This window comes from Dendropsophus ebraccatus, chromosome 1 (genome assembly GCF_027789765.1).
Source record: "Dendropsophus ebraccatus isolate aDenEbr1 chromosome 1, aDenEbr1.pat, whole genome shotgun sequence".
Lineage (NCBI taxonomy): Eukaryota > Metazoa > Chordata > Amphibia > Anura > Hylidae > Dendropsophus > Dendropsophus ebraccatus.
Window position 1 is genome coordinate 60,015,180 of NC_091454.1, and position 144,179 is coordinate 60,159,358.

General features: G+C 42.7%; 6 protein-coding genes across 8 annotated transcripts in view; all 6 read left to right on the forward strand.

Annotated features, from left to right (window-relative positions):
• The window catches only part of LOC138774159 (E3 ubiquitin-protein ligase RNF14-like), a 12,903-nt gene extending 6,782 nt beyond the window's left edge, over window positions 1-6,121 (forward strand). Inside the window, exons 4-8 of the mRNA XM_069954789.1 lie at window positions 1-179; window positions 1,323-1,551; window positions 2,555-2,706; window positions 3,897-4,027; window positions 5,965-6,121. The exon at window positions 1-179 is cut by the window's left edge and continues 325 nt beyond it. Coding sequence (XP_069810890.1) covers window positions 1-179; window positions 1,323-1,551; window positions 2,555-2,706; window positions 3,897-4,027; window positions 5,965-5,998 — 725 coding nt within the window. The 3' untranslated portion in view covers window positions 5,999-6,121. The remainder of the gene's footprint in view (window positions 180-1,322; window positions 1,552-2,554; window positions 2,707-3,896; window positions 4,028-5,964) is intronic.
• A 3,176-nt stretch (window positions 6,122-9,297) lies between these two features.
• On the forward strand, window positions 9,298-19,902 carry LOC138793243 (E3 ubiquitin-protein ligase RNF14-like). The gene is made up of 7 exons (XM_069971693.1): window positions 9,298-9,454; window positions 10,332-10,483; window positions 12,390-12,893; window positions 14,006-14,234; window positions 15,239-15,390; window positions 16,564-16,694; window positions 18,640-19,902. Exons 1-7 carry the CDS (start codon window positions 9,298-9,300, stop codon window positions 18,671-18,673), a joined length of 1,359 nt encoding a protein of 452 aa, XP_069827794.1. The 3' UTR covers window positions 18,674-19,902.
• A 3,131-nt stretch (window positions 19,903-23,033) lies between these two features.
• Window positions 23,034-50,438, forward strand: LOC138793257 (E3 ubiquitin-protein ligase RNF14-like). Its single transcript, XM_069971720.1, has 8 exons — window positions 23,034-23,199; window positions 27,695-27,861; window positions 30,694-30,845; window positions 32,977-33,480; window positions 39,775-40,003; window positions 46,306-46,472; window positions 48,770-48,897; window positions 50,201-50,438. Exons 2-8 carry the CDS (start codon window positions 27,708-27,710, stop codon window positions 50,202-50,204), a joined length of 1,338 nt encoding a protein of 445 aa, XP_069827821.1. The 5' UTR covers window positions 23,034-23,199; window positions 27,695-27,707; the 3' UTR covers window positions 50,205-50,438.
• A 9,009-nt stretch (window positions 50,439-59,447) lies between these two features.
• Window positions 59,448-73,440, forward strand: LOC138793250 (E3 ubiquitin-protein ligase RNF14-like). The gene is made up of 8 exons (XM_069971706.1): window positions 59,448-59,592; window positions 61,248-61,408; window positions 62,588-62,739; window positions 64,019-64,522; window positions 65,878-66,112; window positions 67,234-67,397; window positions 71,301-71,425; window positions 73,200-73,440. Coding segments are annotated over exons 2-8 (1,335 nt in total). The 5' UTR covers window positions 59,448-59,592; window positions 61,248-61,254; the 3' UTR covers window positions 73,201-73,440.
• A 3,749-nt stretch (window positions 73,441-77,189) lies between these two features.
• On the forward strand, window positions 77,190-108,726 carry LOC138793262 (E3 ubiquitin-protein ligase RNF14-like). 3 transcript variants are annotated; one of them, XM_069971744.1, is made up of 8 exons: window positions 77,190-77,432; window positions 81,341-81,501; window positions 83,292-83,443; window positions 86,626-87,129; window positions 90,439-90,667; window positions 92,102-92,268; window positions 106,646-106,773; window positions 108,256-108,726. In XM_069971744.1, the coding sequence occupies exons 2-8, from the start codon at window positions 81,348-81,350 to the stop codon at window positions 108,257-108,259; spliced, it is 1,338 nt and encodes a 445-aa protein (XP_069827845.1). In that variant the 5' UTR covers window positions 77,190-77,432; window positions 81,341-81,347; the 3' UTR covers window positions 108,260-108,726. The 3 variants fall into 3 exon arrangements, with proteins under 3 accessions (XP_069827845.1, XP_069827855.1, XP_069827835.1); XM_069971754.1 differs by having other exon boundaries at window positions 77,190-77,422; XM_069971734.1 differs by having other exon boundaries at window positions 77,191-77,374.
• Window positions 108,727-116,482: 7,756 nt separating this feature from the next.
• GNPDA1 (glucosamine-6-phosphate deaminase 1) lies at window positions 116,483-133,928 on the forward strand. The gene is made up of 7 exons (XM_069954801.1): window positions 116,483-116,620; window positions 120,795-120,924; window positions 123,837-123,938; window positions 126,460-126,642; window positions 127,766-127,950; window positions 128,077-128,251; window positions 132,694-133,928. The coding sequence occupies exons 2-7, from the start codon at window positions 120,801-120,803 to the stop codon at window positions 132,813-132,815; spliced, it is 891 nt and encodes a 296-aa protein (XP_069810902.1). The 5' UTR covers window positions 116,483-116,620; window positions 120,795-120,800; the 3' UTR covers window positions 132,816-133,928.
• Window positions 133,929-144,179: the final 10,251 nt, after the last annotated feature.

The following is a 144,179-nucleotide window of genomic DNA, read 5'->3' on the forward strand; positions in this document are numbered from 1 at the left end:
CATGCAATATCTGCTTAATGGAGAGGTTGGGCAGTGAGTGCACCCACTTTAAGCCTTGCCAACATGTGTACTGTAACACCTGTCTCAAAGATTATTATGAAGTCCAGATTAAGGACGGACAAGTCAGTTCCCTGAACTGCCCAGAACCAGAGTGCACATCTGTTGCAACACCTGCTCAGGTAAGTGAAAGCTTGTTGGATCTCATGTGTAAATAATTTGCATCTTAACCACTCAACAAACATTTGCTCATTCGTCGGCTGAACACTCTATTACACAGGGTATATTGGCCTTTGTTGGAACAAAATCACCTGGTAGATAACCTCCCACAACTAAACACTCACTCTGTTTAGATTGATCTCCCAGGTTGCATAAAATTCTAAAGCTTATATTTCAGTGCTGGAACAAAAAATTGAGGTAAGAATTATAATTCCTGAATCAGGGTAAGAAGCCCTATTGCACACTGTGCACACTGCCTTTACTTTTTTTTTTTTTTTTTAAGTCATCTTAAAAAAAAGTTGCTGACAGGTCCGCAATAACTGACTGCAGTGCTGTCCCATCTCAGTCAGTGATTGGTTGTGAGATGAGGTGGCTGGGGTCAGTGGGGGACATAGAGATGGTGCAGGGGGACACCGGGGAGTGTGGAGAAGTAAGTATAAGATGTTTATTATGTTTTATATAGGGGCAGCACTATATTAACATTTTTAAATGACAGATAAAAGTGCCCTTTTAATAGAGAAGGTAAACAGAAGGGGTCCAATACTAAACCTTGGGGTACCCCACTTATAACCGGGAACCATTTAGAATAGGAATCGTTGACCTTCACTCTCTGGTACAGTCCTTATGCCAGTTTTCATTACAGTTACAAACTAAACTATTTTAACCCATAGACCTTAATTTACCCATGAGACGTCCATGTGGGACTGTATCAAATGCCTTTACATAATCTTGGTACACTATATCCACAGCCACCCCACTATCCAGGCTTCTACTCACCTCTTCATAAAAACATATTAGGTTGGTTTAACAGCTTCTATCCTTAGTAAAACTCTGCTGGTTATCACTTATAATACTATTACCCACTACATATACCGGTATGTAGTCCCTTATAAGCCTCTTGAATAGTTTCCCCACAATGGATGTTAAGAGTACAGGTCTATAGTTACCTGGGGGAGACCTACAGCCCTTTATGCAGATTGTATTGAATATTAAAAGGCATTCTTCTGTTACTTTTAAAAATGGGAAAATACTGATAATGTAAATGTTAATGTTGACTTATAAGCCATATGTGTATACAGTTGTAACTTGTTCATGTCTACTTGCAGGTAAAGGATCTGGTAGGGGAGCAGCTTTTTAGCCGCTATGATGATCTCCTTTTGCAGTTAGGCCTGGATTCAATGGCTGATGTTGTTTACTGCCCACGTATAACCTGTCAGGCACCCGTAATTCAGGAGCCAGAGAGTACAATGGGCATGTGCTCTGTCTGTCAATATGCATTTTGTATCCTTTGCAAAATGACTTTCCATGGAATTGCTCCTTGCAAAGTACCTGAAGGTATGTTTAGTAGCTTCTGTCTATGTACAGACATGCACAAAGGTAAATGTGGTATTATTTTAGGCTACAGGTAGAGTGTCTTTTTATAGCGCTACTAATTGTCTTTAACTTAGGCTATGTTCACACACAGTAAAATTAAAGCCAATTTTTCAGCCATAAGGAGCTTCAAGCTCAATCTGGCCAGCTACCTCGGTGGTTAAGGGGTAGTAATACTGACTTGTCCCAGTATATTGATAACTTGATGTAGCCTGTTCTGCATTTAATCATTTTTAAGCATGATGTTATCAATATGCTCTTCATTTAGGCCATATTTAAACATGGCAGCATAAGTGTGGAAGAAAAATAAAAGGGAACAAGCTGTGGGCTGGCTGAAACCAGTAGTTCCATGACAGTTGTGTTGCTATCATGTTGGTTTCCATTTGGTTACCCCACATTCTGTGGACTGGTAAAGTGAAAGGGACACTGGAAGGTGTAGATGGTGGTATGTACCTACAAAGTTACATAATTAGTACATACGGTTCCCCTGGTGTTGTGATGCAATTATAAAGCCAGAAACTGGAGTGGTGAAAAAAGTCAAAAAGTAATTATATGGAAGGCAAAGTCTATTGGTTACAATGAAACATAAAGCTTAAGCAGGATGTCACCCTTTCGGAAGTAAGGTAAGATGGTGGGGTATCTGGAGCTCCAGAAATCCACAAATGTCTACAGAAAACTGCACCAGGCACACCAATAGCTCAGTCGCAAAGGAGAAAACCAGTGGAGAGAGGGAGGACAGTAGTGGTGGGTGCCTCTTCTCAGTCCTCAAGAAGTTGACAACTCCAGTTTACTCTGACATAAAATACGGACCAAACCCCATCCTTCCCATGCAACTTCAAATGAAATTTAGTTTGTTGCTATCAAAGGCAATGATATGCTCCGCCATAAAATTAGATTTTGTGCTTTTATGCACTTCTCTTGCATTTTTTGTAGTACTTATGTGTCTTGTTTTCCTGATCTCTCCCAGAAAAAAATGATGACTTAGATGAAGAGGATACAGATGATGATGAGGAGGAGGATGAAATGGAATATCTTGCAAGACAGGCTAATAAGATAAAGAATGTGTCGTGGATAAAGGAGAGCACCAAGCCCTGTCCTGGCTGTAGATCTCCCATTGAGGTAAAATATCAGACAGGTTGAGATAACTTTATACCTGGTACCTTGTATGTCAGCTTTTTATACCATAGGCTTTTGCATACATTGGTGGAGTTCACACTTTGAATTCTGAAAGAAGTATGACTTTCCAGTGGTTGATATCAATAAAGTAATACATATACTGGTAGATGAGAACAATTCAACCGGCACCAGCTGACTAATACATTTACTGGATTATGCCAGGATATAAGCTTAGGTTCTGAGCCTAAATCCTAACAGAGTCCACCAATTTTCTGCATTAAAGTGAATAAGGTATTTTATAACCTATTCAATTTAACTAAATCAGTATGAAATCATGAACAAGCTGCAGATTTTAAAGGGAACTGTACCTGATAGGAAAGTCATGCACATTCCATCATATTCATTTATTGTCGATCTGTTTTGCAGTTATAGGCTATGTTTACACAATGTAAAAGTACGGGTCACGGAATGGCCGGTCTCATAAGCCATGTGAACATGGCCATAGATTAAAAACCCAATATGTAAGTGAGCTGCTTTGGTGCATTGGGGCGTTTCCTGCCACTCAGTGCACTTGCCTGTCTGTTAGTACTATTTTCTTTGTAAAATTACTTAAAGGGGTTTTCTGGTCATTATTCATAATTTAACATTTATCTGGGGCTTGCAGGAAACATAACAAACATGTATACTTACCCCTTTATACTGCTGCAGGTTTCTAGCCTACCTGGCTTCTGCTGACATTTTGTGGGCTTGAAATGCCTGCTTGGCATAGCAGCATATTCTGTTTATGCTGAGTGGACATTTTCTGTCCACATGACACATCAGTGGAAGCTTTAAGAAAAACCAAATCATAAAAATGAAAATAAATTTAGGAGTCACAAGTGTTTGCATTCTGGCAGTTTTAGAAACATGATACTCCTTGGCCCATCACCTAATACAAAGTACAGTTCACCACAGTTTATCAATAAAAATCTCTACATGCCAAGTAAACTAAATCTGAAATGAGTCTCCTTGCTTGAAAAGTTGTGTCATAGATTTCCAGTAACTTAAGTATCTATTTTTTGCTAAATATATCTGATGGCTCAATAGGAGTCTAGAAGCTCCTATATACTGGTGCCTTTGAACTATGTCTGTCATATGTCCCAACACCAACTGAGAAGGAATTGTATATGAAGGTATATTTTTTTCTTTTACAGAAAAATGGTGGTTGTAACAAAATGTTCTGCTCGAGGTGCAGGACCCACTTTTGCTGGCTATGTTTGAAAATATTGTATAAAACAAAGCAAGAACCTGTACATAACGATTATTCTGGAGAATGTATCAGTAGGTATGTATTTAGCATGATCATTATGGCCGATAATTGCTTTGTGTAAAAAAAAAAGGGCAACAATCAGCCGACATGCACAAACACTAGCAATCCGGATAGCAATGATCTGCTGTTGCCGCACTGTGCGCCAGGGGCGGCGGCAGCAGACTGCCGCTACCTTCTATGGGCTGCTCAGACGATTCGGGGAACAAGGAGCAAGCGAGCACTGACCTGACAGGACGACACTCGATTGCTCCTGCTGATCGCCCCGTGTAATAGGGGCTTTAGACAAATCCATTGACAAATCCACAGAATCTGTAGAGACAAAGCATAACCAGGAAAACTGATGTCATAGGCCAGATGGATAACGAAGACACCCCCTTTGAGTCACTGGATGTAACTGCACACTAATCATTTATGTGGTTTGCAGAGCCTGTGTACCGTTACCTTTGAATGGGTCAGTATATGGGGGAAATACTGGTCTCTATTTAATGGGTTTTATTTAGTAATGGTATGGTGCTATTAGTCACTTTAAAATATGTGCTTCTTATACGCTGGTATAACTGGTAGCTGGTTTTGGTTTACAAAATTTGGTCACTAACAATGTGATGTGATAGATAATAATAATAATAATTTTTATTTATATAGCTCCGACAGATTCCGCAGCACTTTACAATTCTGGGGGGACATACATAGACAAAAAGCAGTCATTACAGGGATATACATATAATTATCCATATATGAGGAATGAGGACATGATGTTAATATGATATCAGTCTTGGTGGTGGTGGAGTGTCTGCAGAGTATGGGCTATGAACCAGTGTGTGGATCCTCCCTGCAGAAAAGGTAAGTCTGTAAGTATGTATGTGAGTATGTATTGTGTGGGGGTGTACTATATAGGTATAAGTATTTATGTATGTGCATTTGTTCATATTTGCTTCTGTCTGTATGTATTGTGCATTTTTTTATAACACTTTATTTAATTTTTTCAATATAAACATCAAAAACTTACATAGGGCGCACAGAGCAAAAGTTATAAGAACAAGTAAGGTACAAGATTGGCGTACAGCTCAAAGCACTCATATGTAGGGACATGTAGAAAATAGGGGGGACGGGAAGAGAAGGGGGGGGGGAGAGTTGTATTGTGCATATTGGTGGAGTATGTATGTACATATGTAATGTGCATTCATTTGTAATGTGTGTTCCTAAATTTTTTACCCATGTAATGTGCACATTGTGTATGTACATGTGTATAATCAATGTACAGACTGCAGGTTAGAAGTCGCTACCCTGATGTTATGTTCCCATAGAACACAGAACACTGGGGATAAAGGGAAATTTCTTACCTTCATCATCCGCGCCACTTTCTTGAAATCTTGACTTCATTCAATATGTAAATGAGGCGGTTTGATGCACTGAGGATGGGACTAACATCTTCAGTGCATCAGTTCAGCCTGCCCCCTCCTCCTATTAATGAATATTGTGCATGTTGGCTGGTTGATTTAAAACATGACCTATTACAGGAAACGATTATCTGCCGGAACAGCCTTCAATCGGCCAAGTATGGCCAATAATCTCTTAGTGTAATAGTACCCTTAGTTCCCTTTTGTAAACCAGTAATGTTTTAGACCTTGATGTTCAGAGCAAAATGAAACCTTTGTGCTCAGGCCGTGCTTTATGGTCACCCAAAAGCAGAATGCACTGCTTATCTGGGACCAGGCACTGCCGGGAAGGAAATGATGAGAATCGTGGCCAGAGCATGAGCACCAAGATTTCATTTGTTACCCGTTTAAAATACACAGATAACAGTTGTGGTTTTTTTTATATAATTATTATCTCATAGAAACATTGCCTTGTAATATGGCATATACCCTACAAGTTGTGCTGGAGTTAAGCCCTGTACTGCTCAACTTGTATCTGGAAAATGTAAATGATTTTCTGTGTTTTTTCATTTACAGATCAAGCACTATTTTTGGAGACGGAGAAGATTGAGTTGTGGCTTTGTGACTGGTTCTTGCAATAATATTTTACCATTCTGATGACCAGAAGATGCAGAATAACTCTCTAATAATCCCTTACCCTTACCTCGAATAATACATGACCCTTACCTTTAATAATACATGACCCTTACCTTTAATAATACATGAACCTTACCTTTATTAATCCCTGACCCTTACGCCATTTTCACATGAAAGCTTGCTCGAATTTGTATAGTCGCCAGTGTGATCACACATAAGTACTGTTGTATTGTACCATTACCATATATTATGTGTGGTTTGATGAAAGGTCTCCTGATGAAGTTGTACTGTATGTATAATGTACTGTACAGTTGTTAATTTGCACTTTTCTATTGTTATCAGGTAATGGCGGATGGTGGATAACATTAGTTTCTTTAATATGCTAGATTTACCTAGAACTCTTTAGTAAAGGGGAATAGTTCTTTGTTCTTACCCTTTATAACCAAGGGCTAGAGCTAATTACTGCTAGATGTCAGTTAATTAACCCAAAAGGTAGTGATAAATACCCGGCCTTTTCTAAACTCTTTTTCTAACAGTGTTCTCAAAGTTGCGCATCACCATGTAGCACTATTGACCTACAATTATTCTTCACATACTCTCTTCTAGACCTCTCTCATGGTCTGAGGAGCTGTTGAACAGGAGCTAGTACCCTGACAAAGTGTGGTGTCTAAAATCTACAAAACCCTAATCCTGCTGCACCCAAACACTACACCCCATAAGTCAGAATGTGGGAAAGGGAGTTAAACCAGACTTTTACACCAGCTGAAACAGAAAAAAAGCCATCTACAACAACCTCTACAGCACCAGATCTCCAGATGTGTCAGAAATATGGTTTCCGGTTAAGTAACACTATACGTAAAAGCTGTAAAACTCCATCCGCAGAATCGGAATTGCTTACCCTTCTTTAAAGCAAACCCCTGGATTTTTCAGTTTATTCCCCTTTCTTACTAGCAGCCGCCAGATTACTCATCCCCACCAATTGGATATCTACAGACTTACTTTTGCTTGAAATGTGGAAATTGAAAGTAGACCAAATATAATGCCTACAGCATTTATCACATTGGGTAGCCACGTTCTAGGTAAACACTTCTAAGGCAAATGTTCTAGGCAATCACTCTACATAAAGTCTATATTTCACAAGGTTAACTCCTGCAGTGCCATTTACCACCTGCCATCATCTACCTCAGATACTGCTATTGCAGCTGTTCAAGATTTGTGCCTCGACTATTTTAAAGATTTTTAGTAAAAGTTACCTGTCATGCTACAACATCCTTTGAGTCGGTGTCTTTGTCTACACCACACACATAGCGAGCATGGTGCGCTCTAGTCCTACTCTGCAGTTTTACAGACTCTAGTCCAGTTTCAGTAACTATTTACACATGGACTGTTTTTTTGCACAACTAACTTGGGAGGATTGCTTTCTGGTGTATTATGCTCGAGTTCTCGATCAGTGCATCAACAAAGCCTCTGTCCAATGCACACCCACCTTAGGCAGTTGTGATAGGCCCAACTCTATTAAAGGATCAAATATATATATATATATATATATATATATATATGGGAAGGGTTTATAGGGAAAGTATGAATGTTCTTTATTTAATATTCAAAAAGATATGAAAAAAACACACACTCACACAGGCACCAACACTGGGGTCTGTGTGATGTCACATGAAGAGAATTTGTTACAAAACTGACAGTTATGCAAAAAATGGGATCTCAGGACACCTCCAAATGAATGTATCTAATGCAGTGTTGCCATCGTACAATGTTCCCATCAACACATGGAATAAAAATCAATAGGTATATATGTTGCAGTGAAATGATAGAATCCAGGGATTTGATCAAATCCGGGGAAATGATAAAATTCTATTATTTCCCCAGGGATTTGATCAAATCACTGACCCTCTTTCAGGGAAATGATGGAATAAACCATTGAGGTTTCGCCCGGCTCTATGTTTGGCGGCGGAGACGGACAGGGGAGCAGAGCGGCACACCTCCCAGCAGGCATATGGCAGCGGGGCGGATGGGACTGGAGGCGGACGGGTAGCAGAGGGGGACGTCTCCCAGCAGGCATATGGCAGCGAGGCGGATGGGACTGGAGGCGGACGGGACTGGAGGCGGACGGGTAGCAGAGTGGCACACCTCTCGGCAGGCATATGGCGGCGGGGCAGACGGGGAGCAGAGGAAACAGGCTGGGGGAGCAGGAGGCGTGTAGCAGGGGAAATGAGCGTAACGGGGAGCAGAGAGGAGGCAGACGGGGAGCATAGCGGACAGGCTGGGGGAACAGAGAGATGATACGGTAAGCAAATTCTATGTCGCGGGGGAAAATTATAGAATTCATTCCATCATTTCCCTGAAAGGGGTCAGTGATTTGATCAATTCCCTAGGGAAATGATGGAACGTCGCGGTCATTTCATCATTTCCCGGGATTTGATCAAATCCCTGATTCTATCATTTTACTGCAACAATTGCGGCTGAGCACAGTTGTGACGCGGCGGAGGGGGGATGGGCGGCAGCGACTCGGCCTTCCGTCCGAAGATGACGTTTGGCACAAGATGGCGGACGGCCCTTGACACGGATCAGGTAATGTATAAGGCACCACACTTCCGGGTACACGGGTGGGGGTGGTGGGACACGGGGAACGGGGCGATTCACAGACATAACATACATTACAAAGTTGTATAACTTTGTAATGTGTGTTATTCTGTGAATAATTTTTTTATTAAAATGTCTGAAAATATACTAGTAGATTTGATTGTAAGTTGTCATTACAGGCTGGGTTCACACTACGTATATTTCAGTCAGTATTGTGGTCCTCATATTGCAACCAAAACCAGGAGTGGATTGAAAACACAGAAAGGCTATGATCACACAATGTTGAAATTGAGTGGATGGCCGCCAATTAATGGCAAATATTTGCTGTTATTTTAAAACAACGGCCGTTATATTGAAATAATGGCAGTTATTTACTGTTATATGGCGGCCTTTCACTCAATTTCAACATTGTGTGAACAGATCCTTTCTGTGTTTTTAATGCACTCCTGGTTTTGGTTGCAATATGAGGACCACAATACTGACTGAAATATAAGTAGTGTGAACCCAGCTTAAAAGTGCATATAAAATGAGCTAGAATGTTAAAACAGTTTATGGTTAATGTTATATTTATTTGTCTATGCAGAGAAATGCCAGAAAAAATGGCATATATTCAACAATTCATTTATTTATTTTTTCATAAATTCAGTTTTTTTGCTGTAATTCTGTAACAGGTAACAAATGTCCACAGAAGACCAAGAAGCACAAAGGGATGAGCTATTAGCCCTGGCTAGTATTTACTCTGAGGATGAATTTAAGAGGGCAGAGGGGAATTTCCCTGGAGGGGAATGTAATTTATGTCTAGAACTACCTTCAGATTTTGTAATATCTATAAAAAGTGAGTATGGAAAAAAATACATATATACAGTATATCTCAAATGACATTGTTTAAATCATACCTGTCGCTAAAAATAGCTTTTGACTTCATCAGACATGTGACATACCTCATGGCAAGCCTCACAAACATAGATGACAATAGACAGGACCTATCCCATTAAGATGAATGTGATACATTACTGAGTGTACTCTGTGACCTGTCAAGAAGTAATCCCACAGGGAGCTGCTATTGTCTTCTCTATCTACTGGTGTCACGTTTCACTGTAATTCTGTACAGATCACTTTACAGCAGCCTCCTCTTATCACTAAAGACAGAACAGGAAGAACAGTTTCACACCTAGTGGGGACAATAAAAACTACAAGATTTCAGGATTAATTAATATAGATAGTATAAAAAAATAACAGAAAAAAACATCACGAAAAATAATTAAAAACTAACAAAAAATTTGGGGGAAAAAAAAAAATTTCCAATGACACTTTCCATTAAAATGCAGCAGTTAATCTTTTTGGCAGGATTGAGTTTTGCTTTTGAATATTTCCTGAAAAAAAAAGGTAAATCTATTGGCGAATATAAACAAGGGCGGCATACAAGGCAATCTGTAAATCTGACATATACCTTTGGGAGGTTGCAGGTTCAGAAATACAAACGAGTATCAGTTTGGATACTGTGACGAGTCAAAAGATAAGTGCAAAGTGTTGAGACTCATACAAGAAAAAATAAGGAATCTTAAGGATTTAATACATAAGCATGGTAGTAAGTGAAAAGAGGTATGGAGAGGTTAGGATAATCCATAAGCCATGTAATACTGTACATTTGGGATCATGAGGCAAACATGAAACGCTAAAAACATTTTTTGTGTTTTGTTTTTTTGTTCAAGGCAACAGTGCAACAAACTCCAGTGCAGACAACTTTGAGGCCACCGTGCTCTTTCTTCCACCAATTGTGCTAAACATTGAACTCCCCCTCGATTACCCATCTACTACACCCCCCAACTTCACACTAAGCTGCAAGTGGCTTTCAGCAGCACAGGTTAGTATACTGACAGGCTTCCTTAGAGAAACTGAGTATATTTATGGGTCACCTTCCTAAAAATAGTATTACCATGGGAGAATATACTTGTGAGACAGCAAGATATTCTCTGCATGAATCTGTCAATAAAAACTTCAGTGTGGTTGCATATACAGTACCAGATATATTCTCCGAAAATAACCATACATATCAGATATGCTTTGAGGCTTATTCATGAAGGGGTTAATCCCCTGTGAGAACACTTCTAGTTTGCTGATACCTATTTGCTGGCCTGCACAACTACAGCGATCACTCCACAGAGTATGTACAAGTCAGTCTAGGTGGGGGGACTGAACTGCTGCGCACTTGTGACCACCACCTCAAAAGACATCAGAGGATGACAAAACAAGTGAGTATATCCAGCAATATCCACAAAAAAGCTGAAAAATTTTAAATATTAAAAATGAAAAACAGTTATGTTTTGTGTGATGTAGCAGAGAAACAATGTAAAAGGGGTTATCCAGCAAAAATCTTTTTATTTCAAATTAACTGGTTTCAGAAGGTTATATAGATCTGTATTTTAATTCTATTTAAAAATCTCAAGTCTTCATACTTATTAGCTGCTGTATGTCATGCAGGAATTGTTTTTTTTTTTTATTTCAGTACGACACACTGTTCTCTGCTGAGTTTTGGGCACATAAAAGGCAAAAGAAAGCAAAAACATTCTGAGATTTCACTCTTAAACTAGAGTGTTTTAACACACAAAAAAGTGAGAAAGTGAAACGTATGAAATAGTAATAAAGTTTGTTGTAACTTCTCTTGGTAGATCTTTGTTAAAGGGGTTATCCAGCGCTACAAAAACATGGCCACTTTCCCCCTACTGTTGTCTCCAGTTTGGGTGGGGTTTTAAAACTCAGTTCCATTAAAGTAAATGGAGCTCAATTGCAAACCGCACCTGAACTGGAGACAACAGTGGGGGGGAAAGTGGCCATGTTTTTGTAGTGCAAAACATTTCCTTATATCCGCTAGGTATTCTTCTAGATATCACCCATACAATAATAATTATGAAATAGAGGGTTTGATGGCTGGTGTACAAAAACAAACTCCTCCAGCTGTAACAAAACGACAGTTTCTATCATGGCTGGACAACAAGAGACAAAGCTTTAAATGTTAAAGCACAATGGGAATTATAGTTTTGCAAAAGCAGCAGCCCGCTAATTTGATACTTGTGATTTAGAGCATCCCGATGACTCCCTACTTCCTAATATATTCGATGCTTTAATGGTATAGTATAGCCTGTGAAGAATTCTGAACTGGATCTGCTTGTGATCTTGCCCAGTGGAACATAACCCTATTCCTATGTACACATCTTCTTTTTTTTGGACCTATATCTATCTTAGTATAACAAAGTGTTCACGCCATTAATCACTTTTTATGTAATGGGCAGCCGGTGTGGACTCCCGTTCTTGTAAACCAATCTGACTTTGAATCACGCTAGAGAACAAAGTGCCGTCTAGGTTTTTAAGGTTCTAAGGACCAGACAGTGCTAGTGCTTAGCACCAAGGGAACAGGTGGATAAGTCATCAGGCTGGGTTGTCAACGGCATAATTGGAACGATACCAGGGATAAGACAGAGGTGTTGCAAAACACAGGAGGAAGGTCAGGGAAAGGGGCTTAAGGCCCTATTCCACGGACCGATTAACGGCCGTATTCGGCCAAAATCGGCCATTACGGCCTATAATCGTCCCGTGGAATAGAGGGCAACAATCAGCCGACATCGTTCATGTCAGCTGATCGTTGTGGCGCTTGTTTTTCAAACATGTTGTACCAATTGCACCTTCTTTAGAATACCCTAAGCATTTATTCTTTAACATACTTGCACTGTTTGCACTACTTATTCAGATTTTTTTTATATATATTTTTTTAGCTCACTTTGTTATGCCAACATTTAGATGACCTATGGGAGGAGAACAAGGGATCCGTTGTCTTGTTTTCATGGATTCAGTTTCTCAAGGAGGAGACACTTGATTACTTGAATATAAAATCTCCATATGAGATTGAAGTGTCTAGCAATGGTGTACAGGACTGGATGCAATCCCCTGAGAAGACCCTTACTGATGGGGTCTTATTGGAAAGGGGAGCACTGGACAGACGGGCTATACAGGATGTGCAGTCAGTGCCTGCCCTGATTAAATACATTCTGGACTTCAGTAGAGCTCAGCAGAAAAAGACTTTTGATCGAAAACCATTCTCATGCAATATCTGCTTAATGGAGAGGTTGGGCAGTGAGTGCACCCACTTTAAGCCTTGCCAACATGTGTACTGTAACACCTGTCTCAAAGATTATTATGAAGTCCAGATTAAGGACGGACAAGTCAGTTCCCTGAACTGTCCAGAACCAGAGTGCACATCTGTTGCAACACCTGCTCAGGTAAGTGAAAGCTTGTTGGATCTCATGTGTAAATAATTTGCATCTTAACCACTCAACAAACATTTGCTCATTCGTCGGCTGAACACTCTATTACACAGGGTATATTGGCCTTTGTTGGAACAAAATCACCTGGTAGATAACCTCCCACAACTAAACACTCACTCTGTTTAGATTGATCTCCCAGGTTGCATAAAATTCTAAAGCTTATATTTCAGTGCTGGAACAAAAAATTGAGGTAAGAATTATAATTCCTGAATCAGGGTAAGAAGCCCTATTGCACACTGTGCACACTGCCTTTACTTTTTTTTTTTTTTGAAGTCATCTTAAAAAAAAGTTGATGACAGGTCCGCAATAACTGACTGCAGTGCTGTCCCATCTCAGTCAGTGATTGGTTGTGAGATGAGGTGGCTGGGGTCAGTGGGGGAGTGTGGAGAAGTAAGCATAAGATGTTTATTATGTTTTATATAGGGGCAGCACTATATTAACATTTTTAAATGACAGATAAAAGTGCCCTTTTAATAGAGAAGGTAAACAGAAGGGGGTCCAATACTAAACCTTGGGGTACCCCACTTATAACCGGGAACCATTTAGAATAGGAATCATTGACCTTCACTCTCTGGTACAGTCCTTATGCCAGTTTTCATTACAGTTACAAACTAAACTATTTTAACCCATAGACCTTAATTTACCCATGAGACGTCCATGCGGGACTGTATCAAATGCCTTTACATAATCTTGGTACACTATATCCACAGCCACCCCACTATCCAGGCTTCTACTCACCTCTTCATAAAAACATATTAGGTTGGTTTAACAGCTTCTATCCTTAGTAAAACTCTGCTGGTTATCACTTATAATACTATTACCCACTACATATACCGGTATGTAGTCCCTTATAAGCCTCTTGAATAGTTTCCCCACAATGGATGTTAAGAGTACAGGTCTATAGTTACCTGGGGGAGACCTACAGCCCTTTATGCAGATTGTATTGAATATTAAAAGGCATTCTTCTGTTACTTTTAAAAATGGGAAAATACTGATAATGTAAATGTTAATGTTGACTTATAAGCCATATGTGTATACAGTTGTAACTTGTTCATGTCTACTTGCAGGTAAAGGATCTGGTAGGGGAGCAGCTTTTTAGCCGCTATGATGATCTCCTTTTGCAGTTAGGCCTGGATTCAATGGCTGATGTTGTTTACTGCCCACGTATAACCTGTCAGGCACCCGTAATTCAGGAGCCAGAGAGTACAATGGGCATGTGCTCTGTCTGTCAATATGCATTTTGTATCCTTTGCAAAATGACTTTCCATGGAATTGCTCCTTGCAAAGTACCTGAAGGTATGTTTAGTAGCTTCTGTCTATGTGCAGACATGCACAAAGGTAAATGTGGTATTATTTTAGGCTACAGGTAGAGTGTCTTTTTATAGCGCTACTAATTGTCTTTAACTTAGGCTATGTTCACACACAGTAAAATTAAAGCCAATTTTTCAGCCATAAGGAGCTTCAAGCTCAATCTGGCCAGCTACCTCGGTGGTTAAGGGGTAGTAATACTGACTTGTCCCAGTATATTGATAACTTGATGTAGCCTGTTCTGCATTTAATCATTTTTAAGCATGATGTTATCAATATGCTCTTCATTTAGGCCATATTTAAACATGGCAGCATAAGTGTGGAAGGAAAATAAAAGGGAACAAACTGTGGGCTGGCTGAAACCAGTAGTTCCATGACAGTTGTGTTGCTATCATGTTGGTTTCCATTTGGTTACCCCACATTCTGTGGACTGGTAAAGTGAAAGGGACACTGGAAGGTGTAGATGGTGGTATGTACCTACAAAGTTACATAATTAGTACATACGGTTCCCCTGGTGTTGTGATGCAATTATAAAGCCAGAAACTGGAGTGGTGAAAAAAGTCAAAAAGTTAATTATATGGAAGGCAAAGTCTATTGGTTACAATGAAACATAAAGCTTAAGCAGGATGTCACCCTTTCGGAAGTAAGGTAAGATGTTGGGGTATCTGGAGCTCCAGAAATCCACAAATGTCTACAGAAAACTGCACCAGGCACACCAATAGCTCAGTCGCAAAGGAGAAAACCAGTGGAGAGAGGGAGGACAGTAGTGGTGGGTGCCTCTTCTCAGTCCTCAAGAAGTTGACAACTCCAGTTTACTCTGACATAAAATACGGACCAAACCCCATCCTTCCCATGCAACTTCAAATGAAATTTAGCTTGTTGCTATCAAAGGCAATGATATGCTCCGCCATAAAATTAGATTTTGTGCTTTTATGCACTTCTCTTGCATTTTTTGTAGTACTTATGTGTCTTGTTTTCCTGATCTCTCCCAGAAAAAAATGATGACTTAGATGAAGAGGATACAGATGATGATGAGGAGGAGGATGAAATGGAATATCTTGCAAGACAGGCTAATAAGATAAAGAATGTGTCGTGGATAAAGGAGAGCACCAAGCCCTGTCCTGGCTGTAGATCTCCCATTGAGGTAAAATATCAGACAGGTTGAGATAACTTTATACCTGGTACCTTGTATGTCAGCTTTTTATACCATAGGCTTTTGCATACATTGGTGGGGTTCACACTTTGAATTCTGAAAGAAGTATGACTTTCCAGTGGTTGATATCAATAAAGTAATACATATACTGGTAGATGAGAACAATTCAACCGGCACCAGCTGACTAATACATTTACTGGATTATGCCAGGATATAAGCTTAGGTTCTGAGCCTAAATCCTAACAGAGTCCACCAATTTTCTGCATTAAAGTGAATAAGGTATTTTATAACCTATTCAATTTAACTAAATCAGTATGAAATCATGAACAAGCTGCAGATTTTAAAGGGAACTGTACCTGATAGGAAAGTCATGCACATTCCATCATATTCATTTATTGTCGATCTGTTTTGCAGTTATAGGCTATGTTTACACAATGTAAAAGTACGGGTCACGGAACAGCCGATCTCATACGCCATGTGAACATGGCCATAGATTAAAAACCCAATATGTAAGTGAGCTGCTTTGGTGCATTGGGGCGTTTCCTGCCACTCAGTGCACTTGCCTGTCTGTTAGTACTATTTTCTTTGTAAAATTACTTAAAGGGGTTTTCTGGTCATTATTCATAATTTAACATTTATCTGGGGCTTGCAGGAAACATAACAAACATGTATACTTACCCCTTTATACTGCTGCAGGTTTCTAGCCTACCTGGCTTCTGCTGACATTTTGTGGGCTTGAAATGCCTGCTTGGCATAGCAGCATATTCTGTTTATGCTGAGTGGACATTTTCTGTCCACATGACACATCAGTGGAAGCTTTAAGAATGAAAATAAATTTAGGAGTCACAAGTGTTTGCATTCTGGCAGTTTTAGAAACATGATACTCCTTGGCCCATCACCTAATACAAAGTACAGTTCACCACAGTTTATCAATAAAAATCTCTACATGCCAAGTAAACTAAATCTGAAATGAGTCTCCTTGATTGAAAAGTTGTGTCATAGATTTCCAGTAACTTAAGTCTCTATTTTTTGCTAAATATATCTGATGGCTCAATAGGAGTCTAGAAGCTCCTATATACTGGTGCCTTTGAACTATGTCTGTCATATGTCCCAACACCAACTGAGAAGGAATTGTATATGAAGGTATATTTTTTTCTTTTACAGAAAAATGGTGGTTGTAACAAAATGTTCTGCTCGAGGTGCAGGACCCCCTTTTGCTGGCTATGTTTGAAAATATTGTATAAAACAAAGCAAGAACCTGTACATAACGATTATTCTGGAGAATGTATCAGTAGGTATGTATTTAGCATGATCATTATGGCCGATAATTGCTTTGTGTAAAAAAAAAAGGGCAACAATCAGCCGACATGCACAAACACTAGCAATCCGGATAGCAATGATCTGCTGTTGCCGCACTGTGCGCCAGGGGCGGCGGCAGCAGACTGCCGCTACCTTCTATGGGCTGCTCAGACGATTCGGGGAACAAGGAGCAAGCGAGCACTGACCTGACAGGACGACGCTCGATTGCTCCTGCTGATCGCCCCGTGTAATAGGGGCTTTAGACAAATCCATTGACAAATCCACAGAATCTGTAGAGACAAAGCATAACCAGGAAAACTCTTCATGATGTCATAGGCCAGATGGATAACGAAGACACCCCCTTTGAGTCACTGGATGTAACTGCACACTAATCATTTATGTGGTTTGCAGAGCCTGTGTACCGTTACCTTTCAATGGGTCAGTATATGGGGGAAATACTGGTCTCTATTTAATGGGTTTTATTTAGTAATGGTATGGTGGTATTAGTCACTTTAAAATATGTGCTTCTTATACGCTGGTATAACTGGTAGCTGGTTTTGGTTTACTAAATTTGGTCACTAACAATGTGATGTGATAGATAATAATAATAATAATAATTTTTATTTATATAGCTCCGACAGATTCCGCAGCACTTTACAATTCTGGGGGGACATACATAGACAAAAAGCAGTCATTACAGGGATATACATATAATTATCCATATATGAGGAATGAGGACATGATGTTAATATGATATCAGTCTTGGTGGTGGTGGAGTGTCTGCAGAGTATGGGCTATGAACCAGTGTGTGGATCCTCCCTGCAGAAAAGGTAAGTCTGTAAGTATGTATGTGAGTATGTATTGTGTGGGGGTGTACTATATAGGTATAAGTATTTATGTATGTGCATTTGTTCATATTTGCTTCTGTCTGTATGTATTGTGCATTTTTTTTATAACACTTTATTTAATTTTTTCAATATAAACATCAAAAACTTACATAGGGCGCACAGAGCAAAAGTTATAAGAACAAGTAAGGTACAAGATTGGCGTACAGCTCAAAGCACTCATATGTAGGGACATGTAGAAAATAGGGGGGACGGGAAGAGAAGGGGGGGGAGAGTTGTATTGTGCATATTGGTGGAGTATGTATGTACATATGTAATGTGCATTCATTTGTAATGTGTGTTCCTAAATTTTTTACCCATGTAATGTGCACATTGTGTATGTACATGTGTATAATCAATGTACAGACTGCAGGTTAGAAGTCGCTACCCTGATGTTATGTTCCCATAGAACACAGAACACTGGGGATAAAGGGAAATTTCTTACCTTCATCATCCGCGCCACTTTCTTGAAATCTTGACTTCATTCAATATGTAAATGAGGCGGTTTGGTGCACTGAGGATGGGACTAACATCTTCAGTGCATCAGTTCAGCCTGCCCCCTCCTCCTATTAATGAATATTGTGCATGTTGGCTGGTTGATTTAAAACATGACCTATTACAGGAAACGATTATCTGCCGGAACAGCCTTCAATCGGCCAAGTATGGCCAATAATCTCTTAGTGTAATAGTACCCTTAGTTCCCTTTTGTAAACCAGTAATGTTTTAGACCTTGATGTTCAGAGCAAAATGAAACCTTTGTGCTCAGGCCGTGCTTTATGGTCACCCAAAAGCAGAATGCACTGCTTATCTGGGACCAGGCACTGCCGGGAAGGAAATGATGAGAATCGTGGCCAGAGCATGAGCACCAAGATTTCATTTGTTACCCGTTTAAAATACACAGATAACAGTTGTGTTTTTTTTTATATAATTATTATCTCATAGAAACATTGCCTTGTAATATAGCATATATCCTACAAGCTGTGCTGGAGTTAAGCCCTGTACTGCTCAACTTGTATCTGGAAAATGTAAATTATTTTCTGTGTTTTTTCATTTACAGATCAAGCACTATTTTTGGAGACGGAGAAGATTGAGTTGTGGCTTTGTGACTGGTTCTTGCAATAATATTTTACCATTCTGATGACCAGAAGATGCAGAATAACTCTCTAATAATCCCTTACCCTTACCTCTAATAATACATGACCCTTACCTTTAATAATACATGAACCTTACCTTTATTAATCCCTGACCCTTACGCCATTTTCACATGAAAGCTTGCTCGAATTTGTATAGTCGCCAGTGTGATCACACATAAGTACTGTTGTATTGTACCATTACCATATATTATGTATAATGTACTGTAAAGTTGTTAATTTGCACTTTTCTATTGTTATCAGGTAATGGTGGATGGTGGATAACATTAGTTTCTTTAATATGCTAGATTTACCTAGAACTCTTTAGTAAAGGGGAATAGTTCTTTGTTCTTACCCTTTATAACCAAGGGCTAGAGCTTATTACTGCTAGATGTCAGTTAATTAACCCAAAAGGTAGTGATAAATACCCGGCCTTTTCTAAACTCTTTTTCTAACAGTGTTCTCAAAGTTGCGCATCACCATGTAGCACTATTGACCTACAATTATTCTTCACATACTCTCTTCTAGACCTCTCTCATGGTCTGAGGAGCTGTTGAACAGGAGCTAGTACCCTGACAAAGTGTGGTGTCTAAAATCTACAAAACCCTAATCCTGCTGCACCCAAACACTACACCCCATAAGTCAGAATGTGGGAAAGGGAGTTCAACCAGACTTTTACCCCAGCTGAAACAGAAAAAAAGCCATCTACAACAACCTCTACAGCACCAGATCTCCAGATGTGTCAGAAATATGGTTTCCGGTTAAGTAACACTATACGTAAAAGCTGTAAAACTCCATCCGCAGAATCGGAATTGCTTACCCTTCTTTAAAGCAAACCCCTGGATTTATCAGTTTATTCCCCTTTCTTACTAGCAGCCGCCAGCTTACTCATCCCCACCAATTGGATATCTACAGACTTACTTTTGCTTGAAATGTGGAAATTGAAAGTAGACCAAATATAATGCCTACAGCAATGATCACATTGGGTAGCCACGTTCTAGGTAAACACTTCTAAGGCAAATGTTCTAGGCAATCACTCTACATAAAGTCTATATTTCACAAGGTTAACTCCTGCAGTGCCATTTACCACCTGCCATCATCTACCTCAGATACTGCTATTGCAGCTGTTCAAGATTTGTGCCTCGACTATTTTAAAGATTTTTTAGTAAAAGTTACCTGTCATGCTACAACATCCTTTGAGTCGGTGTCTTTGTCTACACCACACACATAGCGAGCATGGTGCGCTCTAGTCCTACTCTGCAGTTTTACAGACTCTAGTCCAGTTTTAGTAACTATTTACACATGGACTGTTTTTTTGCACAACTAACTTGGGAGGATTGCTTTCTGGTGTATTATGCTTGAGTTCTCGATCAGTGCATCAACAAAGCCTCTGTCCAATGCACACCCACCTTAGGCAGTTGTGATAGGCCCAACTCTATTAAAGGATCAAATAAATATATATATATATATATATATATATATATATATATATATATATATGGGAAGGGTTTATAGGGAAAGTATGAATGTTCTTTATTTAATATTCAAAAAGATATGAAAAAAACACACACTCACACAGGCACCAACACTGGGGTCTGTGTGATGTCACATGAAGAGAATTTGTTACAAAACTGACAGTTATGCAAAAAATGGGATCTCAGGACACCTCCAAATGAATGTATCTAATGCAGTGTTGCCATCGTACAATGTTCCCATCAACACATGGAATAAAAATCAATAGGTATATATGTTGCAGTGAAATGATAGAATCCAGGGATTTGATCAAATCTGGGGAAATGATAAAATGAACACGCCGTTCCATTATTTCCCCAGGGATTTGATCAAATCACTGACCCTCTTTCAGGGAAATGATGGAATAAACCATTGAGGTTTCGCCCGGCTCTATGTTTGGCGGCGGAGACGGACAGGGGAGCAGAGCGGCACACCTCCCAGCAGGCATATGGCAGCGGGGCGGATGGGACTGGAGGCGGACGGGTAGCAGAGGGGGACGTCTCCCAGCAGGCATATGGCAGTGAGGCGGATGGGACTGGAGGCGGACGGGACTGGAGGCGGACGGGTAGCAGAGTGGCACACCTCTCGGCAGGCATATGGCGGCGGGGCAGACGGGGAGCAGAGGAAACAGGCTGGAAGAGCAGGAGGCGTGTAGCAGGGGAAATGAGCGTAACGGGGAGCAGAGAGGAGGCAGACGGGGAGCATAGCGGACAGGCTGGGGGAACAGAGAGATGATACGGTAAGCAAATTCTATGTCGCGGGGGAAAATTATAGAATTCATTCCATCATTTCCCTGAAAGGGGTCAGTGATTTGATCAATTCCCTAGGGAAATGATGGAACGTCGCGGTCATTTCATCATTTCCCGGGATTTGATCAAATCCCTGATTCTATCATTTTACTGCAACATATATGCCGTTAAAGTGCAAGTGCTCAAAACATGTAACACGGCTCAAATGGTTAATACAACCAATAAGCAGTAACTTAAGGGGGAAAAAATACACATAAGGTATGCAACATCACACGAACAGGGGGGGGGGGGGGTTGACAACAAGGCACCAGTACGCCTATCACACATCCCCTGCCCCAAACCTGTGAGCCAGCAATGGAGGGTCTCAGGTCCACAACCTGATGCATGTTTTGCTGAAATAGCTTCTTCCGGGGTATATATATATATATATATATATATATATATATATATATATATATATATCATGGCTGCTTGCTAGGAGTCACCACAGTATACCACCAGATGCAAGCATTAGAACTATAACCTGTCCTGGATTACACCAGCTAAAAAGATTCCCTTTTGGAAGTAACGCGCATATGACCCAATGTACCATTTTACTAGTGCACTATTTTCCAGCAGTGTTGTAGGTCTTGTAAAGCAGTACAGGAAATTTATTTTCTACAGCCAGCAGAAAGGCAGACAGTGTTCTGCTCAAATCATCCCAGCCACTGGCCTAATAACCGGCCTGTGATAAGCAAACACCACTGGTAAATTTATTTAAAAAAAATTAAAATGCTCCCCTCAAACACAAAATCAACTTGTGGCACTGGGCCACAAGAAGCCACACTATGTAAATACACAGATTCTCTGTATAGAAACAACCACCATGCATTCTATGCTACACAGAAAAAGGAAAGGATAATCTTACCAGTTCCAGAAGTCTTCTTGTAGTTGGAGATAGTGTTGAATGGTGGTGTTCCAGGGGTGAAGATCAAACTACAGTTCTAGATTAGGGACCAGCTGACCCTTTTGTATGCCAGCCAGGGTCACAGGGTCCTATGCTAGCCTGCTCGCTCAGGGTAGATCAGGGAACTTGTCCTGAAAAGGGCGACCCCTACCCTGTTCTACCCTTTTGTGAATCACCCTTAACCCCTTCAGAACCATTTTTGAACTTTTCTTTTTACCTTCTCGGCCATAGTGCTTAATATAATCATATTCCATAAGATATGCTGCAAAAGCAGAAAATTTTTTTTTGTGGGTTTTTGTATTTACGCCTATGGTATCCTACTTTTCATGTACATGTGCAGGTCATTTACCCTACTGCTCAGGACCAGAAGAAAACCTGTTGAGAACAAGGATCATTATGATGGGAGTTCCCGCTCTTGCTAACAGTGGTGTCCATACACCTTTACTAACTGTTCTCCTGAACGTGAATATGTGAATATGCTGTGTCACATGTTTTCTATCATATGTTTAATATAGAAAAACCACCTTAAGAATTAAGAAACAGTAAATATACAAAATGAAATAAGCTAAAAATCAAAAGTGAACTCCTGAGATGGAAATACTGTATTGCAGCGGTTCTATGTAGGAGTGTGCGAATCTTGTAAGACAGGCAATACTTTTTAAGCTATGTTCACACATCATACATTTTATGAAACGAGCAACCGCGGTTTTCAATTAAAACAATGGCCGTTTTTTTCGCAATGTAGTGATTTGCGCTGAAGTCAATACAAACAATGGCCGTTGTTTCACACAATGTATTGAACAACGGCCCTTGTTTCTCTACAGCCGTTAAAAATAATATTCATGGCATTTATTTCCGGCCGTTGTCCACAGACTTCGATGCAATTTTTCATTTCAAATAATGCCCATTGTTTATATGTAGTGGAAGCATAACCTATATCTGCTGATTGTTCATTGTTGTCCCTTCTTGACTTGCCTGACTAAACAAGTAAAATAGCTAGGGACGTGAGGCCAGATGTCTTCATTTGTAATTTATAACTGAATATGTAGTACTGTCTCTTTAATTGTGAGACAGCACTTTGTCACGTGTTTTTATTGGTCTGGGTGTATACAGCTCTGTATTCTCCATCTTGTGGATTGCTGTTACATGATCCCTTACATAAAGCCTCTTCTTCCTAGTACAGTCCCAGAGTCTGCTTCCCTATTCATACACAGCAACACTCCACAAACCTGAAGAAGTTAAAGTGAAATCAGATCCCTACGTAGACTACTTTAAGGACTGTAAGTAGCTAAAGACGGAACTGTTTAAAGGGGGGTTTCTAGTTTCATATAAGTTAAGGTGAGGTATTGATGAAAAGTTATGACATTGTATTGTATGTGCTCTGTATCTCAGCTCCTGACTAATTTCAATATGTTTGCATTCTGCCAATATAATAGAAAGCAGGTTTTGGTGTATGTACTAAAGCTTATTTGCATTTTTACAGGTTGATGGCAGGGCTTTAGTTTATACAGCAAAAATCTGCTGATAGGTCTGCTTTAAAGCGGTTGTCTGGCACTTAAATTTTTTTAAATTTTTCCCAGCTGAGGGTTTGGTAAAGTTGTATCAAGCCTAGGTAATCCTCTCAGAGCTAGACACAGCAGTACAAGTCTATCTGTGCTACTTTGTTATAATGGGTCATTCTAAAGTTTGTTAAAAGTGTTCTTTGGCCATTACATTTCAGACATTACAAATGTTGTAAAATCATAACAGAAGTAGCATTCACCTTACCAGCCTCCTGCTGAACAAAGCTCCCCCCAGACAAGTGCATTACACATGTATTTTTGCAGCTGTTCTCTTTAGAGGGGCTCAGAAATATGCATGTAATGTTTTCATCGCAAAAATCGTATAGGTGAACAGGAGTAATAGATATGTGATACTCAGTCACCACCATGTCCTTGACAGACAGAGTAAGGGTATTTAAGTAACAACGTGGTTGATCGTAGCTTTTATTTAGTGTTGTAAAATCGGTAACATGAATGGACAAACATAACACACAAGTCCACAGTGCTCGCAGTGGATGATAGAGGATACTTGGGCCTAGGCCCTGATGAGTCCCTGAATATAACTACCGTGGACCGCCTGGTGTGGGCGTCCCCTAGGCCAGGCGAGACTATCCCTACATACCCTAGAGGGATGATGTATTGTGAGAAGTATATGGGTATGTGGTTATATGTGACCTCAAGTCATGTATGATGGGATGTATACCCTTCCAGCAATCAATATTGCAAAATATTGGACATCTTGCATGGTCAACCCACACATCGTTGGGTTGACCATGCAAGATGCCCACTTGAGGTCACATATAACCACTTACCCATATACTTCTCACAAAACATCATCCCTCTAGGGTATTTAAGGATAGTCCCGCCTGGCCTAGGGGACGCCCATACCAGGCGGTCCACAGTAGTTATAGGCAGGGACTCATCAGGGCCTAGGCCCAAATATCCTCTATCATCCACAGCGAGCACTGTGGACTTGTTTGTTATGTTTGTCCATTCATGTTACCGATTTTACAACACTAAATAAAAGCTACGTTTTATCATAACTTACTGTCAACCACGTTGTCACTTCAATACCCTTACTCTGATACATTGTGACAAACGATTGGGCCAACAGTCTTGTGCCGCTGTGTTTAGCTCACCTAGGCTTGATCCAACTTTAGTAAACACTCAGCTATGAGTACGTAGGTAAATATTAGGACTGGATTCAAGCAAAAATCTGCGGATCTCTTCACTGTAACTTTCAATGAGATTACATACTCACAGCAGAATTGTCATCCTGCTGTGAGTATGTAAAAGGCAGCCACCTTAAACACCTGTGGCCCGGTACATACGTTATCGATCTGCGCCCTCGGCTTGCTTAGAGTGTTCTCGCCATCTGGACGTCCTGCTCAGCCAATCAGTGCGCTGCCCCGCTGCAGCAACTGATTGGCTGATCAGCACATCCAGATGCCAGAAGCCATCGAAGCAAGCTGGAGCACGGGCCACACAGGGTTAAGGTGGCTGCCTTTTACATACTGCAGCAGAATGACAATTCTGCTGTGAGTATGTAATCTCATTGAAAGTGACAGTGAAGAGATCCGCAGCGGATACGTTATGTGTAAACCCACCCTAAAGGGATTTTCCAATATAAATTAAAAAGAATAACACCCTGCTATGGTTATAAAATAACAAAATACACCATACTTACCTGTCTTCTGCTCTCTGAGTCCACTCTGTTGCTTCTTTGTACTTCTCCTGGCTGATGTGCTGCTGTGGATCCCTGTCTATGCATCCCTGATGACATTCCAGACACTGCACTGCTGCTGAGGCCAGCGATCGGCTCCAATGTACTGAAAGTAGAGCGCACCATTCATGGGAAACAGTACTGCAAACCAGGGCGGTGGTGCTGGACTCAAGAAGACAGCTGACCATAGTGTATTTTGTTATAACCATAGCAAGCTGTAACTTATTTATTTATTTTTATTTATGAGAGCATCAGGAAGCTGTTTCACAAATTTGATCCAATAGGATAGGGGGCCATTCACATGTCCGCAATATATGGTGTTGCATGCACTATATACTGCGGACTGGACCTCGGAGCTCCTGGCACCATCATTCATAACATGACCTGCTGTTTCTGAGCTCCAACCCCAAAGTATACAGTCTGTGCATGGTCTGATGGACTGTATATTGCGGACATATTAATTGGCCCTAAAACTTCTGTTGGCCCAAGAAGTAGATGCTGGTTTTATGGGCTCCATAAAAATGGATCAGAACCCTAAGATATGTAACCCATCTAACAATAGTGGGCTTAAAAGCTTTGGGACTCCTATTTATTCTCAACTGCAATATATAATTTTGGCATAACCAATATAGTGGTATTTGTCAATGTCCATAATCAGCGGTTTCTGTCACCATGGTTTGTAAGGCAATTGAATAGTATTGGGCGAAAACCACCAACGCTTATTATTGAAATATATTATAATTAAGTCCACAACAGTCAAGCATGTAGCCCAGTTTTTTGATGTTTCCGGGGGAACCTCCCCTCTTTTATAGCATTTGTGTGAACCTTTACTAACTTAATAAAACATTTCTATCTGTCCTACTGGCCTATGGCAGAAACACCCTAGTGCTGCTAATAGGACATAAGGGAATAGAACTTTCATCAAAGAATGATTCATCTTTATTTACATAACACTGGAAAGCCCTGGTGACTCATTTTTTCCAAGTGCATTATTTTCTTTAGGAACCTTTGTTAAATGAGCACCATGATACTAGATCTGCACTTGTATCATGCACAGATCTACCCATACAGTACAGACCTAAGTTTGGTCTAACTGTGAAGGACGGATCTACTTTTTATCCGCCTTGTTCCCCAAGTGACTATTCCTGTCCAAATTAAGTAAGCTGAGCGCTAGCGACAAGGACATGACACCAGGCAAAAAGACAGTATAACCTCCTCTCTCAGCTGAGTTATGAGTGCACATTGGCGCTTTATTTGGTTTCACTTGAAATATATAAACTTTCAATACAGGCGGGGTTTCAAGTCACAAGACACATACATATCCTATTTTGATAGGTCAGCCCATAGATGGTCAGCAATTTCCTGTCCTGCCCAGTCAGGCTGGTACAACGTGTTGTTAACCATATATTGTTTATATAACAATGTCTCTCTATTATGTCTGTATTGTGGCTGCGATGTAAGTTCCAGGTGCTGTGCTCATAGGCGTGCTACCAGCATTCCTCTCCTTCTTCCAGAAGCAGTTACAAGGCTGAAGCCATTTTAGGGATTACAATGTTTTTATCCAAAGTAACATCCCCTTTATGGCCACCTTCACATAACCAGACAGGCTTACCCAACAGAAAGCCCTGGGGTCCTTTCTACTGTAGTTCCCTCGAGTTGACTGCAGACTGCAGGTAATTCACCAGTCTACGATCAAGTCACTGTGTAAGGGCCCTATTACACAGATGATTATCGCTCATGTAATAGAGACAAAGATCAGCCAATGACAACAATCATCGGCAGATTGTGTCTTTTGGTCCTCACCTAAAATCGTTGATTTGTTTAAAAAAAAAAAAATTACCTCTCCAAGCTCCCCATATTCTTCTACACCCTGCTCGCTTTCCGGAGCCACCGCTGTAGCTTTAGAGAGGGTCTCTGAACTAAGAGGTGGCTCAGCCAATCACTGGTCAATAATTGGTGGAGCAGCTTGTCAGACCGCACTGAGGCTACAGCAGTGGCTCCGGCAAGCGAGCAGAGGGTAGAAGAGGTAATGTATAATAGTTTAGGGCAAAGGCTGTACGGACATCACTAATGATATATATACAGCCCTTGCTAAACGATTATCAAGCAATGTAATACGCTTGGTAAATGTTTACATTACTGATCGGGCAGTTTAATAGGACCCTAAGACTTGATCAAAGAGGGGAGACCCCTTTATTCTATACTGCATGATGTCAAAAGACAATGCGTGTTTCTTGAATTGTTTAGCACAGAATATCTCAAGGACATGAGCTTTATAATCTCTGTATGAAGTTTATACTCCTGTCAATAAGTTGTTAATAAGAGTTGTAAAACTGGTTGCTATTTACATCATTACAAGTGTAAAGTTCTCCTATTAATGCATATAGGGTGTGTGCCTATCTGTGTGTAGTGTATTAGGATGATGGGCAGAATATACCAAATATGCATCTCTTCATACACATAGACAGAATTATATAAATATATATTTTTTTTTTTATTTTTTTTCCACAGTGACAGGTAATCAATGTCAACAGAAGACGAAGAGGCGCGAGTGGATGAACTATTCGCCCTTGCTAGTATTTACTCTGAAGATGAATTTGTGAGGGAAGATGAGGTTTCTGGAGGGAAAATTCATTTGTGTCTGGAGTTACCTTCAAATTTTGTAATATCTATAAAAAGTGAGTAAGAGACTGATAATAGTTAAAAACAAAATATACATTGATTTTACAAACGGAGAAAAGTAATCTTTCTGGTATTAGTTGCATTTACAAATGAGCAGATTTTATAGCTGTGATCCATCCTCTCCATCTGCCCCAGATTGGCATGATGTTTTTTTCATTCAGCTATTATGCAACTCTTCCACATTCTCCCCCCATGACAACCACTATGCACCCATGCCAGCCACAATAGTCCCCTTTCTTGGACCAGCTCAGCCCATGAATACCTCCAGCAGAGGGGCTGCTCTCCATATCTAAGGTATGGCATTCATGTCAGCAAATTAGATTCATTTAGGGTCCATTTACACAGAAAGTTTATCTGACAGACTATCTGCAAAAGATTTTAAGCCAAAGCCAGGAATGGATTTGAATAGATTAGAAATCTCAGGCTTTCCTTTATGACCTGATCTCTGTTAATAGTCTGTTTCTGGCTTTGGCTTCAAATCTTTGGCAGATAACTTGGCAGATAATCTTTCTGTGTAAATGGACCCTAACTGAAGTCAGTTACTTAGAAACAATCAAGCTAATGGTTATGGCTGCTTTTCCTGTTTTTAATTCTCAGTTGTATCCATATATATTAACCCTTTGAGGACCAGGCCTAAAATGACCCAGTGGGCCACGCAAATTTTGATCTTAGTGTTTTTGTTTTTCCCTCCTCCCCTACTAAGAGCTCTAGCACTCTCAGTTTTCTATCTACAAGCCATGTTAGTGCTTGTTTTTTACAGGAATAGTTGTACTTTGTAATGGCGTCATTCATTTTACCATAACATGTATGACGGAATCCCAAATATATTATTTATGAAGATATAAATTGGTGAAATCGCAAAAAAGAATGCAATATGGTAACCTTTGGGGGGTTCCTGTGTCTACGTAATGCACTATATGATAACAGCGACATGACACTATTATTCTATAGGTCAGCCCGAACACAACCATATGCAGGTTACACAGATTCTCTAATGTTATATATGTATTTTTTTTATGAAATCCTTTTTTTTGGCAATTAAATTTTAATAAAATGGGCCTATTATGACGCTTATAACGGTTTTATTTTTTCACCTACGGGGCTGTATGGGGTGTCATTTTTTCCGCCATGATCTCTAGTTTTTAATAATACCATATTTGTGAAGATCGGACGTTTTGATCACTTTTTATAAAAAATTTTTTATATATAATGTAACATAAAATCGGTTAGCCGCACACTTTTTTCCCTCTTTTCGTGTGCGCCGTTTACCGTTCACAATGACGCTTGTTATATTTTAATAGATTGGACAATTACGTACGCTACGGTATATTATATGTTTATTTGTTTATTTATTTTTATATGTTTTATTTATATAATGGGAAAGGGGGGTGATTTCAACTTTTATTGGGGGAGGGGTTTTGGGGTAGTGTGTGTGTTTTTACTTTTTTTTTTTGTTTTACACATTTGAAGTCCCTTTGGGGGACTTGTACATACACTAGTGTGATTACACACACTGATCATTGCTATGCCATAGGCATAGCATTGATCAGTGTTATCGGCGATCTGCTCATTGAGCCTGCCTGTGCAGGCTTAGTGCAGCAGATCGCCGATCGGGCCGCATGGAGGCAGGTAAGAGACCTCCGGCGGCCCGTTTTACCGATCGGGACCCCCGCAGTCACACTGCAGGTGTCCCGATCAGTAAGTGACAGGGGACTCCCCCTGTCACTTACACTTAAACGTTGCGGTCGCGTGTCATTACCGGTGAGGTCCCGGCTGCTGATTGCAGCCGGCCCCCACCTGCTATGAAGCGCGCTCCACTCCGGAGCACGCTTCATAGCCGGAGAAACACCCAGGGCGTACAGTTACGCCCTAGGTCGTCTGGGGACAGACTTCCATGACGTAACTATACGCCCTGGGTCGTCTAAGGGTTAAGGGTACAAACCCACACCGTATATGCAGCGTATTTACTACTGCGATACGCAGCAAATACGCAGCAAATACGCAGCAGATTAGATCTAAATAACTGAACACAGCATCAAATCTTCACCATCACATCTGCTGCGTATTTCCTGCGTATTTGCTGCGTTTTTGCTGCGTATACGGTGTGTGGGTTTATACCCTAAAGGGGTTATCCAGTGCTACAAAAACATGGCCACTTTCTTCCAGAGAAAACATCACCTCTCCAGTTCAGGTGTGGTTTGCAATTAAGCTCCATTCCCTTCAATAGAACCAAGTAGTAAAACCCCACCCAAAGTGGTGCTGTCTCTGGAAGAAAGTGTTTTTGTAGTGCTGAATATCCTATTTAAAGGGGTTGTCCGGCGATAAAAAATTATTCACAGAATAACACACATTACAAAGTTATACAACTTTGTAATGTATGTTATGTCTGTGAATGGCCCCCTTCCCCGTGTCCCACCACCCCCACCCGTGTACCCGGAAGTGTGGTGCGCTATACATTACCTGTCACGTGCCGACCACGGTCTCCGATCCTCAGCAGTGACGTCTTCTTCGGGAGGCCGACGGATCTTCCCGAGTGCCAGCCGCCCTCTGCAGCGTCATCCGAAGCTCAGCCGCGATTGGCTGAGCATAACTGGGGGCCATTCACAGACATAACATACATTACAAAGTTGTATAACTTTGTAATGTGTGTTATTCTGTGAATATTTTAGCGTAAAATATAAATGGTTACAAAATCCTATTTCATTTTTTGCTATATAAACCATATACATTATTTTTAGAGACATGAAGTTAATATTTTGCTGTAATATGAATACAGTAGTAATTGGTCATTTAAATGATTAAAATATTTATTGTATTTTTTCCTCAAGGCAACAGTGCAACAAACTCCTCTGCAGACAACTTTGAGGACATTGTGTCCTTTCTTCCACCAATTGTGTTAAACTTTGACCTTCCTCCAGGTTACCCATCCACCACACCCCCAAACTTCACATTAAGCTGCAAGTGGCTTTCACCAGCACAGGTTTGTCTTCATTTACTATACTGGCAGAACTCTTTACACAAGCTCTTCACTTTTTTGGGTAGGAGAGTCTCTCTTGGGTGGAGAAATCACTTCCCAACCCCTTTGTTTTCAGAGGCATAAGGCTTCACCACAGCTGTCTGGCTGTAGCTTACACCTTTCCCTATAGAGCACATAGGAACGTTTGGCCATGCTGAACGTTTGTGTGTATGTGGAGGACGGGAGAAAGAATTGTCAGCCAAACAATCATTCTGCCGATGGTTATTGTAGTTGAATATTCGGTACTATACATGTGTAGTATGGGGATGGCAATACGCAGGAGCTGTCTCAACACCATAGCTTAAATTTCACTATAATGGCTGGAGGTAATTTGGAGATTAACCCATTAGATGGACACGGTCAATAGCAGAACACTAAACTGTTTCCTTAAATTTTGTCTGAAATAACCCTTTAAAAAAAAAACTATCATGTTAATTAAAACTGCTGGAAGCCTAATAGACCTGCATTGTAATACACATACAATGCAAGTCTATAGGGCCTGAATACACATCTGCTGGGAGTTCCAAAGGGTAATTTTTACGTGCGATGCAAATGATCTAATTTGATTATACCTCAATCCTTCAACTGCACCTGCAGCTATGGCTCACCACATACAGTTGTGTACTACAGGTGGGACCTGGACTTGACCACTTAAAAAATAGCAATGCCATGTACAGCCCACAATTATAGGTAAATCACAAGTGCTAGATGTAGCCACTAGTCCTTACGATTTACAGTATTGGTATACTACTGCAATTGCATAATTCTCTCAAACACAATTGTAGTGTATGAATCACAATAATCATCATTATGGTGTATGCATTCTGAGCACTATGCCTTTTGATGCATTTACAATGATAAGTCTATCCTATTGTACCTATCTGAAGTCCTAACATGGTATAGCCCCAGATGGAAAACATTAGTGTGTATGCCTTCAGTTCAGTTAGCCTAAGTTAACATGATCACGATGACGAGTTTAAAGGAGTACGCCAATGAGGAAAGAGTTAACCCTGTTCAGTCTATACCCATAATATAAGCTTATTTGTAATAGGTTTCTGTTACACGAATAGTTCAGTTTATTTGCAGCACATCTGACTCACTTAAGGCCCTATTCCATGGAACGTTTTTGAACGATTATCGTTCATAAAATCGCTCAAACGACCGCTCGTTAAAGATATTCGTTCTGTGGAATAGCTGTAAACGAGCGAACGACAACTACGAAATCGTCGTTGAGTCGTTCACTATTTTTTTTCAACATGTCGGAAAAAAAAACGTTGGTCTTTCAACAATAATTCGCTAATCTTTTCGTTGAATAAAAAAATCTTTCAGTCTTTCTTGAAATATCTACCTACATTTCCCTACCTACATGCTCAGCCCGGCAAACGTTTTAAACGACCATGTAACGATGTAACTACCGCAAAAAAAACGTTACACTACAGATATCGTTCACGTTCCCACACGTATTATGTGTTATCGTTCGCTTAAAAAAATCGTTAAGTGCTCGTTAACGAGCGGTCGTTGGAGCGAGTCTATGAACGATAATCGTTCCATTAAATAGGGCTATTACTCGTCTGCCTTGTCCCCACTTTTCTGTCCTCCCCCTCCCTTTTGAGACAGAGGTCACATGATCTTTGTCTCTTCTGTTGCCAGGCAAGCTGTAACCCCATATCTGTAACCCCGCCCACCACTGACATTACTCATTGATCACCTGGCCTGAGCAGTATAGGAGATGGGCAGAGAGGGGTTGGTACCCAGTAGTTGGTTCTGAGGTGCAATGCATGCTGGTAGATGTAGTTTTTCAGATGGGTGCCCTGATGTAAAACTGGGATCATTTGTAAGTATGAATCTGGGGCTGGGAACAGTGTAGACAAGTGGGAAAGGTGTCAAACAGTCGGCGGGGGAACAGTGAGTGCACCTATATGCTTTCTGTGGAATTTTTTTTATGGGATTGCCAAAATACCCCTTTAACCCGGTGCTCTAACTGATTTAACTGATTAATTAATTAATTATTGTGTCAGGGATGATGTTAACAATGGCTACATCTCTACTTCCAATATTGCTGCTTCATTTGATTGTTGTATTTTATTGCTTTCAGCTCACTCTGTTATGTCAGCGTTTAGATGACCTATGGGAGGAGAACAAGGGATCTGTTGTCCTGTTTCGATGGATTCAGTTTCTAAATGAGGAGACACTTGATTACTTAAATATAAAATCTCCATATGAGATTGAAGTGTCTGGCAATGGTGTACAGGACTGGTTGCAATCCCCTGATGAGTCCCTTACTGATGGGGTCTTATTGGAAAGGGGAGCACTGGACAGACGGGCTATACAGGATGCACAGTCAGTACCTGCCCTAGTCCAATGCATCTTGGACGTCAATGAAGCTCAACAGAAGAAGGATTTTGATCGTAAACAATTCTTGTGCAATATCTGTTTTATGGAGAAGTCAGGCAGTGAGTGCACCGACTTTAAGGCTTGCCAACATGTGTACTGTAACTACTGTCTCAAAGACTACTTTGAAATTCAGATTAAGGACGGACAAGTCCATGCCCTGAACTGCCCGGAACCAGAGTGCACATCCGTTGCAACGCATGCTCAGGTAAGTGAATGCGTTTTGGACCTTTTGAGGAAATATTTTGCACTTTAAACTTTGTGTAGTTGAACACATTCTATTCACAATCATATACAGGAAAACATTGGGGGAATAATAAAAAAAGAATGATTCTTAGCTCTACAAATCCACCAGTAGCAGGCTTTTCAAAAATCCGGTGCCTCATTGGACTGTCCAGTTTTAATTTTCACCATCGAGTCAAACCATCTTTTATGCAAAACCACACCTTCTTTTTGCTAAGCTCCACCCACCTGTTAAGCAGAGTGCAAAAAGCTATTGTTATTTTGAGTTTAATTAAATAAAAAATTTGATGAACAGCAGATTTTACACCAAAATTCTGGTAGACAATTTTTTAATTATTTCCAACATTGATTCTCACTTACTAATAATGCTTCAATTTATAGTCATTATGTTGCTGTTTGTGTCTGTTTTTTTTCTGCGTCAAATTCATTAATGTCGTGCATGCCCTATGTAAATCTGGAACTATGCCACACTCACTTGGCGGGTTTTTGGACAAAAATTACAGGTTTGTCGGGTTTGTAGACAAATTGTGTTGCATGCCTTTAGTAAATGTATTGGTCTACTAAAAGCAGACAAAATTTAGAAAAAAACCTGATAATTTGCTGCCAGGAAAACTTAAGTAAATCAGTAAATCAGTGGCATAAAGCAACTAGCTGCAACAGCTTTAAAAAATAGGCTGTATTCCTGAGAGGATATTAAGTCAACTCCTAACCATGTTCCCGTTTATCCCACTACACTACAGGACTAACGGCTAGGCCAATTCCCTGGCCTCAGGGCAGCCAATGTTCTACAACATACAAGTGACTAAGCACCCCCGGCTGTAATCTTATACGGCCCCTCCTAGTTGTAATTTCCCAATTAGTTGAAGCCTGACATAGCCCTAATTTTCTTGGCTCCAATCTGGGCTACCATCTGAGTTTACACAGCTCTAGCAGACTCCCCAGAACTGAATGTTCCCAAGGCTGACACAGGCTGCTTACAAAGAATCTGCAGACTGTCCCTGTGACAATACTAGTCCATTTTGACTCATGACCTAAAGGTACAGATTTAGCATATAACACAACATCACATCAATACAGTATAATGCACATATTTACACCACATGTATATTATATGTGCAAAGTAATAACAATTAAACAATAAAGCTTAGGCTTAGATTAATTATAACTTGCAAACATGGAAAATATAAAAAGAAGAGATACAGCTCACCATGAAGTAGATGGAGTGACAGCAGGCAGGATTTGACAGAGGAGGGTGCTCGATCTTCAGGGCGTTGGCCAGACGCCGCATGCAAAGTATAGCTGGAAGGAAGTAGTGTGGAAGACGGCACTCCTGGACGTAGATACTAAAATATAACTTTTATTCGTGCATATTAAAACATATAGGTGAGCATAGCAGGACCTACGCGTTTCGCGCTACTGCGCTTAATCATGGTCTAGTTACAAATGAATCTCGTGGCGAATAAAAACAGGTGACCAACCAATGAAAAGATCCCTACGTCATGGATCATGTGCCTGAGTGGCACAGGTGTAACATAAGTGCTACTCCCTCCCATCATATGTGTTTGAACAAATGCTAGGTTATTTGCGGGATGGGAGTGCATGCTAGAAAAGCAAAAAAATAAAAAAATTTTTAGTTATAAATAATGATACAATAGGTCGTTTTTGTAATTGAGACCTTTAGGAAATCTAGTGTTTAAACGAAAAATCATTTCTGCTTCTTTGTGTAAAACTTTTTTGTGCCAGTCACCTCCTCTCAATGGTTTGTTAACCCTTATTATGGCATATGTAATGAAGGTGCTGACATCCCCCCCATGTTCCTCTATAAAATGCTTCGCTGCCCCTGATGCATTGGTTCTGTGTTGTTTCCTAATGCTGGTGAGATGTTCGCTGATGCGTTGTTTATATTTCCTTATTGTGCATCCCACATAGGATAAGTTACAGGTAGTACAGCCTATGATGTAAATGACATGATCACTGTTGCAGTTTAAATAGTTGATAATCTCATAGGTTTTTGATTCTGAGCTGTCACAAAAAGTCCTTTTGTTGTGAGTGACAAATTTGCATATGGGGCAGCGTGTGTCTCCGCATCTGTAGCAGCCCGTGATCCTGCGGCTGGTGTGCACTGGCTCTAAGGCTAACATGCTAGGTGATAGCAGATCTCCAAGTGATTTGCCTCTGCGTGACACACAACTGAAGCCCTGATCCAGAATCTCGGACAGGATTTCATCCTGGCGCAGAATGGCAATATTTTTTTTAAGAATGTTTGTGATTTGTTTGTATTGAGGTGAGTATGTAGTGGAGAATGTGATAGGTATATTTGATTTTTGTGTGGTACGTGCATTATTAGTTGATTTCGAGAGCAATAAATCCCGGTTCTTGGTAGAGACAATGTTTTGAGCTCTGCGTATGATTTGTCTACTGTAGCCTCTATTGGATAGGCGAGTTGCAGTCTCCTTACACTGTGTCTCAAAAACCGTATTGTCTGAACAGATGCGTTTAACCCTAGTGAACTCCCCGACTGGAATAGCCTGTATAGTGTGAAGGGGATGTTCACTTGTGGCGTGTAAAATGGTGTTTCCCGCAGTGGGCTTGCGGAAAACTGAGGTGGTGACATATTCATTATTGGTCGAGGCTTGCAGAGTAATGTCCAGAAAGGTGATTTTTGTTTTATGGAAAGTATGAGTGAAAGATAAGTTGAATACATTGCTATTTATATGTCGGACAAACTGCTGTGCCTCCTCCTCCTCACCTCCCCAAACCAATAGCAGGTCATCTATGAAACGGCCAAACCATTTGATGTGATGGAGATAAGGGTTGGTGGGAGTGAAAATGAATTGCTCCTCCCACCAGGCCATGTAGAGACCCGCTAAAGTTGGGGAGAACCTGGCCCCCATAGGGGCTCCTTTGGTCTGCAAAAAGAATTCATTATTAAAGGAAAAGTAATTGTGTTTCAATAAATATGTTGTTAAATCTATAATGAACTCCTTTAATTCGTGGCTATACCTGCTGTATTTGTATAAATGGTGAGATAAGGCTGTGATTGCCAGGTCATGGGGTATAGACGAATATAAGGCTGTCACATCGCAGCTTAACCATGAAAAATTAGGGTTCCATACAAAGTTTTTAAATATGTTCAGCACTGATCCTGAATCCTTGAGGTACCCTGGTACTCTCACTACCAGGGGTTGAAGCAACGAATCCAGCCAGGCACATACCCTTTCATTAAGGGAGCCAACCCCCGAAATGATGGGACGTAAGGGAGGGGGGTTGGCTCCCTTATGGATTTTAGGTAAACCATAAAAAATTGGCAAGGTGGAATTAGCAGGAACAAAATAATTATATTGTTTTTCTTCCATTATGCCCAATGCTATTCCTTCCTGTACTATATTGGATAGTGTGTCTCTGAAGGTCAAGGTGGGCTCTGACTGTAGTCTGCGGTAAGTTGTAACGTCATTTAGAATTTCATACGCACTGTTGCAGTAAGACTCACGGTCAAGTAATACAATTTTTCCACCTTTGTCGGCCATCATGATTATTAAGTTTTTGTTGGCCTGTAGTTCCTTAATTGCCTTTCTTTCCCTTTGCGATATATTGTTATGGATGGAATTGGTGGAGAGTTTTTTCAAGTCTCGTTCCATGGCAAATTGGAAATGATCCAACGCCTCGACACGGGACTTAAATGGATAGAACGCGGGATTAGACGCTACAGTCGGTACATTATGTATTTGTTCCTGTTGCTCCGTTTCCCCGTCTATGCCAAGCTCAATGAGCTGTAAGAGATTCACTTGATCCTGGAAGAGCAATTCCACGAATTCATTATTTACTACATCATGTTCTTTCATAAGTGTGGACGTGGGCTCAGAACAGGAATGGAAAAAGTGTCTCTTAACCGTGAGCAGTCGAGCGAAGCGATTGATGTCCATTAAGGTGTGAAACATGTCAAAGTGGCTGGAGGGTACAAACGTAAGACCTTTTTTTAAAATATTGATATGATCCTGGTTGGGTTGGAACGATGATAAGTTAAGTATTTCATGGTTAACAGAATCTGATCAAATAAAAATCAAATATACCAAACAAATCACAAACATTCTTAAAAAAAATATTGCCATTCTGCGCCAGGATGAAATCCTGTCCGAGATTCTGGATCAGGGCTTCAGATGTGTGTCACGCAGAGGCAAATCACTTGGAGATCTGCTATCACCTAGCATGTTAGCCTTAGAGCCAGTGCACACCAGCCGCAGGATCACGGGCTGCTACAGATGCGGAGACACACGCTGCCCCATATGCAAATTTGTCACTCACAACAAAAGGACTTTTTGTGACAGCTCAGAATCAAAAACCTATGAGATTATCAACTATTTAAACTGCAACAGTGATCATGTCATTTACATCATAGGCTGTACTACCTGTAACTTATCCTATGTGGGATGCACAATAAGGAAATATAAACAACGCATCAGCGAACATCTCACCAGCATTAGGAAACAACACAGAACCAATGCATCAGGGGCAGCGAAGCATTTTATAGAGGAACATGGGGGGGATGTCAGCACCTTCATTACATATGCCATAATAAGGGTTAACAAACCATTGAGAGGAGGTGACTGGCACAAAAAAGTTTTACACAAAGAAGCAGAAATGATTTTTCGTTTAAACACTAGATTTCCTAAAGGTCTCAATTACAAAAACGACCTATTGTATCATTATTTATAACTAAAAAAATTTTAATTTTTTTGCTTTTCTAGCATGCACTCCCATCCCGCAAATAACCTAGCATTTGTTCAAACACATATGATGGGAGGGAGTAGCACTTATGTTACACCTGTGCCACTCAGGCACATGATCCATGACGTAGGGATCTTTTCATTGGTTGGTCACCTGTTTTTATTCGCCACGAGATTCATTTGTAACTAGACCATGATTAAGCGCAGTAGCGCGAAACGCGTAGGTCCTGCTATGCTCACCTATATGTTTTAATATACACGAATAAAAGTTATATTTTAGTATCTACGTCCAGGAGTGCCGTCTTCCACACTACTTCCTTCCAGCATTAATTATAACTGTCTAAGGGTATGTGCACACTAAGTAATTTAGACGGAAAGTCCGTTGCATAATCCATCCCTTGCGCCCGCTCACGTATAGCGGCGGGCGCGCACGTCTCAGCCCGTGTCATAGACTCCATTCTATGCACGGGCGGATTACTTCCTCCGTCCAAAGAATGAACTTGATCATTCTTTGGACGTAGAAAGGAATCTGCCCGTATATAGAATGGAGTCTATGACACGGGCGGAGACACGCGCGCCCGCCGCTATACGTGATCGGGTGCAAGGGACGGATTATGCGACTGACTTTCTGTCTAAATTACTCAGTGTGCACATACCCTAATTCTTACAGTCCAAGACAATCCAAGAACCTGACAAATGAATATAGTACTTAGTACCTACAAAACTTCAAACTGGGCAAACACCTTCAATAAACTTTAGATTGACGTCCGAATCTGCCGTGAGCAGCAGGTACGGACGACTAAACTCTAATGTGTATGTGGACCTTTGGGCAGGGTTCTCACAGCACGGATGAAATGCATCTGCAAAGCATACTGACATAACCTCTTGACTTTAGCTGCAAACATCAATGGCCGTTTGGTAAACTACTTGCAACTGAATGGCGATGACTTGCTTCTCACATGTATTTCATCTGCACTCAGCCTAAAAGTTGTGGTTAAAGGGGTTATCCAGCGCTACAAAAACATGGCTACTTTTGCCCCACTCCTGTCTCCAGTTCAGGTGCAGTTTGCAATTAAGCTTCGTTTAATTCAATGGAACTGAGTTTCAAACCTCACCCAATCTGGAGACAAGAGTGGGGCAAAAGTGGCCATGTTTTTGTACTTTGTATCTTAGATGTTGATTAGGGATGGTCCGAACAGAGTTCGGTTCGGGTTCGTACGAACCCGAAGCCTCGGTAATGATTCCCGCTGTCTGCCCGCTCCGTGGAGCGGGCGGATCCAGCGGGAGGACCACCTGGAAAACTGGGATACAGCCACAGCCATAGGCTGTATCCCAGTTTTCCAGCGTTACTCCCGCTGTATCCGCCCGCTCCACGGAGCGGGCAGACAGCGGGAATCTGCTGCCGAGCGTTCGGCAGGTTCGGACCATCCCTAATGTTGATATTTGGTATTTTTACAAAATAAAAATACTATCAAGTTATATTGACTGATAGCTGCCACTCTTTAATTCATGCTTGGGTCAATGTTTATTTGTAGGTAAAGGATCTGGTAGAGGAGCAGCTTTTTAGCCGATATGATCATCTCCTCCTGCGATCAAGCCTGGATTTAATGACTGATATTGTATACTGTCCCCGTCCAAGCTGTCGGACACCAGTTATGCAGGAGCCGGACAAAACAATGGGCATTTGCACAGCCTGCAAATATGCTTTTTGTCTCTACTGCAAAACAGCTTTCCATGGACTTTCCCCTTGCATGGTATCTGCAGGTATGTTCAGTAGCTCTTTTCCAACCAGCGCAGATGTAAATCTCCTATGTTTTATTTTAAATGAACAATACTTCCTAGAACTGAAATGTTTTCCTTTAAATTGGTGCTGTTGTTTCAGCAAGCTTTGTATAGATTAATACTTGCCATATATCTTAGCAGACAAAAATATTTTCCTCTCAAGCATCTTCCCTCTCTGCAATCCATGCTAAACTGTCCTCCACTCTCAAAATCAGCTTAGCAATGACTTTTGTTTACTGGTTATTACTCAGGGATCATATTACATGTCTATAGAGGAGAGAGGAGGGAGAGGGGAGGTTGGGAGGGGAGAGTGCAGAGAGAAATATACAGCTTAACCCCTTAAGGACAGAGCCTGAAATGGCCTTAATGACAGAGACAAATTTTATGAATATGACAAGTGTCACTTTATTCATTAATAACTTCGGGATGCTTTTACCTATCTGGCTGATTCTGAGATTGTTTTCTCGTGACATATTGTACTTTACATTTCTGGTAAATTGGAGTCGATAATCATAACAAATCTTTATGAAAAAAACCCAAATAATGTGAAAAAATGTGAAAAACTGCATTTTTCCAACTTTGAAACTTTTTTGCGTATACAGAAAGTGGTTATACCACATAAATTATATACTAAATAGCATTAACAACATGTCTACTTTATGTTGGCGGCATTTATTAAACGATCTTTAATTTTTTTTAGACAATAGGAAGCTTAAAACATTAGCAGCAAATTTCCAAATTTTCAGTAAAATTTCAAAATCAGATATTTTTAGGGACCTGTTCAGGTTTAAAGTGTATTTGAGGGGCCTGTATGTTAGAAAGCCCCACAAAGCACCCCATTTCAGAAACTGCACCCCCCACAATCTGCAAAAGCATATCCAGAAAGTGTTTTAACCCTTTAGGGGAGTCACAGAAATAAAAGCTAAGTGTGTAAGAAATTTGAAAATTTTAATTTTCTGTGCAGAGATTTTATTGTAATCCAATATTTTTCATAATTATAAACCTATTACCAGAGAAATGCACCCCAATAATTATTGCCCCGTTTCTGCAGTTTATAGAAATACCCCATATGTGGCCCTATTGCGCTATTTGACGCAACCACAAGCCTCAGATACAAAGGAGCGCCTAGTGAATTTCAACGCCTCCGTTATATTTGGTCCTTTCTGACTGTACCACTTCAGGTTGGCAGAGGCTCTGGGGTGCCAAAACCTAAAAAACACCCCTAAAGGGACACTATTTAGAAAACTACACCCCTCAAGGAATGTAACAAGGGGTGCGGTGAGCATTTGGACCCCACAGGTGCTTCACAGATTTTCCGAACAATATGGCGTGAAAAAAGAAAAATTTATTTTTTACACTAAAACGTTGTTCTAGCCTTCAATTTTTCATTTTCTTAAAGGGATAAGAGGAAAAAAAAGACACAAAATGTGTAGCGCAGTTTCTCCCGAGTACAGAAATTCCCCACATGTGGCGATAAAGTGCCAAGCGGGCGCAGGACGAGCCTCCAAAGGGAAGGAGCGCCAATTGGCTTTTGGAAGCTGAATTTCACTGGAAAGGATTTCAAGGTCCACGTCGCATTTACAGAGCCCTCGTGCTGCCAAGACACTGGAAACCCACCACAAGTGACCCCATTCTGGAAACTACACCCCTCAAGGAATCTAACAAGGGGTGCAGTGAGCATATGGACCCCACTGGTGATGGGCACAAATGTGGAACAATGTGACGTAAAAGTAAAAAATTTCATTTTTTCACTTTCATGGCACAAATGTGCCCGTCATCAAGGGGTCCATATCCTCACTGCACCCCTTGTTAGATTCCTTGAGGGGTGCAGTTTCCATAATGGGGTCACTTGTGGGGGGTTTCCAGTGTTTTGGCAGCACGAGGGCTCTGTAAATGCGACATGGCGTTCATCATCCATTCTAGCCAAATCCAACCTCCAAAATCCAAATGGCGCTCCTTCCCTTCGGAGGCTTGCCCTGCGCCCACATGGCGCTTTATGTCCACATGTGGGGTATTTACGGACTCGGGGGAAATTGCTCTACACATATTGTGTGTTTTTTTCTCTTTTAACCCCTTGTGAAAATGATAAATTCAAGGCTAAACCAACATTATAGTGTAAAAAATGTAATATTTCATTTTCACGCCACATTGTTCCACATTTGAGCCCGTCACCAGTGGGGTCCATATGCTCACTACACCCCTTGTTACATTCCTTGAGGGGTGTAGTTTCCATAATGGGGTCACTTGTGGGGGGTTTCAACTGTCTTGGCAACACAGAGGCCTTTTGAATGCAACATGGCCCCTTAAAATCCATTCCATCCAAATCCAGCCTTCAAAAACGAAATGGCGCTCCTTCCCTTCGGAGGCTTACCCTGCACCCGCATGGCGCTTTATGTCCACATGTGGGGTATTTCCGTACTCAGGGGAAATTGCTCTACACATTTAGTGTTTTTTTTTTTATCTTTTAGCCCCTTGTGAAAATGAAAAAATCATGACAAGATTAATCATTTAGATTAAAAGTTTACAAAAATTACACTAAATGTTGGTCTAGCCTTGATTTTTTCCATTTCCACAAGGGGTTAAAAAAGAAAATTAACACAAAACGTGTAGGGTAGTTTCCCCTGATTATGAAAATACCCCATATGTGGGCATAATGTGCCATATGGGCACAGGGCAAGCCACCAAAGGGACAGAGCGCCATTTAGAGGCTGGAATGGAGGATGGAGGCCATGTCGCAATTACAAAGCTCCTGTGCTGCCAGGTCAGTAGAAACCCCCAACAAGTGACCCCATTCTGGAAACTACACCCCATAAGGAATCTAACAAGGGGTGCAGTGAGGATATGGACCCCACTGGTGACAGGCACTTACGTAGAACATGTGCCGAGAAAATAAAAAATAAACATTTTTTCATTTTTACGTCCCAAATGTGGCCGTCACCAGGGGGCCATATCCCCGCTGCCCCCCTTGTTAGATTCCTTATGGGGTGTAGTTTCCAGAATGGGGTCACTTGTGGGGGGTTTCTACTGTCCTGGCCGCACAGAGGCTTTGTAATTGCATCATGGCATCCTCTAATGGGAATGGCGGCCATACCTATTTAGCTGGGAAAAAGGGACAATTCTAATTTATTTGCAGGTATTAGGCCAATTATTAGTTTATAAGGTTGAAAATGACAGGTGTCTATCAAATTCAACCTGTGTTGATCCAGAGGAAGGCAAAAACCCCTCGTGAGGCAGACGACAGAAGCCTCATCACAGGGGAAAAATTCCTTCCCGACTCCATAATGGCGATCAGAATAATCCCTGGATCAACGTGACCCCTGAAATAGGAATAAGGGACAGAATTTAGATAATGTAGAACCCCAGTGACGTGTGGTGCGCCTTGAAGCGATCCAGTATGCAGAGGCCGGGGGGATCAGGACAGGTGTCACACTGGAAAATGGTGTCCTTCCTGATCCCCCTGTTACGCCACACTCTGCACTTCTTCTGGGGTCTCCTGTTTTCCAGTGTGGGGGACGTCACCTGGAGAATGTTGTCCTGGTGCGATACGGGGTCCTTCATATCCAGCAGCGCTGGGTTCGCTCCATGGCTGCTAAATATTAGGGCGCTATTACTGCTTCTGATATGTTCGGATCGTGCCGCAAGCTACAGTAGCTCGGGCAGCGAGGGACCAGAAGAGGGGGCGCTGGTATAAAAGTTATCCCCGTACAGGTGGTGACCTTTATCCATCAGTGGGAAGATCAGTTCCCGGACGATCTCCCCACTAACTCCGAGGATGGGGGGGGGAGGGGGCATCTGGGGGCTGGATTTGCGTGTCCCTTTCTACATACACTCTTAAGGGTACGTGCACACTGCGGAATCGCGACAGATAACCCTTCGTGCATTCCACAGTTGGCACCTGCCGGCGGAGTGATGCAGGCGCACGTCTCCGTCCGTGTCATAGACTCCATTCTATGCACGGGCGGATTCCGCTCTCCGTCCAACGTGTTCATTCTTTGGACGGATGACGGATTCCGCCCGTGCATAGAATGGAGTCTATGACACGGGTGGAGACATGCGCCCGCATCAGTCCGCCGGCGAGTGCAAGCTGCGGAATGCACAAAGGGTTATCCTTCGCCATTCCGCAGTGTGCACGTACCCTAAATCTGTAAGAGTACCCTGAGGTACGCTCACAGAGTTTGTAGAATTTCACGCCATACCGTGATCTCTTATTGGGACGGTACTGGCGGAAAAGACGTGTCTGGGGGGCAGCGTACGCTACGATGAGGATGAATGGAGGAAAGAAGGATCCCCCCATTCATCCTCACTGGCTGTTTCGGGGGCAATAATAACGTATCCCTCTGACGCCGAAAACACCCTGGGGGCCATCTTTATACGGGGACTAGTATATGGGGTATGTAGTGGTGTAGTGTCAAACTTTATTCAATGTAGTGTGGTGTAATGTAGTGTTTTTTACGTGTTTTTTTTACAGTAAGTATAAAAAAAAAACCTACGCCAACAAAGGAGTTGCTGATAAATGCCGCACTTATGTGCGGCACTTATCAGCAGACCGTGGCAGTAGAATATAGAAAAAAAACACCCTACGCCAAAAAGGAGGAGTTGCTGATTAGCAGCGCACTTTCGTGCGATGCTGATCAACACTCAGCGGCGATAGGGTGCGGAAAATAGAAGAAAAAAAAATTTTGAAAAAAAAAAAAAAACTTTTTCTATATTCTGAATATCCCTGTAGCTGCTGATAAGTGTATTACACATATCAGCCGCTAGGGGGCAGCAGAGCGCAAAATCCGGAAAATGACGAGGCTGGAGCCGAAAATAGCCGAGAGAAGCCGAACGTGACGTCACGGAGGAAGCCGAAGACCCGAACGAACACGAGGACGCCGCGAACCCGGAAGACGCCGATCAGGAGCCCGGGACAGGTGAGTAATGTACAAATACCTGCTCTGGACCCCTCAGCTACCTAGCTGAGGGGTCCAGGGCAGGTATTTATTATTTTGCTGGACTCTGATCGCCGTGCCACCGGCCCGATCGCCGTGAACGGCCGGCCGGCCGTTCACGGCGATCGGGCCGGTGGCACGGTGACCACCATTACTTTTTACAGTAATGGCGGTCGGTGCCGTCCTCGGACAGCACCGACCGCCATTTTTTTCCGGGTCATCGGGTCACCGATGACCCTGAAAGGTTCCGATCGCCGCTATTGGCTGATCTGAATTGATCAGCTATAGCGGCGATCGTAAGCACGGGGGGTGTTAACCACCCCCCGTGCCGAGAAGCTATGATGGCCTGCTATGATTTATAGCAGGCCATCTTCCCCGACCGCTGTGTGTGAACACGCAGCGATCGGGGAAACATCGGGCGTAAATTTACGCCCTGATGCGCTAAGTACCAGGGCGCGAGGGCGTAAATTTACGCCCGATGTCGTTAAGGGGTTAAATACAATTTGCCAAGTGGAAACCTGCAGAAAAATGCCAAATACAAGCTTATTCCAGGTAAACAAAAAAACCGGGGCGGGGTGGTTGTCGGATTATGGGGGGGGAGGTCAGGGTGTGGTGTGAACAAAAAAATTAATCGATACTTACCTGCCCTGACTCCCCTGCAGCTGAAGCACCACCACTCAATGTTGCCTGCCAGTCTCCTGCATCTCCTGGTCCTGTGACATCATGTCCAACTCAATGATTCCCACTCAACTGGATAGGTAGTTTCTGTTTGGTCATGACAACACAGGAACACGGGGGATACAGAAAACCAGAGGCTGACAGTGAGCGGTGGTGATTCGGGTGCAGGGGAGCTGGGAAGGGTAAGCATCACTTCATTATTAAAGTGTCACTGTCATTATAACTTTCAAAATCTAAATCAACAGTAGATGTGTTAGAAAGCAAGTTTGCAATATACATTCATTATTTTTGTTGTTATCATGCTGTAAAAAAAAACTTACCAGAAATCCAGGCCCAGTCTCCTGAAGGCAGATTTTCTGACTTGTGCTGGTTGAGAGTCACATGTGAGCGCTCAGATGGCCTGGGAAACACAGGACTTTCTGTTTTCTGGCTGTTTCTTGTTATCTCAGAAAAAAGAGTGAAGTGCTGTGTTTTCCATGATAAGTAAAAAAAAAAGAATAATAAATGTAAATTGCAAACTTGCTTTATATCACATCTACTGACTTTAAGTTCTCACCTCTTTGCCCTCCCTTTGATAATAATGGCTTAATAATATTACCTATATATTTCTCTTATATGTATATTGTTAGGATTTTGGTTATTAAAGATATTGTCACGTTTCTTGTTCTCCCCCAGAAAGACTTGTCGAATTGACAAAAGAGTATTTTGCTGCTAATGCAAAAACAAAGAGAGAAATGTTGAAGAGATATGCACAGCTAGGGAAGGCTGTTGAAGATGCAAAGAATAAGGAATGGATACAAGAGAACTCTAAGCCTTGTCCTAGCTGTAAATCTCCGATTCAGGTAAAATATCAGACAGCAGGAGAGAACATTGTACCTTGTATATCATTTAAAGCAGTTTTTCAATAGCAGGTTACATACCTTAAAGTCAGAGAAGGGAAACCATTTTCTGCTTTTCTAAAATTGCTTCATCTAGAGAGCGATGCTGCCCATACAGATAAGACAACATATGTTCCATGGAAAAGATGTTCCAGGTAAAACCCCCTTTAAAAGACAAGGGGGCACTGCCTCCGCCTGGAGATAAGAAAGTTCAATCTCCGGAGGTGACAAGCCTTCTTTACCATGAGAACAGGGAATCTGTGGAACAGTCTACCCCAGGATCTGCTCCCAGTAAAAACAGTAGAGGCTTCACAACAGGGTTAGACAAGTTCTTAGAACAAAATAACATTAAAGGGGTATTCCCCCCAAATTATTTTTGCATTAATACGTTGCCCACCCGTAGCTTTTCATCTTTCCAATATAAAGTTATTATGGATTCTGGACAGTTTTGCGGCTATCTAGATGCATTCACCCCCACCGAATGCATAGAATCATCATATCTCAGTCCAACCCGACACACTCGCTGCTCCTGGCCCCCACCCTCCGTGTTGGCATAACGTGTCCTCCGTCTCTTTAATGAGCCGGGTTAGTGCTTCTAACCCGGTACACTGAAGATGGGGAGGACACAGACAGTGACAGCTGCTGATGTTCACTGTCTCCCTCTCTGACAGCAGCCCCCCCTTCACCCTCTGTGTGCACTCCCTTGCCCCAGAGCTCACCCGCCCTGTATCCCCCTCGTAGCTCACCCGGCGGCCGCTCCTGTGAGTGCAGCTCCCCCCCATGCGATCTCCCAGGGGCCCCCCTCAGTACAGGCTGCGGCCACCCTCCATTGTCAATCCCCCCTCCCGAAGCTCACCCCCTTGCGTCTCACCCGGCAGTAGTGAGTGCAGCAACCCGCCCGGCAGCAACCCTTTGCAGAACTAGAGCTCCCAGCATGCTCAGCCTTCCCTCCGTGCATGCTGGGAGTTGTAGTTCTGCACAAGCCCCCCCTTCACTCAGCTCACTCACCTCACCGGTGGCCCACATCTCACCCGATGCTAGCCCCCCCCTCCCGCAGCGCGACTTGCGTCTCCCCCTTCTCTCAGCTGCCTGCCCCCTCATCTCCCCCGATTAAAGCACCCCCCCTGCGCGACTCGCAGCTCACCTGCGGTCCGCCCCCCACTCCGCATCTTGCGGTCCGCACCAGAACGCCCCCCCCCCTCATCTCAACCCCTTAGCGGCACATCTTACCACCACCTGCGCCCCCCCCCCTTCACTAAGCTCGCTCACCTCTGCTATGTCACTATTACAACTCTATGTCACTATTACAGCTCCGCTATGTTACTAAAAGTGACATAGCAGAGCTGTAATAGTGACATAGCAGGGCTGTAATAGTGACATAGCAGAGCTGTAATAGTGACATAGAGTTGTAATAGTGACATAGCAGTGCTGTAATAGTGACTCACTATTACAGCACTGCTATGTCACTATTACAACTCTATGTCACTATTACAGCTCTGCTATGTCACTATTACAGCTCTGCTATGTCACTATTACAGCTCTGCTATGTCACTATTACAGCTCTGCTATGCAACTCACTCAACTGCACTATGTCACTCACTCAGCTCTGCTACATCATGGACCAATGAGGGAGGTGCAATGCATGATGGGAGATGTAGGTTTCTGGCCAGCGCCATATTGGATATAGTTCGGCTTTTTAAAAAACTTGTAACTATGGAACGGAAGCGGATAGAAAGACGGTAGATGGCTCAAAATTCTCAGGGGGACTTGGTGAGTAAGACTAGCTAGGTTTGGGAGCATTTTTTTTTTGGCTCTTGGGGGGAATACCCTTTTAATGTCCCAGAGGTGGGACACCACTGCAGTTACTCCTGCAGTTTCCACTCTGGAGCCTGGGTTGGTAAGTATAATTCCCCCTCACAATGGGTGCGGTCTTATGCTGATTTCCTTATGCTGATTTCCAACATAACAGGGCACCCAAAGGGGCACCCAAAGTTTCATCAATAAAAAAAAAAATCTGACACGCTAGGAAAATTAGCAATAATATAAGTGGCCCTTGGCGTAGAAAGTCCTGATAGTAAATAAAATCTTTGTGCTGAATAGGTTTGATAGCTCTATGGTGTGCTAAAGCAGGAGCCCCTTTATTCAGGAGATTTAAGGTGGGACTTTATGGTGGACTATAAAATTTATGCTGGACTATAAAAAGATTATCTTCCTACACATTAAGAATGAATCATTCCGTTAAATATTTTTTTCTTTTACAGAAAATTGATGGCTGTAACAAAATGACCTGCACTGCATGTAAGCAATACTTCTGCTGGATCTGTTTGATGATATTGTCTCAAGAAGACCCGTATAAACATTTTGGGAGTGGTTTACGATGTATAAATCGGTATGAGAAAAAGATAAAGTGTAATCTACCTCTTTTGTCTTCTTACATAGCTACCTTCTATTATCACAGTCATTCTTTCTTGTAATCCATTAGCTTCTATAGAAGGATTACAAAACATACACTCACCGGCCACTTTATTAGGTACACCTGTCCAACTGCACGTTACCACTTAATTTCTAATCAGCCAATCACATGGCGGCAACTCAGTGCATTTAGGCATGTAGACATGGTCAAGACAATCTCCTGCAGTTCAAACCGAGCATCAGTATGGGGAAGAAAGGTGATTTGAGGGCCTTTGAACGTGGCATGGTTGTTGGTGCCAGAAGGGCTGGTCTGAGTATTTCAGAAACTGCTGATCTACTGGGATTTTCACGCACAACCATCTCTAGGGTTTACAGAGAATGGTCCGAAAAAGAAAAAACATCCAGTGAGCGGCAGTTCTGTGGGCGGAAATGCCTTGTTGATGCCAGAGGTCAGAGGAGAATGGGCAGACTGGTTCGAGCTGATAGAAAGGCAACAGTGACTCAAATAGCCAACCGTTACAACCAAGGTAGGCAGAAGAGCATCTCTGAACGCACAGTACGTCAAACTTTGAGGCAGATGGGCTACAGCAGCAGAAGACCACCCGTTACTAGCATGGTGTGCCTAATAAAGTGGCTGGTGAGTGTACATTGCACAGTAGTAGCTCTATAGGATTTCAATAGAAACTCAACTCAACTTTGCCAAGTGAGTCTCATGGCCCAGATCTGCTGTCAAAAGGTCACCAGTAAAGACAGAGTTCAGCTGATGTGCGGGAAAATGCCAACTGATTCAATGGGCAGCCCGAACAATATAAGTATTATCTGGCTGCCCCTCCCGCTGCTCCCTGCTCACTGTTTGTGTGTGTAATAGCACAGGCAGTAAGCAGGGAATGAGGGGGAAGTGATCACTGTATAATACGCCCTTTAGGCTGCAAATTATTTCCAGAGAAAATATTCAAATTCTTTACTTTTTTAGTTTTGAGGCTTAGAAAACCTGGCATGGTCTGAACACCACCATTTCCAATGTCATTGTACCAAAATTACAGCATTGATTCAGGTGCAGTCAGGTATAATAAAAATCACTTAAATCCGATGACTTACAGTTGACATCTTCGGTGACTAATTCGATTGATTTTCCTTTCCTTTACATCTGTCCCTGTAATGAAAGCTACTTTCAGCCCCCAAAACATCCTTGGCTTCTCTCTTAAAACCATGGTTCTCTACTCTCTGCAGTTCATAGTATTTAGTCCTTGTTATTGATTGTTTGTGTTTATTCATTGCAGATAATTTTTTTTAATCGATCCTCAAAACCTCCATAACCAAGGCCAGAGAATGCCAGAACATAGGCCAGAGTATAATGTTGGTCTGCAAGCAAACAAGAAGACGAACAAAGAATAGATCCCTTTCACCACCTGCTTTACAGAAATATTGTTGTTTGACCAAGTAGAAGCTTTCACTGTCGTTATAACTTTCAAAATCTAAATCAACAGTATATGTAAAATAAAGCAAGTTTGCAATATACATTCATAATTTTAGTTGTTATTATGCTGTAGACAAAGCAATACTTACCAGAAATCCAGGTCCAGTCTCCTGAAGGCAGCCTCCTGAAAAAAACAGCCTAAGCACAGGAATTCCAGCCAGTACAAAGAGTCACAGCTCAATGTGTCCATCAATCACATGACTGCCTTTTCTCTGTGAGCACTCTGATGGCCTGGACAGGACTTAAAGTGACACTGTCACCCTCTATGTGCATTCTGACATCTCTACACAGGTATAAAGGGTAAATTTAGCGGTTTTCATACCTTATTTTATATCATACGTCATGGTGCTTGTTCAAGTAAAAAGTCATCTTTTATCAACGGCAGATTATGTTAAGTGGGCGGGGCCTCGCGGCATTAGCACCACTTAGCACCACCCACAATGGCATGTTGGCCCCGCCCCCTCACCAGCCATTGGAACTGGCTGGCCTAAAGGTCTAGACCATTAGTGGGTCGACCTAGAGGGGGTGGGGCCTAGACCTTTAGGCCAGCCAGTTCCAATGGCTGGTGAGGGGGCGGGGTCAATGGTGGTGTTGTGGGCGGGGCTAAGTGGCGCTAATGCCGCGAGGCCCCGCCCACTTAACACAATCTGCAGTTCATAAATGAAGGAAAAAGTTACGTAAAGTCTATGAACACCATCTCGCAGCGCGGGTGCACTTAGGAAATGCTAACCATACCGCTCATCCCAGGTAGGTCTGGGGCCTGTGTCACCCATTGGTACGGTTCGGCCAACGCTAGTGGGCATCAGATGGTGTGAAGACTATAGGAAAAGGTCAAAACACAGGCACAGGTTGTTTCTTCTTCTTCTGCAAATATTCTTCTATGCACTCCAACATCCCAGCAGAGCACATTACTACTTGGGTTGAGACTCTCAAAGCACTCTCCTCTCTACTACCTCAGTAAAACCTTACCAACTTCACTACCTCCTACTCAGCACTTATCTCACAGATCTGGTGTTCGTGTATTTATTGGAACTGTATTAAGTGTATTTCAAGATTCGTTGTATTACCTGCTGCACATTTACAAGAAGTAAATGCAATGCCCCCGGCCCCTAGGGGCCACTCCGCAGTGTAGATGGTGCTAACAGGCCGGAACCGGGGCAGCTGTAGGGCATAGGGTTGTCAAGGTGAAGGCACGAGGGTACAGCTGGAAACCGGGCTCCTGACCATGCGGGGATACTGGGCATGTGATTTTTCGTTGTCCTTAGTCAGGGCACCAATTATCACACCAATGCCAAGGTTCAGAAACAACGGTAGTTGTATATTTATTGTAACGGTGGTAACTAGTAGCAACAGTCTCTCCGGATGCAACCGGGTATAAGGCAGACTTGAATAAAGCAGAGTAATGGGTGATGCTGCAATAGGCTGTGAGAGTAGCGTGCTGAATGATGGGAGTAGTAGTGAAACTGAAGTTGAGATGCTGGGTGGAATAAGACTTGAATGAAATACTTGCTGTTGATAAATGGAGAAGATGATGAGAGGAATGACTGAAGAATCGACACCCAGATGAGAATCTTGAGACAGGAACACAGCCAGTGGACTGGAGCAGCAGAGCACACGCAGGCCTCTCTCTTGACAGGGGAAGGAGAACAGACACAGAACTTGTCCCCTGAAGGTGGAGAACAAGACTGAGGCAAAACAGGAAGTCACATGGTAACCCCAGCCAAAGCTCGATGACCATTGGAGTTACCATGGAAGCAGGGGCAGTCACGTGACATCCAGCCATTGCATCATCACACCATTAGGCATATACAGAGAAATATACATGAGAAGTACCATACTTGAACACTGGGAGTCGACATAATACCTTTAGTCACTGATACCTGAATATACATACAAGAAATGAATGGAATCGCAGCCCTGAACACTGAGAAGGGTGACACAATACACACAGTTTGTAGTGAACCATAGCTTTCCAAAACAGAACTGGTTATATTAAAAGTGTGAGGATAAGAGGGTCTGTTCTGGGACACTGCATAAACCCAGTCAACGTTATCACCCGAGTCTGTGATTATTCGCTACCACTTACACAGCACTTGCACTGCAACCTTGGGACATTTCCCCTTTCTGCGGGTGGCAGGTCCTACCACTATTCGGGAGGGTTATTACACTGCCCCATGCCACCTGGGACAACACTATCCCAAGGGACCCTGCAGCAACCGACAGGACACTGACCACAGGGGAAAAGGGTACAACCGGCCTTACACTCTAAAAGCATGCAACGTTTTGGTGATTATGCATGTGACGATACCAAATATGTTTATTTATTTTGCCCTATTGTAAAACTGATACATTATCCATGTTCCTCAAGTTGGTACAAATACAATGATATATAACTTGTGTAACTTTTATTTTATTAAATGGCTTAAAACCTTTTAAAAAAAATAAATGATCCTTAAAATTGCTCTAGTCCCATCCTTATAGCGCTTTTATCCTTTGGTCTATGGGGCTGTGTGAGGTGTCATTTTTTGCGCCATGATGTGTACTTTCTATCGATACATTAATTGCGCATATGCGACTTTTGGATTAGTTTTATTACAATTTTTTGGGATTTGATTAGACCACAATTGTGCACTTCAGAATTTTTTTGCGCTTACAGTGTTTACCGTGCGAGATTAGGAATGTTATAATTTATTAGTTTTGGTGATTATGCATGCGACGATACCAAATATATTTATTTATTTATTTATTTATTTATCTTTATTTCTAAAATTGGAAAAGGGGGTGATTCAGACATTTATTAAGGGAGAGGAATTTTTATTATTAAAAAAAAAATTTTTTTTTTTTACACATTAACTAGAAGTTCCCCTGAGGGACTTCTAATATCACTACTCTGATAGATATACTGCATAGATCAATTAGCTAGGCGATCTATTGCTCTGACCTGCTGCAGCCAGGAAGAATAGATCACCAAGTCAGGATCAGCGCCATTACACCTTCCCCGCCGCTAGACCGCCAGGTATGCATTACAGCAGTTAGGGGGCAGGGTTACTGGCCCCAGAGCACTGATTCAGACTGTTTCATTAGTTTTTATTACAACGAGAGGTGTGCTGTCTGTGTAGCGGATTGGTGCTCAGGGAGAAGGAGCTCCGCCCCAAGTGCTCCAAACCGCCCGATTAGCATCAGGAGTGGTGCTGTTTCTGGAAGAAAGTGGCCATAGTTTTCTTAACCCCTTAACGACATTGGGCGTACATTTACGCCCCTGTTGCCTGGGCTTTAACGCAACAGGGCGTATCGGGGAAGATGGCCTGCTATAAATCACAGCAGGCCATCTTAGCTTCTCGGCACGGGGGGTGGTTAACACCCCCCGTGCTGACGATCGCCGGTATTGGCTGATCAATTCAGATCAGCCAATAGCGGCGATCGGCACCTTTCCGGGTGGCACGGCGATCAAACTCCCCAAAAGTAATAAATACCTGCTCCGGACCCCTCAGCTAGGTAGCTGAGGGGTCCAGAGCAGGTATTTGTACATTACTCACCTGTCCCGGGGTCCCGATCGGTGTCTTCCGGGTTCACAGCGTCCTCGTCTTCTCGTTGGGTCTTCGGCTTCTTCCGTGGGGTCCCCTTCGGCTTTTTCCGGCTCCAGCGTCGTCTTTTTTTGGATTTTGCGCTCTGCTGCCCTCTAGTGGCTGATATGTGTAATACACTTATCAGCAGCTATAGGGATGTTCAGCATGTAATAAAAGTTTAGGGTTTTTTCCAAATTTTTTTTTCTATTTTCCGCGCTGAGTGTTGATCAACACCTTTTTGTGGTAGGTTTTTTTTTTTATACTTACTGTAAAAAAACACGTAAAAAACACTACATTACACCACACTACACTACATTGAATAAAGTTTGACACTACACCACTACATACCCCATATACCAATCTCCATATAAAAGTGGCCCCCTGGCGTATTTTCGGTATCAGACGCATACGCCATTATTGCCTCGGACACCGAAACAGCCAGTGAGGATGAATGGGGGGATCCTTCTTTCCTCTATTCATCCTCATCGTCCTCATCATCCAGTGACGTGTCTGGGGGTAGCGTAGCGTACGCTGCCTCCCAGACACGTCTTTTCCGCCAGTACCGTCCCAATAAGAGATGACAGTATGGCGTGAAATTCTACAAACTCTGTGAGAGTACCTCAGGGTACACTTACAGATTTCGGGTACGTGCACACTGCAGAATGGCAAAGGATAACCCTTCGTGCATTCCACAGCTGGCACCCACCGGCGGACTGATGCAGGCGTGTGTCTCCACCCGTGTCATAGACTCCATTCTATGCACGGGCGGATTCCATCGTCCATCCAAAGAATAAATACGTTGGACGGAGAGCGGAATCCGCCTGTACATAGAGTGGAGTCTATGACATGTGTGGAGACGTGCGTGCCCGCATCAGTCCGCCGGCCGGTGCCAGCTGCGGAATGCATGAAGGGTTATCTGTCGCGATTCCGCAGTGTGCACGTACCCTTAGAGTGTATGAAGGAAGGGACACCCGAATCCAGCCCCCAGATGCCCCCCCCCCATCCTCCGAATTAGTGGGAAGATCGTTCGGGAACTGATCTTCCCACTGCTGAATAAAGGTTACCACCCGTACGGGGATAACTTTTATACCAGCACCCCTTCTTCTGGTCCGTCGCTGCCGGAGCTACTGTAGCTTGCGGCACGATCCAAAAATATCAGAAGCAGTAATAAAGCCCTAATATTTAGCAGCCATGGAGAGGACCCAGCGCTTCTGGATATGAAGGACCCCGTATCGCACCAGGGCAACATTTTCCAGGTGACGTTTCCCACACTGGAGAAAGGGAGACCCCCAGAAGAAGTGCAGAGTGTGGCGTAACAGGGGGATCAGGAGGGACACCATTTACCAGTGTGACACCTGTCCTGATCCCCCCAGCCTCTGCATACTGAATCTCTTCAACATAGTAACATAGTAACATAGTAAATAAGGTTGAAAGAAGACAAGAGTCCATCAGGTTCAACCTAGGAGAATCCTACTGTGTTGATCCAGGAAGGCGAAAACCCCCTATGGGGCAGAAGACAATCGCCCCACCACAGGGAGAAACTCCCCCCCCCCCCCCCCCCCCCGACTGCAATGGCAACCAGAACAATCCCCGGATCAACGTATCACCAGAAATCTAATGCCCATAACTTGTAATATTATATTGTTCAAGAAAAGCATCCAGGCCTCCCTTGAACTTATTTAATGAATCGGCCATGACAACATCATGTGGCAGAGAGTTCCACAGTCTTACCGCTCGTACACTAAAGAACCCGCGTTGATGCTGATGATGAAATCTTCTTTCCTCTAGACGTAGAGGATGCCCCCTTGTCATTGTTACCGACCTAGGAGTAAAAAGACCACTACAAAGATCTCTGTACTGTACATTCATATATTTGTACGTTGTGATCAGATCGCCCCTAAGACGTCTTTTTTCTAGCGTAAATAACCCCAAGCTTGATAACCTGTCTTGGTACTGTAACCCACCCATTCCCTTAATGACCTTTGTTGCCCTCCTCTGCACCCGCTCCAGTTCACCTATGTCCTTCTTATATACCGGTGCCCAAAACTGTACACAGTATTCCATATGTGGTCTGACTAGTGATTTATAAAGAGGCAAAACTATGTTCTCATCTTTAGCATCTATACCTCTTTTGATGCAGCCCATCATATCTAGTATTATCTCGTGACGAGATGGTAATGCACTATCCAAGGCATACCACACGTCATCGGAGTTCTACATTTTGTAAATTCTGTCCCTTATTCCTATTCCAGGGGTCACGTTGATCCAGGGATTATTCTGATTGCCATTATGGAGTCAGGAAGGAATTTTTTCCCTGTGATGAAGCTATTACGAGGGTTTTTTGCCTTCCTCTGGATCAACACAGGTTGAATTTGATGGACACCTGTCATTTTCATCCTTATAAACTAATAATTGGCATAATACCCCAAAATAAATTAGAATTGTCCCTTTTCCCCAGCTAAATAGGTATGGCCGCCATTCCCATTAGAGGATGCCATGTTGCAATTACAAAGCCTCTGTGGGGCCAGGACAGTAGAAACCCCCCACAAGTGACCCCATTCTGGAAACTACACCCCATAAGAAATCTAACAAGGAGGGCAGCCGGGATATGGCCCCCTGGTGACGGGCACATTTGTGCCATGAAAATGAAAAAAATTGTATTTTTTATTTTCACACCACATGTTCTACATAAGTGCCCGTCACCAGTGGGGTCCATATGCTCACTGCACCCCTTGTTAGATTCCTTATGGGGTTTAGTTTCCATAATGGGGTCACTTGTGGGGGGTTTCTACTGTCCTGGCAGCACAGGAGCTTTGTAATTGCGACATGGCCTCCATCCCCCATTCCAGACTCTAAATTGCGCTCTGTCCCTTTGGTGGCTTGCCCTGTGCCCATATGGCACATTATGTCCACATGTGGGGTATTTTCGTACTCAGGGGAAATTACCCTACACGTTTTGCATTTATTTTCTTTTTTAACCCCTTGTGGAAATGGGAAAAATCAAGACCAACATTTAGTGTAATTTTTTTTAAAATTTTTACTATAAATCATTGATCTTGTTGTGATTTTTTCATTTTTACAAGGGGCTAAAAGATAAAAAAAAAAACGTGTAGAGCAATTTCCCCTAAGTACGCAAATACCCCACATGTGGGCTTAAGGCAACATGCGGGTGCAGGGTAAGCCTCCAAAGGGAAGGAGCGCCATTTGGCTTTTGGAGGCTGGATTTGGCTGGAATGGATTTCGAGGGGCCATGTTGCATTCAAAAGGCCCCTGTGTTGCCAAGAAAGTTGAAACCCCCCACAAGTGACCCCATTATGGAAACTACACCCCTCAAGGAATGTAAGAAGGGGTGTAGTGAGCATATGGACCCCACTGGTGATGGGCACAAATGTGGAACAATGTGGTGTGAAAATGAAATATTACATTTTTTACATTATAATGTTGGTCTAGCCTTGAATTTATCATTTTTACAAGGGGTTAAAAGAGAAAAAAAAAATGTTTAGAGCAATTTCCCCCGAGTCCGTAAATACCCCACATGTGGACATAAAGCGCCATGTGGGCGCAGGGCAAGCCTCCGAAGGGAAGGAGCACCATTTGGATTTTTGAGGTTGGATTTGGCTAGAATGGATGATGAACGCCATGTCGCATTTACAGAGCCCTCATGCTGCCAAAACACTGTAAACCCCCCACAAGTGACCCCATTCTGGAAACTGCACCCCTCAAGGAATCTAACAAGGGGTGCAGTGAGGATATGGACCCCTTGATGACGGGCACATTTATGCCATGAAAGTGAAAAAAGGAAAATTTTCACTTTCAAGTCACATTATTCCACATTTGTGCCCGTCACCAGTGGGGTCCATATGCTCACTGCAACCCTTGTTAGATTCCTTAAGGGGTGTAGTTTCCAAAATGGGGTCACTTGTGGGGGGGTGTCCAGTGTTTTGGCAGCACGAGGGCTTTGTAAATGCGACATGGCCCTTGAAATCCTTTCCAGTGAAATCCAGCTTCCAAAAGCCAATTGGTGCTCCTTCCCTTTGGAGGCTCGTCCTGCGCCCGCTTGGCACTTTATGTCCACATGTGGGGTATTTCTGTACTCGGGAGAAACTGCGCTACACGTATTGTGTTTTTTTTCCCTTTTATCCCTTTGTGAAAATGAAAAATTGAAGGCTAGAACAATGTTTTAGTGTAAAAAATAAATTTTTCTTTTTTCACGCCATATTGTTCGGAAAATCTGTGAAGCACCTGTGGGGTCCAGATGCTCACCGCACCCCTAGTTACATTCCTTGAGGGGTGCAGTTTTCTAAATGGTGTCCCTTTAGGGGTGTTTTTTAGGTTTTGGCACCCCAGAGCCTCTGCCAACCTGAAGTGGTACAGTCAAAAATGTATAACAGAGACGTTGAAATTCACTAGGCGCTCCTTTGTATTTGAGGCTTGTGGTTGTGTCAAATAGCGCAATAGGGCCTCATATGGGGTATTTCTATAAACTGCAGAAACGGGGCAATAATTATTGGGGTGCATTTCTCTGGTAATAGGTTTATAATTATGAAAAATATTGGATTACAATAAAATCTCTGCACAGATAATTACAATTTTCAAATTTCTTACACACTTAGCTTTTATTTCTGTGACTCCCCTAAAGGGTTAAAACACTTTGTGGATGTGCTTTTGCAGAGTGTGGGGGGTGCAGTTTCTGAAATGGGGTGCTTTGTGGGGCTTTCTAACATACAGGACCCTCAAATACACTTTCAACCTGAACAGGTCCCTAAAAATATCTGATTTTGAAATTTTACTGAAAATTTGGAAATTTGCTGCTTATGTTTTAAGCTTCCTATTGTCTAAATAAAAAAATGAAATATAGTTTAATAAATGCTGCCAACATAAAGTAGACATGTTGCTAATGCTATTTAATATATAATTTATGTGGCATAACCATTTTCTGTATAAGCAAAAAAGGTTCAAATTTTTCACGTTATTTTGTTTTTTTTCATAAAGATTTGTTATAAGTATCGACTCCAATTTACCAGAAATGTAAAGTACAATATGTCACGAGAAAACAATCTCAGAATTAGCCAGATAGGTAAAAGCATCCCGAAGTTATTAATGAATAAAGTGACACTGGTCAAATTCATAAAATTTGTCTCTGTCCTTAAGGCCATTTCAGGCTCTGTCCTTAAGGGGTTAAGCCTGGATAACCCTTTTAAGACTCAGGATGCAGTAAACATACAAACTGACAAGTACTGAACATAAAACATGAATATCTGTTGTTGTTGAAGTGGTTTCATGAGTCTTCTTGTATTCTCTCCCTGCCTGCTCACAGTTACCTTTGTAAGTTGTCTCTTCCTGACATGCCTAACAGGTAAGCAGCCAGTGACGTCAGTCCAGATGACTTCATTTGCAATTTATAGTAACATTTAGTATTGTCTCTTTAAATCCGGGACTGCACTGTGTGACGTGTTTTTATTGGGCTGGACTGGGTGTATGCAGCTCTGTATTCTCCATCTTGTGGATTGCTGTTACAAGCAAAGTACAGCTCCAGAGTCTCCTTCCCTATTCATACACAGGAACAGTTCAAACACTAAGGGAAAGATTAAAGCGAAATCACAACCTTCGTGGACTACGTTTTAGGACTGTAAGTAGATAAAGACTGACGGTTAAAGGGGGTTTCTAGTTGCATGTAAATAAAGGTAAATTATTGGTAATAAGTTATAACATTTTTATATACTTTGCATTTCAATGTTTTCCAAATCTTTGATTTCCTTTAGTGAAAGAGAATATTAAAGGGATATTCCCACCTAAACTAATATAGTCATACTTGTAGGACTCGTCAAGTTAAGTGTTTTTGCTTCTAACCTGCTGAAAGTTTCCTTTTAATGCGGTTAAACAAAACACAACAATCACTGAGCTCATGGAGATCAGCAAAAAATAATTACAACTCTATATAACTTTCTGAAACCAGTTGATTTGAAAGAAAAATATTTTCACTGGATAACCCCTTTAAGGGAGAAAAAAGCTTTGTAAGTATACTGTTTTATATTTGACTACTGTCTCCCGGCTTACATCTGGAAATTTTTATTTTTAGAAAACAAAAGGCAATTTTTCAGAAATTGCTTTATGTAAAAACAAAAAAACCTTTAGAGGACAGAATAAAAAAGGGCGAGTAGGGACTCTTCCAAGCTTTATAGCATTGATAGGGAACCTTAACTTATCAATAAAAATTAAAAAAATATGTCCTATTAGCCCATAGGTGTAGAAATCCTCTATTATTGTGCTGCTGGTACTGCTTACAGGACTGGAACTTACACAAGTTTTTTTTTTCTTTTATCAAAGAATGATTCATTTATTTATTTACATAGGACTGGAAAATCCCAGTGACTCATTCATTCCAAGTGCATTACTCCTGCGTAGCAACCTTAAATGAAGAAAGTGCTGTATCACTAAGCTGTGTGCCCTTTTGTACAAGTTTATTAGTGTCTATCTGAACAGTATAATAAAGTATTATAAATGTTTAAACACTGATTATCTTAGTAACTGCAGCTGTGCGATCTCCACCTGTCACTAAACAACTGACCTATAGAACTGGATTTTAGTTGCGTCATTACTTGAATGCAAAGCTTATGAAATATTCTCCCATTAATACAAGATACAGTGGGCCCAGGGGTATACACACTCACTTATTGGGCAGCACATACATCCATATGTATAGATATGGAGTTATGCATATATGCTGCAACCCCTAAAGAGCTGCAACAGTTTTCATTTTTGCATTTTTATTTTTTTTCTTCTAAGATCCATAGATCTTCTATTTTTCCCTCAAGTTTTCTTATAATGGTAGTCTGTGGATCAGTACAATTACAGCAATACCACATTTATATAGTTTTTGTTGTTTTACTACTTTTAAAATATGTTTTTTAACCTTTCCCTGGTCCAGTAATCAGATTCATGGTAAAATAGAAAAAAAAAAAAATCCATTCACCTTGTCCCGAGCTTCTACTCCATTCTTTTCCACTACATCTTTTTTCTATATCACCACAGTGAAGACAAGCCCGTATACCCACGTTACCACTGGAGCTGTATACCACTGTGGCCAATGACTGGCTGTAGCGTTGGCATGGGTATTTAGGCATGTCATCATTGCAGCCCTGTAAAAAACAAACATCAGTAGGTGGTTTGGTGGAAATAGTTTATTATATGGCACCTAGGAATTACCAGTGATGCCAGGTTTCAGGTGATTTTTTTTAATATAAATTGTTTTTAGGATTGTTTTTTCCCCCCCTACTCTCACAGATAACCAATGTCAACAGAAGACCAAGAGGCACAAGAGGAGGAACTGTTAGCACTAGCTAGTATTTACTCTGAAGATGAATATATGAGGACAGATGCAGCTCCTGGAGGGGAAATTTATTTGTGTCTGGACTTACCTTCAGCTTTTGTAGTATCTATAAAAAGTGAGTAAGAAGCAATAGTTTAAAACAAAACTGATATATTATACATATGAGTGAAGTAGTGTTTATAGTATAAGCATCTGATTAAACTTAAAATTTAACAGATTCACAAAACCTGTTTATGACTTGCTAGTATAAAGACCATATTACATGGCTTGATAATCTAGGGGAAGCGAGCGCCGACTTGTCAGCTCAGTGCTCACTTCCTCCTTGTTCCCCGCTCACTGTCTGTGCTATTACACGCACAGACAGTGAGTAGGTATTACACAGCTTGAGGTATTGTGAGGCAAGGGCTGCACAGGCATTGTTGGCGATGTCTGTGTAGCCCTTGCTTATATAGAAAATAATAAACATTATACTTACCTGTTCAGGCTTTCTCTGTGTTCTGTTGCCTTTTCCTTGCTCATCACAGCCACTGCTGAAGCTTCTTTAAAGTGACAGTTCATTCACTAACCGAGACCGGACAGCGCCACAGCCAGTGATTGGCCAAGCGGCCTGTCACTTCAGAGATGGCTTCAGAGCCTTCAGCGACAGCTGCAGTGAGCATGGAATGCAGGGAAAAGGCAGCAGGACACTGGGGGAGCCTGGACAGGTAAGTATAATCTTTATTATCTTCTTTACACTTTTATCAGTGGCGACACATACTTATTATACAGAGCGATGCACGGTTGTCGATTTTTAAACTTGCTGAAAGACAATTACCAGCCAATGATTGACTCTGAGGCTGATCATTTGCTTTATTACAAGGAATGATATTTGTTAAAATTTGCCTGATTTAGCAGATAATCGCTCTGTGTAATAAGACCCTTAAACTTAGACCTAAGACTTGCATTAAGAATCAGATGTACAGATTTTCCAGGATATAACAATTGCTATTCTATCCACTGTTAATCGGCCAGGTGCCAGTACCCAGGTTCCCTACCAATTGGCTGTTCAAAGACTGTAATACAGTGGGAATGGAGCTGGAATCAGTTGGCTTTCTTCCCTGTATAGGCAAGACTGGTGTACTGCAGCTTCAGTTCCTACTGAAGTGAATAGGAACTGGCAGTACACCAGAGCCGCGCATGCTGAACAGCTGATCAGGCAGGGGATGGTCTATCAATTGTCCTGGACAACTCCTTTAATATTGTGTTGTGGTATAAATAGTGCTGAAAATGTTTTTGTTTTTATTTTTTTCTTAAGGCAACAGTGCAACCAACTCCTATGCACACAACTTCGAGAACACTGTTTCCTTTCTGCCACCAATCGTCTTGACCTTTGAACTTCCTCCAGGTTACCCATCCACTACACCTCCAAACTTTACACTAAGCTGCAAGTGGCTTTCACCAGCACAGGTAATTGTTCATTTACTATACTGACAAGACTCCTTAGGGCCAGTTCACATGGAGTAAAACTGGCGGAATTGCACCAGCCTCCGTGTCATACAGGCAGTCTATGGGAGGGCTCGCGCCTTCTCTCTCCGCGCGCAAGAATTGACATGTCATTTCTTCTGAGTGGAGAGGCGTGGGGAGTGGAGGTGTGCAAGCCCTTCCATAGACTGCCTGTATGACACAAAGGCTGGTTGGATTTCGCAGCAGAGCTCTCTGACACAGAATCCTGCCAGCCTCTGTGTCATACATGCCAGTCATACAGGCCAGTTTTAATTTGTTTGACACGTGTGTTCAATCATTGATCGCTGGCTCTTTTACATAGGGACATATCTGCGATAGGTCATTTGGTGGTATGCTTCTACCTACTGTGATGATTAGTGGGTTCTTAACACCCATACCTGACTGACAAAAATGTTTTGTCTCTAGTTTTTTAAATTGACAGGGACACTTTAGGCCACGTGGACATTAAGTGGGCCATTTATTAAGACCGGTGTACTCGTATGCCGGTCTTAAATTAGGCCCTGTCCTCTTTTCTCTGGTCGAATTCACTAAGAGGCCCACGCCTCTAAATGATTCCAGCTAGCTGTGCGTATGACCATGCGCCTGGCGTACCGAGTCTACACCTGCCTCCAGCAGGTGTAGATTTGAATCATGATTTATGCCTGCGAGGCGTACATCATGATAAAGGAGGCGTTTAAGGAGGCTGCAGGACTACTGGTACCTGGCTCTTCCCAGTACCCACTGACCAAGCTCTGATGTATTAAATAGAGCTTCACCAGGTGGATTCCTGAGCCTCATCAGATTTTGGAGTGGAGCATATAGACCAGGAATTGCCCCTAACTTACCGACTCCAAAGACGCGGAACTGTTTCCAGCCACACAGTGGCCTTCTTTACAATGAGAACAGTGAATCTGTGGAACAGTCTACCACAGGATCTGGTCACATCAAAAACAGTAGAGGGCTTCAAAACCGGCCTAGACAAGTTCTGAGACCAAAATAACATAATTGCATATGTATAGAACCTATCACCCCTCCCCCTTCCCTGTATCCATCCCCTCCTTGGTTGAACTTGATGGACATGTGTCCTTTTACAACTGTACCATTTAACTATGTAATGCCACACCCTATAATTAGCCATTCCAGTTTAACCTCTGTTGGAATACATTAATATGTATATAATTCAGTATACTTCTATTATTGCTGTTTTCTCTTGATCTGATTATTGTATTTTTATTGTTTTCAGCTGACTCTGTTATGTCAGCGTCTAGATGACCTATGTGAGGAGAACAAAGGATCCGTTGTTTTGTTTCGATGGATTCAGTTTCTAAATGAGGAGACACTTGATTACTTGAATATAAAATCTCCATATGAGATTGAAGTGTCTAGCAATGGTGTACAGGACTGGATGCAATCCCCTGAGAAGACCCTTACTGATGGGGTCTTATTGGAAAGGGGAGCACTGGACAGACGGGCTATACAGGATGTGCAGTCAGTGCCTGCCCTGATCCAATATATATTGGACTTCAATGAAGTTCAAGAGAAGAAGGCTTTTGATCGCAAACTTTTCTTGTGCAATATCTGTTTTATGGAGAAGATGGGCAGTGAGTGCACACACTTTAAGGCTTGCCAGCATGTGTACTGTAACTACTGTCTCAAAGACTACTTTGAAGTTCAGATTAAGGATGGACAAGTCCATGCCCTGAACTGCCCTGAACCAGAATGCACATCTATTGCAACACCTGCTCAGGTAAGTGAAAGCTTGTTGGAGTTTTTTTGGGAAACTTTGAAATTTGGTACAGTATATCTAGAAGAATTCAGTTCACAATCTTAGGCTTCGTTCACACTACGTATATTTCAGTCAGTATTGTGGTCCTCATATTGCAACCAAAACCAGGAGTGGATTAAAAACACAGAAAGGATCTGTTCACACAATGTTGAAATTGAGTGGATGGCTGCCATTTAATGGCAAATATTTGCTGTTTTTTTAAATCAACGGCTGTTATATTGAAATAATGGCCGTTATTTACTCTTATAAATGGGGCCATCCACTCAATTTCAACATTGTGTGAACAGATCCTTTCTGTGTTTTTAATCCACTCCTGGTTTTGGTTGCAATATGAGGACCACAATACTGACTGAAATATACGTAGTGTGAACCCAGCCTCATACTGTACATAAAAACATTGTCCATGGCAGAATGGCAGAACAATCACATACAGGAGCCCACTTACCCTAATAATTGCAAGCAAGTAACTATTCCAGCTTTACTCCAGAGGAGTAAAGAAGAAAAAATTACTAATCTTTATTTATTTCCATAGGCAAATAGTATACATATTCCAGACACTTATAAAACTTAAAGGGCTATATAGGATATGTGTGTGTGTGTGTGATTTTTTTAGTATATATATATATATATATATATATAAAAATATATATATTCTAAAAAAATCACACACACACGCATTTACCTTTGTAAGGCAGGTGCCTGACAACACCAGAATTCTATGACTGCAAGAGCATTCTTGGGTAAACTGGCACTATGCATTCTCTACATTGTCCGCCTTTGGCTTTGATGGGAACTTTTTTTTTTTACCAAATAATGTGTCACATATACTTGTATTCTCTATTTCAGATACTAAGCGATAATTCGGCCAATCGATTGTTTAATGATTTTCAAGCAACAATTTGGTTTTCATAACGATCAGCGTTTAGACGAATAAATTGTTAGAAAAATTGTTATTGCAATTGTTTTTAAGATCTTTTAAGCCCATCTTCCACATAGGGTGAATCTGTTAAAGACTGTTTACACATAGCGTTCTGGGAATTTTTAGGGAACGACGAATGACGAACAACAATTTGAGAACATGTTGAAAGATCAAAATGAACGATTTCTCATTTGTCGCTTAATCGATTGCTGTGTTTACATGGAACGATTATCGCTCAAATGCGATCGTTATCACGAAAATTCGAACAGTAATCGCTCCGTGTAAACGCAGCATAATGTTTGTTAGTTTTACAAATACATATTCTGCTAGTGATAAAGCTTATTGTTGACCTAGATTTCATATAAGAGTATAAGATAGCAGCTGTGTTTACTTGTAGGTAAAGGATCTGGTAGATGAGCAACTTTTCCGCCGCTATGATCGTCTCCTCCTGCAGTCGAGCCTGGATTTAATGGCTGATGTTGTCTACTGTCCCCGTCGAAGTTGTCAGACACCAGTTGTGCAGGAAAATTATCTAGACAAACCAATGGGCATTTGCTCAGCCTGCAAATATGCTTTTTGTCTCTATTGCAAAATGGCCTTCCATGGGTTTTCCCCTTGCCACGTATCTTCAGGTATGTTCAGTAACTCTTTACCAAGGAGTGCAAAGTTAAATAGTACTTTTTGCAGTAGAGTTTTTTCACTTTGACTCTATAATAATAGTGCAACAAATAAATTACTACTTGGCTACATTTATAGCCAAATTGCATTTTATCTGTAATGAAACACTGAAGAAATCCTGCATGTACCATAGTGATCCTATGGTAAGGAGATCTGACAGGCCTTAATGGGGATTTCCAGGCAGAATGGACTGATTGTTGGACTGATTGTTTCCCCCCCCCCCTTCCTGCCCGATGGAAGATCAGACCGTCTTGTCTAAAAAAAAACCTTTTACTTATTTAGGAGAGTTCAACTTTGATTATTAGCAGTACAGATCTTTGGACCTCTCAGTCATGACTGTAGACGGCGTAAGAGCAAGCATCTGGTCCAAATATCATCCTTGTCATCAGAGGATGCCAATACGAACCACTAAACCAAAGATGGGGAGCTATTTAGCATTTGCTAAAGCCAAAGCTTTGACTGTCTAAGCATAATGGAAATTGTAGTTTTGGTTCCTTATCCCTGCACTAAACCTGTCAGATATAAGAAATGAGTGATTTATCCACTGTATTCTTTGTCAAGTGAAAGTTGACAACATATTGCAAAAAGGACTATTGGGCCGTACTGCAGTACTGGCCGGATGATTATCATTTCTGATTAATTGGAATGCGCCCGCATCCGAATTCCCTGTTGCACACAATGGAGCATGCGGCCGGAGCTGACGGGTTCTCTGCGGCCACAGAAAAGTGACATGTCAGTTTTTTGCAGCCCTACTAGCGATCCCGAACAGAGTCTATACTATGTGTATACACTCCGCCCGGGATTCCATTTATTGCAATACAACGTTCGCGAGTTATACACAACATACGTTGTGTGAACTTGGCCTGAGAAAACAAATAAAAACAACAGCAGGCTTTTCACTAATCCTTGGATCATTTCGCATGGCTCTGGTACTGCTTATGCTATACAGTGTATTCGCCAACTTGGAAAAACATTCATGCTACTTCATTCCCCAACATACATTAAGTACACCAGCTTTTTTCAGCATTTGCAAAAGTTAATCTGCCATATTGTTTTTATTCTTGATCTTTTCCAGAAAAATTTGTTGAATTGGCTAAAGAGTATATTATGGCTAGTAGGGAAAGGAAGAAAGAAATGGTAAAGATATATGGATCATTTGACAAGGCTGTTGAAGATATGAATAAGAAGTGGATACGAGACAACTCCAAGCCTTGTCCTAACTGTAAAAGTCCCATTCAGGTAAAACATCAAAAAGAGAACCTGTTATCTTATTGGTAAGCTCTTAAAAAAAATCCCTCTCCCCTAATAAAAGTTTGAATCATCCCCTTTTCCCATTTTATAAATAAAAAAAAAACTAAACATATTTGGTATGGCTGCATACGTAGTCACCCAAACAATTAAATTTTCACATTTCTGACCTCAAACGGTACACGCCGCAAGCACAAAAAAAATCCAAAATGCTAAATTGCACATTTTTGATCGTATCAAATCCAGAAAATCCAGAAAAATTGTGATAAAAAGCAATTAAAAAAGTCACATATATGCAAGTAAGGTCCCGATAGAAAGTACACATCATGGCACAAAAAATTACACCTCACACAGCCCCATAGATCAAAGCTTATCAAGATGGTAATAGAGCAGTTTTAGGGAACATTTAGTTTTTTTAAAAAAAAGGTTTTAATATTTTAAAAGCCATCAGATAGAATAAAAGTCATGCAAGTTGCATATCGTTGTAATCGTACCAACTTGAGGAACATAGATAACATATCACCTGTAGGTGAAAAAATGCAAGTGCAAGGAGAAAAAAACAAAAATGCAAAAACTAAAATTGGCCCAGGAGGGCAGGGGTTAAGAGAGCTGAGAACATGAGGTGTAGCCCTGTGTAGTCTAAGGTGTGGTATGGGACGCAAAAACACTCTTTGCAGTGCTAGGTACTCTTAGAGAGGACAAGTCAGGGATCATCCCAGCACACGCCATGAACAAATCTAAAGGTGCAGGACAGTATCCTGAAGAAAGAGGAACTGATCCGGATAGAGCAAAGTTGCTACAAGCCTACATCTTGCAGTGCGAGTGTAATCAGAAAATTCTGACCACTCTGCTCATCCCATGTAACGAGTTCTGGGGCTTGTGCCACCCTCTAGGATGGGTCAGCCGACACTTGTGAGCAATAGGTGGTGCAAAGACCAAGTAAAAACACGGGGACAAGTATTCTGTCTGCTCTCAAGTATTCTACTTTTTCTACTTCTAAAGTTCTGGCGGAGCACAGTACTTCTTTGGGTTGGGACTCTCTTGACATCCTCTTTTCTACTTCTCTAAACTTACTCTACTTCTCAGCACGCAACCAAGCACGGCTATTGTACCTCTAAAGCTCTCAGCACATGTCTTGTCAGTCAAGTCCAAAGGGTGTTATCAGGGCAAAAGTCTATTGTGTATCACTGTATCAAGTATTCCTGCAGAAAATAAGAGTTTATTTATTGTAACGGGACTCTGTGATTCTTATCTAAGCACCTACACAGCCATTGCACTTTCCTTGGGTCATCTCCCCTTTCTGTGGGTGGCGGTACCAATAGTCCAGGTGGGTCACAACTCCACTCCGGACCACTGTGATAAGCGCCCAAGGGACCCGAAAAACGGCCCGGCAGGTTACCGACCACAGGGAAAAGTGTATAGCCAGACTCACTAAAAGCAGGTGTGCCTCCATACTGGTGTCATGACAGCATAACACATGGCTGAGCTATATCTCAACCACCCACTACACTAGTGGAGTCACACAGCACTATCTAGCAAGTGACCAGTCGCGCCTCACAGTAATGTACCACATAGAGAACTGCTGCTATAATTTTGAAGAATGCGGTGAGATCTAAGAAGCCAGGATTGGCAATAATAGAGGGGTTTGGCAAATGTGAAGTGTTAAGGGAATTTAAATATATGTGCTAGGCCCCAGGATTATGTTACTCTCAGCAAATCCCTTTCTTGAGCAAATTTGCTCATTGTGTCTGCGGTTAGTCAGTATTATGCCCCAGCTTGGAAGAATGGGTGTAACAGGGATGGTTGTCTCCCTTGCACCTTCCATTTCCAGCATAAGCTATCTTTGTTAGTTATTTGGGGATTCACTTCACATTTTTTGCTGTATGGTCAGTAATTTTTGTGCCATGGCTTTTCCTATTAAAGATATGTCAGGAGATCACTTCCATTCTATGGTCCGGGTGATTCCGCATTCTGCCGGAATCAGCTGGCCCATAGAATGGTGTGTATGGAGCCGGCGGAAAGGTGCGTGGCCGTGCGCGCGTACAGGCGACGAAATTCAGCAGAATTTATCCCCGAGAATTCCTCAGTGTGAACCAACCCTTTGGCTTAAAAAATCTGACAGATAATCTGATGGTGTAATAGGGCCCTTAGGGTCGTTTTACACACACACTGATATCTGACTAATTTATCTGACTATAAACAGAGAACAGGTCATAAAGAAAAGACTGAGATGTCTCCTCTTTTCAAATCCATTCCTGGCTTTGACTTCAAACAATTTGGCTTCTACAATACCTGGTATGGGGCTGACAGATTAATTTTAAAGGGTTCATTCAGGATTCAAAAAACATGATTGCTTCCCCCCAAAAAAACAAACAAACAAACAAAAAAACAGCGCCACTCTCTGCAGCTTGGTTCTATTAAATGAATGGAGCCAACTTATAATAACACACATAACCTAATGGCAGGTATGTCGCTGTTCTTGGACGAAAGTAACTGTGTTTTCTTGAATACTGATTCTTTCTGCCTATGATATAAAGAAACTGTAGGTAATAAGCTTTTTATCATTGAAAGGTAGCACCTGGTTGTGTTCTCATGTTGGGATTGTAAATGTATGTATGGGATAAGCTGGTAGATATCTATTTCATACTGGATCTATCCATCTATTTATCGACACAAATAGAAAAAGCACAACAGCACACTGCTATTGCTAAGATATATGCATAGTATAGATATTTTTGATTATGCAATATTGCTATAGAAAAAAATAAGGTTTTTAGCAAACCATTGGATCAAATAGTTTGTACCATCCCACCACGATAAGGTGACCTCAGAAACTGTGACCTTAGACCCTTCACTAAAGACACCACCTGCTCCTCTCTCCGCTCTGTGCCTGAGACTTCAGGTTCATTTACACAGAAAGATTATCTGACAGATTATTTGCCAAAGATTTGAAGCCAAAGCCAGGAATGGATTTGAAAAGAGGAGAAATCTCAGGCTTTCCTTTATGACCTGATCTCTGTTTATAGTCTGCTCCTGGCTTTGGCTTAAAGGAGAAGTCCGGCCAAAAGTATTTTTTGATATGTTATTACTTATGGAAAGTTAGACAAATTTCTAATATACACTAATTATGGGAAATATAATCTGCCAGATAATCTTTCTGTGTAAATAGACCCTTATGCTGGGTTTACACGGAACAATTATTCGAACGATAATCGTACGTGTAAACGCAGCGAACGATCGAACGAAGAGTGAGAAATTGTTTATTTTGATCTTTTAACTTGTTCTTAAATCGTTGTTCGTCGTTCGCTAAAAATTCGCCGAACGTTCCGTGTAAACAGTCGTTCACTGATTTTACCTATGTGCGAGATAGGCTTAAGTGATCGCAAAACGATCGGAAAACGAATTTTCTGTACGATATATCGTTCCATCTAAACGCTGATCGTTATAGAAGAAAAATCGTTACTTAGAAATCGTTAATCGTACGATTGGGCAAATTATCGCTCCGTGTAAACCCAGCATTAGACAGACCCATTGACTTATCTTGTAAATCTGTGTAAGTCTCAGTATATAGAGCCCCATAAAAAACTTCTCCTGCTTCTCCTGTCCTTCAGGACATACAGCAGCTGATAAGTATTGAAAGACACGATTTTTTAATAGAAGTAAACTACAATTCTCTGGCACTTTCTGGCACTAGTTGATTTGAAAGAATTTCTTTTTTTTTTGTAAACTATCCCTTTAAATAGATACAGAGACACAGCAGTCCAGGTGCTGTGTAAAACTCTAAGGCAGTCTTGGCTATATTAATGCTATCTTCTGAAACATGTATGACATATGACATATCAGAAGATCAATCAAGAATGGATTGTTTCCTTAGATATATTTTTCCTTTTACAGAAAATCGATGGCTGTAACAAGATGACCTGCACTGCATGTAAAAAGTTCTTCTGTTGGGTCTGTTTGAAGATATTATGTCCAGAAAACCCATATAAACATTTTGACACCCCTGTACCATGTATGTGGTATGTATCGAACATGGTGTAAGAAGTTTGGATTTACGTTCTTCAGAGTTGTCAATAGAAAGGATCAGTTGCCTCCATTGTTTTTTTTGCAAATTCCTCTGTACTCGACTATATATGTATATATATATACTGTCTATCTCCTATCTATCTTACTATCTATCAAAAATTTTGCAATGGCGAGGCCTATATTTTTTTTTTTTAGTGTAGGCAGACTTAGTACTGTAGTACTGTACATTGCTCCATTTAAAATTTTCCAGACTTTGTTCTTCTATAACTATGCTCTTGTCTGTATAAGGAAATGTTTCAAAAAAATTGCATTCAGAGACATTGTTCCCATAAAATATTTTTCAGAGATTAGCAGCGTATGATTGTGATCAAAGTGATCTGCGGGGCTATTCATAAGTATGGGGAATAGTTTTCTTGTAGCAACATAAAGACAATGTAATAAAATAAATACCTAGGGTGGAAATGCCATACATGTGCTGCCGAGAAATCCAGGTCCAGTCTCCTGGAGGCAGATTTTCTGGTTGGAAAAACAGACTAAACACAGGAATTCTGGCCAGTACAGAGAATCACAGCTCAATGTGTCCATCAATCACATGACTGCCTTCTCTCTGTGAGCGCTCAGATAGCCTGGGGTACACAGGACTTCCTGTTTTCTGACTGCTTCTTGTTTCTTGAGAAAAAAAAGTCAGAAAACAGGAAGTGCTGTGTTTTCCGTGATAATTAAAAAAAGAAAAGAAAAAAAAGAATGTGAATTGCAAACTTGCTTTATATCACATCTACTGTTGATTTAGATTTTAAAAGTAATAACGACAGTGACATTTTAAGGGATAAGGTTTGTGAAAATAAAAAAAAATCACCTGCAGGCAAGGAGTGTGGGAACATAATAAAGAATTTATACCTACTTATTTAGTGCCCCGCAGCACTGCCTAACAGATGTCTGACAGCCATCGGCCTCCAGCAGCTTCTGTTGCTGACCCGACTGATAGATTGACCACTCAGCCAATCAGTGACTGGAGCAGAACACAGCTACAGTCACTGACCAGCTAAGTGGGCAATCCATCAGTAAGGCTAAGACATTGCAGTTGCTGGGGCTGTGACGTACCAGGAAGCTGGGAGAGAATGACATCCGGCAACTGTCAGAGGGAAGTGAGAGCGGCGCTATAGGGGACACAGGGGATGGGTAAGTACTGATTCTTTATTATGTCCCCTCGGCCTCCTGCCTGCAGGGGATTTTATTTTTGCGAGACTTCATGTTTAATACCCAGTTCATTATTCTTTTAGCTTATCACCACTTTTCTGTACAGTTTTAGTTTGTTTTATTTATGTCACTGTGCATTTGATTGTAAAGGTCTCCATGCACCTTATATTTTTGTCAGCCATCGTTATGTGTTTTATGGGGTTCTCCCAACTGACCACGACAGAAGATGTCGGTGGAGATAGGGCTTGTGCGTGATGAAAAATCATTGCCTGACCCCCTTGCTCTGGGAGAGATATGCTGCAACCAGAGAGTTCCCTCCCCACAGAGAACACAGGATCACTTGGCCGGACAGGAAAGACAGTTCGGCTGTCATTTGTAGGCTGCATTTTCCATTTTTTTGGTCACTATTTCTATCAAAACCAGGGAAAACTCTCTCTTTATGCTACTTGTTCACTTTCTAGTTTAGATGTTGCCATATATTGTGTAGGCCATTCTGCCCTTTAACAATGTATTACTTCACTTGTAACTTGATCATCAAGTTTATGATGTTTTGTGTTTCTTCATTTCCAGATAGTTACCTTTTCATGAAGATGGAGAAGATCGATGACATTATTTAACTACAAGTCAACTGGAACTGATAACAATTATGAATAACAAAAACACTGATTCTGACTATTCAATCCCCTAAATGCTGTTGTCAGTAATGATTGTGGTATCTAGAAGAAGGAGATTCTATTGTATAGGCTCATATCATCCAAATGTTTTACAGTGTCCTGTACAAATCATAATTACAATTGATGAAATAGGTCAATAGTTGCATGGAGCTTCTTTTTTGCAGGACCAATTGTACTCTTTAATGACACTCTTCATTTTACCTCAAAATATACTGCAAAACAACTAAAACATGGCATGTCATCTTTATCTATCAGTACAATGACAGTGCTTAGTATTACTGATTTCTGACCACTATATGAAATTTTTCATCTACAGAGCTGTGTGAGCCGCCTGTTCCATACTCCTTGAGTACACATCAATCCCACATTTTTGGCATATGTCTCCAAGGGGTTCAAATGGGTTCACACAACTTTTTTATTTTAAAAATACAGCTGCATTTTAATAATTACAGTGCATGGCTATGTTAACATAGCGTATTAGGCCGGCCGTTCCGTGACCCGGACGTTCTGGCCGGATGATCTTTTTAGTCGGCAGTGTTCTAATGCAGGCGCATCTGTGCGCGCACGCATCAGAACTCCCCACAGCACACTATGGAGCGAGCGTCCGGATCAGCTTGCTCCATTGTGTGCACTGACATGGTTTTCTGCAGCCGCTATTCAATGAATAGCGGCCGCAGAAAATTGACATGTCAGTTGTTTACAGCGCAGCGAGAGATCCCGGCCGGAGGGTGTACTATGTGTATACGCGCCGGCTAGGATCCCATAGGCAACAAAGGCACGTAAATTTTCGTAATAATCACGGCCATTGTATAAGGGCCATGGTTTTACAAAAATATACATTGTGTGAACATAGCCTAAATACTATGGGTGAACCGGCCTTATTATACCATTAAATCAGACAGCACTAGACAATACAGGGATTGTCAAGAATATATGGTTTACAAGAATATATAATATTTAAATGGCTGCAATAAAACTAAATTGTACTGAAATATATTTACAAAAAAACAGAAGTGTGTAACATGCAGCATATCCAGGGCAGCCTCCAGGTTTTCGTGGGCCCTTGGGTGACAGAGCCTCAGCGGGCCCTTCATCCATCCACTATGCACCCATCATCCACACACTATGCACTATCACTTAAGACACCACTAACACAAACACACATTACTGACACAGACACTGACTGACACAGACACTGACTAACACTGGCTGACTGATACTGACTGACTGACACTCCCTGACTAACACTCACTCACTCACATTCACTGACTGACAGACACTGACTGACGCTGACTGAAAAACACTGACTGACTGACTGACACACACAAACACTAACACAAAGCACTTACAGCTCTTACAGCACTTACAGTCTTACTCCCATTTCCTCTCTGTTGGGGAGCTCTTCACACTGTGAGGTTGAGGACCCTCAGGCCATATGATCAGGTCCTTCTAACTTTTCTCATTCTCTGCATGTCCTGTTCTGTCTCCTGTGTCTTCAGCTGTCCAGCCAGCTCACACTGCACTACAGAGAGCAGGCTGAACATTAGAACACCGGGCCCCTGTCCCTCGTTGGGCCACTAGAGGTGCTGTGGGCCCAGCACTTGCCCAGATAAGCCCAGTGCTGACGCGGCCCATGAGCAAGTCTACGTAATAGAAGTGCTCATCTGTCTGTCTGTTGTCTGTCTTATATAATTGTTTAAATGCCTCAACCATTTGGCCACAGATTTGGCACATAGGTAGATTGGGTGTCCAAGAAGGCTTTTGTAAAGGTCCAGACACTGCTAAATATATACAACACTTGCTAAGGCTGGTTATTCTCTGGCAGTTTTTCCAAAATGCAGCATGCTGAGGGTTTGGCATTTTTTTCTACAAACTGTGGCATTTCTCTTCCGTCTAATTCAATAGAATTTTGTCTGTTTATCTCAAAAAAGTCAAACATAAATATGCAAAAGAGGAGCCCGTGGAGCCTCATCAAATAGTCTGAAAACACAGGACTAGCCAGATATCCCTCCGGGACGGACCCAGCCAAGGGGTGGTTCCTGTAAGGAAACCACCAAAACCACCATATTAAGTGGCCCCATAAGTCAATGTAATGACAAGTAAAAAAACAAGGCCAAGTAGCCATCCACATACAGATGTTTCGAGGTGTTGCCCCTCATCAGTGTACAGCAGGATTCTGGCTAGGTGGGAGCAATGCCTAGTAGAGCCATAAGAGAAACAGACCGCTGTTCTCAGGGAGCCCAGCCAAACGACAACACCGCCGGCTGCTAGTGAAAGCGCTCAATGCAGTGAAGTCCTAGGTGCATTGCCCCCTGAGAAACATGAATATACAAAAGAGGAGCCAGTGGAGCCTCATCAAAGAGTCTCGAAACACAGGACTAGCCAGATATTCCTCCGGGAAGGACCCAGCCAAGGGGTTTTGGTTTTTCCCTTGTCATTACATTGACTTATGGGGCCACTTAATTTGGTGGTTTTGGTGGTTTCCTTACAGGAACCACCCCTTGGCTGGGTCCTTCCCAGAGGGATATCTGGCTAGTCCTGTGTTTTGAGACTCTTTGATGAGGCTCCACAGGCTTCTGATGAGACCAAAATAAACTTATTTGGTTCACATAGTGTCATGTGTGCTGGCAAACAGGTGAGAAGTACAAGGACAAGTGTGTCTTGTCTACAGTCAAGCATAGTGGTGGCAGTGTCATGGCTTGGATGAGTGCTGTCGGCTCGGGGAAACTACAGTTCATTGATAGAACCCTAAAGGCCAACATATGATCTTCTCCCTTCGAAAACTGGGCCACATGGCAACATAACAACCCAAAACACACCTCCAAGGGGACCACTGCCTTGCTAAAGAATTTAAAGTTAAAGGTCCTGGAATGGCCAGGTATGTGTCTACACTACAGTTAAGCAACGCTGCTGAAAATTCAGGTTTGCACAAACCTGAATGATAGGCATTTGAATTCTGCTGCCTGGAGAAGGTGGATGCAGCCCGATGACTGCCTGGAAAACATGGATACACCAGCTCTTGTGGCAGCACAATAGGACCTACAGAATATTAAGTAGGTGGGTTTAAAGGGGTTAAAGCTATAATATGATTGATTATTAGAACAGAGATAATTCTTTGAGGAGTTATCCAGGGTTAATAAAGCACAGCTACTTTCTTGCAAAAACAGCACTATCCCTGTCCTCAGGTTGTGTCTAGTATTACAATTCAGCTTCTTGTAGTTAAAGGGGTAGTGCGGCGCTAAAAAAATATTCACAGAATAAAACACATTACAAAGTTATACAACTTTGTAATGTATGTTATGTCTGTGAATCGCCCCCCTTCCCCGTGTCCCACCACCCCCGCCCGTGTACCCGGAAGTGTGTGGTGCATTATACATTACATTATCCGTGTCGAGGGCCGTCCGCCATTTTGTGCCTAACGTCATCTTCGGACGGACAGCCGAATACCTGCCGCCGTCGCTGAATCCCTGCGGCCGCCGTTTGGCACAAAATGGCGGACGGCCCTCGACACGGATCATGTAATGTATAATGCACCACACACTTCCGGGTACACTTCCGGGGGGTGGTGGGACACGGGGAAGGGGGCGATTCACAGAAATAACATACATTACAATTGCAAAGTTGTATAACTTTGTAATGTGTTTTATTCTGTGAATAATTTTTTAGCGCCGCACTACCCCTTTAAAATGGTTTTATGAGACTATTTGTATGACAGGTAATTCCCTCCCTCCCTGCTTACTGTTTACTTTGTATGTTGTCTCTTCCTGAGATGCCTGACTAACAAGTTAAGCAGCTAGTGACGTCAGTCCGGATGACTGTATTGGCTATTTATAGTAACATGAAGTACTGTCACTTTAAATCCGGGACAGCACTTTATCACGTGTTTTCACTGGGCTGGGTGTATGCAGCTCTGTATTCTCCATCTTGTGGATTGCTGTTACATGATCCCTAATGTAAAGCCTCTTCTTCCTAGTACAGCTCCCCATTCATACACAGGGACACTCCACAGCAGGAAGAAGGAAGAGAGGTTTAAGCAAAATCAGATCCCTACGTAGGCTACTTTTTAGGACTGTAAGTAGTGACGGACTGACCTGTTTAAAGGGGGTTTTGTGGTTTTATGTAAGTAAAGGTAAGACATTGAGGAAAAGTTATGATATTATTAGATACTTTGCATTTCAATGTTTACCAAATCTTTGATTTCTGTAAGTGTAAAAGAATATTGAAAAGAAATTCCCATCTGAACTAATACAGTTATACTTCTAGGACTTGTCAAGTTAAATATTTTTGCAAACAAATTCATTTAGCCAACTTGCATCCTGATATGCCCACTCTTTCCTTCCCATTGTTGAAAGCTTGTTGTCTAGGTTACCGGCAACAAGTTGACACCATTCACTAACATTGGGTGCATCGCCATGCAATTTTTGTGTCACATTACCAAGTATACCACGTAGCTTTAGCCTAAATCTGCAGTGTTGCAGCAAAATAAAAAATTACAAATATGTTTTTAATGTTGAATTTGCATATTGGATGTCACAGGGGGAGATGATTGTAATACAAATGTCTGCTGTAGTTTAGTGTATTATCACCATGAGTTGAAAAATATACAGGCTGGAATGCATAGGTCTTCCTTGACCATCTCGACGTTATTGTCTATATATTTCTCCATGCTGTTATGCATCGTATTTATGGCAATCATAAGGCTTCCTGTAAACATTTTGGAGGGGGGAGGGGGGTTGAAAAAATGCTACAAAAAACACATATTTGTTTGCCCTCTTTGATGCAAATACTTTGTATTTGTATATGCATTTTTTGTTTATGTGATTTTACCGTTTCTATTAAAAAAAGTGAGGACAAGAACACAAATACACACATTTAGTCTAGGTTCACACTACTTTTTTGCAGTCTGTTTAATGTATACATTTTATGTAAAAATAAATGCAAAAACAGATGCAGTTGTGTGCAATCCGTTTTGACCCATTCTTCCTTTGACTTTAATTATAGAAAAAAAAAAAGCTGGATCAAAATGGATGCATTTTTTTCTTCTTTTTTTAGCGTACATAAAAATGTGGTCGACCACGCTTTTGTGTGGATGCCTTAAACAGACTGCAAAAACACAGTGTGAACCCAGCCTAAGGGTGGTATTACACGGGCCGAGCAGGGCCCGATAATACCTGTAAACGAGCGCCGATCTGCTAGATCGTTGCTCGTTTACTGGCTTTATTACACCGCCCGATAACCGTTTGACAAGAGCTGCAAGGACATCATTACCGATGTCCTTGCAGCCCTTGCTAAACTGGCATACATTACCCATCCACGTTCCAGGGCTGCTCCTGCCGTCCTCTTCTCCCGGGGTCCCGTGCGCGCTCTAGCTTCACAGTGGCCTGTCAGCTGATAGGCCGCTCAGCCAATCACAGGCCGGGACCGCTGCGGCCTGTGATTGGCTGAGCGGCCTATCTGCTGACAGGCCGCTGTGAAGCTAGAGTGCGCACGGGACCCCGGGAGAAGCGGACGGCAGGAGCAGCCCTGGAACGTGGATGGGTAATGTATATCGTTAGTCGCCGGCCACGCACCGCTATTACACATAGCGGTGCGCGGTCGGCGCCCGACAAAAATAGGGTCTAACCTATATCAACGATCAGCCAATGATCGTTGTCATCGGCTGATCGTTGCATTTATTACATGGAGCGATAATCGGCCGAATCGGGCCAATTCGGACAATTATCGTTCCGTGTAATAGTACCCTAACACAAACTTTTTTGAACCTATTGAGGGCTATGGTAGGAAGAATGGTGAAAAAACACCATCGTTTGTGTGACCCACAAAATGCCATTTAAGGGAGAAACAATGGCAAAAAAAGGAAGTATGCTGTTTTATATTTTACTATGGACTCTCGATTTAAATCTGGAAATGGCATTTTTTCAGGAAAATGCTCTGTGTGAAACTACCCTATCCTTGTTTTTTTTTTTTATAAAATGCATGGTAAGATTCTCAATCTCCTAGACTTCTGGGTAAATACAGTGGAGTGCTAAGGGTTGCTGGGCACATAGCTGCAGTCACACTGGGGAAACACACCGCAACACAAAGATTGCACAACATTGCACTTATTGTTAGTGAATAGCGAGACTGCAACATGTTGCAAGAAATGCATGTTTGATTGATTTTTGGTTGCAAGTCTCACATGACTTGACCATCATAGACCTCAATGCAAATTGTGGAGACTGGAAAATCCCAGTGACTCACTAATTCCATGTGCATTACCCTTCTGTAGCAACCTGAAATGAAGAAAGTGCTGTATCAGTAATGCCCCTATTCCACGAGTCGTTTGGAGGAGCAAACGAGCGCTATTAGCGCTCGTTTGCTCCTCGTTCCCCGCTCGCTGCCGCCGCTATTCAACGCGGCGTCAGCGAGCGGGTGAGTGCCGGAGGGGCGGCGGGGAGCTGCTGGGGGGGCTGCCCGGGGGATCGCTGATCGTCCGGGCAGCCCATAGGATATAGCAGCGCCTGCTGCCGATGCTCCTATTCAACGGAGCGACGGCAGGAGATCGCTGCTATATCAGTCGCTTGTTTTTCAACATGTTGAAAAACAAGCGACTGCAACGATCAGCCGACATGAACGATGTCGGCTGATCGTTGCTTTCTATTCCACGGGACGAATATCGTTCGTAGCGGCCGATATCGGCCGAATACGAACGATATTGCTCCTCTAAACGACCCGTGGAATAGGGCCTTAAGCTGTGTGCCCTTTGGAACAAGTTCATTAGTGTCTACCTGAACATTTATAAGTATAATGTTTAAACACTGAATATCTTAAGCCCCTATTCCACGGGTCGTTTAAAGGAGCAATATCGTTCGTATTCGGCCGATATCGGCCGCTACGAACGATATTCGTCCCGTGGAATAGAGTGCAACGATCAGCCGACATCTTTCATGTCGGCTGATCGTTGCAGTCGCTTGTTTTTCAACATGTTGAAAAACAAGCGACTGATATAGCAGCGATCTGCTGCCGTCGCTCCGTTGAATAGGAGCGTCGGCAGCAGACACTGCTATATCATATGGGCTGCCCGGACGATCAGCGATCCTCCGAGCAGCCCCTCCCGCACTCACCCGCTCGCGTTGAATAGCGGCGGCAGGGAGCGGGGAACGAGGAGCAAACGAGCGCTAATAGCGCTCGTTTGCTCCTCCAAACGACTCGTGGAATAGGGGCATTAGAAACCAAAGCTGTGTGATCTTCACCTGTCACTAAACAACTGACCTGTAGAACTGGTTTGTAGTCATGTCATGTCTCTTCAGAAATGTATATAGTTTTTCTGTGATGTACGCTTAAAGGATTGTATCCATTTTAGTTTTAGTTTTTTCTTTTTTTTTTCTTTTTTTTTTGCCTTCTAAGAACCATAATGCTTACTTTACCATTAACTAGAGGAGGATGAGGATATTATGGCACACAATTACCATAAAATCTTCAGCAAAACAAAAAAAACACAAAATTGGAAAAAAAACACAAAACATTTATACAAATTTTGTAGGGCCTTCTTTTTTTACACTGTCTGCCATGTTAACTGTATTCTGTGGGTCAGTACAATTACAGCAAAACCCTGTTTGTATAGTATTTGTTCTGTTGTACTACTTTGAAAAAAATGTTTTAACCTTTTCCTTGTCCAGTGCTCAGATTCAAGGTAAAATAGAAAAAAACATGTATTCTGCTCCACTATTCCCCACTATCTTTTTCTACATCACTGCAGTGATAACGTGCCGTATACCTACATAACCACTGAAGCAGTATACCACTGTGGCCAATGACTGGCTGTAGCGTTGGCATGGGTATATAGGCACGTCATCATTGCAGCTCTGTAAAAAACAAAAAAAAACAGCAACAGTGGGGAGGATATTTGGTGGAAATATTTGATTATATGGCACCTAAGAGTAACCAGTGATGCCAAATTAAAGGGATTTTATATATATATATATATATATATATATATATATATATATATATATATATAATTGATTTTAGTATTGTTTTTCCCCCCTACTCTCACAGGTAACCAATGTCAACAGAAGACCAAGAGGCACAAGAGGATGAACTATTAGCCTTGGCTAGTATTTACTCTGAAGATGAATATATGAGGGCAGATACAGCTCAAGGAGGGGAAATTTATCTGTGTCTGGATTTACCTTCAGATTTTGTAGTATCTATAAAAAGTGAGTAAGAAGTTGACAATAGTTAAAAACAAAATAGATTTATTATACATATGGGTAAAGTAGTGTTTATAGCATTAGCATCAGATACAGATAATCAGATTTTTTGGCACTGATTAATATTTAACAGATTCACAGTCAGGTTATGACTAGTATAAGCTATGAGAGCTGAGGTGTGCTTATAACAAGTTTGATTATCAATTAAGAGACTTAGGCACTTTTCTTTATACAAACTTTGCATTGATCAATAGTACAAGCAAATATAAGACATTTTGTAGTATACCTTATAAGACAAAATTGCTTCCTTCTCCTGTTATCAATCATCTTTTCTCTCCCCCCCCTCCGTACTAAATTGTCTTCCACAGCGATAAATATACTTTAGGCTCTAATACCTGGGCTGGTCTGGAGGAGCAAGCGAGCACCGACCTGTCAGGTCAGCACTTGCTTGCACCGACAGTAAACAGGTAAGAGCGTGGGGGCCACGGGGAGATGCATATCAACTCATTGTTGCCTTTTAACAGGAGCTATTAAACCAAGTGACCATCAGCTGTAACTGCCAATACTTGGCCAAAAACGGCTGATAATCACTTGGTGTAATAGGGCCTTTAGTCTCCTCCTGTAGCTAGCTCACGTATTCGGCCGATAATCATCCCGTGAAATAGAACGCAACGATCAGCCGACATAGTTCATGTCGGCTGATCGTTGCGTTGTTTGTCTTTCAAACATGTTGAAAGGCAAACGACTCATACGGCAACGATCTGCTGCCGCTGGTCTGTGGAATAGAAGCAGCGGCAGCAGACCGCTGCTGTATGCTATGAGCTGCCCGGACGATCTAGTAATCGCCCGGGCAGCCTCCCCGCAGCCCCTCCCACACTCACCCGCTCTCTGCTGCCGCGTGGAATAGCGGCGACAGCGAGCGGGAAACACTCGTTTGCTCTTGTCAGTCGGCCTGTGGAATAGGGCCTTTAGACTGCTTACTTCAGTTTTATCATGTTCATTTTACATTTGAGAAAAATAGAGATGGCTAGAACATCCTATTATAGTTTAGTTATATAAACTATATATATTAAAGACATGAAGTTAAAAAGTAGAGATGAGCGAACCTCGAGCATGCTCGAGTCGATCCGAACCCGAACTTTCGGCATTTGATTAGCGGTGGCTGCTGAACTTGGATAAAGCCCTAAGGCTATGTGGAAAACATGGATATAGTCATTGGCTGTATCCATGTTTTCCAGACAACCTTAGAGCTTTATACAAGTTCAGCAGCCCCAGCTAATCAAATACCTAATGTTCGGGTTCGGATCGATTCCAACCCGAACCCGATTCGCTCATCTCTATTAAAGAGGTTTTCCAAACTAAAACAACTGATAGCCTATCCACAGTTGATCTTGATCCTCAGGGTCCATCAACTGTTCGGTCCTCACACTACAGTGGGAACAGAGCTGGAAGCAGTTGGCTTCGTTCCCTGTATAGAGGCGGCATATTTCTGTCTTTTTTCAACCGAAACCAGGAGTGGATTGAACACACAGATAGTGGCCAAATCTACCCATTATAATTTTGCCCTGTCAGTTCCAGTCCTGATTTTGGTTGAAAAAAGACTAACCGAAATACTATGTGTGAACATAGCTCACTGCAGCCTCAGTTCCTAATGAGGTGAATAGGAATTGAGGGTTCCGAAGAGCTGATTGGGCAGTGGATAGGCTATCAATTGTTTTATCCTGGACAACCCCATTTATATTGTACTGTGGTATAAATAGGAATTGACCATTCAAATGCTTTTTTTTTCCCTTAAGGCAACAATGAAACAAACTCCTATGCACACAACTTTGAGAACACTGTGTCTTATCTGCCACCAATCGTCTTGAACTTTGAACTTCCTCCAGGTTACCCATCCACTACATGCCCGATCTTCACACTATGCTGCAAGTGGCTTTCACCATCACAGGTTATTGTTCATTTACCATACTGATAGTAAAGTCTTGCTGCTGGTGCATATAAAACAATAAGCATGTCATCCTTACCTGTCTGCGCTCCCTCTGTATCCTCCTCTGGTGTGGCCAGTGTCCCCCGCTGACTGCAGTGCCTCCACTTCTGAGACAAACACGTCTTAGGAGTGACAGCCCGCTCAGCCAATCACTGGCCGCAGGGCTGCCTCATCATAGTCAGTGATTGGTTGTGCGGACTGCCGCTCCCAAGCCAAATTTGTCTTTGAGGTGGAGGTCTGTAGTAAGCGGGGACACCAGTGACACTGCAACAGTGGTGAAGTGAGGAGCGGTAAGCATAAGATGTTTATTGTTTTCTATGCACCAGCAGCTATATGTTAAAAAATGCTGAATGCTGGACACCCCTTTAATTAGTGCTTTCAAAGGAGAATACCTCCATATTATGGCATGCAAAGGAACATACCATATTTTTTTACTGCCTTTTCCATTTCAATGCTTAATATGTTCTTCATTGTAAAGGTCCACATACATCCTATACTTTTGTTGTCCATAGAATATATTCCCTCCTTATGGGATCCTCAGCCCAGTACAGCATTTATTTTTATTTTTTATCGTTTTTAGGTCAGACCTATGCATTGAACAATGAAGCTTCTGTTTTAATATGAGAATTTTCTTTTGGCAAAACTACGGGTATTTTGTAATTTTTAACCTTGAAACACCACTGTGGCAGAAATGCGTTTAGGCTCAAAAACACTGCCTTCTAGATAGCTAGCGACAATAGTAAAAAATGAAATGCAATACTCATAGGATGTTTTTTGCTATGGGCTTTTTTAGGGCAGTTTGTCATTTTCCAGTGCGTCTGCAGTTTTGTGAAATTGCTGCATGCTCAGTGTTCAGCATTTTTTCACAGAAACATTGGCGTCTTTCCCATGGACTTCTATAGCAGAGCAGAAATGCCAAAAAGTCATGTTTATATGCATATTGCCATTTTCTCTGACATTTTTCTCCAGATACTCAATAAAAATCCTGGAATTATGTAATAAAGAATCACATGACTTATATTAAAAAAATATAGGGGATAAAACACCAAGGATGGGAAAAAAATAAATAAAAAAATAATAATAATAATAAAAAAAAAAAAAAAAAAAAAAAAATATATATATATATATATATATATATATATATATATATATATATATTAACTTTTATAATTAAATTATAAATGCCAGAAAAAAAAGCTTTGTGTGTTTAGGACTTATTTTCAACCCCAAAAAATGCTGTGCAAAATTAGTGAGGAGGTATGAATCTCCAGGTCAAGCCCCTGAAAAATACTTTAAGGGCTCTGTTACACGAAGCAATAATCTGCCAAATTAGGCTGATTCAGCAGATTATTGCTCTGTGTAATAAAGACAACAATCAGCCAAACAAATGCTCATCGGCTGATTGTTGTCTTTTAACATGTTTGAAAATTATCGGTCATTGACCCTGCATCGCTATGAGTAATAGCAATGTAAGGCTAACGACTGATACTAGGACAAAGGAAAAAAAAGGATGTGTAATTACCTGTCCAGGTTCCCCCAATGTCCTGCTGCCTTGATCCTGTGTTCTCTGCTCACCACAGCTGCCTCCTGAGTGGCCATTAAGCCAATTACTGGCCACTGCATTGTCCTGTCTTGGCCAGTGATTGGCTGAGTGACCTGTCACTTCAGAGACATGATCAAAAGCAGCTGTTAGTGAGCCGGGAACACAGGCAGAAGGCTGGAGGACACCGGGGGAGCTTGGACAGGTACACATTATTATTTTCACACCAAGTCAAGGGCTGCCCGGATATTGCTAACAATGTCCATGCAGCCCTTGCTTTACATCTAGCCGTGTATGGGCTCAGTAAGTAACTACTGCTCTAGTAGATTGGTGCTCGCTTAGGGTGGGTTCACACTACAGAATTCTTGCAGATAAACTCTGCGGAATTCCGCCGGCTGTACGCTCTCATGGACGCGCGCCTTTCCGCCAGCTCCATAGACACCATTCTATGGGCCGGCTGATTCCACATTCCGCCAAAAGAACTGACATGTCAATTCTTTCGGCGAAATGCGGAATCGGCCGGCCCATAGAATGGTGTCTATGGAGCCGATGGAAAGGCGTGCGTACGTGAAAGCGTACAGCCGGCAGAATTCCCGGGGTTTTCTGCAAGAATTCTGTAGTGTGAACCCACCCTTACAGTGTATTGTGAGGCAGTGTAACACAGCCTTAAGGTTACATTTGCTCATTCATAGTGTTGTCCATAGCCTCACCTGTCCACATTTGCCCAGCCTTATCCATCAAGAATAGGTGATCCGTGCTGTAAATACGGATTGCACAAGGGTTTCCCATTGTTTTGCAGTGCAGATTATGCCCCAACACGAATCTGTATGGGGATATAGAAATTAATAGGTCAGAAATTGCGGACAGACTATGTGTGAATGGGGCCTAAAGCTGGATAGATATTTTAGGTAACTTGGCTTAGTGTGCCTGTATATGTATTTGTTCTGAATTGAAAGATGGGAGAAATTTATCTCCCTGAGAACAAAAGAATAAGGCAGTTGAACCCAACCCAACCCACACCTGATGTAAGAGGAAAGTTGAGAGGCCACAATACACATTAGATGGTCTGGCACTAAAGCTGAACTGCCAGTGGGTTTGGCTTACTTTAAGGTGTGTTGCCAGCTTAATGGCAACTGCAAATGTTTGCAGATGGTGTTTCTGAAGCAAAGTAACAGGATCAATAAACAGAAGAAAAGACAGGTCAGTGAAGGCAGCAGTCCAAAGGAAAAATCCTGGCTTAAATCCAGGAAAGGTCTGTACTGTAGGGATCACCATAATTATCAATAAGGAATGCAGGAATATATATACTGAGCTATGCTGTTACTGATATCCTGAATGCCCTCTTTTTTATTGACATAGAAAATTTGGAAATGTCAGAAAAAAGTGGTATTGGTTTGGGATGGGACATGCTGCATACGGTGCTCAGTCTGAGCACCATGCTTTTCAGTACATTTACATTGATAAATCCATCCCAATATATACCTATTCTGGTTTAACCTCTGTTACGATACATTAGAGTGTGTATATATTCTAAGAATTCTTCAGTATACTTTTATTATTGCTTTTTTTCTTGATCTGATTGTTGTATTTTTATTACTTTCAGCTCACTCTGTTATGTCAGCGTCTAGATGACCTATGGGAGGAGAACAAGGGATCTGTTATCTTGTTTCAATGGATTCAGTTTCTCAAGGAGGAGACACTTGATTACTTGAATATAAAATCTCCATATGAGATTGAAGTGTCTGGCAATGGTGTACAGGACTGGATGCAATCCCCTAATGAGTCCCTTACTGATGGGGTCTTATTGGAAAGGGGAGCACTGGACAGACGGGCTATACAGGATGCACAGTCAGTACCTGCCCTAGTCCAATGCATCTTGGACATCAATGAAGCTCAACAGAAGAAGGATTTTGATCGTAAACAATTCTTGTGCAATATCTGTTTTATGGAGAAGTCAGGCAGTGAGTGCACACACTTTAAGGCTTGCCAGCATGTGTACTGTAACTACTGTCTCAAAGACTACTTTGAAGTCCAGATTAAGGACGGACAAGTCCATGCCCTGAACTGCCCTGAACCAGAATGCACATCTATTGCAACACCTGCTCAGGTAAGTGAAAGCTTGCTAAAACATTTTTTTTTAAACAATTTGTATTGTAAATTTGATCAAGCTAAAAAAAAAAATCAGTTTACAATCCTTTACAGAAATCTATTGTCTATGGCTGAACTATCACATACATGAATCCATTTGCCCTAAAGTCGTGGCCTGAGATGCTGGAACTGATGTTGGGCCTGCTGGTGGGCTCTGGTTTTTTGGATGCTACTTGTCTCGGTGGCCAGGAGTGGTAACATCCACCACTGGACACATGGCAAGGGAACCTTGGTTGGGACTAAGGTTAAAGGGGTTGTCCGGCGATAAAAAATTATTCACAGAATAACACACATTACAAAGTTATACAACTTTGTAATGTATGTTATGTCTGTGAATGGCCCCCTTCCCCGTGTCCCACCACCCCCACCCGTGTACCCGGAAGTGTGGTGCGCTATACATTACCTGTCACGTGCCGACCACGGTCTCCGATCCTCAGCAGTGACGTCTTCTTCGGGAGGCCAGCGGATATTCCCGAGTGCCGGCCGCCCTCTGCAGCGTCATCCGAAGCTCAGCCGCGATTGGCTGAGCATAACTGTGCTCAGCCAATCGCGGCTGAGCAGCTGATGACGTGGCCGCGTCATCAGCCGCTCAACCGCGATTGGCTGAGCACAGTTATGCTCAGCCAATCGCGGCTGAGCTTCGGATGACGCTGCAGAGGGCGGCCGGCACTCGGGAAGATCCGCTGGCCTCCCGAAGAAGACGTCACTGCTGACGATCGGAGACCGTGGACGACACGAGATGCGGTGAGTATAATGCACCACACTTCCGGGTCTAGCGTGGGTGGGGGGAAACACGGGGAAGGGGGCCATTCACAGACATAACATACATTACAAAGTTGTATAACTTTGTAATGTGTGTTATTCTGTGAATAATTTTTATCGCCGGACAACCCCTTTAAGTGCAAGGTACTGTATAGTTGCAAGTGTGGTGGCAGAGAGGACAGAGTCCCACTTTAAACAACTTTCAAATGTTACTTGGAAAAGGTTTCTCAATGCCAAACAGTTATGAACAGGAGGGCCCTTGCCTAGTGTACTATGTACTTTGCCAGGATGTGGTGAAGTGTCTCTTTAGTGTTTGAAGAAATCGTGTATTCGTGTATGGATGAGTCTCAGTTATCTCACCTAACAGCCTTCTGCCCCACAGTGTCAGGTTTCCGTCCGGCTGGGGTAGTATGAATCCCAGGTCCCTGGTCTGGGTGGCGCTTGCTTGTAGAACCTTTCCTGCAAAGCTGAGCGTCTTGTAAGTAGAGAGCGGCTTTCTGTAACTGTGCTCTACTGTAGGATCAGTCTTGAAATAATCCGTCCCTTTTCTCTAAGGTGGTCGACTGTCCTGTTTTAGCTATATGTCCTCGCCGTAGGCAAGGGTGAAGATTCCATTGTCTCCAGTTTTCCTAGGGGCCTTTTCTAGTGACCTATAGTGATTGGGTAACTAGTGCATGAACAACTATACACATGTCCTGCCTGGCCTGTAGCCAGGTACTAACTAACTAAATAACTACAAAAGGAAGTAGTCACTGAAGTGTGTGTGTAGGTAGACCTACGGTTAGCTGCAGCTGTGCTGTGAGAGTGTGACATCTAGTAGTTGGAGTAAGGAACAGTGGTTACCTGTCCTAACCTGTGACACTAGTTATCCACTTTTACCAAGGTATAAGGAGAAAAGAAAAAACATGTAGTGGGATACTACACTAATAATTGTAAGCAACTAACTACACCAGCTATAAACAAAGAGGGTAACTCTACAAGCCTCTCTCGGTACTTGTAGAGTTACCATTTTGCTTGTAGAGAGTGGCCATTTTTACAGGAGGTTTGCTCCTTTGCTGCTCCCTCACCTCCAGTTGTTTATCAGATAGGTATAGACCCTGGTTTATCTCCCCAGGAAATGTTAATTACACTGAAAACCACAATCCTGGAGTTGGGGAAAGGTCCCCATACACTTTATTCTGTTGTCGGCATAAGCAGTGGGTTTGGCCGTCTGTATATAGTGTATGTGGGTTTTCTGACCATCCACCAGTAGGGGTTGTGATAGAAGGCTACTGCCTGCAACCTCTGTTCTTGGAGAGCTCAGCAACAGTGAGGTAAGTCTAGCTTTGTTCTCCCAGGCACAACGTGCACCACTCTTGCACACTCGGGCTGCCCCTCCTTCTGCTGAGCTTCTTAAAAAGTGCAATGCCCAGCAGGCTTTTTTCCCTGCAATTCCTGACACTATTGCTATCATTCTCTCCACTTTGTGAGCTGACCACACTCCTCCAGCAGGACACAATAATTTCTTATGGCCCAGGAAGAATGTTATCCAGTTAGAACATGGTTCACTTCTCTTGGCAAGTGCAGGGCAGATCCAACAGACTACCATAGTCTCATGATAGGCCCCTAGGCATTTCTCTCATTGGACACTCATCTTTCCTTGTCACCACACCTGTGCCACACACAGTGCAGACTTCTCTGTGGCCTTCTTTCATTCTTTCTGGGCTGATCACTTGCCACATGTCAGTCCTGCTGCATTCTTCCATGTCACCACATTGGCTCTAGGTGCCACTTTACATCCCCAGCTGGAGATGCCTGTTACTCCTAGGCATACACAAGGGAAGACTCTCCTGCTCTACACTTGTCTTGTACTGTCCACACCCTTCTTGCTTTTCCCTTACATGTTGAGCCGAAAAGACTGTCACCAGCCTCAGACACTGCTTCTAGTTCTCATCTGCAGCCTCTTACATTATATCCTCCCAGTTCTAATGCAATGACATCTTGTAGCGAGAATAACAGCACATAACATTACAATGCATTTAGACACAGGGAAATGCACCATACCATTAGCTGCAGTCATATTAAAATCCCCCATGGCCCCTCCCCCCTCCATAGGTTATAATGGACTCAGCAAACCCATCTTTACTTTGCTCCTTTGTAATGAAGACAGCTTTGCCTTATAACAGGCAGATAAGAAGTGTGTGTGTGTGTGTGGAGGGGGGGGGGGGGGGGTAGCAGCAAAACAGCTTTTTGAGTACAGAAAACTATTTTTTGCCTAATAAAACCTATTACAGAGTTTCTTAAAATTGCTATTGATTTCTGGGTGTGCTCTGGCTACATGTTACACATTTACTGGCTAATATATCCCACCCCTTGGCAGAAGCCATTGTAAGAAGAAAATCAATATTGATGTTTGTTAATTTTACAAAATAAATATTCAGCTATTGATAATATTAATTCTGATTACCTATATTTCATGTACAAGAACTAATCATAAATCACAACTGTGATTACTGTTTATTTGTAGGTAAAGGATCTGGTAGATGAGCAGCTTTTCCGCCGCTATGATCGTCTCCTCCTGCAGTCAAGCCTGGATTTAATGGCTGATATTGTATACTGCCCCCGTCCAAGCTGTCGGACACCAGTTATGCAGGAGCCGGACAAAACAATGGGCATTTGCTCAGCCTGCAAATATGCTTTTTGTCTCTATTGTAAAACTGCCTTCCATGGACTTTCCCCTTGCAAAGTATCTGCAGGTATGTTCAGTAGCTCTTTACCAAGGAGCACAAAGGTAAATAGTACTTTCTGCATGTAAAGTATATGAAAATCCTACATATACTATAGTGATCCTGCAGTGATCTGACGAGTCTGAGGCCTTATTTACACGTCTGCATAAGTTTTCAGTACTTGCAAATCCGAAGATATGGAGTACTGTGTAACCCATTATTTCCTATGATGCAGATTCAAAATCCGCAACATAAAAAAGGACATGTTGTAATGCGGTCTGCAATTGTGCTACGGACACTCCACCAGAAGTCTGTGGGGGCCTCTGCAATTTGTAGAGACCACCTTAGCACTTCCGTATTTGCATTCCACAATTATGTGACATCACCATTTAAACTCTTTCTGGCAGCCATTTTCAGCTTATGGCATCATTTTTAAACCCCTCCCCTTTCCTGAGACATACGGAGTACACACGGATGAACTGCAGAGGTTATTTGGGGTCTTTGAATCTTTTTTAAGGGCAATATGGGTGACAACCATATTTAGATATCTACAGCCTTTAGTCCTGCAGTCTTCTTATGATTAGTGATTAATTGATGGCAGATATTTTATTGAAGGGGTACTCCAGAGGAGGGGGGGGGGCGTTTTTTTTATCAGAAAGTTATACAGATTTGTAAATTACTTCTATTAAAAAAAACTTAACTCTTCAAGTACTTATCAGCTGCTGTATGTCCTGCAAGAAGTGCATTCTTTCCAGCCTTACATGGGTGCTCTCTGCTGCAATGTCTGTTCATGACAAGAACTGTCCAGAGCTGTGCTTCTCAATTCCAGTTCTCAGGCCTCACCAACAGGTCATGTTTTGAGGCTATTCCATACAAAGGACACCTGTGCTAATACCCGATGCACTGAGTATAATTATATCACCTGTGAAATACTAAGGAAATCCTCAAAACATGACCTGTTGGTGAGGCCTGAGGACTGTAATTGAGAAGCACTGGTCCAGAGCAAGAGAGGTTTGCTATTGGTATATGTTATTGCACTGGACAGTTTCTGTCACTGACAGAGGTGGCAGCAGAGAACACTGTGTCAAACTAGAAATACCTCACTTCCTGCAGGACAAACAGCAGCTGATAAGTACAATAGAAAGTCATAAAGATTTGTAAATGATTTCTGACATCAGTTTATTTTAAAACATTTTTTCTCTACTATTCTTTAATAATTGGTGGGGAATGTAGTTTGCTTCTGATTAAAAAACAAAACAAAAATAACAATGGTTCATTAATGGTTTTTATTAATCCTTTTATCTTTTTGCACGGCTCTAGGACTACTTATGCTATACAGTGTTTGCACCAACATGATAAAATGTTCATGTTACTTCATTCCCCAACATTCGTTAGGACACTGTTTTTTTGGTGCATTTGCATAGGTAAATCTGTAATATTGTCTTTCTTCTTGATCTTTTCCAGAAGAATTTATTGAATTGATGAAAGAGTATATGACTGCTAGTGAGGAAAGAAAGAAAGAAATGTTGAGGAGATATGGGTCGTTTGACAAGGCTGTTGAAGATTTCAAGAATAGGGAGTGGCTACAAGAGAACTCCAAGCCTTGTCCTAACTGTAAAAGTCCCATTGAGGTAAAATATCAAAGACAGAAAGAGAGAACCTGTTACCTTATTAAAGCAGTTTTGCATGGCAGGTTCCACTCTCCAAAGAATGAGAGAAAAAATATACTGATCACTTTCTAAAATTGTAATACTGCCAATACAGATTGTTGGATGACAGCTACTGTATTTTTCCCAACTCTCCAAAGTATGCACTATGGGATCAACTAAGATTGCATGTTTATTTCAACAGGGCATGAAGCATATCCAAAGCAGTTCTCTAGCTTTACCTTAAAGTTAATATTCGCGATCCTTTAAAGTCTGGCTGTTTAGTAGAAACCATTAGCAATATGCCCCCATCATGTCAGTATCTGTGCACACCCGAGTCAGAAAACACGATATTCGCCTAAGTGTTACGTAGGCAGCTGAATGTCCTGGCAGTGTGTGACGCAGGGCTGGACTGCCCATCTGGCATGTCGGGGAAAAGCCAATTGGGCCAGTGTGCTAAGTGGGCCAATCCATGAACAGCTTGATGACTGGTTTTCTCCAGCACAGCAACCTCCCTGCACTTCCCAATATAGTAAGACTATGAGATTGGAGTCCTGTATCCAGCCTATTCTGTTTCGTCTAACCTGCTAATAGTTACCCTTTATGTTAACCAGAGCTGATCAGTGATTAATGACCTATACTGTGGATAGCTTATTAGTCTATTTTGACATAAACACAGCTTCATAAATTGTGCAAAAGCACCCAAAAAATCTAGTAAAAAATTATAAAGGGGTTGTTCACACATAGGGAGTTGCGCAGTATAATTTTCTGCAATACTTAGTACAATTATAGTCTATGGCCCTTCATTCTTGCTGCAGATTTTTATTCTGCTGCGACACTGCAGTAACAGGCATTGTTAACTATTTAGCTGCCATGCATGTTACAATAATAAACAGTCAATGCTTACCTGCTTGTGTTCCTGCTGGCGCACTCCTGCTTGAGGCTCAGCCAATCAGTGCGCTGTCTCTGATTGGCTGAGTGGGCCGTCAGTGAGCGGGCACCCGGAGACAGGGCCGGCCTTTGGGGTGTGCGACTTGTGCACTTGCACAGGGCGCCTCACTCCCGGCCAGCTAGGGGGCGCTCTGGTAGACAGAGAGCTGCACTGCACATCTATGGAAGTTAGATGTGCTGCCTGTCTGCTGGAGCGCCCTTCCAGCTGGCCGCCTGCCCTCTTTCATGCCTGGTGGGCTTGCTGAGGGCCCCTGCTGGATTGAGGAGGCTCCAGCAGCTGCCAGACATAGGGAAGAGACCGGCTCCATCCCCCTCCCCCTCCTGCACTCTCCGTGAATGCCCCCTCTCCCTCTCAGCAGCTCCCAGGCTGGACATAGCACAGAAGATCCAGTGAAAAGCTGTGGCCCCCTCTTCTCTGTCCTGGTCCCCCTCCCCCTGCAGTGATGTCTGCCCCCTCCTTTATACAGCTCTGCAGTCGGTGCAGAAGGTAAGGGGGGAGGCCTGCAGGCTGCAAAGTCATGAGGAGAGGAAGATGGAGATAAGTGCAGGCCAGCATAAAAAGTAAGTGTCTGTGTGATGTGCCTGTCTGTGTGTGTACATAGCTCTGTCATGTGTGTGTGTGTGTGTGTGTGTGTGTGTGTGTGTGTGTGTACATAGCTCTGTCATGTGTGTGTGTGTGTGTGTGTGTACATAGCTCTGTCATGTGTGTGTGTGTACATAGCTCTGTCATGTGTGTGTGTGTGTGTACATAGCTCTGTCATGTGTGTGTGTGTGTACATAGCTCTGTCGTGTGTCTGTGTGTGTACATAGCTCTGTCGTGTGTGTGTGTGTGTGTGTGTGTACATAGCTCTGTCATGTGTGTGTGTGTGTACATAGCTCTGTCATGTGTGTGTGTGTGTGTGTGTACATAGCTCTGTCATGTGTGTGTGTGTGTGTACATAGCTCTGTCATGTGTGTGTGTGTGTGTGTGTGTACATAGCTCTGTCATGTGTGTGTGTGTGTACATAGCTCTGTCGTGTGTGTGTGTGTGTGTGTGTACATAGCTCTGTCGTGTGTCATGTGTGTGTGTACATAGCTCTGTCATGTGTGTCTGTGTGTGTGTGTGTGTACATAGCTCTGTTGTGTGTGTGTGTGTGTGTGTACATAGCTCTGTCATGTGTGTGTGTGTACATAGCTCTGTCATGTGTGTGTGTGTACATAGCTCTGTCATGTGTGTGTGTGTGTACATAGCTCTGTCATGTGTGTGTGTGTACATAGCTCTGTCATGTGTGTCTGTGTGTGTGTGTGTACATAGCTCTGTCATGTGTGTCTGTGTGTGTGTGTGTGTACATAGCTCTGTCGTGTGTGTGTGTGTGTACATAGCTCTGTCGTGTGTGTGTGTGTACATAGCTCTGTCGTGTGTGTGTGTGTATATAGCTCTGTCATGTGTGTGTGTACATAGCTCTGTCATGTGTGTGTGTGTGTGTGTGTACATAGCTCTGTCGTGTGTGTGTGTGTACATAGCTCTGTCATGTGTGTGTGTGTACATAGCTCTGTCATGTGTGTCTGTGTGTGTACATAGCTCTGTCGTGTGTGTGTACATAGCTCTGTCATGTGTGTGTGTGTGTGTACATAGCTCTGTCATGTGTGTGTGTGTACATAGCTCTGTCATGTGTGTGTGTACATAGCTCTGTCATGTGTGTCTGTGTGTGTACATAGCTCTGTTGTGTGTGTGTGTGTACATAGCTCTGTCGTGTGTGTGTGTGTGTACATAGCTCTGTCGTGTGTGTGTGTGTGTACATAGCTCTGTCATGTGTGTGTGTGTGTGTGTACATAGCTCTGTCATGTGTGTCTGTGTGTGTGTGTACATAGCTCTGTCATGTGTTTCTGTGTGTGTGTGTGTGTGTACATAGCTCTGTTGTGTGTGTGTGTGTACATAGCTCTGTCATGTGTGTGTGTGTGTGTGTGTACATAGCTCTGTCGTGTGTGTGTGTGTGTACATAGCTCTGTCATGTGTCTGTGTGTGTACATAGCTCTGTCATGTGTGTGTGTGTGTGTACATAGCTCTGTAGTGTGTGTGTGTGTACATAGCTCTGTCGTGTGTGTGTGTACATAGCTCTGTTGTGTGTGTGTGTGTGTGTGTGTGTACATAACTCTGTCGTGTGTGTGTACATAGCTCTGTCGTGTGTGTGTGTGTACATAGCTCTGTCATGTGTGTGTGTGTACATAGCTCTGTCATGTGTGTCTGTGTGTGTGTGTACATAGCTCTGTCATGTGTGTCTGTGTGTGTGTGTACATAGCTCTGTCATGTGTGTCTGTGTGTGTGTGTACATAGCTCTGTCGTGTGTGTGTGTGTGTGTGTACATAGCTCTGTCGTGTGTGTGTGTACATAGCTCTGTCATGTGTGTCTGTGTGTGTACATAGCTCTGTCATGTGTGTGTGTGTGTACATAACTCTGTCGTGTGTGTGTACATAGCTCTGTCATGTGTGTGTGTGTGTGTGTGTACATAGCTCTGTCGTGTGTGTGTACATAACTCTGTCATGTGTGTGTGTGTACATAGCTCTGTCATGTGTGTGTGTGTGTACATAGCTCTGTCATGTGTGTGTGTGTGTGTGTGTACATAACTGTCATGTGTGTGTGTGTGTACATAGCTCTGTCGTGTGTGTGTGTGTGTACATAGCTCTGTCATGTGTGTCTGTGTGTGTACATAGCTCTGTCATGTGTGTGTCTGTGTGTGTGTACTTAGCTCTGTCGTGTGTGTCTGTGTGTGTGTACATAGCTCTGTCATGTGTGTCTGTGTGTGTGTACATAGCTCTGTCATGTGTCTGTGTGTGTGTATGTGTACATAGCTGTCATGTGTTTGTGTACATAGCTCTGGCATGTGTGTCTATGTGTGTGTACATAGCTCTGTCATGTGTCTGTGTGTGTGTATGTGTACATAGCTCTGTCATGTGTGTGTGTACATAACTGTCATGTGTGTGTGTGTGTACATAGCTCTGTCGTGTGTGTGTGTGTGTGTGTGTGTACATAGCTCTGTCATGTGTGTCTGTGTGTGTGTGTACATAGCTCTGTCATGTGTGTGTCTGTGTGTGTGTACTTAGCTCTGTCGTGTGTGTCTGTGTGTGTGTACATAGCTCTGTCATGTGTGTCTGTGTGTGTGTACATAGCTCTGTCATGTGTCTGTGTGTGTGTATGTGTACATAGCTGTCATGTGTCTGTGTGTGTTTGTGTACATAGCTCTGGCATGTGTGTCTGTGTGTGTGTACATAGCTCTGTCATGTGTCTGTGTGTGTGTATGTGTACATAGCTCTGTCATGTGTCTGTGTGTGTACATAGCTGTCTGTGTGTGTGTGTACATAGCTCTGTCATGTGTGTGTGTGTATACATAGCTCTGTCTGGACATAGCACAGAAGATCCAGTGAAAAGCTGTGGCCCCCTCTTCTCTGTCCTGGTCCCCCTCCCCCTGCAGTGATGTCTGCCCCCTCCTTTATACAGCTCTGCAGTCGGTGCAGAAGGTAAGGGGGAAGGCCTGCAGGCTGCAAAGTCATGAGGAGAGGAAGATGGAGATAAGTGCAGGCCAGCATAAAAAGTAAGTGTCTGTGTGATGTGCCTGTCTGTGTGTGTACATAGCTCTGTCATGTGTGTGTGTGTGTGTGTGTGTACATAGCTCTGTCATGTGTGTGTGTGTACATAGCTCTGTCATGTGTGTGTGTGTGTGTGTGTACATAGCTCTGTCATGTGTGTGTGTGTACATAGCTCTGTCATGTGTTTGTGTGTGTACATAGCTCTGTCATGTGTGTGTGTGTACATAGCTCTGTCGTGTGTGTGTGTGTGTACATAGCTCTGTCGTGTGTCTGTGTGTGTACATAGCTCTGTCGTGTGTGTGTGTGTACATAGCTCTTTCATGTGTGTGTGTGTACATAGCTCTGTCATGTGTGTGTGTGTGTGTGTACATAGCTCTGTCATGTGTGTGTGTGTGTGTACATAGCTCTGTCGTGTGTGTGTGTGTGTACATAGCTCTGTTGTGTGTCTGTGTGTGTGTACATAGCTCTGTCATGTGTGTCTGTGTGTGTGTGTACATAGCTCTGTTGTGTGTGTGTGTACATAGCTCTGTTGTGTGTGTGTGTACATAGCTCTGTCATGTGTGTGTGTGTACATAGCTCTGTCATGTGTGTGTGTGTGTACATAGCTCTGTCATGTGTGTGTGTGTACATAGCTCTGTCATGTGTGTCTGTGTGTGTGTGTACATAGCTCTGTCATGTGTGTCTGTGTGTGTGTGTGCGTACATAGCTCTGTCGTGTGTGTGTGTACATAGCTCTGTCGTGTGTGTGTGTGTACATAGCTCTGTCATGTGTGTGTGTACATAGCTCTGTCATGTGTCTGTGTGTGTACATAGCTCTGTCATGTGTGTGTGTGTGTGTGTACATAGCTCTGTCGTGTGTGTGTGTGTGTGTGTACATAGCTCTGTCATGTGTGTGTGTGTGTACATAGCTCTGTCATGTGTGTGTGTGTACATAGCTCTGTCATGTGTGTGTGTACATAGCTCTGTCATGTGTGTCTGTGTGTGTACATAGCTCTGTCATGTGTGTGTGTGTGTACATAGCTCTGTCATGTGTGTGTGTGTGTGTACATAGCTCTGTCGTGTGTGTACATAGCTCTGTCGTGTGTGTGTGTACATAGCTCTGTCATGTGTGTCTGTGTGTGTGTACATAGCTCTGTCGTGTGTGTGTGTGTGTACATAGCTCTGTCGTGTGTGTGTGTGTACATAGCTCTGTCGTGTGTGTGTGTACATAGCTCTGTCATGTGTCTGTGTGTGTACATAGCTCTGTCATGTGTGTGTGTGTGTACATAGCTCTGTAGTGTGTGTGTGTGTGTACATAGCTCTGCCGTGTGTGTGTGTGTACATAGCTCTGTCGTGTGTGTGTGTACATAACTCTGTCGTGTGTGTGTGTACATAGCTCTGTTGTGTGTGTGTGTGTGTGTGTGTACATAGCTCTGTCATGTGTGTGTGTGTGTGTACATAGCTCTGTCATGTGTGTCTGTGTGTGTGTGTACATAGCTCTGTCATGTGTGTCTGTGTGTGTGTGTACATAGCTCTGTCGTGTGTGTCTGTGTGTGTGTGTACATAGCTCTGTCGTGTGTGTGTGTGTGTACATAGCTCTGTCATGTGTGTCTGTGTGTGTGTACATAGCTCTGTCATGTGTGTGTGTGTGTGTGTGTGTGTGTACATAACTCTGTCGTGTGTGTGTGTGTGTACATAGCTCTGTCATGTGTGTGTGTGTGTACATAGCTCTGTCGTGTGTGTGTACATAACTCTGTCATGTGTGTGTGTGTGTGTGTACATAGCTCTGTCATGTGTGTGTGTGTGTACATAACTGTCGTGTGTGTGTGTGTGTACATAGCTCTGTCGTGTGTGTGTGTGTGTGTGTGTACATAGCTCTGTCATGTGTGTGTCTGTGTGTGTGTACTTAGCTCTGTCGTGTGTGTCTGTGTGTGTGTACATAGCTCTGTCATGTGTGTCTGTGTGTGTGTACATAGCTCTGTCATGTGTCTGTGTGTGTGTATGTGTACATAGCTGTCATGTGCCTGTGTGTGTTTGTGTACATAGCTCTGGCATGTGTGTCTGTGTGTGTGTACATAGCTCTGTCATGTGTCTGTGTGTGTGTATGTGTACATAGCTCTGTCATGTGTCTGTGTGTATGTGTACATAGCTCTGTCATGTGTCTGTGTGTGTACATAGCTGTCTGTGTGTGTACATAGCTCTGTCATGTGTGTGTGTGTATACATAGCTCTGTCGTGTGTGTGTGTGTACATAGGTCTGTCATGTGTCTGTGTACATAGCTCTGTCATGTGTCTGTGTGTACATAGCTCTGTCATGTGTCTGTGTGTGTGTACATAGCTCTGTCATGTGTGTGTGTACATAGCTCTGTCATGTGTGTGTGTACATAGCTCTGTCATGTGTGTGTCTGTGTGTGTACATAGCTCTGTCATGTGTCTGTGTGTATACATAGCTCTGTCATGTGTGTGTCTGTGTGTGTGTACATAGCTCTGTCATGTGTGTGTCTGTGTGTGTGTACATAGCTCTGTCATGTGTGTGTCTGTGTGTGTGTACATAGCTCTGTCATGTGTGTGTCTGTGTGTGTGTACATAGCTCTGTCATGTGTGTGTGTACATAGCTCTGTCATGTGTGTGTCTGTGTGTGTGTACATAGCTCTGTCATGTGTGTGTCTGTGTGTGTGTACATAGCTCTGTCATGTGTGTGTACATAGCTGTCATGTGTGTCTGTGTGTGTACATAGCTCTGTCATGTGTGTGTACATAGCCATCATGTGTGTCTGTGTGTGTACATGGCTCTGTCATGTGTCTGTGTTTGCACATAGCTCTGTACATGTGTAAATGTAATCTGCGTGTGTTTGTATCTGTGTAATTTGTGAATCTGCATATTTGTGTACTTGTGTAATGTGCCCATCTATGTGTTGTGTATCTATGTTATGTGTCTAGTTGTGTGGTAGTACAATAGTGGCAAATATATATATGCATGTATTTGTATATGTATGAAGCGTATGTGTGCATCTGTGTTGCATCATGGGAGCTTGGCGGAAAAGAAGACATTTAAAGGGAACCAATCAGCCCAATTGGGCTAATAAGGTTCCCAGGAGCGCTGTATGAAGCTCCTGCAGCAGCCGCAGGACGTACCGGCCGCGGCTGCTGCAGGAGCTTTATACTGGAGAAAAAATAGTTATATTTCCCAGGCACGTAACAGGCAGAAGCGGGAAGGTAGTCATCTGGGCGGAGGCAGGAGAGGCCAGTAACTCTCTGCCTGTCAATCATCCCTCCGAGCGTGCTGACAGGCATAGAGTGGTGACTAGACACAGACGGTGAGCCACCCAGATGACTACCCCCCTGCCTCTGCCTGTCACGCACCAAGGGAATAAAACTTGTTTTTCTCTGGTATAAAGCTTTTGCAGCAGCCGCGGCCGGTACGTGCCACGGCTGCTGCAGGAGCTTTATACAGCGCTCCTGGGAACCATATCAGCCCAATTGGTTCCCTTTAAAGAGTCACTGTCGTATTTTTTTTTTTTGCAGAAATCAATAGTCCAGGCGATTTTAAGAAACTTTGTAATTGGGTTTATTAGCCAAATCTGCCATTATCTGCATGTAAAAAGCCTTTTCCCAGGTCCCCCCCTCCTTCCTCTTTTTCATCCACTCTGAAAAATCTGAAAATTGTGACTTGTTGCAGGAGACGTACCCTGTCTGTTCTAGGGAGAGGGGAGGGGGGAGGAGGAAGGAGGGAGTTAGCCGGCAGCAGAAAGCAGATAACAGAGGATTACAGGCAGGGAGCTGGGTGACAGCTGTAATCTGAGCTCAGACAGGTCACTGGTGATGGTCAGTAGAGATATCCCGTGAGGGATTTGTAGATTAACTCTTTGTTGTCCTGTTTTGGTCTTTTCTTTAGCTCTCTCCATAGGAGAACAATGAAGACAGGGGGGAGAGCTTCAAACTGATTTTTCATGATAAAAATGCATTTTTCGGATAATAAACCCAATTACAAAGTTTCTTAAAATCGCCTGGACTATTGATTTCTGCAAAAAAAAATTTCACGACAGTGACACTTTAAGTGTCCTTTCCACTTTGCTGATAGACTGCAGATTTTCTACACTCAGACCTGTTGCAGAAAATCCTTAGTGTATCTGCCCTTGTATGAATAGACCCTTGGTGTGGAGGCTTATGTGTGTGTCTGCATGTGCTGTGTGTGTCTGTGTGTATTTGTGGGTAGCTGTGTGGGGGGCTGGGGTGGTAGTTTGGAAAGCTGGGGGTGTAGTTGTTTGGGGGCTAAGTGTGATAATTGTGTGGGGGGCTGGGGGTGGTAGTTGTGTGTATGGCTGGGGGGGTTGGTTGTTGTGTATATGGCTGGGGGGGGTAGATGTGTGAATGGCGGAGGGGTAGTTGCATTTATGGCTGGGGGGCAGAGTAGTTGTGTGTATGGCTGAGGGGTAAGGTAGTTGTGTGCATGGCGGGGGGGGGGGTCGGGTGATGGGTGTTGTCTGGAGGGCAGGGAGGCTGAAAGAGCTTTATGTTACTTTAAAGGTGCGTGTGTGTGTGTGTGTGTGGGGGGGGGGGGGGGCGCCGAAAGAACGTTTCGCACAGGGCGCCATTTACCTTAAGGCCGGCCCTGCCCGGAGACTCGAGCAGGAGCACGCCTTGGGGAACATGGATGGGTAAGAATTGGCTGTTTATTATTTTTATGAGCACGGCAGCAAACTAGTTAAACATGGCTGTTACTACATTGTTACAGCAGAATTAAAAAAAGCTGTGAAAATGAAGAGCCACAGACTATATTGGTAGTGGCGAAACTAGCAGTGTCATATCCATTGCAAAGTGTGAACGCACCCTGAAAGGTTTTTTTAAAAATTAAACTTACTTGTCTTTTATTCACAGGATAGTGGACAAGTAAGAGATTACAGGGAGGCAGAACCTCCGTGCCTCTGGCTAGTCCTGTGCTTCGAGACTCTTTGATGAGGCTCCACATGTTCTTTTTTTTTTGCATATTCATGTTTTCCAGGGGGCAATGCACCTAGGACTTCTTTGCCTTGAGCGCTTTCACTAGCAGCCGGCAGTGTTGTCGTTTGGCTGGTCTCCCTGAGATCAGCTATGTGTTTCTCTTATGGCTCTACTAGGCATTGCTCCCACCTAGTCAGAATTCTGCTCCACACTGATGAGGGGCAACACCCCGAAACAGCTGTATGTGGGTGGATACCTGACCTTGGTTTTTCCCTTGTGATTACATTGACTTATAGGGCCACTTAATATGGTGGTTTTGGTGGTTTCCTTACCGGAGCTACCCCTTGGCTGGGTCCTTCCCGGAGGGATATCTGGCTAGTCCTGTGTTTCGAGACTCTTCAATGAGGCTCCACAGGCTCTTTTTTTTTTGCATATTCATGTTTCCCAGGGGGCAATGCACCTAGGACTTCACTGCATTGAGCATTTTTACTAGCAGCCGGCAGTGTTGCAGTTTGGCTGGTCTCCCTGAGATTAGCGATCTGTTTCTCTTATGGCTCTACTAGGCTTTGCTCCAACCTAGCCAGAATCCTGCTGCACACTGATGAGGGGCCACACCCTAAAACAGCTGTATGTGGATGGATATCTGGTCTTGTTTTTTTTCCCTTGTGATTACATTGACTTATAGGGCCACTAGATATGGTGGTTTCCTTACAGGAGCCACCCCTTGGCTGGGTCCTTCCCGGAGGGATATCTGGCTAGTCCTGTGTTTCGAGACTCTTTGAGGCTCCAGGGGCTCTTTTTTTTGCATTCTCTATGGAGAGAGAGCCAAGAATAGCACTCGACTAGAGATTGAATAAAGCTGCAAGTCACGCACCAACCTGCAGCTCCATTCATAGCAAAGGAGTTGGGGCACCGATCTAGACAATGGCGTAACTACCCCCCCCCCCCCCCCAGTCAATCCCTCTTGTGACCGCAAGCATTATTTTGCTTGCGGTCACAAGAGGCTGACTCCGTCTTCCCCCCGGCTGATGTGCGGCTGCCGGGGGTGTCCGGTCCTATCCCCGGCAGCACGCGCATCTGAACTCCCTGTGCCGCCTGGGACCCTGACTTCCGGTACAGAGAGCGTCTCACTTCCTGTGCCAGAAGTCCCAGCCCCAGCGTACAGGGAGTTCAGATGCGCGCGCTGCCGGGGATAGGACCGGACACCCCCGGCAGCCGCACATCAGCCGGGGGGAAGACGGAGGCTGCAGGAGGAGCGAGGATCGACAGGGGAGCGGGTTGTAAGGTGAGTTGTATGTGTTTTTTTTTTTAATCTGTCTGCACTGAGGGGGGCATCTATAGAGAGGGGGCTATGAAGGGAGAGGGGGAGAGAGGGCTATCTATGAGGGGAGAGGGGGTTATCTATGAGGGGAGGGGGTTATCTATAGAGGGGGAGAGGGGGGCCATCTATAGAGATTGAGGGAAAGGGGCTATCTATAGAGGGGGGAGGGGGCTATCTATGAGGGGAGAGGGGGCCATCTATAGGGGGGGCATCTATGGGGGGGAGAAGGGGTTATCTATGAGGGGAGGGAGCTATCTATGAGGGAAGAGGAGGCCATCTATAGAGAGGGGGCTATCTATAGGGGGGGCATCTTTGGGGGGGAGAGGGGGTTATCTATGGGGGGAGAGGGGTTATCTATGGAGGGGGAGAGGGGGCCATCTATAGAGAGGGGGGAGAGGGGGCCATCTATAGAGAGGGGGGAGAGGGGGCTATCTATGAGGGAAGAGGGGGCCATCTATAGAGAGGGGGCTATCTATGAGGGGAAAGGGGGGGCATCTATAAAGGGGGGGAGGGGGTTATTTATGAGGGGAGCGGGGGGCATCTATGGGGGGATAGGGGGCTATCTGTAAGGGGGAAAGGTGGCCATCTATGAAGGGGAGAGGGGGCTATCTATAAAAGGAAGGAGAGAGGGGGCCATCTATAGGGGGAGAGGGGGCCATCTATAAGGGGGGACAACATGTGGGGATCTATAAGGGGGACAACTTAGGTGGCCATTTATAAGGGGGACAACATAGGTGGCCATTTATAAGGGGGACAACATAGGTGGCCATTTATAATGGGGACAACATAGGTGGCCAGTTATAAGGGGGACAACATAGGTGGCCATTTATAATGGGGACAACATAGGTGGCCATTTATAAGGGGGACAACATGGGGGGGCTTCTATGAGGGGGACAACACAGGGGGCCATCTATAAGAGGGAATACACGGGGGGCATATACTATATGAGATGCACAGAGGGGGACCATCTATAAGGAGGCTACACAGAGTGGGCATATACTATAAGGGGGTCACAGTCAGCCTACCCACTAAATGAGGGTGTAAAGGGACCAGTACAGATGTGCAGTGTGTATAGAGATGAGGATGGTGCCAGAGTGAGAAGCCTAATATGTCTGTCTGGCAGATTCTGTGGATTCGTGGCTCGGAGAAGTTCTCATAACGGCCCAGGACAGATGGAGAAGATGAAAAGGGAAGAACTTCGATCAGAGAAGACGTCCCCTGTGACTCACCTGATGTAACTGCACTGTAATGTATATGGTGTATACAACCTGTGTAGAGCTGGGTCTGCCTCTATTGCCTGGATGAGGTGATAGTGATATGTGTACAGTGGATCTTATGCAGTAGCAGCGGTGGTGGTATCAGTCAGTATGTGGTGATGTTTGTTACTTGTGATCTGCTACTGTGTTTTATTGGATTAAGTATACTGGATTTGGTCAGTAACAATATGGTGGTGATGGTAGTGGTTTTGGTGTGGCGGTAACATTTCCTTCCTATATACTGGTAATATTGGTCTCAGTGTACAGGATTTGGTCAGTAACAGTATGGTGGTAATATGTATGGTGATAATATTTTCTCTTCCTATATGCAGGTGTTATTGGTAATATCTGTCTTGGTGTGTGTGTGTGTGTGTGTATATAATTTATATATATATATATATATATATATATATATATATATATATATATATATAAATAATACCAATAGCATCACTTGGTTGTGAAAGGGGGGGGGCCCAAGTTGACCTCTCGCACCAGGACCCAGGAGACATTAGCTACGCCCCTGGATCTAGAGATTCATAACCAGACAGCAAGTGGGCCTCTATGCTCTCCACTGCCAGGGCTGAATTTTATTCCCAGACCGGCCCTAATGGAGATATCACTGGGAGTGTGGGGGAGGGGTTTCTTACCTTCATCCTTAGTGGAATTTTCAGGATATTAGCAGGTCATTTAATTTGCTATTGAGGCATTTCAGTGCACTGGGGACAGGGTTACCACCCTCAGTGCACCGATTTGCCCTTGTCGGCCCACCCTCCTAACTAGTATTGAGGAGGGGAAGGCCACCCAGGCGAACCGATAGCCCGGTCTCCAGTCGAACAAAACACCTCATTAGCATATTAAATAAACTGCCAATATCCCTCTAGGAACATGTCAGCAGGTTAGCTGCTTCTTTTCCTTCAAGGGAATTTAAATATTTGGGGATTAGAGTGTTCTATGCTCCAGGATTATGTTATTCCCAATTTATCAGGTTATTATTTGGCAAATTAGCTTCTGTTTGCTTTTGTTGTGCAAATACATTGTGTCTGTACTTTGTGAAGATGATCCTTGTGCTTCAGCGTAATGTTCCAGCTTGGATTCCTTTAGAAAATATGGTTTTAACGGGAATTATGGTTTCTTCTGGGATTACCTGTGCAATATTTAGTAGTCTCTTGTTTCTGTATACACTTACCATTTACAGCATGAGATATTTTAATTTTTTTTTTAGCTTTTTAAAAGTCTAAAGTTCCACTCCATATTCTTGCTGCATGATCATTATGGTTCTTGTTCACATGGTCTGGTTAGTATTGCATACTGTAGGGATGTGTCAGGAGATGACATTGCATGGTCCATAAGCTTCTAGTGATGGTCAACACCACATTGCACCCAAAACCCTTTGCCACCTCATAAAAAAAATCTGGCCACATGCCTAGTGAACTGACATACAGTATATAAGTGGCCAAAGTGGCTTAAGCTGGCCGTACACATGAAAAATGTCAACTTAAATGGCAAATTTTGGCCATTTCATCCAGCTATGGCATGTAAATTACATGCAAAGGATGGTTTTGCAATAGCCAATGGAAGCCTAATGTCTGCTGGATTGTTTTTAGCAGAAAAAATGAACCCCCACAATCGTTGGCTGTTTAGTCTAGCATGTTGCTTTATTAGGGTAGGTTCACACTATTGAATCCGTGCGGATAAATTTCGTTGGATTCTGTCGCTCATACCCACTCACGGCCGCACACCTTTCCACCGGCTCCATGGACACCATTCTATGAGCGGGCCGATTTCGTTATACCACACGTCAGTTCTTTCAGCGTAACGCAGAGTCGGCCCGGCCATAGAATGGTGTCTATAGAGCCGGCGAATATGCACGCCGCTGTGTGCGGCTACGAGCTACGGAATCTGTCTGAACTTATCCGTGCGGATTCTGTAGTGTGAACCTACCCTCATAGTAATAAAGGGCATATTACACAGGACGATTATTGTGCAAAAAATCGTTTGATCGATCAAATTTAAAGGATAATTGTTTTGTGTGTATGCAGGCAACAATCGAAAAATTGTTCATGTGTTGCATCTTTTAAGCTAACCATAAAATTATTGTTAATCGTTCGCTAAATATACGCTAATTGTACACATTGTTCATTCTTTTGCTGGGACCTAAAGGAGTAAATTGTAGTAGTGATCGTAACTAATGACTATCGTTCTGGGCATAATGGTGAACAATTTGTTTGCAATTGTTAAAAATAGCTTCATCTTGTAGGCGATGTAGGCTATATTAATGCTATCTTCTGACACATATCTAAAGATCAATTAAGAATGGATTGTTTCCTTAGATATATTTTTTCTTTTACAGAAAAATGATGGGTGTAACAAAATGACCTGCACTGCATGTAAAAAATACTTCTGTTGGCTCTGTCTGAAGATATTGTGTCAGGAAAACCCATATAAACATTTTGACACCCCTTTAGCGTGTATAAACCGGTATGTATCAAACATGGTGTAAGAGAAGTTTGGATTTATGTTTTTTAGAGTTGCCTGTATCATTGGTTATCTGCCTCCGCTGTTTTATTGCACATTTTACTGTAATCAGCTATCTATGCATACTGTATACACTGTGTGTGTGTGTGTGTGTATATATATATATATATATATATATATATATATATATATATACACTGTAGAGAGTTACAGTGGTCTATATTGCAATACAGGAATTCCTCTTCATTCCCCCTCCTATACCTATCACTCCTTGACTGACAGACAGCTGGAGGCTGACTCCCAAGCAAGGTCAGGGGTGGGGGGGTTTGGGGGTGGATGCTCAGAAGCATTACAGTTTGCGGCAGGTCAGGAGCTTGGGAACACCTCTTTGACACTTTCACAGAAGAATAAAATTATTTTCCCATGTTCTGGAAGCACAGACAGACATATAAAAGGTACAGTGTGTCTCTAATAACTAACTGCTACTGGACGGTGACAGCAGTTTTGAACATGAATTGCAGCTGACAGATTTACTTTAAACGGCCTTTTACAAGGGCCGTTTATCAGTCAGCAGCATTGCTATATACCTTCGGCCAATAATCAGCCTATGCAAAAGTGACATTGATCAGCTGAGGACCTGGAAAATGCCTGATCGTATATTTTGAGCAGGCTTTAAAATTTATGACTGTCCAAACCACCCACAACTGATCTCACTGCAGCTGCACATCACTCGGAGTCTCTCAGCGCTGCTCTCCCCTGTTCTTTCTTTTGGCATAGGCAGTGTGCTATAGATGCTGCCTGGCCATCTATTATAAGGGGCTGCACTAAAGGCTATCTACTATAGGGAGACTGCACAGGGGGCCATCTACTATATGGGGGATGCAGAGATATTACCATCTACTATACAGAGATTGCACAGGAGGCACACTGATACGAGTCATTGAATCCCACTTCAGTGTGCCAGTGCACTCGGGTGGGGGGCCCAGGTCGGCCGAATATCTTTTTGTGTAAACAAAAGATGCATGGCCAATAGCAAAGGGAAACTGACAGCACAAGTATGCATATATCCATGCTGTCACTTTCCAGATCACAAAAACAGTGCAGTGCTGTGTGTTTAAATATATTGCTATTGGCCAAACAACTCCTGTTTACATAGAGAGACGTACGGCTGATAACAGTGATTTTAACAAAAAGATCCAATTTGTCGACAAGCAGGTGTTTGCTCGATCATCAGCTGAACTCTGGCACTTTCATATGGGCTGATTATTGGCTGAACAAGCGTTTCTAGAAATGCGCTCACTTCCACTCAGTTCTTTTAGCTATTTTTATCAGTATTTTTACCAAAAACAGGGAAATCCATCTCTTTACGCTTCTATTGTACTTTTTTAGTTTAGATGTTGCCATATATTCTGTAAGCCATGCTGACCTTTAGCACTTTAGACTTGAAAATGTTAATGGTTTTTTTTTGTGTTTATTCATTTGCAGATAGTTACCCTTTCATAAAGGTGGAGAAAATTGATTTAATTAGTCAACTGGAACTGATATTGGAGATAACACTGATTCTGGCTATTAAATCCTCTAGATGCTGCAGCCAATAGCAACTGTGGCATATAGAAGCCAAGTGCTGCTATTGTATAGACTTACGTCATCCATATGTTTTGTTTTGTAGTTATGTTTTTCATATGTTTCATTTTACCATAAAATATACAGCAAAATAACCAAAACATGGCATGTTAGCTTTATTCCTCAGATCTGTACAATGACAGTGCTTTGTACCATCATATTCTGACCCCTATATGTCTGGCATCGGGGGCTGCTTCACAAGCTTTATTGTACCATTAAAATAATAATAGTTGTGTACTAGACAACAAAGGGGTTGCCTTGTAAAACATAAGGTTTCAAGAATATACAGTATTTAAAGGGCTACAATAAAACTAAATTGTACTGAAATTATAATGGATTCCATGTTATTTTTTAATTTACAAAAAAGCGAGTAGAGGTGAATGTCCGTTTGTCTGTCCGTCCTCTATAAAAGTGTGTTAACCCTGATAGACCCTGCCAGACATAAACGCTTGCTAACTATTGTTCTCTGTTATCAGCCATTATCACACTCTGTCCTCATTAGCAATATGTGTTACTTCAATTACGTGAATAGTGCAAAGATGTAATATCATACACAACCTGAGGACAAGTGTGGTGTGTTTTTTTTTTTGTATTTTTTTAAATCCTGATTACCACTTTACAACTATGTACCTTTGAAGGGGTGGTTAATGGGTTACCCTTTGAGGCTTGGTTTGCAATATACATATAATATATACATTTTATACTGTTCAGACAAACCCACTTTCCCTGACAGACAAGGTCTCCTACCTGGCTATGTCCTGTCAGATTGGCGATCTGCATCTAGAAACTGCCTTAGGCAGACTCTATATGCACAGGGCTGATCTCACTGATCAATGCTATGCAATAGCATAGCATCTAATGATTGTTTATAAAAAGTACCCTAGGGGGGTTTAAAGGCTATGTTCACACATAGTATTTCCGTCAGTCTTTTTTCAACCAAAACCAGGAGTGGGTTCAAAAACACAGCAGCTGTGCAGATCTTTCCTTTATAAATAATACAAATATAATAAAAATATTTAAAACAAATATACAGTGGTACCTTGGTTTAAGAGTAACTTGGATTGAGAGCGTCTTGCAACAAGAGCTCAGAGTTTTTTTCAAAATTGTAACTTGGTTTAAGAGCATTGCTTTGGTTTAAGAGCTCCTTGTACTGGGTGGGAGTAGGGGAGGGGCATGATTTGCACGGGGGGGGGGGGTGCTTTGCTTTGGCATAAGAGTGGATTTGTATTAGAAGCACGGTCCCGGAACGAATGTATGTGTGGAAAAACAAAAAAAAAGTTATGCCTCTTACACACATTAATGACCTTTGGTCACGAAGGGATTAAAAATGTTGATTTGTACAAGGTTTGAGAAATCTTCCCCTAAGTATTTTCAAATCGATATAGGTATATTACATTACATTATGCCTGTAATAAAATGTTAGAACATGCATATATCAATATAGAGGATGTAAAATTTTTGTAGCACTACTAGCGGCTAACGATTGCATAAACTTGGGGAATGTGAAAGTGGGCACTAGGGAGCAGAACAGGTAAGACTTTTTCTGCTCCCTGGATAAACCCTTCAAGTATTACTGCAGCACCTTAAATAGAAGCTATTTGTCTGCCCCACTGGCCTTAAGCGGTAGATCTCTTCCTAAACTAAAACAGGTAAAGATCTATCAATCAAGACTAATGGGGAAGAAGCTGACAGTGTCTGCCTCAATGGTGCATGAAAGTGCTATAAACGACTGTAATCCTGGGTTGTCACACTAGGGGTGTAAAAATCTGTACTTTTTGTGGTCTTATTGCAGCCAAAGTAGTACTTAAAGATGACCACTAGATGTCGCTGTATTGTATATTGAAGTATGGAAGCTGCACAGCTGAAGTGTCTCAAAGGGTTATTTTGTTTATGTGTACCAGATTCTGTGAACCAGTAGGATCTTTACTTTCTTCTGTCCTATCAGCTCTTCCCTTTCTACTCTTTTGTTCTATTACACCCCTGCCTTTTTGTTTAAGATTAAAAAAAGAAGAGATAATTTATGTCCAAGGTGTCTAAGGGATACGGGAGACCTGGTACATATGCTCTGGTCCTGTGATGTCCTTAAGCGGTTCTGGTGGGAAGAACTACAGAAAATAAAGGTCAGCACGCGGAAAACGGTGGATATAGATTTCCACCTGGCCATATTGGGGGACACTTCTAGTTTGCCAACCAATGTATCAGGGAAGTTTAAAAAGAGTTTATTGAGATTGATTTTCTGTGCGAAACTGCTTATTATGAGAAAATGGATTTCTCCCCTGCCCCCTAGCTTGGTGGAATGGGAGCACGTTGTGAAACAATATGAGGGGTCAACCCCCCCCCCCCTTTTTTTTTTTTCTTCTCTCTTCTGTTTCATCATGTCCAAGGTAGTGTCTATGTGCTTGGACCCTGGGTAGGGTTGGGAGGGGTGGGCGGTTTATTGGAGGGGTGGGAGGGAAAGACGTTGGGTTACAAATAGGGTTATAAGTTGGAAAATTATAATAAAAATGGGTAATAGAGGGTGGAGGGCGGGGGGGAGGGACGTCGGGAAGGGGAGGGAGGAGGAAGGGAGAAAAAGAAAAATGGAAAAGAACAGGGAGAATGAACCATGGAAGTTGGTAAGAGGGAGGGATGGGACGGCAAGATTCTGTGAACGGGGAGCCATCCCGTTGGGCACCGTAGGATTGAAGTAGAATTTGGATCTTTTAGTCCCAGATGGGGTAGATAAATTGGGTGGGGGCTTTGGGACAGCCCGGTTGCGCAATGGATGGTAGGGGCTCTGACCTAGAGAATATATAAGGAATGAATTAGCAGAGAGTGAAATGGGGATATCTGAACAGTATATATGTATAAGAGTCTGGAAGTGGGACATACTATTCCAGTGATGGAGCCAGGGAAGTGTGTGGTATGACCTGACCTCCCCGGGTGGTCCGTCTGGTCATTATAGATGGCTGGGGGAGATCATTGGGGGTGGTTCGGGGTGGTGTGAGTGGCTCAGCTTATGCTGTGTTGCGGGCACCAGGAATGAAGTGGAAAGAATAGCAGACTTAAAGGTGTTGAGGCTCCTGGACAAGGAGTATGAAGACCAAAAAGTTCTGCTGGTTTGGGTGTTTCGGTAGTGCTGGCTCCTACTCGAGGTCCCAATAATTATAGACTAAGTAAAATATCAAGAAATCGGAAATAAAGACAATGGTGAGGAAAGGTTGTGCCCCGCCCCTCAGAGTGCGGCCGGGCTGTCGTGGAGTCAATGATGTAGGATGATTTTTACGGGTAGGGATGAGAAAGGGGTAGAGAGAGAATAGGTGTAAACGTCAATAGTTAGCGGAATTCGGGTGCCCAGGGGGATGGGCCCTCGGGTATAATAGGACTTACGGATTGGAATTTGTGTCACCCTTTGAATCCTGTGTTGAGAGATGTCTATGGAAGTGTTTACAAAGATACTTCGATGAGTTGAGGCTGATGCCTGGATCGCTCCATTGTGCCTGATTCTGTTTCAGTGTATTGATGAGCATGTGTTTTTTTTTTAAGATGGTATGGATAATAAAAAATAAAAAAGATTTAAAATAAAAAAACTACAGTGCAGGACAGTATCCACTAAAGAGCCAAAGAGCTAGGAACTTATCCGGGTGGAGCAAAGTTACTGGAAAGTCTATGAACTCCATCTCGCAACGTGAGAGTTAGCAGGAAACCCTCAGCACTCTGCTCATCCCAGGTAACGAGGTCTGGGGCCTGTGTCACTAATTAGTAAGGTTCAGCCAACGCTAGTGGGCATAAGGTGGTGTGAAGATTATAGGAAAGGTCAATACACGGGCACAGGTTGTCTTCTTCAAGTATTGTTCGATACACTCCAACCTCCCGGCAGAGCACATTACTACTTGGGTTGAGACTCTCAGGGCACCCTCCTCTCTACTACGCTACCTCAGTGGTTTTATGTCTCAGTATCTATTGGAGCTTTATGTACCTAAGCACCTTTGTATTACCTGCTGCACATTTGCAATAGTAAACCAAATCAACGTTACCAGCTGAGTCTGTGATTATTAACTACCACCTGCACAGCACTTACACCGCAACCTTGGGACATTTCCCCTTTCTGTGGGTGGCGAGTCCTACTACTATTCGGGAGGGTCATTACACTGTTCTGACCACCTGTGACTACACTATGCCAAGGGACCGACAGGAAACCCGACAGGAAACTGACCACAGGGGAAAAGGGTACAACCGGCCTTACACCTTAAAAGCAGGCTTGCCATCACACCTGTGTGCCCACCAGGCACTGGCGTCATGTGACAAAACCCTAAGGTCTGGCTGTATCTCGGCCATCCACCGTAGTAGTGGATAGCAAGTGAACAGCTGTCCCACTGCTACACCATCTGGGGGCATACCACAATCCAACTATGGGTCGTATAGTGGTTTGCAGGTACAGTATTTGTAGCAAGTACGAATGTGTAAAAGGCTCCAATGATATCAATGGGTACTATACTGTCCGCAATTACATATCACCTATTCTCTATGAATGGGTTTGTACTAATGCGGACGGCTACAAATGCACGTACATGGTGGTGTCTGCGGCTGCAAGTCTGCAGCTGCCGATAGCTGTACGGATGTGTGAATGTGGCCTATGGCAAATGGATTCAATGTAGGGCTGGGCAATTAATTGAATTCATTTAATTTATTGGCCCTAGAGGGGCTTAAGATTTTAAAAATCGCAGACATAAAAAAATGTGCAGGATGGATGTGAAGGAGCCACTAGACATAAATGTAGCATCCTGCTCTGTAACCATTTCTGTGCCACAGGGTTACAGAGCAGGACACTGCCAGGTGTGGGAGGGCAAGTACCATCATCTGGGACAATAGACACTGTGCAGTCCGATGTTGTAATGGACTGGTTTGTGCACCCGGGCAGAGGATAGAGCTGCAGTAGGATGAGCCCCTAAAGCTGGTGGGACATACAAAGGCTGGACTGGACTGGAAGACATGTTTTAGTGTTGGAGCTGCGCTCACTCAGGTGGAGGAAGCCTTCCCAGTTATTAGTAAAGCCCTTCCTATTGATACTTTCCCTGCCTAAGTATAGTTGAATAAACTTGTCAAAGTGTTCAGGCTCAGCAAAGTTATCCAAACCCAAATGCTCTGCGTTTGATCCCCCGCGGCTGAAGAATTAAATGCTGCCCTATGGCTGCCAGGAAAACATGGATACAGCCTATGGCTGGGTTCACACTACGTATATTTGAGGCTGTATATTTGAGGCTGTATAGCAACCAAAACCAGGAGTAGATTGAAAACACAGAAAGGATCTGTTTACAGAATGTTGTAATTGAGTGGATGGCCGCCATTTAATGGCAAATATTTGCTGTTATTTTAAAAGAACGGCTGTTATATTAAAATAATGGCAGTTATTTACCGTTATATGACGGCCATCCACTCAGTTTCAACATTGTGTGAACAGATCCTTTCTGTGTTTTCAATCCACTCCTGGTTTTGGTTGCTATGGGGACCTGACAAGAGGACCAAATACTGCCTGAAATATACGTAGTGTGAACCCAGCCTATAGCTGTCCAACGTTTGCAGCAGCTGGAAATAAAATGCAGAGGGTTCAGGTTCAGATTATGTTGCCAAACCTGAATATTTTGACAGGTTTGCTCAACACTAGACATAAGCAGTAGCAGTGAGTGCATTACATTCTGTGCATCCACGTCCCTGCTGCCCCAAGCAGGCTTCTGCATGAGGAGAAAATTTGTCCCATACAGCAGGGGGCAGTAGCACCCACAGCACCCTTTAATGGTGAAAGCTTCTGGCATGAAGACAACATACATTCTGCTTGCTAGGGAGGCATATCAGGCTGGGGACTGGGATCTTGGGACTGCAGGGGACCTTCTTATCGTTTTCTATTATAACAAGTTATTACTCATCCACTGGATATTTGAGAACTGCTAAGTCACTTGGGGTTCCATTGCTGGGTTGTGCTCCCAATATGTGTTGCTGCTCTGTACAAAGTATGTAGGACTTACAAAAGTCACTTTGCTATCCTTAAGTTCTACATAAAACAATATAAACTTTCAAGTGAGTCAAACGTCATTGGTAGGCTACATGTAGGTCATTGAAATTACTACCCAACTACTATTTGGATGCAGAAGAGAAGACCTCCTATTCTATATGGAGGCACAGAATGACCTGAAAACTATTTGGAAGCAATACAGTTACTGCCTTAAACACTATTAGGGCTAGGTTCACACTGACGTTTTTCTCTCCGCCACAGTTCCGTTTTTAAACCACATAAACAGAATCCGACAAATTTTTTATTGTGCTCCGTTAGCCGGTATTCCATCAGGATTCCGTTTTTGTGAACGGAAAAAAAAAATCCTTCATGCACCTTTTTTTCCTCCTTTGAAAAAATGGAACAGGAAAGTGCACTTCCTTCCTTTTTTTTTTTTACATTATAGTCAATGAGAATGCATCTAAACAGAAGGTATTTCCATTTACATGTTTGCAAGTTAACACTTTTCATCAGTTTTGTCACTGAGCATGCGCAGAAGAAGTGAGAAACCAAAGGAAAAAATGAACAGATAGAAAAACTGATGCTGACTGAAGCAAACTGATGCTGACTGAAGATAACTGATGGACAAAAGTCAGTTTTTTAAAGCCAAAATGCAAACGGACAATGACAAAAAGTGAACATTTTCTCCGGGTCCCCCGCTTTTACTTCCAATACAAACTCATCTTTCCTGTGACAGCCGTTTAGCCAATCACTGACTGAGACTGGCTGAGCGGACTGTCATTGCAAAGACAAGTTCTAATTCAATGGGGGTTGTGTGCATACGGTCTTATGCATGTTCGTAGCCATAGAAACACACAGGATAATTACTGCCTGCAGTTATGACCGTACGGCCCCGTGCACACAGAGCAAGAGCGGTGGAATTGTCCGCCATGGAATGCCGCCAGCCTCCGTCTCATAATGACCCTATGGGAGCCTCCAGTAGAGTGCCATTATGACATGGAGACTGGAGGCATTCCGCCGCTCTTGCTCTGTGTGCACGGGGACCAGTGATTGCTTGGGCAGGCATTTCCAGCCATTTTCAATGTAATAAGACAGGATGAAAAATTGGAGATCAAAATGCACCTGAGGAGTGCTGGAATAGCTGCGGTAGAGGATCAAGCAGGTGAGTCTTTTCCCTTTAACCATTCAAAAAAATGCAAAAAAAAACAACAACACTGGATACGCACTTTTATAGATATGTACATTATATGAGACAAGCTTATTTCTTTAGACACTGTAAAGCAGACATATAACAGTGAAAGCATACAGTGATTCAGTGAGAAGGCAATGATGGTGGTGTGATAGTATTTCATCTCAGGCAGCAGAAAGGCTACAATGTGGCCAGGATAGCACACCAGCCTGCCCTTTATATCCTGCACACCAGCCTGCCCTGTATATCCGGCTGCACACCAGCCTGCCCTGTATATCCTGCACACCAACCTGCCCTGTATATCCTGCACACCAGCCTGCCTTGTATATCCGGCTGCACACCAGCCTGCCCTTTATATCCTGCACACCAGCCTGCCCTGTATATCCTGCACACCAGCCTGCCCTGTATATCCGGCTGCACACCAGCCTGCCCTTTATATCCGGCTGCACACCAGCCTGCCCTTTATATCCGGCTGCACACCAGCCTGCCCTGTATATCCGGCTGCACACCAGCCTGCCCTGTATATCCGACTGCACACCAGCCTGCCCTGTATATCCTGCACACCAGCCTGCCCTGTATATCCGGCTGCACACCAGCCTGCCCTGTATATCCGGCTGCACACCAGCCTGCCCTGTATATCCGGCTGCACACCAGCCTGCCCTGTATATCCGGCTGCACACCAGCCTGCCCTGTATATCCGGCTGCACACCAGCCTGCCCTGTATATCCTGCACACCAGCCTGCCCTGTATATCCGGCTGCACACCAGCCTGCCCTGTATATCCGGCTGCACACCAGCCTGCCCTGTATATCCTGCACACAGCACAGGCAGCATGATGGATGTACTTCACCAGGACTAGAAAAGCTGAGCGGCGCTGCCAATACCACTGACCGCCTGCAGGGGGAGCTCTCACTGCCTGCTGTAGGCACAGAACAGAAAGTGGCCGGATCTGCACCGACGCCATAGAGAACGCGGCTGAGGACTGAGAGAGGAAGGAGGACGGTGTACAGCGAGGAGCAGACGAGCATCCAGCCGGAGGACTCAGCCGCGGTGAGTGCTTCTTACAGTCCGTCATACACCGGGCTGCCTTCAGTGCTGTGCTGTATCTGTATGTGATTGGCTGCTAGTGCTTGGCTTGTGGCAGATGCCCAGTGTGACGCTGCATTGGAGGTCACTGAGTTATCCTATCAGGTGTCATTGCCATATTACAGTTATTTATAAGGTTTTGTCATACTTCCTGTATATTGTTGTAGTGGTGATGCTGGTGAGGGGCTGCTACCTGTCACCTACTAGAACATTATAAGTTACCACCTATCACCCCTCTAGGCCAGGGCTGCCTCTTCTTGGAGCTACAACATTGACTCTAACAATAGATGAGTGGCAGCTGCAGTCCACTCCAGGGCAGACAACTCTCTGTATTGCTTTGGACTGCTAAAATCCATCTTGTAGCACCACAAAAAGTCAGTGTAGCCCTGACCGAAAGGTCATTGTTACATACTTTTTTCCACAAAAAATTGTCTACCATAATGCAGATTTTGTTGCATCCCCTGCCCCCCCCCCCCCCATTACTTGTGATTCTGTTTATTTATGTTGAATGTGAGAAACAAAAAGTCAAGTACACATTAAGGCCACGTTCATATTATGTAAGACTGTGGACGTTCTGTGACATAATTGTGTCACAGAACGGCCGCTGTCTGTGAACTTCAGCCTGGCCGGAACTGCAGTAACGTCCGGATGAACTATTACCCAGTGCAGACAATGTAAAGTGCGTTGACATGTCCGTTTTTTGTGCGGCCACATGGAATCCCAGCCGGAGTGTATACAGTGTGTATACACTCTGGCCGGGAACTCTCCATAGAGTTCAGTGCGATTGGTTGCTGTCTTTAGATGACTTCCGTTGTTGCAACGGCCGTTGTTTAATGAAAACTTATGTTGTGTGAACGTGGCCTAAAGGGGTACTCTGGGCGTTGATATTTTTTCATTTATTACTGGGGTTACGCAGCAAATAGCCTATTGTCACCTACCACTCTCTCAAATATCCTCCTGTCTCGTCTTCAGGTCCTCCACTGAATGCCCAGCTGTTACTTTCGAGATGGACTTATCTTGGCAGTGACAGCCCGCTCAGCCAATCACAGAGTGAAGCAGGAGAATGCGGACTTCAATAACTGGCTGATTGGGCTGTCACTGCCAATATAAGTCCATCTTGGAAGTAGCAGCTGGGCATTCCGTCAGGGACTTGAAGAAGTGACGGAGAGCGTAGTAGGGGAGAATAGACTTTTTAAATATTTTCCATGCAGCCCCACCAATGTATGAAAAATGATTAAATGCCCTGAGTATCCCTTTAGTGCATGCAGTTTTTTTTTTTAACCGATGGAGGTCTACGGGAGGATAAACCACACAAACTGGGTGAAAATGGTCATAGCTGTAGCTGTAAAAAACTGACCCAAAAATGAGAACAATAAAAAAACATAGAATGACACCAACTGATGTACATAGAGTGATTCTGCCTATTCATCAGAGTAATAGGGGTGCTAGGTGTAGTGGCACAGAGCATGGCACTGCCCGTAGCATCAAGAAGATGGGGAGGCAGGGATCTGGTGAAACAAACAGATACATGGTGTACAAATTATACTGGGAGATTAAAGTGCTGAAGGGCAAAGTATTCCACTATGATGTCAGGGAGGATGAGAGTCCTAGTGATATTCAAAGAAAAAAAAATGGCTTTATGGGGACAGTGCGTTTCGAGGGGGGCCCTACAAAGACACAATACACTGTAGGTTTGGTGTTTTATTTTTCCCAGTTGATTCCCAGATAACATCTGGCTGCAGCAGAGTTATTTTTCTTATGGAAAACAGCTATGCTTTCTGCGTGGTATATTTTCCTGGTGTTTTTCCAGAAAAACTCTGTGGCCCAGAATTGTTAATTAGTTTGAAACCTTAAAGGGGTTATCCAGCGCTACGAAAACATGGCCACTTTTCCCCCTTCTCTTGTCTCCAGTTCAGGTGTAATTTGCAATTAAGCTCCATTTACTTCAATGGAACTGAGTTTCAAATCCCCACCCAAACTGGAGACAAGAGTAGGGGGAAAGTGGCCATGTTTTTGTAGCGCTGGATAACCCCTTTAATCTGTCACATGTGTATCTCAGACAAGCAGCAACCAATCACAGCTCAGCTTTAATTAATCAGAATAGGCTGTAATTTCCTTAAAGTGTCTCCAATTTTTGTCTCTGATACATCTGGGCCCATATGTGACTAGATTTCTGCAAGCTCTGTTCAGATGAATGGGATGGTTGTTAAAACAGACCTGCCATGTATAAATCTAAAAAGACCTCAGGATGGGGTGAAAATGAAAAAAAAACAAAACAAAAAACTGTACCCAACTGTGACCTGCTGTAATCCTGATATACAGCCAGGGGGAGTGTGTGGCAATGCGCTGTCAATCAAGTGTCTAGTCTATGGAGCAAATGATTTGGAGGGGCACGGACTGCCGCGCTCTAACCACTGGCTGTATGTCTTGTTGCAGCAGGTCTCAGAAGTGAAGCCTGGTCTGAGGTCATATTAGAAGTTACTACAAATGACATATAACTGCAGTTTATAGGCAATGTACAGGTCCCTGCTGTTTAGTGATTGGGGCTCAGCATTACAGCCTTAATGTTTTGCACAGCTCAGCAACTTTACTGCAGGGGGAAAAAAAACAAAGCCGCGGCTGTAGTGACGGAGATTCTGAGTCAGCGAAAACCAGCAGCTTGAAGCGAGTTAAAAACCAGATATTCCGTGGGTTTATCATTCCACCGGAAACTGCAGGAAAGCGATTAGTCAGCTTTATAACTGCTTGCTGTGTGATTTGTTGTTACTGAAGTGTCTGGGGATTTACTAACAGGAAGCCTGCTATGTACTTCCAGTATGTCACCAATGTCCTGACAAGTTCCTGAAGTGTTTACATATAATATATAGAACATCATTAAGCAACTTATGTTTTAATGTAAAAAGAAAGACATTATTACCTCCCATGGACACATTTCTATATGAATCATATGTTTGTTAGCTAGAAAGGAACAGTATGTAAAAGCAAATAAGCATAAACATTATTTATTACCCTTATAAAGATGTGAAAAAATAAATAAATAATAATAATAATAATATATACACACACTGCACATTTGGGGGTATTCCCATGTCCACAAAATTCTGTCCATGCACACAGTAATCTGCGGACCAGACCTTGGAGCTCCCAGCATTATCATTCGTTATGAGTAGGGATGGGCGAATTTACAGTAGGAACAAAGTGAAGCGCTTTGTTAGGGTCGGACAGCAGCTTGTCAGGCTGCTGGCTTTAAAGTCTGTGCCGCTTCTTCCTGGATGTCGGGAAAAGCTGGACCCAGCACTGGGAAACTCCAAGTTTCACAGCACTGGATTCAGCTTTTCCTGTAACCCGAAGAAGCACAGAGCAGCATGGGCTTGAAAGCCAGCAGCCTGACAAGCTGTCGTATCATCCTAACAAAGTGCTTCACTTTGTTCCTACTGTAAATTCCCTCATCCCTAGTTATGATGCCGGGAGCTACGAAATTGACAGAATCTTCTGGATGTGTGAATGCCCTACTTTTTTTTATTTTATTTTTTTTTAAAACTTGAGAGTCTATGTATGATGGATGCTGTCATAGCTTTATAGTAGAGGTATACGTCAGGTCACTTTTTGATAGATACCCCCACTAGACACCTCAAAAACTTAGAGAGCCTAAAAGAGCAATGTATTTTATAATCCGTTAAAAAAATCTACAGCACTGTATTTATCATGTCGTTTTTCAACCTTATCAAAGTCATTGGTGAAAATCCACAATAAACATCCAACATTTCCGCAAAAATGGACATGCTGCAGATTTAAAATTTGCTCCATAGGTTAATTTCTGTGTTAAGTGTACAGATTTTGTAAATCTCTTCCACATCAATACTGCAGCAAAAGTAGTTTGTGCTACCCTGAAGTTGACACCCCTAGGGACAGTCTTGTATGCTAGCATTGTTCATATTTGTTAATGCAAAAAAACAATAAAAACTTTGAAGAATGAATAAATAGGGACAGTCAGGCAAATTTGTGACTGTTGATAACTACTGCTTGTGGGGTTGCCATTCTCTGATGTGCCACCATACCAGCATTGATGTGCAGACTGGCGACATCTACATGTTTTTCCAGCATGTATGTAACTTAACTTTTTGTCTTGTAATTTTAGATAAAAATGAAACTCATCATTTTGGATGACTATAACCAAGCTAGTGAGTGGGCTGCTAAATACATTAGAAATCGCATCATACATTTCAAGCCAAGTCCTGAGAAATATTTTACATTAGGCCTTCCTACAGGTAAGGTGCAGTTAAGTCATTGGAGATGTAACAAATGCTTTATTAACCCCTTCATGACAGATGTCCAGGTCACACTGAAGCCATGTTCCTTCTCGCCTTCTAAAGTCATAATGCTTTAATTTTTCTGCCTACAGGGTTAGCTGGGGCTTATTTTTTGCTCCCTGATCTATAGTTTTTTTTATTATGTCGTCATGCTCGGCTCCTGCGACACTCATGTGTGCAGGGCTGCACATTAAAACCCCTCTACGCTGCTGACTTGTATATACATTCCTACTGCACGGGGCATTGGCAGTAGGAGCGTATCTAGCTGTAGGGCTGATGTGAAGGGGTTAACATGGGGCAATTATTTGGTGATATTGCTTTATGTAAAAGAACCAGTGGTTAGCCAACAACAAGCAAATATTTGCTCTTTAGTCAATCACATGTTTTATGAATTTATGAAGGTCTAAAAATCATTGTTTGTTGGCTGCACGTCTCCCTGTTTAAACAGGATGTGTGGCTGACAATGGTGCAAGTGAAGGGCTGCACTAACAATCCAGTAATCTTTCATGTAGCCCTGCCAGCACGGTAATTGAGTCATTGAAAGGCTAATAATCGTTGATCTTCTAGATTGGGCATGGGCCTGACTCTCTAAAAGGACCCTTAATGGCAATGATACAAATTGTATTAATTATAATTTACTGAAGAGAATGTGAGACTTGAAGGTCTTGGAGTGGTTTAAGGCCCTATTACATGGAGAGATAATCTGCCGAATGAGGCTGATTTGGCAGAATATCGCCCTGTGTAATAAAGACAACGATCTGCCAATGATCGGCTCCTTGACTTTTAACATGTTGACAAATCATTGTCTGCCAACTGAGCATCGCTCAGTGTAATAGCAATGTGCAACCAGCGGCTGATGAGGAAAATAATAGTTACTACTTATGTGTCCAGGCTCCCCAGTGTCCTGCAGCCTTCTTCCTGCATTTCCAGCGCCCTGCAGCTGCCTCTGACACTTCTGGCCCCATTTCTGTACTGACAGGCCATTCAGCCAATCGCTGGCTGTTCTATCAAGGCCTCTCATTGGCTAAACAGCCTGTCATTGAAGAGACTGGGCCAGAGGCCCTTTAGGGGACTTATATATGCAATACTCTGATTGCATATACTGATGAATGCTATGCCATAGCATTGCATTCATCAGTATTATTGGCGATCTGTGCATAGAGTCTGCCTGAGAGCAGAACTGGACCTTAACATAAGTCCCGGGGTCCCGATCAGTCAGTGACAGGTCCTGTCACTGACTACCTTAAATACTACGAGCGCTATGCATTGTGGCGTTTAAGGGACAACTCCAGCGTCAGGAAAAAAAAACTAACAGACACAGACCCTATATTTACCATCTCTCCTAAGTCGATCACCATCGAAAATCCTGCCGGCCGCGGTCCCCGTCAACCCTGTCCGCGTCTTCACCTTCTTCCTCACTTCCGGGGTCCCACGGCATGAATGAGAGCGAAAAGGCTGCCGATGCGCATGCACACTGGCAGCCTTTTCATTGGCTGGATCGCCAATGACTGGCGATTGGCTGGCTTCCAACTTGCTCAACCAATCAGAGCTGAGCAAGCTCTAAGCCATGTGATGCATTCCCTCCAATAAAAAGGCTGCTGGTGTGCACGCTCATCGGCAGCCTTTTTGGTGGGGGGAAGGGAAGGAGGAACGTCTCCAGGAGGTAACTAACACACATTACAAAGTTATATAGTGTGTTAGTTAAGGGAAAAAAAACGCGGGAGTTGTCCTTTAAGAGGGTTAATAACAGGCAGCTGCGGGACCGTGGCTGCCTGTCATTATGCCTGGGTCTGAAGACAGTAATGTGTGGAGGGCCGATCGCATTGTATTGACCCTTCACACATTGAAACCCCTTTAAAGTCAGGAACGTTTATATATGTTCCTGCTGCACACAACCCATGTATATAGCCATATGGGGTAAAGGGGTTAAGGTCCAGTTTAGATAAAAAATGACAGAATGTTAGAACTTTAAAGTAACAAAATAGGTATCCTTACCCTGCCACGGTACAGAGCATATGCTCTGGTCCACCCTTGTGCCTCTGTTTACTTGCCCTGATGATATTCTGAATCCACCGCAGCCAATCAGTTAGGCCAGTCACCTAGGCTGCCGTGTGTTCAGGACATCAGCAGCAGAGAAAGGATGGCACATCATCACCCCAGCTGACTGTCATATTGTTGTTGTGTTTGTTTTTTTTTAACTAAATTGAAATAACCCTTTAAAGTGACTCTGCTCTGTACCCACAATCTGCCCTCCCCAAACTTCTTGTACCATCAGATAGCTGTTTCTAATCCAAGATCTGTCCTGGGGTCCGTTTGGCAGGTGATGCAGTTATTGTCCTGAAAAACAACTTTTAAACTTGCAACCCTGTGTCAAACTGGCATGGCTTAAGGTGTCTGTGCATTAGGCTGGCACAACCTCTCTGTCCCTCCTCCCCGCCCTTTTTATCATTAGGAATGCTCCAGGCAGATTTTCTACTATTCATCACCTGTGTAAGCACAGCACATGGGCTGGATCATTAAGGCACCTGTGCAGTGTTCAGACAAGTGAGGAATAGGAGAATACCTGCCTGGAGCATTTCTAATGATGAGGAGGGACAGAGAGGTTGTGCCAGCCTAATGCACACACACACACACTAGGCCACAGAAGTTTTACACAGGGCTGCAAGTTTAAAAGTTGTTTTTCAGGACAATAACTGCATCACCTGCCAAACGGACCCCAGGACAGATCTTGGATTAAAAGCAGCTATCTGAAGGTAGTACAAGTGGTTTTTGGGGGGGGGGGGGGGGGGATTGTGGGTACAGAGTCGCTTTAAGCCTTATACATAGTCTGTAATTTTCACACTCTCTCTTTCATCCAATAAATATTACAGGAAGCACACCACTAGGATGCTACAAAAAGCTAATTGAATATCATAAAAATGGAGATCTTTCCTTCAAGTATGTGAAAACCTTCAATATGGATGAGTATGTGGGTGAGTGTTATTCTAAAGCTGCCACATCTATAATGATATCTAGGTTATCTCTCTATAGTTCTTTTACATTTTTATAACAGTTCTTTTTATTGCCAATTCAGTGTGTTTCTGAGCCCAGGCCACACCTCTGGGACACTTCAGTGTGGCAATAAAAAGCATTGTTGTAGGTGATTGCAGCCTCAGGAAACTACAATATATGTATGGATAGTCTCAGTGCCTATGTAGCTATGTAAGTAGTTTGGGATTTTTTTTTTAATGACAGTTACCCTTTAATAATTTTTAAGAGCAAAAATTCCAGCAGTTTTGCATGACTTGCAATACCTCTGTATATAAATAGCACACTCTACTGAGAGAACATGGGTTGTAACATCTGCTTTTGACTAGTGTTGATCAAATCGTTTGGCAACATTTATCTGAACCTGAACACTCAGCATTTGCCTACCATTGGCTGGATAAGTTGGATGCAAACCTAGGGCTTCCAGGAAAACATAGACACAACCTATGGCTGTTTTCATGTTTTTCATGACACCCTAGGGTGGCGTTTACCTTCTCCAGCCAAGGGGAATCAAATACAAGTTTGGATTTATCGGGTTTGGATGAAAGATGCCGAACCTGAATTTCTGCAAATTCTCTCAACACTACTTCTGACTCCTTCTTATCCTGTCAGTGGGTTGCTCGTTGTTAGTCTTGATTTATGTAGCATCTATCTATCTATCCATCTATCATATTATTATCATTATTTTTTTTTTATTAAGAACTAAAGTGAATCTCATTAAAGAAAAGGAAGAACACCTAATCCATAGTATCACTTCTGAGAAGAACTTGTCTTGACAATGACAGCATGCTCAGTCAATCCCTGCCTACAGCACTGTCCCGTCTATAGTGGGTCCTGGAGTCCTTTTTTTCCTGGCAGCACCTGGGTGACACCCAACTTCTGCAGCTTTGGGGAATCAAACACTTAGGGGGGGATTTAGGCCCCACCCCCTTTTCCCAGGCAGGATTCACTAAGAGGCGCATGCCTCTTAATGGATCCGGCCAGCTGGGTGCCCGAATCTGCATCCAGTGTACTAAATTTACACCTCCTTCCAGCAGGTGTAGATTTTGATCATGATTTACGCCTGCGAGCAAGCGTAAATCATGATAAATGAGGCTGCCTTACCATCAGGCGAGCGTGCACACAGAAGGCGTACGCCAGGGAGAAGGGGCGAATCTGCACCTTCTCCCTGGCGTACGCCTCAGGCGTATCTTTCATAAATGTCCCCCCTAGTGTTTGGGTTTGGATAAAGTTGCCGAACCCGAACATTTTGACATATCCGCTCAACACTAGTCAAAAGTTTTGTTGGTTATGTAGTTGCTGTCATGCATATGTTTGGCTCATATTAATAGAGCAAAGTAGCAGCTCTGGCTGTCCCTATAATGATATATTCCTTTTTACAAAAACTTCACACCAAACAATGGCCTATAGGACAATGTGTGGAACAAGATGGAAAGGACTGTGTTCCCTGTTATTTGTGGAAACTTTAGTGAAAAGCAGAACAGGCTGCCAATTGAACAAATCTTAAAACCTTAAAACAAATATTGCATCACATACAAGCCATAGTCCGTAGCAATAAAACATTAGAAATTGGTACTAAAGTACAATATATGACTGAGGCTTTGCCAAGAATGTCTGATATATTATGTGTCAGAACACATTGTCCAGTATACTATGTACTTTTACAACTTTTGGATATTATATCAGTTTCTTGCTTTTAGGTTTCTTGTAGGCTTCAAAGTTTTCCAGCCAAAACAGACTGATCATCTGTTCACAGGATTCACCTATTCACCGATCAATGGAGTGCAGACACCCAATACCCACACCGAGGAGCTATCCAGTGCCCCTACTACATAGTGAACAGGGCAGAAAGCAGCAATTCAGAACCCACACTAAAAAGTGAACGGGAAAGGAAGCAGATGGCTCTGTTCACTGTATAGTGCCTAGGCCTGGTTAGTGCAGGTCAGCTGCCATTCCCTTGATCAGGAGCTGAGCTATGAGCTGTAGTGACCTCAACTGATAAAAACTTGTCTCTGTGACATATAGTCGTAATTAAAGCTCCAAAAGGTTTCTCATGGCAATGTTTTACTAAAAAAAAGTTGTTTTTTTTTTTTTTTTTTTTATAAGAAAGTGCATAAAAGCTGCACATAGTGTGAATTGACCTCACCCCACTTATTAGTCTCAGCAGGTCAAATGAATGGTTGTGTCCAGCCAGGTTTATTAAACTGATCTGATTAAGTGAAGTACAGAGATTCATGGGAGATATAGTCAGCATTAAAAAACTATTTCAGTGTGAAAGTAGGAATCAGTATGGCTGAAGTATAGCTGCCACATCAGCTACTACAGGTATACACAAGGCATACAATAGAACCTCTACATTACTGTCAGCAGTGATGTTTTGTCTTTAGTGACCATAGGTAGGTTCACAAGTAAGCAGAGTAAAGGAAACAGTATTTCTTATTTCATTTATGTTGCTTTTACATATAGGACTACCCAGAGATCACCCGGAGAGCTATCATTCCTTTATGTGGAATAACTTCTTTAAGCACATAGATATCGTTCCTGAGAATGCTCACATCTTGGATGGAAATGCTCCAGATCTTCAGACCGAATGTGACTTATTTGAAGAAAAAATTAAAGCAGCTGGTGGCATAGAATTATTTGTTGGAGGTAAGAAAATTATCAGGTTGTCTTATATAGCTATTTGTCTATATAGCTCACTGTACAATACTAGACAAGAACATTTACAGGGCTTTATTTAATAGTTTTTCAGAAATGTTATTTTGAAGGCCTATTCTGTGAACTATGAATACATTTCAACATCTAACGTTTAGAAAAACAGAAGAACATTCAGGTCAGTGTGGTTGAGCTGCAGTTCTAGGCACAGCCACACTTTTACAAATCTCTTGTAGAAGGGCTGCAGGTTGGTGAAGGCCATCTTTGTTAGGATACAAATAATATATTAATGGCATATTCTAAGAAAATGTCATCAGTGCAACAGTCTTAGGGTGCATGCACACTGAGCAATTCGAGCGGAATTTCGAGCAGATTTCGCAGCAAAATGTGTGCGGAATCCGCTTCAAATTCCGCCGTAAAGAGAGTGAACCTTTCATTTTTCTATTGTGTTAAATGGGCTTTCCGCTCATTCGTTAATATGGCGGAATTTCCGTCAATTACGCCGAGGATCCGCTTTCAGCCCAAAGAAGTGACATGTCTTTTCTTTGGGCGGATTCCACTAGACTAGAGGGATCCTATAGTCAATGTAGCTTGAATTCTGCTCCTATTCTGCCAGAGCAGAATAGAAGAGGAATTTCAAGCAAAAATCTTTCCTCTTCAATTCCGCAAAAATTGCTCAGTGTGCACGTACCCTTAAATAGGCACAGTCACTATAAAAAAAAAAAGTTTTGACATGTAGAGTTCTGATCAGTCCAGGGTCTGGGAGTTCAGATCCTGAACAGTCACTAGAAAGACTAGAGTTGAGAGAGGTGCGTGCTAAGCATTTCAGCTTCTTGCAGTATTTTTCTTTTGCCTTAAAGTCTGTAAGAAGTCTGTAGACGTTGCATTGGTGGAATAAACGCACATCTTGAATTTCACGAGCGCTGCCTCTTGGATCTATATGTATTGGAAAACTTTTCTCCACAACATGTCGAAAGGTTTTTTTTTTTTTTTTTTTTTTTTTTTTTTAGTTTCCCAACCAAAAGAAAATTTAAGTTGTCTATAATTTCGCAGTCATGTTAAACTAGAGCTTTAGACTTGTGCTTGTGTGTCTTATCGTTTAATTTTTTTGTGACAGGGATTGGGCCTGATGGTCACATTGCTTTCAATGAACCGGGGTCCAGTCTGGTATCCAGAACTAGGGTGAAGACACTGGCCATGGACACCATATTGGCTAATGCACGCTTCTTTGACAACAATCTCTCAAAAGTGCCCACCATGGCTTTGACTGTTGGTGTAGGAACAGTGATGGATGCAAAAGAGGTAATACTGCTTAAAAAAATCTTTCTTTTTCATTAAGACAGAAACATACTGTTTTTATTTTTATGTTTGTGTGGATTCCATTAATGACTGTATGGAACTTAATTTTTTTTTAATAAACGTCTATAGGTAATGATACTGATCACCGGGGCACACAAGGCTTTTGCCCTATATAAGGCTATAGAAGAAGGTGTAAACCACATGTGGACAGTGTCTGCTTTCCAACAGCACCCAAGTACAGTGTTTGTTTGTGATGAAGATGCAACACTAGAGCTGCGAGTGAAGACTGTAAAGTATTTCAAAGGTATATTTTTAGCACATACCATTATATTATGAAGTCCAGTTCCTGATGGCATAGTCTAACTTATCAATATCAATATATTAATTTGTCTGAAAACAGGAAAAAATAAGCATCTTATAAGGTCATACAAACAGTGAAAGTACATAGTTTTCCTTTAATTAACAATCAGCAGATTTGTGCGACTGCACTACACAGTAAATGGGCCAAAAGCATTTGTCTCTTTTCACTATATAAGGGTGATGTCGCATTAAAGGGGTACTCTGGTGAAAATCTTTTTCTTTCAAATCAATTAGTTTCAGAAAGTTATATAGATTTGTAATTTACTTCTATTGAAAAATCTAAAGTCTTCCATTACTTATCAGCTGCTGTATGTCCTGCAGGAAGTGGTGTTTTCTTTTCAGTCTGACACAGTGCTGTATGCTGTCATCTCTATATGACACAGGAACTGTCCAGAGCTGTAGAAAATCCACATAGAAAACCCCTTCTGTTCTGGACAGTTCCTGTCTCCGACAGAGGTGTCCGCAGAGAGCACTGTGTAAGACTGAAAAGCAAAGACCACTTCCTGCAGGACATACAGCAGCTGATAAGTAATGGAAGACTCAAGATTTTTAAATAGAAGTAAATTACAAATCTGTACAAATCTTATCAAAATATTGTTTCTACCAAAAACATTGATCTATTAGGTTAATGAAGTGGGGCTGTTATCTTTGTTGAGCACAACTGTACATGTGCACTTATATAATAAATATATATATACCCTTACTATATGTAGGAATTCAACCTAAAATGCTTTTTGTGCACATTTTTGGAATTTCCTACTACTTTTGACAGTTATAAAACATTAAAATGGTTTTAGGGGCAAAATAGACTGACAAGCTATCCTAGATTATTAGTCCCTGTTCTGCACCGGACTACATAGTGAATGGATTTTGTTGTGGTGATGTGTAACAGCAGCTCAGGTCCTGTTCTGATAAACAAGCCCCTTTACTATATATATATTTGTTATGCTCTTGCTTTCTACTGCCACCATGTGTTAGTATTTATATTAGACATAATATAAATGTCACTGTTACAGAAGAGTATGGTTACATTCTACAACTACAATAATGGGCTGATCAGTTGGAGCCAGGTCCTACTGATCAGCTAAACACAATGGCTGCAGCACTCCTCTGATTGGATGCAAGGGCTGTCAATTATACATGAGAAGCAGGGAATGCTGTCAATGCAGGGAGATCTGTGCACAAAGAAAAAGAGCCCATCTTCCAGACTCAGTGGCAGTGCAGTGGCACAAACTGGGACATAGAACACTATTATTGTCATACAAGCTCCATGACTGAGACCTTAAAGCGACTCTGTACCCACAATCTGACTAACCCCCCCCCAAAACCGCTTGTACCGTCAGATAGCTGCTTTTAATCCAGGATCTGTCCTGGGGTCCGTTCGGCAGGTGATGCAGTTATTGTTCTAAAAAAACAACTTTTAAACTTACTCCTGTTTGGCACGGGCTGCATCTGTGCATTAACTTTGCACCACCCCTCCTTCCCACCCTCCTCATCATTAGGAATGCTCCAGGCAGATTGCCTCCTATTCATCAGCTGTGTGAATACTGAACATGGGCTGGATCGTTAAGGCACCTGTGCAATGTTCAGCATGGAAAAAATGTTCCAGTGGCATTCCTAATGATGAAGAGGGTGGGGAGGAGGGACGGAGGGGTGATGCAAAGTTAGGGCACAGATCTCCCATTTGGCACGGGCTGCAAGTTTAAAAGTTGTTTTTTAGGACAATAACTGCATCACCTGCCGAACAGACCCCAGGACAGATCTTGGATTAAAAGCAGCTATCTGAAGGTACAAGCGGTTTGGGGGGGGGGGGGGCAGATTGTGAGTACAGAGTCACTTTAAGGAAGCAAGCGCGCCGACCTGTTAGGTGAGCGCTTGCTTGCTCCTCTTTCTTGCTCACTGTCTCTGCTATTACACACACAGACATCGAGCAGGGGTGCCGGGGGGAACAGCGGGGGTGGCCCATAGAACATAGTGGCGGTCTGTTGCTGTTGTTATCGTTTTTATAGAACATGTTTTAAAACAACGTTGAGCTGACATCATGCCTTTTAACAATGACCTATAACATGTACGATTATTGTCCGGAACAGTATGGCCAATTATCGGTGTAGTAAGGCCCAAAGTCATAATTCATTTCCCCTCCATGATGTCTTTATGGGGCGGTGAGTTTTGGTAGCTCAAAACTACTACTGACAGATTACCTTTCACACCAGCGTTTTACCCTTCACCACAATCCTGTTTCTTTTTTCCATTTTGATAACGAGAAATTAAACCTAGAAGATCCATCATACTTCCTATAAATTTCAATGGTTTTTTATTGCGCTTGGTTTGTCAGAGTTGTGCTTCATTTTTTTTATCAAATCCGTCAGTTTTTTTTTTTGTTTTTTTTTTCACCTGACTAACATAAAATTTGGAAAGTGCTTTTTTTTTTTTTTTTTTTTTTTTTTTTTTTTACATTATAGTCAATGATGACGGATATAAACTGAATGTATTTCTGTTCACATTCGTTTTGAAGTTATCCATTATGATTTTTTTTTTTTTTTTTTACTGCGCATGCATAGAAGAAGCGAGGAACTAGGAAGGAATATAAACTGATATGCTAACAGATGCCGACTGAAGCAAAGTCAGTTTTTTTAAAGCCAAAATGCAAATGAAACGTGAAAAAAAAAAATGGATAGTTTTGCAATCAGTTTGTATCAGTTTGTGCTTACTCTTTCATTTGATATGAACCTCTCCTAAAGTTTTGATAGATTTGATAAGAATGGATAGCATGAGGCTGATGTGAACAGGAGCTAACCTCTGAATACAGCTGTAAAACTGTACCAAGCAAATAGAGACACATGGATTTTGTTTGCAAATGCAGTTGCTCATCCCTATTAGTTCCTGTCTAGGAGTGGTTGCACAATAACCACATAGGAATGCAGATCACCACAACATAAAGATTCCAGTCATGTTCTGAATGTTTCTCTTCAGTTTGTGCTAGTACTTTTGTACTCTGGAGTATTTCAGAGCCAAATCACATACCTGCTGATCAGACATAACTAATGTTGTCTTTGGGCTATTACAGGCCTGATACTTTTATTGTCTTATCTGTTTTTTTTTCTCAGTACAGTGGTACCTTGGTTTAAGAGTAACTTGGTTTTAGAGCGTTTTGGTTTAAGAGCTCACAGTTTTTTAAAACTGTGACTTGGTTTAAGAGCATTGCTTTGGTTTAAGAGCTCCCTGTACTGGGTGGGAGGGAGAGTGGGGGAGGGGCATGGTCTGCATAGCGAGGTCTACAGCACTGTACTCTGACCCAGGAAGTCTCCCTCACCTTCCAAATCATAGCAGATCCAATTCAGGCTGGGGCTCACATCAGGGGACAGGACTGTGGAGGTAATCTCTCCATAGCTGTAACCCCTCTCTCCCCAGACAGAGAGTGCTGCATGTATGTGCCCACATCTGCCCTGCTCATTCCTTCATGCTCCCTGCAGTCTCTGTCAGCCCTTGTGTTTCCCATCCTCTCCATTACTGTACAGTAACTTATAATATCAAATATTCTGCTGTTTCTGAATGTTTGTTATATCTGTTCTACATGTTATTTAAAATAATAAATCATTTTTTTTTGGAGTGGGGAACCAATTGTCTGCATTTCTATGATTTCTTATGGGAATATTTGCTTTGGTTTAAGAGTGGATTTGGATTACAAGCATGGTCCTGGATTGAATTATGCCCGTAAACCAAGGCACCACTGTACTTGCTATACTACCTGAAAAAAAAATTGTAGAACACCTTTTCTCTGAGGCCTCCTGTACACATCCATTTTGCAGTCTGCAGAACCACAAATCCATAATGCAAGGATGTCCCACAAAATTAAATTTGTGGGCTGTCAACAATGTGGGCTGTCAACAATCACAGAACAAGAAGCCAATAGAAATCCCTGAGTCCGCCCAAATTTATAGATTGAGAAATCCACATTCGTGCATTAGCCTATAGATTACAATAGGACCAATTGACAACTTGACTTTGCTTTACCCTTGAAAGGGTGTGTCCCTACAGTATGGCAAGGTCAGCAATGATTGGGCTGTATCTGTCTGTCTAGGGTCACCTAACACCCAATTGTAAGTTTATTCATAAATTTCCTTGAGGGATAAAACAGCGCAACATAGATTTTAAAGAAAAGATGCTCCATTATTACTTTATAAAATCTAAGCTACAGCTTAATAAAATAGACTTGTGAAGACGTAGACAGGTCCTGTTTAAAGAAAATTACAAGTAGTGAAGAGCACAGTGATGCAAGAAATTTGCAACTATTTGGCAGAAGGTTATCAGTATTGCTCACATCAAAACACTTGCATATCTGCATATATCTGTGGTGGATTAATGTCTGTGACTTTCTGTTTACAGGTTTGATGCATGTTCACAATAAACTGGTTGATCCCCTGTACAGCATGAAAGAGAGAGGAACTGGAGCTGAACAGAGAGTAACTGGAGCTGAACAGACTCCAAAGAAACCATACAGTGACTGAGCAGGCCAGAGAAGCTCTGTGCTGAAGGAACAGACTGTATTCCTAAGCCGATTGAAGAACTTGGTCTGCTACCTCCCTGATCAGACAGTCAAGAGGAGGACATAGTTGTCCATAGTCCTTGATGGACCAGTAGACACTATTAGCGATATTAACTCAGTAATTACTTTCCGTTGTTTAGGCTGCATTCACACTGTCTTATTGGCAGTCCATGTGGGTGTATTCACACATTAAAGTTTTTAATTGCAATTATTGAATATAAACCTAAGAATAGATTATAAATGGGGTTAATAAAGAACAGATTTTTTTTCCAATGCATTCCTGGCTTTGTATTCAATAACAGAAATAAAAAATGAGAATGTATGAACACACCCTAAGGCCTGTATATCTTACACTTTTAAGATAAATATATGGAGCAATTTTTCTTACTGTACTTTAACATGTAAGGTTTTGAGACTTTCATTTAAGTGAAATATAGGCACCTGCCCCACCAATGTAATACTTCAACCATATGGTATGAATACATGGTGCTGTTATTTTGGGCTACTACAATCTACATGTTGGAGTTGTGGTCTAATACAGCTGTAAGTAATGAGCTTGTTTGTAACCCACCCAGTAAAGATCAGTATGACTGTGTCAATACAACCTTAAACCAAGCCTTACTTTTTTCCTGAAATAACTTTTTAGGTGCAAAATATAATTTTCAAATATTGCAAATGTTTTTAATAGAAAAAAAATAAATTTTGTATTCCACTATTTCTGTAGAATGTAATTATCAGTGCTGTCAATGTAGCCCAGGCTGACTCTCCATGCAAACAAATCACCCCTCAAGAATGCTTTCTTACAGACCATGCTTTGTGGTGACCTCTTAAAGAAGACCTTCATACCTTTTATACCAGCTGTTTATCAGCAATCGGCATTTCTAGAAAATTGGACTATGCAAAAGTGGCAGCAATCCACCAACAAATCTATCCTTATCGAGCGGAAATCTCCCTGTGTCTAGAGGAGACATGTGGCCGATAACAATGTAAATGGCTGCACCATTTATTATGCCTTGTGAAGGCACAGAATTGTTTGTGGCCATGGATGACTAAAGACTATATAGATCATGTAGAAGGACTTTTATCTATATATTTCTTACATCTGTGCAGTTAAGCTTCCTGCCTTGAGATCAGACACCATTAAGAACATTACTTTCTATCCTGCTTTCTCACCCTCCTTGCTTTGTTTTTAATCCTCTCCATGCATCAGCACAGCCTCACGAGCAACCGGAGCCAGCACCTCTCTTACTACTTGGAGGACATTGTATTGTTCTTCCCTCTATATTTTTATAAATAAAGAGACCATGGGGGACATTTTATTAAAGCGACTCTGTACCCACAATCTGACCCCCCAAACATCTTGTACCTTCAGATAGCTGCTTTTAATCCAGATCTGTCCTGGGGTGCGTTCGGCAGGTGATGCAGTTATTGTCTTGAAAAACAACTTTTAATCTTGCAGCCCCGTGCCCAAGGGCCGTGGCCTAGATTGTGTATACATTAGGCTGGCACAACCTCTCTATCCCTCCTCCCTGCCCTCCTCATCATTAGGAATGCTCCAGGCAGATTGTTTCCTATTCCTCAGCTGTGTGAATACTGAACAAGGGCCGGATCGTTAAGACACCTGTGCAATGTTCAGACAGGAGAAAATGTTTAAGTGGCATTCCTAATGATGAAGAGTGTGGGGAGGAGGGACGGATGGGTGGTGCAAAGTTAGGGCACAGATATTCTAAGCCACTTCTGTTGGGCACCAGGCTGCAAGTTTAAAAGTTGTTTTTTAGGACAATAACTACATCACCTGCCAAACGGACCACAGGACAGATCTTTGATTAAAAGCAGCGATCTGAAGGTACAAGCGGTTTGGGGGGGGGGGGGTCAGATTGTGGGTACAGAGTCGCTTTAAGTCCGGTGTTTTTAGCGGCGGAAGGGGGTTAAGAATGTCCCAGCAGTGCTGAAGTTTGCCGGATTTATGTAGAGGCACAATGCCTCTACATAAATTCTGTGCGCACAGGAGTTCCTCCGTGTGAGCACGCAGTGAAACCTATGCCAGCTCAACCGGAAAAATATTAAATGTGGAACACTCGTATAGCCACATCCCCTGTTACGCCCTCATTCTCCTTCTGATGAAAAATATTTATTCGAACAACAAGCATGTGCAAATAAATTTATTCGCATCTGTCCCCTCTGCACCAGATACTATTTTCGCAGGTTCATAAATGTCCCCCCAACGAGTATACAATCAGGGAGGCAGAAGTCTCATCTTCTGTATTTTGACTTTGTGATTAGAAACATGTAATGAATCATGTTCTCCTGCCTGTGAAGAGCCTGTATGGACCAGTCCATGTAACTGTATCATGCAGGATGTTCTAGGGTCTCTATGAGAAAAGTCAGCCAATGAGTTTTGTCTCCTTCCAACTTTCCAGTGAAGATGATGTAGGGGAAGAGAAGGAAAGATCATGTTGGTCAACTGCAAGATTCATTTGTTCTCAGGGAGATAAGCCACCACCAGCTGTAACTGGTACCAGCTTAGCACCTCCTCCATGTGCATGAGAGGTACATGTCCTTTTTGCTCCAGAACATAGGCTTTATGCAGAAAACAAAGGTGATCTGAAAGTCCCATCTAATCAAATGCGCACTTATGGGCAAAAAAAAAAAAATATATATATATGGCTCAAAAAATTACAGAATAAAACGTTTTTTAAAGTTAAATTTTAATAGTAAAATAAAACAAAAGCTATTTAGATTGGGTATTGTTGTAATTATACTGGCCTACAAAATACAGGTAATACAATTTTAACGGGAATCTTGCCCTTAAAGGGTTTATCCAGCGCTACAAAAACATGGCCACTTTCTTGCAGAGACAGCCGCACTCTTGTTTCCAGCTTGGGCAGGGATTTTGTGCTCAGTTCCATTGAAGTCAATAGAGCTTAATTGCAAACTGCACCTGAACTGGAGACAAGAATCGTGCTGTTTCTGAAAGAAAGTGGCCATGTTTTTGTAGCACTGGATAACCCCTTTAACTTTGCATCTAAGTGTCAAAGAGGAGTAGTGGTAAGGCATTTGTGCTGCACTTCAGCACGTCTCACCACCACTTCCTCCTCCCTGTTTGATTACGGTCCGGCCTCCTGCTTCCTGATAACGTTGCTGGCACGGGTCGCGTGCCGACTTGCCAGTTCGTGCATGCGTCCTGAATCTGTTGGGTCCTGAGTGCTCCTGCGTCCACAATCGTGCGTGCGCTGTCGTCACTCCTGCGTGCTACAGCGCATGCGCAATTCGGGACGCAGGAGCACACTAACCAACAGATCCAAGGTGCATGTGCAAACTGGCAAGTCTGCAATCAAACAGGGAGGAGAAAGTGGTGGTGAGGCGTGCCGAAGTGCAGCACAAACACCCCACCACTACTCCTCTTTGACACTTGGATGCAAAGTTACTGGCAAGAATGTGAAAAATCAACTGCACCGATGGCTACAAGAAAGGTACCACACACAATAAGGGACATACACCTTCACTGCACTGTCAGCACCTCGGGACCAGCCTAGGTGCTGACAGATTCCCTTTAAGCTAAACTACATGGCATAAAAATATCAATTTCACCTCACAAAAACTTTTTTTAAAATTTTTAATGGTAAAATAAGAGGTGTCATTAGAAAGTGCAGTACAATTGGTCCTTAAAAACAAGCCCACATATGGCCAGGTGGATAATAACTTGTAAAAGATGAGAAAAAGTTGAAAATGAAAACTAGCTAAGGAGTAAAAGGGTTACGTTTTCATAAACTGTGCCTTCTGTGTCCGTCCTTGTTAGGTCATACACTGTGCAAGAAGTTTATGGCACATCACCTTAGGGTCCTTTTATACACAGGAATTATCTGACAGATTTTTGAAGCCAAAGCTAGGGACAGGTCAGAGAATAGGTCATAAAGAAAAAAATGAGATTTCTGCTCTTTTTAAATCCATTCCTGGCTTTGACTTCAAAAATCTGTCAGAGAATCTGTCCAGTAGCTGGTTACTTCTTATAAGCTGCCAGATCAGTGGCGATCCCATGGATAATAAAAAACTGAAATATTCATCCGGCCATTGATTCATTTCGTACCAGTCCTAAAGGAGTGTGTGTTGTTGTACAAACAAGGGTTGTGGGAAGTTCTTCACTAAATAAATTACCTCTCAGTAAATGCTGACATGATTTTGTTCACTTTGTGTTCAAGTAAAATCTTTGTGCTCCCCTTTAGGCAGATTATGTTTTCTGCTGGCTACACAAGTGTTAACAGATGGAGGAGATTTTTTTTTTCTGCTTACATTGTTTGAAGGAAGTAAGTACTTTAGTCATATGATCTGGCTTTATACATGCATAAGCATTATACAAGTGTTTTGCTGAGGCAGCTGATGATATGTTAAAATGGACGATATTTATGCAGCCAACTCACCTCTCTGCCGCCCTTAGACAGTGTGAACACCAGTGTGCTAGTGTTTTTCTGTACTAAAGGATTCTAAATGCTATATACAGAATTTTGGTGTATAGTGCTCTTAAGGCAGTGAAGGTTTTATAAAAAGTTATTTGCACAGTAAAATTGAAAAAATATATATATTTTTTTTGTTTACGCTGTTTGCCCTATGGGAAAGCTGACTTGTAATCTATGTTCCTTAAGTCGGTATGACTACAATGATATGTAACTCATATAACTTTTATTTTATTTGATAGCTTTATAAAAATTAAAACCTTTAAAAAAATAATAATAATAATAATAATAATGTTCCTTAAAATTGCTGTATTACCATCCTTATAATGCTTTTATTTTTTGGTCTATGGCTCTGTGTGAGGTGTAATTTTTTTTTGCGCCATGATCTAAGTTTTTGATCACTTTTTATTACAATTTTTCTGGATTTGATGCAACCAAAAATCAGCAATTTTGTGCTTTGGCATTTTTTTGTGCTTACACTGTTTACCGTGCATGATCAGGAATGTGATAATTTAATAGTTCAGGGGAATACTTATGCAGCAATACCAAACTTGTTTATTTATTTATTTTTTAGTTTTAAAATGGGAAAAGGGGGGTGATTTAAACTTTTATTAGGGGAGCGGATTTGATTTATTAATAAACTTTCTTTTTTACATGTACATTAATTTGAAGTCCCCCTGGGGGACTTCTTATACAACTGCACTGATCTCTGATAAAGATCAGTGCAGCATACATTATACAGCACTGATCCAAGAGATCAGTACTGTATTGCTCTGGTCTGCTGCAGCCCAGAGCTATGGATTGCCGAGCCGGGATAAGGCTGCATTCCCACGTTCCGTGATCCTGATGGATCACGGATGTGGAATGCATGTACCGGAGTCCCCCCGCCCCCGGACAGAATCTGTAATTAGATGCTGGGAGCGGGGGAGACTGTATTCATAAGCGCTGCGCTGTAGTAACAGCACCGCACGGCTGATTCATTACAGCGCGGCGCTTATGAATACAGTCTCCCCCGCTCCCAGCATCTAATTACAGATGCTGTCCGGGCGAGGGGGGACTCCAGTACATGCATTCCACGTCCATGATCAGTCAGGATCAAGGAACGTGGGAATGCAGCCTTAGTGTCATTGAAGGGATCACAACAGACCACCACAGATGGACTTTTGAGGGCATTTAAATGCAGCTGTCTTAATTAGCGGGCGTGGCGATCAGCCTGCTCCTGCTATGAGCTGCAGTCCCCGGTTGCTGATAGCAGCTGTGAGTGGTGAAATTCAGAGCAGGGTCATGGCGTGACCCCTTTTCTGAATCCCCTTAGTGGACACATGATGTACCAGGTACATAATGTGTCCTTAAAAGTGTATGGAGGTTGTTTGCAATGGGAATACATGCTGCAGTCCCCACTGTGTAAAGTGACAAGTCACTTTGAGCATATTGCTTTGGAAACTGCCAGCTGCTGATTAGCTCCATTAATTAGGGCTAATCTGTGTCCATGACTGCCATTAAGGGTCCATTTACACAGAAAGATTATCTGACAGATTATCTGCCAAAGATTTGAAGCTAAAGCCAGAAACTATAGACTAGCCAGAGACTATAAACAGAGATCAGGTAGTAAAGGAAAGCCTGAGATTTCTCCTCTTTTCAAATCCATTCCTGGCTTTGGCTTCAAATCTTTGGCAGATAATTTGTCAGATACACTTGTAAATGGACCCTAAAGCAAACCTGTTATCAGTTTTGTGGATTTGAAAAGAGGAGAGATCTCAGTCTTTTCTTTATGACCTGTTCTCTTTATAATTCCATTCTTGGAGGGTGCTCATCATTAAATAACAGGCCTTATTAACATAAAAATCTAATTTGTTTACAGTATGCTAAGTGGAGAATATGCTTCCTGCATCGTCATGTCCTGGCAAGAAATACCTGCTCAGCCAGTTAGTGACTGCAGCATGGTCCCACCCCAATCTCTGACTGGCAGACTTAGTGGGCATTTCCCAGCCGGGACGTAATGTCTTAAAGGGGTACTCCGGCGGGGGGGCTTTTTCCCATCTGGCCGGGGAGGAGGTGGCTGAGGGCAACGACGTCCACTCACCTGCCCGGTTCCAGTGGCGGGTCCCAAATCGCGAGTCAGCCAGTCAGTGATGGATGCGGGATCCCTGGGAAATTAGCTGTACAGAGTGCAGGTGTTTATACAGCTTGTATAATATAAATGTTATATACAGTACTGTTACATATGTGTACAGTGTTGCAGTGTTGTGTAAGGTGGAGCAAGCTGTGTGTACAGTATTATATAAGAGTCGATGAGCTGTGTGTCGAGTGTTAGTATAAGAAAGTGAGCTGTGTGTATGTGTAGGGAGTTGTGTGTGCAGCGTTTTATAAGGGGCAGTGGACTGTGTGTTAAAATGTCACTGTCATCATAGAAAACTTTTGACATGTCAAAAGTTTTGATCGCCCGGGTTTGAGTGCGGAAACCTCTACCAATCAGGAAAATACCGCACTGTGGCAGATCTTTCCCCCGTGTCAGCACAATCAGTTGAGCTCCATAGACTTGCGCTATAAGGGCCAGTTCACACAGAGCAAAACTGGCGGAATTCCGCCAGCCTCTGTGCCATCCATACTGGCCGTCTAAGGGAGGCTTGTGCGCCTCCTCTCTCCGATCGGAAGAATTGACATGTCCATTCTTTCACGTGGAGAGAGGAGGCGCGCAAGCCTCCCATAGATGGCCAGTATGACACAGAGGCTGGCGGAATTCCGCCAGTTTTGCTCCGTGTGAACTGGCCCTAAGCCTGACTGATCACGTGACACAGAGACGGGAGAGGCATGCCCTAGGCTTGCACCTCCTCTTTGTCCCTCCTCCCTGCCCTCTTTAACATTAGGAATGCCCCAGGCACGATTGGTACAGATCTGAATACTTGGACCCAGAGTCATCTCTGTGACATGTCAAAAGTTCTCTGTGATGACAGTGACACTTAAAGGGGTAGTGCGGCGCTCAGAAATTATTCACAGAATAACACACATTACAAAGTTATACAACTTTGTAATGTATGTTATGTCTGTGAATCGCCCCCTTCCCAGTGTCCCACCACCCCCACCCGTGTACCCGGAAGTGTGGTGCATTATACATTACCTGATCCGTGTCGAGGGCTGTCCGCCATCTTGTGTCGCCCCGTCCGTCCCCCCTCCACCGCGTCACAACTGTGCTCAGCCGCGATTGGCTGAGCACAGTTATGCTCCGCCAATGGCGGCTGAGCATTGGATGACGCTGCAGAGGGCGGCCGGCATTCGGGACAGTCGGAGCTGTTCGCCGTCCGCCCGAAAAAGACGTCAGTCGCTGAAGATCGGAGACGGATGTCGGCACGTGACAGGTGAGTATAGCGCACCACACCTCCGGGTACACGGGTGGGTTTGGTGGGACACGGGGAAGGGGGCCATTCACAGACATAACATACATTACAAAGTTGTATAACTTTGTAATGTGTGATAGTCTGTGAATAATTTTTTACCGCCGCACTACCCCTTTAAATGTGTTCCATAAGGGGAATTCATGTGAATATATTGTCATGCTGTATAAGGGGAAGTGAGCGGCGTGTACAGTGTTGTATAAGAGGAAGTCATATATATATATATATATATATATATATATATAGTGTCATGTTGTGTAAGAGGCAGTGTGTATAGCGTTGTACAAGAGGCAGTAAGCTGTGTGTACAGTGTTGTACTAGAGGCAGTGAGCTGTGTGTGCAGTGTTTTACTAGAGGCAGTGAGCAGTGTGTATAGTGTTGTACTAGAGGCAGTGAGCAGTGTGTACAGTGTTGTACTAGAGGCAGTGAGCAGTGTGTATAGTGTTGTACTAGAGGCAGTGAGCAGTGTGTACAGTGTTGTACTAGAGGCAGTGAGCAGTGTGTACAGTGTTTTACTAGAGGCAGTGAGCAGTGTGTACAGTGTTGTACTAGAGGCAGTGAGCAGTGTGTACAGTGTTGTACTAGAGGCAGTGAGCAGTGTGTATAGTGTTGTACTAGAGGCAGTGAGCAGTGTGTACAGTGTTGTACTAGAGGCAGTGAGCAGTGTGTATAATGTTGTACAAGAGGCAGTGAGCAGTGTGTACAGTGTGTACAGTGTTGTACTAGAGGCAGTGAGCAGTGTGTACAGTGTTGTACTAGAGGCAGTGAGCAGTGTGTACAGTGTTGTACTAGAGGCAGTGAGCAGTGTGTGCAGTGTTGTACTAGAGGCAGTGAGCAGTGTGTAAAGTGTTGTACAAGAGGCAGTGAGCAGTGTGTACAGTGTTGTACAAGAGGCAGTAAGCTGTGTGTACAGTGTTGTACTAGAGGCAGTGAGCAGTGTGTACAGTGTTGTACTAGAGGCAGTGAGCAGTGTGTACAGTGTTGTAGTAGAGGCAGTGAGCAGTGTGTGCAGTGTTGTACTAGAGGCAGTGAGCTGTGTGTACAGTGTTGTACTAGAGGCAGTGAGCAGTGTGTACAGTGTTGTAGTAGAGGCAGTGAGCAGTGTGTACAGTGTTGTACTAGAGGCAGTGAGCAGTGTGTACAGTGTTGTACTAGAGGCAGTGAGCAGTGTGTACAGTGTTGTAGTAGAGGCAGTGAGCAGTGTGTACAGTGTTGTACTAGAGGCAGTGAGCAGTGTGTACAGTGTTGTACTAGAGGCAGTGAGCAGTGTGTACAGTGTTGTACTAGAGGCAGTGAGCTTTGTGTGCAGTGTTTTACTAGAGGCAGTGAGCAGTGTGTACAGTGTTGTACTAGAGGCAGTGAGCAGTGTGTACAGTGTTGTACTAGAGGCAGTGAGCAGTGCGTACAGTGTTGTACTAGAGGCAGTGAGCAGTGTGTACAGTGTTGTACTAGAGGCAGTGAGCAGTGTGTACAGTGTTGTACTAGAGGCAGTGAGCAGTGCGTACAGTGTTGTACTAGAGGCAGTGAGCAGTGTGTACAGTGTTGTACTAGAGGCAGTGAGCAGTGTGTAAAGTGTTGTACAAGAGGCAGTGAGCAGTGTGTACAGTGTTGTACTAGAGGCAGTGAGCAGTGTGTACAGTGTTGTACTAGAGGCAGTGAGCAGTGTGTACAGTGTTGTACTAGAGGCAGTGAGCAGTGTGTACAGTGTTGTACTAGAGGCAGTGAGCAGTGTGTACAGTGTTGTACTAGAGGCAGTGAGCAGTGTGTACAGTGTTGTACTAGAGGCAGTGAGCAGTGTGTATAGTGTTGTACAAGAGGCAGTAAGCAGTGTGTATAGTGTTGTACAAGAGGCAGTGATCAGTGTGTGCAGTGTTGTACTAGAGGCAGTGAGCAGTGTGTACAGTGTTGTACTAGAGGCAGTGAGCAGTGTGTATAGTGTTGTACAAGAGGCAGTGATCAGTGTGTATAGTGTTGTACTAGAGGCAGTGAGCAGTGTGTACAGTGTTGTACTAGAGGCAGTGAGCAGTGTGTACAGTGTTGTACTAGAGGCAGTGAGCAGTGTGTACAGTGTTGTACTAGAGGCAGTGAGCAGTGTGTATAGTGTTGTACAAGAGGCAGTGATCAGTGTGTACAGTGTTGTACAAGAGGCAGTGAGCAGTGTGTATAGTGTCGTACAAGAGGCAGTAAGCAGTGTGTATAGTGTTGTATGAGGGAAATTCATGTGTATGTAGTGTGATTGTATTGCAAAGGGGGCAGTAAGCGGTGTGTAGTACTGTGGTATTGTTAGAGTTCATTCCCTGTGTGTGAATTCGGCTGGAAGAATCAGCCGACGCCCTATCCCTTTGACCTGATTCACACACTTCATACTATGCTGACAGGGAGCCGACACCCGGCTTCATGCTTCTCCTGACTTCTCTCTGGTGCTCGTGCGGTTAAGCCTTCAGGTGTTGCATTCTCCTGAGGCTTGCTCCTGTCTTGAGTACAGGGGAGGGCTCCCTGGCTGCTATTGGCTCTCATGCTGCTGTCAGACTCCTTGCTCCTATCAGGGGCTGGGGCGGGAGCTCTGGTAGCATTACTCTCTGTAATTGCCAGTCTATGTTTGCGCTCCAGCGTATCTTATTGTTCTGCTAGATAGTTGATATCTGGACTTGGACTTCGCCTCTGCCTCACCCTCTGTACTGCGTTACCTCTTGTGCTTGACCTTGGACCGGACTCTGTTTACCCTTTGCCGATTTGGATTTTGACGTGACCTCCTGTTGCTGACTCGGACTGCCTGAGCTGTTTGAATATACCTGTCTGTGTGTTCTGTTACCTCCCCTTATCCCTAGTTAGGCTAGGGGCTGTCGCCCAGTTGCTGCCCTAGGGTTTAGCCTAGGGGGGCAAGCAGGTAGGGACAGGGGTTGCGGGTCGAGAGAAGGGACTGCCATCTTCCCGGACCCCAGGATTTCCTGACAGGTATTGTACAGTATAATAGACAGTGCAGAATGAAGACGCGCAGCTGCTCCATTACAGTGCCGAGAAGATTCAAACACTTTTCCCGGACGCGGCATCATTTTGATACATGATGCCGGACGGGGAAAAGGTCCACCTCAGGGCTTCCCATTCCATAAGTGTTATATCAAGCGTGGAGTAAGCCTTGAGGGTGGGTCTGGGGTGGCAGTCCCTGCTGCATTGCCATACATCTGTTTGGGGTAAATATGTGGGTAAATATGTTATTGTTGCTATTTCAGCCTTTATTTACATATAAGGAAAGATGGATCACCAGCACCAGCATGGGATTACCACATCTGTAGGTAATAAAAAGAACACTCCATAGTCCCCATAACCTAATCATGGTATACACACAAGATAACAAACTTCATTTAAAAAACTTTGGGTGAGGTCACATGAGCCGTGCTCCTCCCAAAAAGATACTGGATAACAAAATCCTGGATAACAAACTTCCATGGGATTCTACATAATATACAATAAACAGTAAGGGGA

Coding starts and splice junctions, on each gene's coding strand:
- LOC138793262 (XM_069971744.1), top strand. CDS start 81,348: ATGTCAACAGAAGACCAAGAGGCACAAGAGGATGAACTATTAGCCTTG. Junction 83,444..86,625: donor AGTGGCTTTCACCATCACAG/GTTATTGTTCAT, acceptor TATTACTTTCAG/CTCACTCTGTTATGTCAGCG. Junction 90,668..92,101: donor CCCTTGCAAAGTATCTGCAG/GTATGTTCAGTA, acceptor GATCTTTTCCAG/AAGAATTTATTGAATTGATG.
- LOC138793257 (XM_069971720.1), top strand. CDS start 27,708: ATGTCAACAGAAGACGAAGAGGCGCGAGTGGATGAACTATTCGCCCTT. Junction 33,481..39,774: donor CCGTTGCAACGCATGCTCAG/GTAAGTGAATGC, acceptor GTTTATTTGTAG/GTAAAGGATCTGGTAGAGGA. Junction 40,004..46,305: donor CCCTTGCATGGTATCTGCAG/GTATGTTCAGTA, acceptor GTTCTCCCCCAG/AAAGACTTGTCGAATTGACA.
- GNPDA1 (XM_069954801.1), top strand. CDS start 120,801: ATGAAACTCATCATTTTGGATGACTATAACCAAGCTAGTGAGTGGGCT. Junction 120,925..123,836: donor TACATTAGGCCTTCCTACAG/GTAAGGTGCAGT, acceptor TAAATATTACAG/GAAGCACACCACTAGGATGC. Junction 127,951..128,076: donor CAGTGATGGATGCAAAAGAG/GTAATACTGCTT, acceptor AAACGTCTATAG/GTAATGATACTGATCACCGG.
- LOC138793243 (XM_069971693.1), top strand. CDS start 9,298: ATGTCCACAGAAGACCAAGAAGCACAAAGGGATGAGCTATTAGCCCTG. Junction 12,894..14,005: donor CTGTTGCAACACCTGCTCAG/GTAAGTGAAAGC, acceptor GTCTACTTGCAG/GTAAAGGATCTGGTAGGGGA. Junction 16,695..18,639: donor TCTGGAGAATGTATCAGTAG/GTATGTATTTAG, acceptor TTTCATTTACAG/ATCAAGCACTATTTTTGGAG.
- LOC138793250 (XM_069971706.1), top strand. CDS start 61,255: ATGTCAACAGAAGACCAAGAGGCACAAGAGGAGGAACTGTTAGCACTA. Junction 64,523..65,877: donor CTATTGCAACACCTGCTCAG/GTAAGTGAAAGC, acceptor GTTTACTTGTAG/GTAAAGGATCTGGTAGATGA. Junction 67,398..71,300: donor ACTGTAAAAGTCCCATTCAG/GTAAAACATCAA, acceptor TTCCTTTTACAG/AAAATCGATGGCTGTAACAA.